Genomic DNA, 144,179 nt, shown 5'->3' with positions numbered 1-144,179 from the left:
ATCTGGAATAAAAAGTTGTACTTGAAACTTAAACATCAAGTAAATCAATGGTATTTATCTGGGGAAAGGCTTTCAGAGTTCTAACTGGAGGTGCCCGTTCCACAGCCGACATCCCCACCACGATGGAAGCAGGAACGCACTGAGCCCCAAGCCATTGCTGGCAGCTCTTCCAGCTTAAGCAGAACCACCAAAGGTCAAGGGCTGGGAACAGGGGACAATGAGGCAAGAGGACACAGTCAAGAGGGAGGTAAACACCTCACTGGGTTATAAGCCTGCTATCAGAGGGTGAGTTCTTTGACAGCTGAGACAATATCTTATTTGTCTGTAAATAATGTTTCAAGACTTAGGGTTTGGCACAAGCACACATTTAAGAATGGCAGCCGTGATTTCTCTAGTAGTGGCTACAGTCATTAACACCCAATTCATCCCAGGGGTAAGTGGATAGCTTGGACTGCATCCATGAACTGAAAGAAAAACATGTGTCCCATTTTCAGAAAGCTTCAGATCTTGAAAATAAAATCAACATTCCCTGAAACTTAACAAATAGTTGGTAAACATTACCTATTCTTATTACGTCTATTGATTGAATACCTGCTGTGGCCCTCTCAACGCTGCCTCTCTACTCTGTCTGTTCCAGCAATTTCAAATTATCCCCAGAACTTAGCAGTATTTTATTTTATAAATATCCTCAATCAAATGAAAATTTCTTTCAAATCAATAAATATTTATTATGCATCTCCTTGGTATAAGATGCTGTCCTACAGAATAGTATGTTGAACCAATGAAACAAAACTACTGATTCAAGTAGGAGTATGTTTGGCTGTAAGAAAAAAATACGATTAATAATAGTTCAAATGAATTGCTCTATTTTTTTTCTTACATAGAAATCTGAAAGCAGAGTACAGATTTGGTGCAGTGGCCAACTTTAGAAGGTTGAAAAACAAATTCATGTAATTCTTCAAATAATTTTTATCCTTTCTTCTCTACTGATCCCATCTTTATTTGAAATTTTGATATTTTCTTCATCATATATTTTTTGCATTAATTCTGACTTTTAAAAGTGTGGTATTTAAATATTAATCTTGATTACTGAATTTTTTTGGCATCCTCTTAAATTTTGTGCCTGAAGCAAAGGCCTCACTTGCTTTACTCGGGCCCTGGCCCTGTGTATTCCAATTATTTTAATAATCCTTTTTAAACACATATATAGTCATTGAGTTTTGAGTCTACTGCTTGAATTACTTTTCAGTGTTCTGAAGCTTCAGAAGGAGGGAAGATATTTCAGAAACAAAAAACAAACTAACTGGAGTTTGTGTTTCCAACCATCAGAAATGAGAGCAGAAGGGCCCACCCTTCCTTAGGTCGTCGTGTGCTGGACAGCCATGAAACGTGGCTGCGTGGAGCAGGGGACTGCTTACTGAGAGCGTCGCTCTCGTCCTGGCTTCAGTGTCTATTGGCCTCAGTTTCTTCGCCCCTAAGGTGAAGGTAATAAAATCTGCCTTGTCTACCCCTCAGAGTAGCCATAAAGATCTAATGAGTCAGGAGCTTGACATGGCTTTGTCAACTGTGAAGTATGAAAGAGCTTTGTAAACGGTAAAGCACCCACTGAGGAGGTGGAGACAGTGTCAACGTGAACCATCACAGGATCAGTCATGGAAAGTTGCCCATAACCCAGGCCGGCCCTCTCGCTCTGTCGTCAGGGAAAGCGAGGACGGGGGCACACGGCTCTCCCCACCTTAGACAGACAAGCGGGGGCAGAGATGGAGCGGGACACAGGCCTGCTGGCCTGCTCCACGCAGGGCTCTCTCTCTTCTCTGAATTACGATCTCAAAGACATCAGATTCAGGGTAGAATCAGGACAGGCCCTTCTAGAAAAGGAGAGACAGATTCATGTCCTTAGTGAGCGAGGAAAATTATTGTTGCTCAGGGAGAAGGGAAAGGGATGGGAAACTGAGAGGATCTGTTTCTGAGGTGTGGACCATTTTGACTGGGACCAGCGAAACTGGCATTTCCAGGCCCCTGTGGTGAGGTGTGGCCACACAAACAAACTACAAGGAGTTACATTGACCAGGTTGCCTGTTCTGGTTGGTTTTGCCTGTGGTGCATAGACACCAGTTTAACAAAGAGGCAAAGACGAAAACAGGAAAACCATGGTGAGTCATTATGTTTACAAGTAAACTATCTTTGAAAAAAATTTACATTAAAATCAAACGTCTCTTATATAATAATAATTTACTTTAGAAACTACAGAAAAGCACCCAGAAAGGGATCCATTTTTTGGGGGGGGGGTTTAAATTCATTCTCTAAATTTCTTTGTTCTCATGAAATTAACCATTTTGCTAAGCTCCACCCAATTCCTCATTGCTGTACTTGATTCATCAACCTAATTATTAGCTTTTACAGAGTACAATATGCACTCTAATGGCATAACAAGTGAGAAATTTTATTGACATTAGTCTTAAATGGAAAAAAAATTATGAAAGCTAAGAGTAAGAGAACCAAAATTTTGTTTAATAATTATGTCTCACAGCACACAAATAAATGGTTCAAAAATTAAAGGTAAATGGCATGGTATCCCTATTGTGTGCAATGATTTTTCAGGGAACAAAATTATCTGCATCTTCTCTAAATCATTCCTAAAATCTTATTGTTTATAACATGCCGAAAGCACTCAAACAACTTTCTAGTAGCATAATCACTTAGTTTATTTCTGCTAGACTCCATCCAGAAGACAAATGAAATTCTAGTGACCTGATTGAAATAATTATGCTAAGCCTCCAGCAAAATTTCTACATCTCCTTAGCAACACTGACCTTCCTAAAGCCTGGCTTTAGGAATCCTACGTGAAGTGTTTGGTCACAGATTGGTAGCCACTTCTTGTCGTTCTTGGAAAGTGTGGGTCTGCCCCATTTGAAGGGAAAGGTTAGGCTCTATACCTAATGGCTCATATTCTCTCCAAAATTTGAAAGAAGAGATATGTGCATCTTTTGGAGTCATAAGATGGGAATTTTTAAAGGTGGTAATATTGCAGGAAACACAGCCATGTGTGTTTTAAGAGTCTACGCTTTCTGAGAAGGTGGGTTCACGTGGTTGCTATGGTCCTATATAACATATGGATAGAGCATCCCAGTGTAATGGACAAACTTTTTCTCTTCCTTAGAGTTTGAGAATCTAATGCAAGAAAATTGTCACTCTGCGGAAGAAATATTTAAGCCACAATACAATGTTGCTGATGGTAGTAATCTTCAGAAACCAGAATGAGGAAGAGGAGAGGAAGATCAAACAAACTAGGTCTGGTTGAGAGAGAATTCTGAGAGTCTGTCCTTTGCCTGGTTGTGTAGTCCAATGCTTGATTTAAATTTTATGTAAAAGAATTGTCTAGTTTCTCCACTCATATGAGACAAATTATACGATGCTATTCCTTAGAAGGGATATGAAATCACACCTCCTGTGACTTCCATCCTGTCCTCCCCACCTCTACCTTTCCTATTCGCTGTGCCTAACGTTCAAACTCCACACACCTGTTGCTTACCTAGCAGGAACATCGTCCCCATTAATGGAAAACCAACCTGGCTGAGTTGTAAAGCGGGGGCTGGGTTAGATTAGTGGCTTGCAAACTTAGCATCTATAAGAAAGACCTGGAGAGATTGCTGAACACAGATGTTGGGCTCTACCCCCAGAGAGTGATTCAGCAGGTGAATTTGCATTTTTGACCAGTTTCCAGGTAATGTTGATGCTTGCAGTCAGTCAACTACACTTTAAGGAGTAGGTGGTTAGAGAGTCACTCCATGACCAGGGGCCTTTAATGTAGCTTACACAGATTTGACCACTTCCACTCTGTCATTTTCCCTTGCTGCCATTCCGTGATTACCTTTCAAATCTTTTCGGGGGAACCAGTTCTGATTTAGAGGATCAAGTATCCAGCAGGTAGTACAGTGCTGCTGCTGAGGAAGTAAATCAAAGGGAGGAAAAAGGTCACTAGACCACATTGAGTCTGATCAGGTATGAAGTGTAGGAGAGTTAGAGGAAAAATGATTTAATTATTATGGCTTTATAATGTCTAATGCCATGTAGTGCAAGTCCCTCTTATTAATTCTTTAAAAAATATATTGGCTCCTCTTTGCTTGTTTACCGTGTTATCTTGTAAACTGTGGTTTTCAGAGTTTTTCATTATATCCATTTTCTAAACAGGATGCAATTGTGGTGGCAATTTCTATTTTAACCCAAAATTTATTTGGATGATCTTAGATCTACAAATGGCTGTTTTTCTACTGTTGTCAAATATTTTGTTATGAATTTTTGAATTTTGAATTGTAATCAGAGAATGTGGTCTGAGCCACTTATATGCATTGAAATTTTTTGTAAAATTACCATGTTTCAAAGTGATGTATTTTCTCTAGAGTATACAATTAAATGTTTATTCAATCAGACTTTTAATTATATTACTCACATTTTTCAAATCCTTACTTATCACTTATTTATTACCTCTAATCCTGTTTAGTGTTCATAGTTGTTGAATCCTATTTTATTTCCTGCTAGTTTTGCCACCTTTTCTTTTCTTTCCCTTTTTCCTTTCTTGATTTTTCTTTATGCATCCTATAATGTTTAATTTTAATGTATGTATTTCTATGTGTAATGTGTAATTTTAATGTAATACATTTAATTAATGTACTTATTTTAAGTGTGTCTTACGGAAATGGCATTTACTTAGATTTCGTATTCTGATCCAACTTGAAAGTCTTTCATTTTTAATAAAAGATTTTAATCTATTTGCATTTATTATCAATCATCAAAAATATCAAAATTGATATTTGTTCATTTTTATAATTTCTGTATTTTATCTATTTCTGTTTTCCTTGCTCTTTTAAATATTATTTTATGATTTTAAAATTCTAATGTTTTAAAAACAGGCTGGCCCCGTGGCCAAGTGGTTAAGTTCCTGTGCTCCACTTCGGCAGCCCAGGGTTTCGCCGGTTCGGATCCTGGGCACAGACATGGCACTGCTCATTAGGCCACATTGAGGTGATGTCCCACATACCACAACTAGAAGGACTCACAACTAAAATATACAACTATGTACTTGGGGGATTTGGGGAGAAAAAGCAGGAAGAAAAAAAAGAAGATAGGCAACAGTTGTTAGCTCAGGTGCCAATCTTTAAAAAGAAAAAAGTGTGCTGCAAATTTTATTTTACAATCATGTGCCACATAACAATATTCTGTCAACAATGAACTGCATATACAACAGTGTTTCTGTAAGATTAGCACCCTGTAGCCCAGGTGTGTAGTAGTCTATACCATGTGGGTTTGTGTAAATACACTCTATGATGTTCCCACAATGATCAAATTGCCTAACAATGCATTTCTCAGAAGATATCCCCATCATTAAGCAGTGCATGACTGTGTTAGTGATTGGCTTCTAATTTTAAAAACCTGCTTGCCCCTATTCTACTCATGTTTTTGACTTCAAGTATGAGACATGGTTAATTTGTCCTTCAGTTAAAAAAAGAAAACTTTGTTTAGCATACTTTCACTGCCTTGAAACACTCTTACCATCACTCACTGCTTTCCAGTACTTGTTACTATGATCTTGGATTGGAGATCCTGTCTGTTATTGTTAAGGTCCTCGTCTACGGGTGATTTTTCCCGTTATCAATTAACACTTTTAGCTCTCTCACGGCAGTATTTGCCCTTCACACTGTGTTTAATGGGGTTTATTGACCATTGTGGGTCTTTATACAATGAGTACCACATTCCTCAGTTTCTTATTTTAATTCATATCACAGCGGTCTGAAACATATCTCTGAATAGTTTTTTTTTTCAGTAAGTCTATAGCTGTTGGTAGACGTTTGTAGTCCCTTTATGTCTGAAAATATCTTTCTCTTGGCCTCACTATATTGAGTTAACAAATTGATTGAGTATCAAATTCTTGGGTCACACCCTCTCTCCCCACACTCTGGATGCCTGTTTCATTATCTTTTGTATCTCATTGTTACAGAAAAGAAATCTGAGAGTAAATGGATATATTTCTATTACTGTGGCTGAAGTTAAAAATTCCACCAGATTATAGCAAGGAGTTTGTCACTTAATAAATATTTGTTTTATTTGATGAGCCTTTAAATGTGCTGACTTGCAGTTTTAATTCAGGAAAGTTTTCTTCCATTATGTCTTTGGCTTCATCTCTTCTTTTCTCTCTTTCTGAGATTCAGATATAAAGATTAGATTTCTAGGATCAGTTCTCTGTGTCTTTTGTCCCTTTTTTCATCATTTTTATTTCTTTTTTCCTTTATCGAGTCCCCGTGAAATATAGGATGAAATCTCATCTTCGTTGCCTCCACTGTGGTTTTTAAATTTTTTTTTAAACTTAACTGAGGCATGATTTACATAAATAAATGCATTCATTTTAAGTGTGCAGTTTTTATAAGTTTTGACACTGTATTTACTCATGTACCTATACCACCATCAAGATATAAAACATTTTCATCACCCCAAAGGGTTCCTTTGAGTCTTTTACCACCCCATATTGGCCCCAAGTAACTACTGATTTGCTTTGTCCTGTAGAACAGATTTGTTTTTTTCTAGAGTTTCAGATAAACAAAACAATATATTTTGTATTCATTTGTGTCTACCTTCTTTTGCATAGCATGTTTTTGAGAATTATCCATGTTGTTGTGTGTCAACAGTTTGTTCCTTTCTATTGCTGAGTAGCATTCCATTGAATGGATGTACCACAATTTACTTATTTACCTGTTGATGGACATTTCGATCATTTCCCATTTTTGACTATTATAAATAAAACTGCTGTGAACATTCATGTACAAGTCTTTGTGTAGACATATATTTTTGTCTTCCTTGCCTAAATATCTAAAAGCAGAATTGCTAGGTTGTATGGTAATTGCATGTTTAATTTTTTAAGAAACTACTGAACAGTTTCCCAGAGTGATTATACCTTCCTACCAGCAACATATGAGAGTTACAGTTGTTCCCTATCTCCACAAACACTTGGTATTGTTAGTGAGTTTTTTTGGTCAGTGTTTGTTGTTGTTAATTTTAGTTATTTTAATGAGCGTGTAGTGGTATCTCATATTGGTTTAATTTGTATTTCCCTAATGCTAACAATGTTGCACATTTTTCATGGATTTCTTTTGTAAAGTGTCTGTTCAAACCTTTTGCTTTTTTTTACATTGGGTTGTTTATCTTCTTCTTAATGAGTTGTAAGTGTTCTTTTTATATTCTGTATACAAGTTGTTGTCAGACATATTTGTTGCAAATATTTTCTTTCAGTCTGTGGCTTTTGAAGAGCAGAAGTTTTTAATTTTGATGAAGCTTATTTTATTGATTTTTATTCCTTCTGTGCTTAATGCTTTTAGTGTTCTATATAGGAAATCTTCCCATAACAAAAGGTCGCAAAGATTTTCTCCTATATTTTCTTTTACAAGTTTTATAGTTTTAGATTTTATCTTTAGGTTTATAACTTATTTGCAGTGAAGTTTGGTGTATCATGTGAGACAAGAGTGATTATCCTTTTCTGCCAAATGAGTATGTAATTCTTCGAGCAGCATTTGTTGAAAAGAGTCTCCATTTTCCATTTAATTACCTTGGCACTTATGATACAAATTAATTGAGTATATATGTGTGAATTTATTACTGGATTCTTTATTCTATTCTAAAGATCTAAATGGTTATCTTTACACCAACACCACACTGTCTTGATTACTGTATCTTTATAGTAAGTCTTGAGATCAGGTAGTATAGACCTCCAACTTTGTTCTTTTTCAAAATTCTTTGGGCTATTCTAGGTCCTTTGTCTTTTCGATATAAATTTTAGAGTCTTCTTGTCAGTTACTATAAATAATCATGCTAGGATTTTGATTGCGGTCATATTGAATCTACACATCAAATGTAGGAGAATGGCCGTTGACATCTTAACAATATTGAGTCGTCTGACACGTGAACATTCTATGTCTCTACACAAATCATTAAATGGCTTCAGTTCTTCAAGTACCTAACTTTCTTGATTTCAGACTGTTCTTTTCTTCATGACTGCTCACCCTAATTTCATAAATGCGATTTTGTCTCAAATTAGAAATTTTCTAAAATTGCCTCTTTTTTCTTTGAGTAAATCTATTTGGAAGAAAGGAATTTCAATTTTATCCAAAGCCATTTTCTTCTTTAATAAATCTAGTCGTTTTCTTCTGCTTGCTCATTCAGAACAAAGCCCCGCTCTGCTGACTTTCTGCTGGTCACAGCCACATGGTCTGGGAGACAAAGGAGGAGGTTGCTCCTTGGTGTTGGGCTTTTGTTTGTTGTGTTCATGTGCTCCAGGAGGATGCCCACCCCACCAAATTCACGTCCTTTCCACTGCCTGCCCTTATCGCCTTGAGTCTCATACAAGACGAGCCTCTTGTTATCTACTGGTTGCTTTGCAATAATCCAGTGTGTGGGGGGGAAAGTGGGTGGAGGTCCAGACAAAATGAAACTGACAATGAATTGACAGTGGTTCAACTGGGTACTGGGTACATGGTGTTCATTGTACTTCTTTCTCTGCTTTTGCACATGTTTAAAAATTTCTATAATTAAACATTTTAAAAGAATCAGCTTAGGTTAAAAACAAAAGAACCAAGGTGAGTCTGTTTTCCTCCTATTATTGAACTTATTTTATGTTTAAAAATGTGTGTATGTTGGGGAGACTTTTCTTCTACATAGGTTGAGTCACCCGTATCCCAGACATCAGGACTTGGGGGTATTGTCATGCTGCTCTTCCCAAAGTACGACTGAAAGGAGTGAATTCTCATCTTCCTTTACCTTCCGGACCATTTGGTGTCACTGACCACCCACTTTCTCCTCTCTTTCTGTCATGCTGGAAAACACTTGCTTTTCCTTCAGTCTCTTAGACTCCCTCTGTTTTCTTTAGTTGTAGTTCTTGGTTTAGTCATTTGTCTTCTTTTTTTTTTCTCTATACACCTTTAATTGTTGATCTTCCCAATTCCATGGTTTCAAGTATCATGTCATTTATTCACTTGATATTTTACCCTGTTCTGGCCATCTGTCTTGCAGTCTACTTTGATTTATTAGATTTGCAAACTATTAATTTGTTCATTTATTTTCCAAACATTTTAAAAGCTTCTACCATGCACCAGACAGTAGGTTGAACACAGAAGATAAAGAGGTGAATAAGACATAATCCTTTTCTTTAAAATTTCACAATAATATACCCAAGGTTCCTCAATTTGTTTCTCAAGGCGTGGTCTCTTTCTTAACATCTAAGTAGGTGAAATTACCGAGTAGGTTGTTAGCTTTTCAAAACTAACACATCAAAAAAAGAGTCTAATTTGCCACTCTAACACTCCACGTTTCTCTCACCATTTTGTTGGTGGCCTCAGCACTCCAGCACTGAATTATCTTCCTTCTTTTCTGTACCTTCCCAGCATTAATTCCTATTCCTTTCCTACACTGACCTTATGCTTTAGTCAATAGCTATGTCTGAACATAATCCAACCTCTTTCTAACCACCCAATATCAAAATGATTTACTCTTAATAAACGCTTCCTGGCATTTATTCTGGTAAAAGTTAGAATGCACATTCTAATAATATTAACTTTTATTTGATAACTTCTATTCCTATCCAACATGCATTTTCGTAATGACTCTTTTATCTGTGGCTATCTGAGGAGGATGTGTTATCATTTCGTTTTCTATGTGGAAAAATCAAGTGACTTGCCAAGATTACACTACTGGTAAGGGCAGGCCCAGAAAAATCATTTATGCGCTTCCCAAGTATGGCTCCTTTTCACTGCTTGATGATTATGAGGTAATCACTTTTCAGCTTCTCTTAGCAGCATTTCCCAAAGGATATTCCTTGAGATGTTAACTTATGCTATTCACAAAAAAAAAAAGAATTCTATAGAGACATGATTTGGGGAAATGATAGGAAATTTAAATGGCTTCTGCTAGTGTTCTCTGTCTTTAGTACGCTAATGTGCATTGTGAATATACAATGCACAATATATCTTATGTAGCATTTCCCAAAGATATCTGACTAGAGAAACATTGCTTCACAGCCTCTCTCAGGACTTGCTCTCTCCAGAATAAATCTGAGGAAATGTCATCCTAGGGAAATGAAACTCTAGATCACAGCACTAGTTGTTACTCTCTTAATTTCAGCTGCCAGGTGAACCTTAACTTTAACATTTCCCCTGCTTGACTACTAAGCAACAAGCTTGCAATGAATTGAGTCATGTCCTTTTTAACCTTTGTTGAAATCTTTTCTTAAGCTCAGCCCAGCTGATGGCTCAAGGTGGTTCTCACCTTCCAGCAGAGAACCAGCTGACTCTGTGTATGCATGCCTAGGAAAATCAGATTATTAATTAATAAGAGCTTCCACTTGTTGAGCACATGCTAAATTCAAGGCACTGGGGGAAGTACTTTTATAAGCATTATCTTATTTAGTCCTCATGGCTACCCTGGGGAGAAGATACTAATGGGGTTCAGGGTAGGCCACCCCAAAATGTGCCACTTTGGCACGTGGATCATTTCAAGCTAAAGACAATCAAGGCCAAACGGACTCAAGAAGAGCATTTACCTCCCCCTTAACTGCCTAAGAGAATTTAGCTGGGTGGCCTGTACCAGGAAGAAAGCTACTACCAGAGATAACTTACATCAGAAAGTTGAGCTGCATGGCACGGCAAATTTTTGTTTACCAAATGCTTGCCCTTCTCATCTTCCTGTGAATTGTCTGTCTCCCCTTTGAAGTCCCAGACCCTTCCCTATCCCCTTCTCTTTAGCTCAGGATGAGATATCAGCTTCAATGGCTTGACTCATAGCTTTGGGGCCCTTGTACGCGTGAAATAAAATTTGGTTTTTTTCTCTTGTTAATCTGTCTTATGTCAATTTAATTAATAGACCAGCCAAACGAACTTAGAATGGTAGAGGAAACATTTTTCCTCCCCTATAGTACTAATATGACCTCAATTTTACAAATGAAGGCTCAGTAGTGCACGCACATCCATGAACACACAGGAAGCAGTAATGAATTTGAGTTTCCTATTCAAGTCTGTCTGACCAGAGCCCGTGCTTTTAGCCCTGCACTCTTGTGCTCTGACTCATTATCAAAATATTTAAAAATAGATGAGTTTGATTAAATGAATAGAAGACTATAACAGAAGAGACTAGTACTTGTGTCCACTTATAGATATTTATGGCTGCATTCCCAGCTCCTAGCACAGTGTCTAGCATGTAAAAGGGGCTTAAGAAATCTTTGTTTAACAGAAATTGAATTGAACGACAGTGAAGAGCCTTGTAAGGGATGTATAGAAATAACGGTGCAAACTCGAAGAAGGGCATAGTGTCTTCACTGCAAGCATCTGAGGGAAAATCACATCACTCTTTGGAATTTTGGGACTGATTTGGAGAGCTATTTGTTTCACCAGGCCATAATTTTCCTGTTGGCTTATGCAGTTAGAGAAGCAGTAGCCGTGTCTGGGCTGTCGTCATCCCCGCCTTCTGTGGTTGCTCTGTGATTACACACTGCAATTGCAGCAGGGATGAATCAGGTGGACTTACACAATCTTGAGTTTCCTGAAGGACAATGGCCTATTCGTCATACGTCACCTACTCACCTGCCCGACCAGTAGATTTAATCTTATATATTTGAGCAGGTGACATGTCAGCAATATAGACAGAGGTTTTTGTAAGGAAAGAAATAAAAAGAAGAAGTAAAAATCATTTTTTATGTAACTTACTCAATTACAAGAGAGACAAATTACTAATGTTATGATGCCATCTTCAAAGGAAAGTGCATAGGTGTATTTAGATAAGTTTCCTACACTGATATAAGATAAAGATAACGAAACTCTGGGTGATGACTAAAGAAGGAAATAGCAATTATCTAAGAGTATGACAGTGCAAATAGCCAAGGAGAGATAGAATTGGGAGGCCCAAGAATGAAATAATTAGGAAAAACAAAAGGTGCTAAGAAGGAAAGGAGGGAACATTTAGTCAAAGGACTTGAAACTGTCCTCTTTTGGTTCTAATAGTAAGCCTAGCCAGGGGACTATGTCATTCATCAGGATGGTCTCAAAGGTTCCTTCAAGTTGAAGGTGTAACACAGCCTCTTTACCTCCTTTCAAAGAATTTTGGACTCATTATTGATGATACTCAAAGAGCAGGCTGCTGACACCATTCCCATTCATGTGTCCATTAATGTAAATGCCAGTGTGCACGGTGATCCTGTCCATAGTGAGAACATCTGTAATCTGTTTCATTTTTCCTCATTGACCTTATGTTACCCAGACTCTTTGTTACAGGATTTGAGGAGGTGTGAGACACACCAAGGTTAATGAAACCAAACAACTCTTATTTATCCTACTCACAGCTCCTTTTGATTTGGTTCCAAAATCATTCTCTTCATGAAATTAAATATTCTTTGGAAGGTCTGCAGGTTCTACCCCACATAACCTTTTATAATCTAATATCAAGTGGAATTATTGGATTTAAGAAGTTTACGTCTCCAGTGGGGCTGTGCCACAAGTTGCCAAATGCCAGTGAAATGACGTAGAAAACACCATGAGAACTTCCATATATCAATATTGCTCTCTAGAAATACACCAGTTGAATCATGAAGTGCCTTAACTTTTCCTTTCCTAACATAATTATATAAAAATAATGTTTTTTGCTATAAAATTTTAAGAATGTAGCCTAAGTGGTTGACTTACAGAATCTAGAAGAGTAATGAACATTAAAGAACATCAAATCCCAAGTTTCAAATTTGCCATCCTTGCTAAAAATGCAGATTCCTGGGCCCCTCTTCAGACCAACTAGATCAGAATACCCAGGAGGTGATATCCAAAAAAACGGATGCACTTTAAAAGCTAAGAAGGATTTTTGGAACCATAGTCCTCTCCTTTGTTATCTAAAGAGCCTCAGGTCTAGATGGAGGAGCTGATGAGACCCAGACTACAGAGCTCAGAGTTCCAGCAGAGGAAGGACAGAGCCATTTGTCTGCCTCCCACCCACCACTTGGTTGACCCTTCCACCTTTCCCCTTGATGCTTGCTTTTTGATTTCTAGCATACATCTCCTAATTATTTGATCCTGCCTCTAAGCATACAGATGGCCTCCTCAGGTACTCAAGTACCAGCACGGTATGTTAGAGAGAAATCAAAATGGCAGACGTGGGTTTGCATCTTGGCAGTCTTGTATGATCTCGGCCAAGTTACTTCACTTCTTTAACCTGCCATTTCCACATCTGTAAAAATGTGGACAATAATTATAACCTTACTGTGTTACTGTGTACGGTGAACTGAATGCTTGTGACATCCCTATGTTGAAGTCCTAACCCCTGATGTGGACGGTATTTGGAGATGGGGCCTTTGAGAGGTAATTAGGCTTGGTGAGGTCATGAAAGCAGAGCCCACATGATGGGATTGTGCCCTTAAAGACCATGAAGAGAATAGAGCTCTTCCTCTCTCCTCCATGTGAGGACAGAGCAAGAAGGCAGCCACCTACAAGCCAGGAAGAGGACCTCGCCAAGAACCCAGCCACACTGGCACTCTAATCTCAGACTTCCAGCCTCCAGAACGGTGAGAAATAAATGTCTGTTGTCGAAGCTGCCTGGTCTGTGGTATTTTTGTTGTAGAAGCCTGAGCTGACTAATACAGCATGAAGATCACCCAAGATAAGAGATAGGCCCTGGTACGTATTAGATGCTCGGTAATTATTATTTAATTCCCTATGAGTTATTCTAAAAAGGGTGAGTACCTGATGTCTCAATTTCCTGTGTAAATACCTACCACTCTACTCTGGGAGATGACAGATAGGATTATGATGAGCACTAGGTGGTGGAGCTCTAGCACACCTGTGTAGCAGGACTTTGAGAGAGGCAATCTGGTTAAAAGGGGCAACTTCTAGGGGATTTGTCCTGAAAATGCAAAGCAAGACAATTGCTTTTCTTTAGGTTCTGTGCTCTTTGACTGTCTTGAGGGAGACTGATGCAGACCAAAGTCTGCCCTTGCCCCTAGTCACCCCTCAGTATTGCCACTGATGGTAGGGTCCCCTAACACTGGAGTTCTGTCATTAAAGTCTCTACTTGCTTTGTCTTGACCCCACTAAAGCCAATGAGTGTGCTCCATGACAGGTAGTCTTTGCTGTGGAGATAGTTATGAAAGATACAGTTCCGTTCATTAATTCATTCAACTAGCAATTGTGGAACACCTATATTGAGGCACTGTCCTTCGAGGAACTCAGGGTGTAATCCTGGAGTCATCTCTGGATTCGAGAACCCATGCTCTGGCTCCTTTACGCTACGCTGGACGTTAGTCTTGTTTCATGGAACATGACAAGCCGTGTCCTGTAAAGCAATTTCGTACTCATCAGTCTTTCAGTGCTGGCCCTGGCTCCAGCCATCAACTTGCTGTCACAAGAGGAAGTGAAATTCTAAGGCCCAATTCCACAGCCATTGCTGAGTGTCAGTGCTTTAGCCACCATATTCCCTCCCGAGGAGGCGGTCATTCTCTGAGGGTAGGAATGGGTTTCTCCATTACTTATAATTCAAAGCCACTAGCGCATTTCTATGTCACCTCATTTCAACATATTTATTGGATGCCAGGCACCTTACAGAGCTAGACAGGCGTCCCCGCCTCCCGGAACCTGCTGTCTAAATGAACACTCCTGGATAAATCATTGGGGCCAGCAAGAGAAGGGCTTGGGTTTCTCTTCAGCAGGAGACGACAGCATCTATCAGTCAGTCCTTAAGGATGGAGTGCAGCCCAAGGTTAGACACTGTCAGCTGAGTCTGCTCTAGAGACAGACTTTTCCACAGTACTTTTAACTGAAACAAGGGAAACTCCATTTCTGCTATTGGGAACAGGGCCACTTTCTTGTGCAAGAGCCCCAGGGACATGGATAGGTTTAGCGAACTGTGAACTGAGCGGGCCCCTTGCTGGCGCCCCGGGAACTCCCCTGAGGGCTTGGTCTCCGACAGTCCCGCCCCAGGCCGGGCCCGAGCCGCGCCGCCGCCCAGGGCGCCCCGCTCGGCGGGTGTGATGTCCCCGGAGGCCGCTAGAGGGAGACGAGCGCCCGCGACAGCAGCCTGGGGGCACCCGGCCCCAGGGCAGGCTTCCCGACCTGGCTCAGCAGTCGCTCCGGTGGATTTAGAATGCCCTGGAAAACAGCAAAGCATGGAAAACACAGTTAAATCAAAGATAGGGTCACTAGACAAAATACAGGACCCCAGTGAAATCTCACTTTCAGATAAACAACAATCTGAAATTCAGATTTAACTGGGTGCCCTCTACTTTTCTTCGCTAAACCTGGCAACCCTAACCAAAGATCAAAGAGCCCCTGGGAAGACTGAAAGCCCTTCTAGGCGATGGGAAGAAAAGACAAGGTTTCCTACGTCCCTGTTACTGGAATCTAGAACGAAGTTTTGCATTCTTTAGACCAGAAGCGGTTGTTCTCTTCGCAGCTGTTAGGAAAGCCTCCAAACAGCCTGTGGCCTTGGCTGGGCGAGGCGTGAGGGTGGTTCTCTACCTCCAAACACCTCCGTGATCTTCTCCAGGGCCAAATGCACCAGGAGAGTCCTTCCCTTGTTCAGGAATTTCTCCTAAAGATGTAAATACCTTTTTAAGAGCATGTCTTAGCTCAGGCTGCCATGACAAAATACCACAGACTACATAAGGGGCTTAAACAACAGACATTTATTCCTCCCAGTTCTGGAGGCCCGACGTCAGAGGCCAGGGCCCGTGCTGGCTGGGTTCTCTGAGCCCCTCCCGGGCTGCGGGGCGCCTTCCTGCGGGGTCCTCACGCGGAGGGGAAGGGGCGCTCTGCTGGCTACAGCCCCTTCTAAAGGCACCAGTCCCATCGCGGGGCTCCACCTGGTGACCTCATCTACGTCCACCTACCTCCCCGAGGTCCCATCTCCGAACACCTTCCCACTGGGGTCAGGGCCCCCGCATGTGCATTCACGAGGACGCAGACATTCAGTCCACAGCAGAGGAGCAGACCATAGGCTTTGTCCATGAGCACTTCCCGAAAGAGCGCTTGGCAGCTTGTTGGAAATCAGCACCAGACCAGAAAAAGAAATAGATTAAAAGTCCGAACTGAGAGGCAATAGGAAAAGCAGGAAACAAACGAGGCGTCAAGACGAAAATGAGGACCTCAGAAGAGCGTGGCCGGGGTTCAGCTGCTGTGTTGCTAGTTAACAATTGTGTCCAGGGCTGGAGCCTTCCGGGGGCTGCGTCTAAAATCCCAATAGGGAGCTTATGTCAAGTCAACAAAACGGCTTCCGAGACCCCGAAATGCATGTCATTGCTATTCATTGGCCATACTAGTCTTCTCAGACTGAATAAACTCAATCTCAAGGAGCATTTTTCTATGTTCCGTGGTTGGAACAGAGTTCTAACGTCCTGTGCATCCTCATGGAGTCAAGGCAGTCACAGGGGCTGTGCTCACTGAGCCGGCACAGTCTCTCCAAGACTTTCACCCCGCTCGCTTCTCCTATTTAGAGTTGACAAAGGTACACGGGATCCTGAGAGGTTCTTGGAACAATTATCTCTACAAGATTCACAAGAGGAAGGCTCCTCCTTTGGTTGCTTTTTTCTAAGGCGAATATCGAGCAGAGCTCCTATCTGCTGGGAGAGGCAGCCTGAGCATCGGGGAGGACGCGGAAATTACCGACCGCGAGACGCCGCACTGTCCTGCGGTCCTGGAGGCGGAGGTGTCTTTTTATAAAAACATTTTTAAGGTGATGATGTTAATATCGAATTAAAGCAGCAGGGGGCACAATTTCTTCACAATGTGTTAGGCTTCTTTTTTTTTTTTTTTTTTTTGATTAGAAAGAAAAATACCTAAGCTCACTCTTTGTGCTGTTTTGAATCGGCATTATCTGATAATCTAAATATGAAAATGTCACGCACATTCTCATTTTCCACAGAAAAAAGGCAACGTAAGGCATCCGGAAGAGGCTAGCGAATTTACTGACAGTGCCCTGCTAATGACATCAATCAATAATTTCTTATTTTTTTTAAATAAACTATCATGGGGTGGGTGCGTTTAGGACTGTAAGTGCAAGCACTACTGTGGACCCTGTTGCCTGTATTTATTTAAAGTTTTTCCGGAGAACCGGCCAGCCTGATGGGAACCCCCCCCCATTTTCGGGGCACCAAGAAAACTGCTAGGGAGATTTCTTCTGTTGATTTCATCAAGAATTGCGGTAGCTTCTTTCAGAGCTGTGTTTTGCAGCCGTCTTCCACATCTTCTAACAGTTTGTGCATGCATAATACCTCAAAATCAGATTTATTATGTTCTCTTTTTGATTTGCTAAAAAGGAACGGAGATCAATGCACCTGTCTCATACCTTTCCCACACAGATGACACGAAACGATCTGGCAATGCCCAAGCGCCCAGCTCCTGGGTTTGTTCTTGGCCCTGACTCGGGCTATCCAGCCCTAACCACTTTATTTCTCTTGTCAATTCATCATATTACCTTCAAAGACAGAAATAGATTATAGCTGTCACACAGGAATACTGGGAAGATTCCAGAAATCTTATCACTAAAAGGTTACCAAGAATTATTTGAAATTATCATTATTAAATGCAATACTAATAACGGCCCAGCTGACACAGAACGTCCTCTCTTTCAGGCTTGGTTTCTTTGCATTTTTCAACTCATCAAATTCTTCTTCAGAGAGAGGTTGAGAAAATTCAGGGAGGGAAGAAACTTGCCTAAATTCACTGACGATAGTAAGAGGTGAGGGAGAGATTCAAAGATACGAAATCTGGCTCTGAAATCTGTGTGCCAGATGTAGGATTTTAAACACTTAATTTAATTTTCGGAACAAGTAATAATTCACAGGTTTTAAAAGTAGAAATGATACATCGCATGGGAAGTCTGCTTCCACTCCATCCACTCATGTTCCGAATTACCCCCTCCCCTCAAGGAAACCTTCTAGAACTTTATGCAATTAAAACAAAAACAGGTGTGTCTTCTTAATCCCCCTCCAGGACACAGGACGCCTCACACTGTGTTCATTATGCTGAAGTTGGCTCTTCTGCTGAACCCTCTGTCCTGGATCCCTTCCCAGAGTGCAACACAGAAGTGTCCTCATTCTCTTCCAGCTGGATGGTATTCCATTGTGAGGGTGGACCACCTTGTGCAATGGTGCTTCCCATCTTATGGGATTACAATCAAAACCACCCCTCGACATGTATACTTGTCGTTTGGTAACTCTGCAGAGATTTCTGCAGGATAAATTTCAAGAAGTATAGGAACTGGGTTAAAGGGTGACGGCATCTGGAATATTGTATGGATGGTCCCCTCTAGGGAACCTTTGCACTGTTCCAGAAATGCCCGAGACCATTTGTTTACTGACAGTCTCAATAACAAGAGTATATTGTTGAACTTCTAGATTTTTGCTAGTATGGTAGATGAGAATGGCATCTCAGCCTAGATTTAATTAGCATTTTCAGAATTGTGGGTAAGGTTGAGCATCTTTTCATTGATTTAAGGGCCATTTATACTTCTTTTTATGGGATTTGTCTGTCCAAGTCCTTGCCCATTTATCTTTTGACTTGTTGATCTTTATCATCTCAATTTCTAAGAGTTTATAAATATTAGAAAAATAAACCATTTTGTATGAGAAGAGTTGCAAATCTTTTTCTTGCTTTGCATTTGTTTTTTATTTTTCTTATGTCTTTTTGGAGACCATAAATGCATTTTTTAATTTTTACGTGCTTGAATTAAAATATAGGACATTAATATTATAAGGCATTAATTATTCAAAGTTTAAATAGATTTTATTCAGTAAAAATATATTGAGAACTTACCGCTGTGCTTCCCACCTTCTGCTAAGTGTTTGGGACAAAACCCCTCCCCTGGGAAAGTTCCCGATTGGTGGGTTAGACAGTGGTATAAGCAAAAAATTCCAGTGTGCCAGTGGTAGGGGTTAAAATAGAGATATGAAGAAGGGCTGGAAGATTACAGATGGTTTGACTAACTTTGAGAAATTTGCGAAAGATTTCATAAAGTTGTTTTTAAGCAGTGTCTTGAGGGATGTGTAGGAATTTCGACAGGTGAAGGAGAAGGAAGGCGTAGGTTAAGCCCTCATGACCCAGCTCCTGAGGGATGGAGTCCAATGACGACATTTGAACAGCTCTCTCCCCTCCAGAGTGGTTGACTTTTCCTTGTATGGATTTGCCAAAACATAGATATTAATCTCAACTCTCTCTTTCTTAAATAAGAGGGGATGTCGTATCTTATCCGAAGGAAACTTATTGTGGCTGGAATTCTGTAAAACTGAGTAAGCTTGCTATGGCTTCAGATTCTCAATGTCCGCTTAATGTCATTCTCTTCTATCTTTTTGATGTTGAGATTGGTATTTCACCTCTAGAATGAAGAAAAGAAAAGGAGTTTAGGGGCTGGTGTATCTGTGGTCCTTGACCGCGGTGACTCTAACGGCTTTTTCTCTTAGGTGAATCTCACAGTTTCTGCAGAACTGGAAATTGTTTTCGCAGTGCCCCCAATCTCTCTTCATTGGTCGGTTCAAGTGTGACGTACAGTTGTTGTGTAAACAAGGAGACACAGTGGAGTCAGCTACCGACTGGTCTTTGGGAGCTGGGGAAGCTGGGGCTCACAGCTGGTTCAGGTGGGAGACGCCTTTGTTGCCCATGCCCCGTATCCTCCCCTTCTGTCTCACCAGTGGGACCCCTGTCTGGTTCAGAGATCAAAGAGACCAGCCCAGAGGTGTTCTGTGACTCGTCTGGTCCAGCCCAGGCCGATCATGCCAGTCTAGTTCCTCTCTTTCAAAGTTGGCTGTCTGGCTTCCCTTGAAGGGTGGTGTGATCTTGTTAGGGCCAATAATGCACAAGCGGAAGTCTGTGGGGAGGTTTCTGAGAAAGCTATTGCTTTCCTAGAAACACGGACAGATAGCTGGTGCCTACCTTCACTGATTCATCCTACCTTGAATGCAGATGTGGTGCCTGGAACTGTGGCAGCCGTCTTGTGACCAAGAAAACGGAAGAAGTTTTGCACTGATGTCATGTTGCTGACAACATAGCAGTTACCTATGTCCAAACTTCTTGGTATGTGAGGGAAATAAATATCCTCTGTCTCTTAAGCTACTCTTGGTCAGGTTTTCTCTCAAGCAGTCGAGCAGTCACTAAGCTGCAGCATGGGGCAACTTATAACACTATTAGATTGGCTTGCCACACTTCAATTGATTCAGCTGGCAAGGAGACAAGGAGCCCAGATGGATTTAAGCCATCTGTTACTTATGCAGACAGCATAGGCAAGATCAGCATGGTGTCAGCTACTTGTGTCCCTTGTCCCACAAGACTAGACCAAACCGAAAGGCCAGATGATGGGGGACATGAGCAGAGGGACACTCTGTTGCTGAGGAGCCAACTCTAGACTCCAGCCAAGGAGTTTCAGAGTCTCCAACTGTTTCTGAAGGAGGGGGACAGGTGGAAAGTCCCATGCCCACAGGAACCAGGGAAATAGATGAAACTGCCTTGTGACAACCTCCCAGAAGGTAGGGCGGTGGGTGGGAAACGGCTCTGTGACAGCTCCTCACAAAACTGCCCCTCTGGCAGAGTTCCTGAGAGGATGAAAGACTGCTCTGGGCCTTGCCTCCGCGGCCCGTGTGGAGACCTGCAAGGGTGTCAGCCAGCCGTGGCAGGGCCAGTCCCCTACAGATTGCAGATAAAAGCCTTTCTAATTGAGAGCGTTCTCCTCCCAAGGTGACATGGGGAAAAGGACTTCAGCTTGTTGAAGGACAAACATTTTTCAGAGGAATAAATGTATTCTGCTTGTGGTTTTATCTTTTGCTGTAGTATTTCCCCGTGTCTCATTGATTACAAGGACGTGTCGCAGCACACAGAGGTAGTATTGAGGTACGTTCCCAGGCGTTTGCAAGGACGGATTCCAAGGTCTTGAGTGTGTGTCTTTGTAAATGTGTGTGTGTGTGTAAACTAAACATTAGCACCAAGCCTCCCAGAGCCAGCACACTGCATTGTGTGCTTTCTGCAGCCTCCTCAGCAGGTGAGTGTATATCGCACACTCAGATTCATCCCCAGCCACACAAAGTGGCTTGTCCCACTATTGTTTCTTAAATATATACTGCAGATCTTCAAATGTGAAATTCCAATCTTAACAAGCCTTAAAAGAAACGTGTTTACAGCCCTTGCCTTTTCCTGCCTGAGAGAAAAGCTCAAGTAACTGCAGAAGCAGGGCGCAGCTGACACTGCTCGTTCACTTGTCACCCCAGCCACAGTGGGAGGGAGATGTTACTGTGACTTGTGATTCCAAGTGTTCACGTCATATCACCTGGATGTGCTGAAGTAGAATGCATGACGTCTGTACATGACTCATCCCAGCTTTCCACAGGGACAAAAACGAGAGGGCTCATTGTTGGGGAGTGGGATAGGTGGTCTTTGACCTGGAAGGGACCTTCAGTGCTCACCCTCAGCCCCCTAATTTTACTGGTGAAGGCAAGTAATTACCCAACAGCCCATCCCTACAGGCCCAGGACAAGAGCACACATGGTGTCCCTGGGCACCCTCTGCTCCTGTGCCTCCCTCCGTCACGCACTGTAAGGTGCCTCTGAGCTCATGTGTGGAAATGCCAGCCCGCAGGACCAAGCTCTTGTGCAACAACTTCATAGCCCCTTTTCATCATTGTCCTCAAAAGAGGGGTATGAAAAAAATGTTCGTAAGGTCTGATTTGCAGCCCTTTAAGAACTATCCTACTGAGTAAGCTATTCATTGTGAATTTCAGAATTTGCTAGAAAGACTTGATTAGCTTTCTGAAGTTCCCAAAGAAGAGATGGACTCCAGAACACCAGCTTGGTGTAGGTGGGGAGGGTGAGGCCAGAGGCTGGGAGCAGGAGGACTCAGTGAAAGTCCATGTGTCCCGCGGTGAGCCCCTCCCCAACCTCAGGCTCAGCCCTCTTCCCAGAGCACGTGTCACCAGGCTGGGCTCTCCAGGCAGGGAGGCGGAGGACGCTTCTCTGGAGAAACAAAGCAGATGTACAGACACCAATATTGGAGGGTCCCTCAACAGAATGGGCCCCTCTGCCTACAGCCCCACAGCGAGGTTCACCAGGAAGCAAGGCCATCCAGCGCACAGAGCCGCCCTCGGTTCTCCAGGGCGTCGCTCCTCCATGGTGAGTAAGAACAGCCGAGGGTGGGGAGGTGTCAAGGGAAGCTGCTAACACGACAGACAGAGACAAAAAATGCAAAAAATAAAAAGGAAGTCAGAGGACTCAGAAACTACACAGAGAGGAGAAGAAACAAACACGCCCAAACAGCTTATAATCGAACTCTTCAGAGAGAGACAAGAAAGTACTTTACATCCACCAACTGAGAACCAGAGGGCTCTTGGGAGTTAAAATTTGAAAGCCAAAGTGGAAAACGTTAATAAAATTCCTAAGAGATAAATTTAAGGAAATAGACCAGGAAATAAAACGAAATAAAAACAAAAAATAAAAAACTCTAAAGAGTTCTAACAGGAAAATAGAAAAAGAAACATTAAGAAAATCAGATGATTAGACTAAGACGTACGCTTAAATAAGAATGTCTGAAAAAGAAAAGAGAAAATGGAAAGGAGGGAATTACTTACAGAAGTCATGGGACATTTTCGGGAACTGAAGGATGTCGGTTTCGGATGCCGATGACAGCCCAGCCTGAGGAATGAGCAAAGCCTGGGACCAAGGGCTTCATAGACCGTTGAGAGCACCCGGCCACCAGCTGGCAGAGTTTGCACCCTCAGCAACTGTGCTCTGGTCTCTGGTTAGTCCTCCAGTTTCCTACTGGGCCTGTTCTAAAACACAGGCCACGTGTCTGGGGCTGGAGGGCACACGACGTCTTGCCCAGGCCCCTCTGCCTTGGAGGCAGGCCCTGCCTCATAGCTCAATCACTGCCTGAGGACATACTTCCACTCAGATGGCTCCTCCTGCCCCTCGGTTTCGCTAGAACAGGACCCCTCGCTGACCACAACTGTTACCGCTTTCTTCAGAGCGCTCGGCAACCCTCTTCTCACCAGAGAAGACCCTTGGATAAAGCCGCCAGCTTGCTGGACACTTTCATTCCGAGACTGGGAAGATGGGTCACCCCTTCCAAGACATGCCCGACAGTAGAGTTGGTTCCTGGTTCCCATGCTGCTCCTGCCTACCTTACTGTGACCGCCACGGGCCTGTGTACCTCCCGGCTCAGCCTGGAGTGCTTACTGAGACAACAGCCCATTATCTTCTAGTTAAATTACATGCTGAGGACAGTCTCAGGACCATATATTTGGGCCAGGAGGAATATAGGTCTTAAACTATAAGATCTCAATAAACTCATACCTGTATTAAGAAGATTAGATTCCCAGAGAGGTTATGGACAGGAAACATTACTATGAGTCCTTAATTAAACACATAAGCTAAACCACCCAAATAACATCATTCGAAAAGGAAGGGAATGAAATACTAGAGAGAAACCAAGGCAAGCTGCGTGGAGGAAGCTCGGGTGCCAGCAGCCACATCTTCAGCAAGTCTTCATTGTGAGCCTACTGTGCGCAGGGCACTAGCCTCAGCACTGAGGGTACAACAGAGAGTAAAGGCAGGCTCTTTCCTCGTCCATCGTATATTCTAACGGGGGAGAGAATAAACAAGCAAACACATTTTACTCACCTGTTTTATTTCACAAACACAATATGACTACGTGCCACATTCTGCTCCAAGGACTTTAAATAGTAACTCATTTAATCCTCCCAACAACCCTATAAAGTCAGCACTATTAACATCTCTATTTTTCAGAAGAGGAAATTGAGGCAGAGAAAAATTAAGTGCCCCGCTCAAGGTCCCACAGCCGGCAGGTCACAGAGGCAGGCTGTGGGCTCCAGGCTGTCTGCCTGACCAGCTGCCAGCCTGCCTTCCTCGGGCAGCAACAGGCTCACGGGGGCCACCAAGCAGAGTGAGGGGCTGGAGAGTCATGCGGGGGACGTGCTGATTTAGATAAGAAAATCGGGGAGACTTTCTACAAAGGTGACCTGTCGGCTTGGCTCTCCATGTGCTTTGGAGCTCAAAGGTCTCTGGAAAATATTAGGGGCCAAGGGACACTTTTTCCCTTTCCATCCTCATGATTCATTTAAAAAGCAATAGGAAGTTTCTTGTTTAGCGAGTGATGTCAAACTCCTTAAACTACTGCAAGGCCACAGTTGCCAGGAGCGGCCTCCAGTCACCCTGCCAGAAACAGTTCTTGTGGCTTCTTGGGAATTTTTAGTTCTCTCAAGACTAGATTCTGTAGGTGACATAATTCTCACCCATTTCAAATATGTGATACAGCTCTCTGTTTCTTAAGGTGTTAATGGTTTATCACTGTGTGACTGTCCCTATGCTCATAGTTGTGCTCCCTATTTGGATTTTTTATAGTCGCTGTTAGACATCACATCTGTAGGACCCCGGGAAAACAGCACAGGCATCCTCTAGCCAGGGAGATCAAGCAAGACTTCCTCTTCCCTTTGTTGTGATTCTACATTTCGGCTTTTGGTGTTCTCATGATGCTCACCAGTATCTAAATTTTGTTTATATCACTTAGTAATGAAATCGCAGAACTAAAGTGCCCAGCCCTCTTCAGTCCTCTTGTGCTGTCTGCAGTTAAGAGGATCTTACAATGCCCTGTAAGAGCAAGGCTGGTGAGAGGCTTTCCTGGAAATGGCGAGAGCACAGCCGGGGAAGCTAGCAGCCCCATAGTAAACGTCTCTCTTCACTCACTCTTACGTGTCGTAAATTCTCATCAGGTAATCGATAGAAAGGACATGATTGCTTAGGAGCTCAACTCTGATATTTAAATTTCTTCTCCTCAACTTTAACGAGGGTATATACCAAAGCAGGGGAGTAGGGCAACATTTATGACACTGCCACTCCGGTCTGAGATTAGATTCAGATCATTCAGAGGTTATGCTTCAGGCTAGTGGTGATTCCAACATGTTCTAAACAGCAATTGAGGTAATTACAAAACTTGCAATAAGAATAGCAAATAGTATATTGTTTTTCAAACTGCACCTCAGTAAGCAGTAGCGTTCCAAGTTGGAGAGTGGTTGGAGCTTCTATTATATGCCAGGCCTTGAAGACAAGGGGTGCAAGGGAGAGATGGGGCTTCTGGGCAGATGAAGAAATAAAGAAAATCAGGAGTTGGAAGGAGGTGACTGGAAAAGGCAAAAGCCACAGCACCTGAGTCTATTAACCAGCGTTCTCTACAAAGCATGGAACAAGGTCATATGAAAGATCAGTCTGTGGCCATCTTCATTTATAAGTTTTTGGTAAATTCATAATGCTTGAGTTTCAGCCTTTAGATCAAAGTATACACATATTTCTTAACCCAAATTTACAGTAAAAGGAGAAACCAACTAATTCAGAATCTCTGGTGGGATGTTTGCTTTACCTTGTAGTTATAAATGTGTCTCAGAACTGTAAGAAAATGGTAAGAAAACATCCAAAGGACATTGGTGGTCGGTGAGTTCTAATACAGTTCTACCCTATTTCTGAACATTTGGGTCTAAACAAGCTACATCATACTTAAGATGAAAGCGTTTAATTGTAGCAAATACATCCACTGGTGACCCATCAGGAAAAAGCCATGGCCAGTCTTTGAACTGCCGGGCAGCCCTGGTACAAGAGCTGCTCCAACCTGCCCTCCCCAGTCTCATGGCTTCCACATGAGGGGCGGGTCTCCTGCCCTGTAAGGACCCGGGACACTCGCTGTAGGGCCCTCTGGCTGCAGCTACTCTTTTCTTCTCTGAATTGCAGTTTCATTTTCTCATTGGCAGCCTTGTCTTCACTTTTCATCTGATGGGAAAAATTTCAGATCCCGTAAAATGTGTCTTGCGTGAAGCATTGTTATTAAAGAGGTGGTGACTGCCTGACTGGTGATAGTGGGTGCTCGAGATCCTTTCTTCCGGTTTGGGGGAAGCCTTGCTTGAGAAGCTGCCCTCAGAACTGGCGGTGCTCAGGAGTCTGAGTCCCAGGGCAGACATGTCATCCTCTGCTACAGATTTCCAGGGCTTACTGTGGTAGGTACCGTAGTATCAGCTCTGAAGCTTTCCATTTCTTCTTTTCCTTTGACTCTTTCCTGGTCATATCTGTTGTAAGCAGCTGGGACAGGATATTTGGTACATACATGGCATCCACAAGTGTTGTACTGGGGGCCAGTTTCTGTTCAGGTACATTCCGTTCTGAAGAATTGCAAACAATACTGGGAAACTGCACTTCTGACCCTCCCCTCCCCCACCTTCTCTCTACTGAAAATGTCTTGGGTCACATTTACCTCAGCTTCCCTGAAACTCCTGTGTTTTAGGGCAGTTACCTAATCATCTAGGTCAGTCTTGATTGTAGATCTTTTCTTGCTGTAATTTTTACTTTGATTGCAGCCATTTTTTCTAGTGACATAGCTGCAAAGACCAGATCTGTTCGGTTTGTACAATCCCTTCTTTGGGACTCTCCAAACGAGCAGCCGATCTCTCTTCATCAAGGTGCACACACTCTTCATCTTCAATTCGTGGTTTCTTTGCTTCTGCTGCTCGTTTAGACTGAGCAGATCCCTGAGGATCTATTTGTAGAGGGCACTTCTGTCCACACTCGCAGACACTGATGTTTTACCAAGTACATCTTTTCAGTCAGATCTTCTTACCACAGGAATGTTTTCAGAGGCAGCAGTGGGACATACACAGTACTGAGGGAGAAAGGTACACGTTATTAAGCAGAAAAAAGCTAGAACCCAACATGCCGTACTCTCTGGGCTAGACTTCCTTTCTAGTCTCCCAAACTACGTGGTTGGTCCTGACGTTCTTGGGCTACTAGAAAGTCTGACAGTCACTCTGTCTCTCTTCACCACAACCTCAGAACAGGCAGGTGTCATGTAACGACGGGGATACATTCTGAGAAATACATCGTTAGGCGATTTTGTCATTGTGCGAACATCATAGAGTGTACTACACAAAGCTAAATGGTATAGCCTGCTACACACCTAGGCTATATGCTGCTAATCTTATGGGACGGCCATCATATATGTGGTCTGTGGTTGACTGAAACATCATGATGCAGGTGCGTGACTATATCACAGAACATGGAGCACGTTTCCCCTGCCTCGTTGGCTCCTCAACGAACCGGCAGCACTAACAGTCATCTGAGCCCATGACAGCAGCAGGGGCGGCAGCCTCCCAGCCTTCGAGAACCCTGCACTGTTGGGCCTCATAAGGCCACATGAGATCATCTTGCCAGGCCTTCCCCTCTCCATGCCTTTTTTCAAAGAAGCAGGATCCAAAGTGCATATCTACAACAAATACCTCCATTAAGAGGAATTAGCCTAAGACTTCACACTTGAGATGTCCAAAACTGACCTCTTGATTCCCTGCCCACACCCACCCAAGCTGCTTCTCCCCATCTTTCTCATCTTAATCAACAGTACTACTCAGTTGATGAGGCTCTTAACCGGAGTTACTCTTCATTTTTCTCCTTCATTCCCACTCTATATCCAGCCCATCCAGAAATCCCATCTCTGGTCCAAACCAGTCATCTCTGGGGAAGATTTCTATAAAAAACTTCTAACTAGTTTTCCTATTCCTATTTTTAACTCCCATCCCTCCCCAACCCCCACATAATCTAGTCTCTAAAGTGCAGCCAGAAGATCCCTTCAAAAGGCAAATCAGATTGTGTCATTTTCTTGCAAAAACTCTCCAGTAACATCACCAGCATTTAGAACAGACCCAAAGACCTCCCTGGGGCCTCAAGTCCTACACGGTCGTGTCCCTGGTTGTCTCTCTGACAGCAATTCACACAATTGATGAGCTCCCTCTGCTCATCACACTGGCTTCCTTGCTGGTCCTCATATGCCAATTACAGGTCTGCCTCAGGTCCTTTGCACTTGCTGTTCCCTCAGCCTGGAACCTCTTCCTCTAGGCAGCCCAAGCCTGGCCATTCATCTGCTGCCCTGCTCAGAGACACTTGTCCTCTTGAGAACGTCATCTGAAACATCACTCTCATCCCTTTGTTCTTCTTTATTGTCAAAGCATTTATGGCTACCCAGGATTACAGATGTATTTTTTTGTTGATTTGTTTATAATATTTGCCTAATAAACTAAGACCCCCGAAGGCAGGGACTCTGCTTTGTTGTCTGCAGGGTCCTCCATACCTGGAATGATGCTTGGCATCAAATATGTGTTTAACACATGTTTGTTGAATGAACGGCTGGATGGCAAAATTGAAATAAGACAATCTGTCCTTATTTCCCTGTTTTTCCCAGGGTCAGTTTTGCCAAGGGAAAGGATAATCCAGTGTAGAAATCACTTGGGCATCCATGATCGGAAATGGACTGTAATTTGAACTCAAGTCCTGTTGTATCCCTTTGTGGCTCCCTGTTGATGGTCATAATAAAATTTTCTAATGGTCCGCCTGATGAAACTTAAAAGTAAATTCTATTTTAATTATTTCCCCCTGATGTTTCTGAGTAAAAATGCCAGCCCTGACCACGCAGAGAGTCTGCAGGAGATGACTCACTGGAAGAGCATGCATGCCCAACCTGGGATTGGTACAGTGATGTCAATACCGCATTTGCTAAATCGTGTTGCTAATGAGGACCTTTCTGGGGAGTTCCAGTGACAGACTCCTCATTGACCTCCAGAGCTGCATGCACAACTTCAACAGCCCTGAAAACAGCTTGTAACGTCAGTGCATGAATCACTCCCCAAGTGAGCAAAGGAAACATGTCATGACTTACATTTACCCCGAGTAATAGCAAATGGAGATGAACTTTTATTATTTACTTACTTTGGTTACATCAGCTTTTTAAATTGTTCTAGTTGAACTATAGAACTCCACCAAATGTCTTGGACTGACCTATCAAGCAGAGTGGAGAAGTCTGCAGTGGCAGCGAGAACACAAGTTTGTTTCCATCTCATGTGCAAATTTGGGGGAGCAGTTTACATTCCTTCTGTCCCTTGTTAAAGCAGAGGAAAATTCAGTTGAAAATTTCCAAAAAACCGAGCATTTTCAGGAAACAATAACACAATAGGCTTCCCCTTTATAGGAAAACAAATAAACAATTTAAAATACATATAGAAAACATATTTCTGGAACAAGATTTGAGTGTCTACAAATGAATGTATAGAATAAGGAGTTTCTCTAAAATTCTGTTTTCTGTATTTCTAAGTGTCCCGCACTTCATCATGCATTGATTCCAGAATATTTATGGAGCCTCTGCTGTGTTCTACACACTTTGCTAAATACAGCTAGGGATATGCAATGTGGAGAACAGACATAGACGTAAACAAGTGTTATTTTTATAATTAAGTTGTAAGAATATATTCTCTCTGATTAAAATAATCTTGGTTTCCAAAAAAGTTTGAGGGGGAAAAAAGGGGAAGGAACTGTCAAAACTTCAAGAAAAATCTTGTACACCAACAATTCAAATGAATTGAATAGTCAGGTTGCATCCACATGGCTGTGGAAGAATTGGGTTGCAGAAGTTGAGAGGATATTTGCAACTTTTGAGACCGGTCTCTGATACCCCTAAAAGTATCATTTTAGCTCTTTGAGTTCTTTTGAAAATCTCTTCCATGAGTTTATATGAACCTAACGTCCTCCCCTCTGCCGACGCCCAGCAGCCAGATGTGCTGAGGCGGGAGCTCTCACGCAGACTTCCGGAGGAACAGCTCGTTGTGCATTTCTGGGAAGCAATTTGGACAAATGCTTTCTCCTTTCACACGGCATTTGTGGAAAACTTTACTTCAGATCTGGCCTTCGAAAGCATGAAGAAGACATCGACCTGGAGCCTCCAGATTCCCTTTTCTGCACCTTTCTCCTTCCCAGAGAGAAGCTCTTCACAGTTTCCCCCAGACAAACCTGCACCTAGGACACGATTCTCATAGAGTGACTCACACATGCTTCAATTGCCTGCTGCGTCTCGCTCTTTTCCCAGAGGCATTTGCACTAATAAGGCTCAACCCTTTAAACAAGGAGAATCACTTCCGAATTTCTTATTTTATCATCTGTTAATTGGAGGTGTAGAGTGACTTTCAGCTCTGACATTCTGTGGTTCTAAACGTTTAGTGTCCTATTTGTCCAGGTATTATGGCGCAGGGAGGAGGGAAGAGCAGGGGGTGGAATTCTTTGTGGAAGGCCCTATTATCAGTTAGGGTGATTTTCCCTACAAGTAACAAAAAACTAAGAGTCTTAGTCAATAAAGCCATTTAATTATTCATCTAACAAGAAGTTTAGAGGTGGGAGTTTCAGGAGAGGGTCAGCTACTCGACATTGGCAGGCCACTGAGTCAGTCTCTGATTGGCTTGTCTTCCCATCTTGGTTACCTAAAGATTTGCAGACTCTGGCCAAAACTGAGTCAATCTGCTACCTCTAGAAGCAAGGAGTTGACAGAGACCAATCTTGAGTTATCCTCTAGGGTTAGACATATTGAGAACTGAGCAAAACATAGGCTTTGTTAGCAAGGAAGCAAGGAAAAGTGTTGCTGGATGGCACTCAATAGTGTCTGCCACAACGCTGGCACTATGTCACCAAGGAGCTGCTCTGAGGTCTGTGGCCAGGCTTGAAAATGGCTGAGTCAAACGCTGGCTGGGCTCTGTCCAGTCCTCTCCACCTTCCATTTCCTTCCTTGCAAATGTTCAGGTGAAGAGGGGAGGAGGTCAGGTCATAGAACAGATGGTGAGGTTCTAAATTAAAAGAGAAACAGGATGTGGTAGCACTGTGTCCAACTTTCCTATTCTTGTCACTTGTTTCATATTTTTATTCTTTAACTTGAATTTATTCTGCTGCAAGTTCTAGCAAACTTGCTAGAAAAAGCAATAGGGTTTTTTTTGGTCAGGCTCTTTTCTCACTGAAATGGTTCAGAGATGATTGTATTCTGTTTTATTTTTAAAATCTCCACTTATCAAATGCTGACATGCTAAGAAAACAGATGGTTTGATCTGAGGCTTCCTTTGTTGTATGCAGGCTAATGTTTTAAACATCATGCCAAGATTTGATTTGTAATTTTAAAATTGCTGTTTTCCCAGGCTGAGCTTGGGATACTATTAAAATTGTCAGTTTTCACGAGGGGAAAGCAAAATTTTTGCATGAGGCCTAATTCAAGAAAAATAAAAATGTTTAAAGGACACATTTTCCCCAGTCAAAATAGAAATTGTTCTATTTATTCCAATGGGGGGAAAATGTCTCTATTTTTAGGACATATAGTACCTATTACATTCAAAAGAAGAATGTCGGTTTTCAAATTTTTACTTCTTTTTTAGCTATTAAAATACTGATCTTAGCATCTTTGAAAAAAGCGAACTTAGATTGATCTTTCCAGTCTTTTATAGTTGGATAGAGTTTTAGAATTCATGAAATCTGTTCATACATATTATTTCCTGATGTCTTTCAATTAACCTGCCAAAAATATTATTATTATTCCCAATTACAGTTGAGAAAATTGAGGTTCGAATAAAATAAAATGACTTACCTAAGGTCACAGAATGTTAGGTATAGAGTTAGGGCTAAAATGCAATGTTATATCTATTGCAACACTTGCTAGTGTCTCTCCTATGTCAAGTGCCATTCTGACACTGGAAATAATAAAAGAAGAACAATCAGATCTAATATTTATTGAGCACTAGGTGCCAGGCACTGTCCTAGATACTTCCATGCATTGTTTCAATTAATCCTCTCAATAAACCCATGACATAAGAACTATGAAAATTCCTGTTTTATAGATGTGGAAACTGAGGTATGGAGACTTGCAGAAGGTCACACTGCTGGAAATGGGGAATTGTCAGCTCTGAGTCACTTAACAAGCACAGGCCACTCTGCGCCTTGGTTGCAGTTATCTCCTCTCCGTGGAGCTGGTCCGGGGTGATCCGTCAAGCTGGAGCCACATCTGCAAGCATTGGCTGCCATGAGACATGGCTGCTCTTTGCAGTGCTCCCGCATTTCTTCATGACTCTCAGGTTGCCGTGATGCAAACCCAACTCAAAGAAGCTGAAGCACAAAGGATGTCTGTTGACTCGTGGGATCCAAGGGAGGGCTGAGCAACCGAACCACACCCCCCACGACAGGGCAGGGGGGCTGCTGGTCCCGGCACCACTGGAGCAGGCACCTGAGTGCTGACTGAATGCTTGCCATCTCTTGCTTTCGCGTCTTTGTGCACGTTGGCTTCATTCTCACTACCAGTGGCTTTTTTCAAATGGGAGGAATCTGAGTCACCAACAGGTCATGAAATGCATCTTTTGACTTGCGCCAACAGAGGAGCTCTGACTCTCTTGAGTCTAGTTGGAAAAAATTCCACAGAAGGGCTCTGGTTGGCTTGGCGTGTATAAAAAGCCACCCCTGGATCAACCATCTGTAGCTAAGGAGATAGATCACGTCAGAACATGGAAGGGCCGACGCGGGCCGTTGTGCGGTTTGTGGACTTCACAAAGGTGTCTGCATGAAGGGTGTGTGGGGACTGAAATCAACCCCATGCACTGTCACCAAGCCACGCAGCCTGGAGTAGGAATCTTCCCAGGGGAAGGGAGGCCCTTTACTTCTCGAAGGTATGGGGGCTTGCCAGCTGGGTGCCCAACAGACCGAGCCCTTTTTAGACACGAAGTCATCACTTAGGCTTGTGGCTGCCCTGTGCAGAATACGACTGCTCCTGAGGAAATCATATATTTGTAGATAGAGGAAGAAAGGGAAGTATTAATTTCAGAAAAAGAGGAGACACCCAACAGAGAGCTGAAGGGAATTGAAGGCATTGGCGGTACGCTGAGGTTTCCTGCTTAGTGACAGAGAGTGGATTCTCCTTAGAAAACTGTTTCTACTTCATGTAAATTTTTAAGAAACAGTTCCACAATTAAGTCATGAAAAAATGATAAGTAGAGGCCATAGTGTCAGGCCTCACGGCGCCTTGGGGAGCAACCTGCTCCTTTCCCAGGCGTACGCCTGCCCCTCTGAGGGTTCGGAGGCTCCCTGCAGTGGATTGCAATTAAACAGTTTCATGGTTTTTGTGTGAAAAGGCAGGCTGACATTTAGCGGAGATGCCTGACGGTCTGATAGTCTCCACCAGCCAGGCGCTACTGAAGCAGCTTTGGTTACGTTAAAATGGTATTTTTAGCACCAGGCTTGTGGAGCCATAAAGGCTTTTTTTTTTCCAAACAAATTTAAGTGGTTTCTCATGGGTCAGAGTGTCAGAGTAAGGTTTTCTCTGGAATACAGTTACACCACCTCTACCCAGCAGGCCCTGGGTGTTCTCCAAAGCCGTGGGCTGTGGGAAGAGGAAAGACTGAGCGTGTGTCTAAAGATGGGGGCTTCACCAGCCTGGGCCCGTTTCAGTGCAGGCTGCCTCTCAAGCTACGGTGCAAAGGGCCCAGCGCATTTATTCTGGGATAACCAACTCCCAACGAGCAATATTCTTCCCCAGGACACGTGTAAAATCTCGAGGGTGAGCTTTGCAAATATTATCAGGCAGAGTGCAGCCAGGGAAAAATCTGACATTGCAAGGGCTGGGGCAACAAACTCCAGCGTTTCACCTTCTACAGCCCCTCCCCAGCTTTTGGATTTTAGACTCTTCATTATCCTTTGCTCCTTACTTTTTATAGGAGCAAAGGAAATTTTTATTTTTGCTCCTTTGTTCGTTGTTTTTTAATCCAGTTACCCTTCTTTGTTAGCCCAGACTCACATGTCTTCGATTTCCCACATTTTTCTCATCTTCCCTTTGTCTTTCTTCATTCGATTAACTAGTCAGGACCCAGAGAAATGAACAGCAGTGGAAGAAAATTGTGCCAAAGCCACTCGGCAAGGAGGCGAGTCCTCACTGTCATGATTCTCCTTCTCTCCTTCGTTTGCTATTTCTCTATTTTCTTCTTATACTTCACTCATCATCTATTTTCCACATATATTGTTTGTCTTTCTTTTACTTTACCTACAACCAAGCGGTTCCTACAGAATTTCCCATGTCAGGAAAGCTAGCAGGCTGCTCAGTACAGTTTAAATGTGACTCTCGTTTGCTCAGTTAAAACAACACGCTCTCAGGCAAGGCGCTCAGGGGCTTTCCCGGGGCGTGTGCGTGCAGGTGGAGTTAGGAGGCTGCGTACACACGTTCTTGCTCTGCCTTGCCCGTCCCCAGGTGGGGAACCTGCTTTGGGTAAGCGGAAGTCACACACGTCGCTTCTGGGTGTTGGCTTTAAGAGCCGGTGCTGCTTTGCCGTGTGCTTGTTGCCTCCGCCACAGTGGCCGGCCGCATTTCCGACGGCGCTGCCCCCCGAGCTGAGTCCTGGGCAGCGGCCACTTTGAGCAGAAGGCACAGCTGACCGGCTTTAGGCGTGGAGCAGAAACAGGAAAGACACGCTTCTTGTTTTAGGCCACTGAGGTTCTTGGGCTGTTTGTTGCTGCGGCATAACGTAAGCAGCCTCCCGCTCGGTTACAGCGGAGGAGCTGCCACAGCGGGAGACGGAATGACATCTTTCCACGGAGTAACCCCCGTGGAAAATTTCTGTTCACACCATGAAATTGCAGTTCGCAGCTCACTTAGGTCAGGAGGGTAGGCCCGTGACAGGGACTATGTCTGGTGCTTACCAACTCCGTTTTACTTATGCTGCAGGCAGGAAGGACCTGCACCAAATCAATTACAGCACGGCCCTGGTGTGTCCCCTGCGCAGCCTCTGTTCTCCCGCTCCGCTGGGCCGGGTGGTTCTGCGCTGGTGGCCTGGGGCGTTAGGGGTACTCTCTATCCTTTACGGGTGTGTTGAAAGCAAGGGCAGGTCCTTCCCTAACTACCCACAGCTGAGACCAAGCTGTACCTTTAAACAAGGCTTCACTGAAGGTTTGAGGAAAACGCAACACCAAGAAAAATTTACATTACTGACCAGGCAGGAGCCAGTTTTGGGGTCTCCCCTCTTTGTCACTCTCTCCTGACCAGAGGGAAGCCTCTAGCCTGCTATGCTCGCCACTCTTACACTGATCCCAGTATCAGAAATGCTCCCAGGGGCCTGCCGGTGGCGCAGGGTTAATTGCGCACTTTCTGCTTCTTGGCATCCCGGGTGCGGACATGGCACCGCCTGCCAAAAGCCATGCTGTGGCAGGCGTCCCATGTATAAAGTAGAGGAAGATGGGCACGGATGTTAGCTCAGGGCCAGTCTTCCTCAGCAAAAAGAGGGGGATTGGCAGTAGTTAGCTTAGGGCTAATCTTCCTCAAAAAAAAAAAAGCTCCTGGAATCTCCCTTCCTTAGACCTCCAGGCCCATAGAGCAGGAAAATTTTCTCTCCTGAGTTGCTTACAAAGTCCTTATTTCTTAACCCAGGCCTCATCATTTCCTAAGATTGCCAATTCTGCGAGTATCTGCTCCTTTTGAGGAAACGCCATCCTCATCTTCGTGTACCATGACCTGAACCTGTGGCTCCAACAAGGCAAACACACGATTGTACTGAAAAGAACAAAATAGGCTCTGCTGTGCTGACAAACAGCCCAAGACCTCAGAAGGACGCTCATGGTTCAGAAAGCCTTTTATGTAGTCTGTGTACTGGTATTCAGGAAAACTTGTAAAAAATTTTATTGAGCTGATAATAGTTTATAACATTGTGAAACTTCAGTTATACATAATTTGTCGGTCACCAAACACATGTGCCCTTTTAGCCCTGATGCCCACACCCAACCCCCTTCCCCTCTAGTAACCACTAATCTGTTCTCTTTGTCCATGTGTTTATCTTCCACATATGAGGGAAATCATGTGATGTTTGTCTTTCTCTGTCTGGCTTATTTCACTTAACATCATACCCTCAAGTTCCATCCATGTTGTTGCGAAGGGGACGATTTTGCCTTTTTTATGGCTGAGTAGTATTTCATTGTATATATATACACCACATCTTCTTTATCTAGTCATCAGTTGATGGGCACTTGGGTTGCTTCCATGTCTTGGCTCTTGTGAATAATGCTGCAATGAACATAGGGGTGCATGAGTCTCATTGAATTGTTGATTTCAAGTTCTGTGGATAAACACCCAGTACCGGGATAGCTGGGTCATACAGTATTTCTATTTTTAATTTTTTGAGAAATCTCCATACTGTTTTCCCTAGAGGCTGCACCAGTTTGCATTCCCATCATCAGTGTATGAGGGCTCCCTTTTCTCCACAACCTCTCCAACATTTGTTGTTTTTTGTCTTGGTGATTATAGCCATTCTAATGGTGTAAGGTGATGTCTCATTGTAGTTTTGATTTGCATTTCCCTAATGATTAGTGATGTTGAACATCTTTTCGTGTGCCTGCTGGCCATCCATATATCTTCTTTGAAAAGTGTCTGTTCGTATCCTCTGGCCATTTTTTTATTGCGTTTTTGGTTTGTTTTGCTGTAGAGATGTAGGAGTTCTTGACATATTTTGGAGATTAACTCCTTGTCAGATATATGATTTGCAAATATTTTCTCTCAGCTAGTGGGTTGTCTTTTCATTTTGGTCCTGGTTTCCTTTGCCTTGGAGAAACTCCTTAGTCTGATGAAGTCCCATTTGGTTTTTTTCTTTTGTTTCCCTTGCCTGAGTAGACATTGTATTCAAAAAGATGTTTCGAAGACCAATCTCAAAGAGTGTACTGCCTATATATTCTTCTAGGAGTTCCATGGTTTCACCTCTTACCTTCAAGTCTTTAATCCATTTTGAGTTAATTTTTGTGTATGGTGTAAGATAATGGTCTACTGTTATTCCTTTGCATGTGGCTGTCCAGTTTTCCCAAAACCATTTGTTGAAGGGACTTTCCTTTCTCTATTGTATGTTCTTGGCTCCTTTGTTGAAGATTAGCTGTCCAGACATGTGTGGCTTTATTTCTGGGCTTTCTATTCTGTTCCATTGATCTGTGTGTCTGTTTTTGTACCAGTACCATGCTATTTTGATTACTGTGGTTTGTAGTATATTTTGAAGTCAAGGATTCTTACACCTCCAGCTTTGTTCTTTCTTCTCAGGATTGCTTTGGCTATTTGGGGTCTTTTCTTGCCCCAAATGAATTTTAGGAATCTTTGTACTATTTCTGTGAAGAATGTCATTGAGATTGCATTGAATCTGTAGTTTGCTTTAGGTATTATGGACATTTTAACTATGTATAGTCTTCCAATCCATGTGCATGGAATATCATTCCATTTGTTTATGTCTTCTTTGACTTCTTTCAATAATATCTTATAGTTTTCATTGTATAGGTCTTTCACCTCTTTGGTTAAATTTATTTCTAGATATTTTATTATTTTTGTTGTGATTTTAAAAGGGATTGTATTCTTGAGTTCTCTTTCTGTTAGTTTGTTATTAGAGTATAGAAATGCAACTGATTTTTGTAAGGTGATTTTGTACCCTGCTGCTTTGCTGTAGTTGTTGATTATTTCTAATAGCTTTCCCATGGATTCTTCAGGGTTTCCTATATATATAGAACCATGTTGTCTGTAAACAACAAGAGTTTCACTTCTTCTTTTCCAATTTGCATACCTTTTATTTCATTTTCTTGCCTAATAGCTCTGGCCAATACCTCCAGTACTATGCTGAATAGGAGTGGTGAGAGTGGACACCCTTGTCTTGTGTCTATTCTCAGAGGGATGGCTTTCAGTTTTTCACTGTTGAGTATGATCTCAGCTGTGGGTTTTTCATATATGGGCTTCATTATGTTGAGGTAATTTCCTCCTATACCCATTTTATTCAGAGTTTTATCATAAATGGATATTGGATCTTGTCCAATGCTTTCTCTGTATCTATTGTGATGATCATGAGGTTGTTATACCTCATTTTGTTAATGTGGTATATCACATTGATTGATTCGTGGATGTTGAACCATCCCTGTGTCCCTGGTATAAATCCCACTTGATCATGGTGTATGGTCCTTTTAATGTATTGCTGTATTTGGTTTGCCAATATTTTGTTGAGGATTTTTGTATCTATGTTCATCAGCAATATTGGCCTGTAATTTTCCCTATTTTTGTTGTCCTTGTCTGGCTTTTGGATGAGGCTGATGTTGGCCTCATGGAATGAGTTAAGAAGTGTCCTGTCTTCTTCAAATTTTTGGAATAGTTTCAGAAGGATAGGTGTTAAATCTTTTTTGAATGTTTGGTGGAATTCTCCAGAGAAGGCATCTGATCCTGGGCTTTTCTTTTTTGGGAGGTTTTTGATTACTGTTTCGATCTCTTTACTTATGGTTTGTCTATTCAGATTCTCTATTTCTTCTGATTCAGTTTTGGGAGGTTGTATGAGCCTAAGAATTTGTCCATTTCTTTAGGTTATCCAATTTGTTGGCATATAGTTTTTTATAGTAGTCTCTTATAATCTTTTGAATGTCTTTGGTTGTAATTTCTCCTCTTTGATTTCTAATTTTATTTATTTGAGCCGTCATTCTTTTTTCTTAGTGAGTCTAGCTAAGGGTTTGTCAATTTTGTTTACCTTATCAAAGAACCAGCTCTTAGTTTCATCAATCCTTTCAGCTATATTTTGGTTTCTATTGCATTTATTTCTGCTCTAATTTTTAGTGTTTCCTTCCTTCTGCTGACTTTGGGCTTTGTTTGTTCTTATTTTTCCAGTTCTGTTAGGTGTAGTTTAAGATTGCTTATTTGAGAATTTTCTTATTTGTTAAGGTGGGCCTGTATTGCTATGAATTTCCCTCTTAGGGCCAATTTTGCTGCATTCCGTATGAGTTGGTATGGTGTATTTTCATTTTCCTCCAGATATCTCTAGATTTCACCTTTAATTTCTTCATTGATCCAATGGTTGTTCAGTAGCATGTTGTTTAGTCTCCACATATTTGTGACTTTCCCAGCTTTCTCTTGTAGTTGATTTCTAGTTTCATAGCACTATGATCAGAAAAGATGCTTAAGATGATTTCAATCCTCTTAAATTTATTGAGGCTTGCCTGGTTTCCTAACATATGATCTATCTTTGAGAATGTTCCATGTGCACTTGAGAAGAATGTGTATTCTGCTGTTTTTGGATGGAGTGTTATGTATATATATATATATCTAAGAAGTCCACCTAGTCTAGTTTTGCATTTAATTCCACTATTTCCTTGTTGACTTTCTGTCTGGATGATCTATCCATTGATGTAAGTGGGGTGCTGAGGTCCCCTACTGTTACTGTGTTGCTGTTAATTTCTCCATTTAGGTCTGTTAATAGTTGCTTTATGTATTTTGGTGCTCCTGTGTTAGGTGCCTATATATTTATAAGAATTATATCCTCTTGGTGGAGTGTTCCTTTTATCATTTTATACTGTCCCTCTTTGTCTCTCATTGCTTTTTTTATCTTGAAGTCTACTTTGTAGGATATAAATGTGACAATGCTGGCTTTCTTTTGCTTGCCATTTGCTTCGAGTTTCATCATCCCTCCCTTCACTCTGAGCCTGTGTTTGTCTTTAGAGCTGAGACATGTTTCCTGGAGGCAGCATATTGCTGGGCCTTGTTTTAGTACTTCCAGCCACTCTGTGTCTTTTGATTGGAGAATTCAGTCCATTTACATTTAGAGTGATTACTGATATATGAGGGCTTCATACTGCATTTTCACTTGTTTTCTGGTTGTTCTCTATTTCCCTTGTTTCTTGTCCTGCATATTTCCAACTGCCAACTCAGTTTGGTGATTCTCTATTATGGTTTTCTCTTTATTTATCATTTATGCCTCTGTTCTGATTTTTTGTTTAGTGGTTATTGTGAGGTTTGTATAAAAGATCTTGTAGATGAGATAGTCCATTTTCTCATAACCTCTTACTTCCTTAGTGTAAACAGGTTCCATACCTTTCTTTTTCCATCTAAGTTATTGTTGTCACAACTTATTCTGTTATGTGTTGTGAGTTTGTGATTAAAATGAAGTGATTATAGTTATTTTTGCTTTCCTCACCTTTATTTTTATAATTGTTATAATTATTATATATAATTGTTATAATTGTTTGCTAAGCTGTTCTGATTTTGTCTATTTATCTCTTTGCTCAAGGCTTTGTAACCCCTTTCTTTTTTTTCGGGTATGAGGACCTTCTTGATCATTTCTTATAGGGGAGGTCTTGTGGTGATGAACTCCCTCAGATTTTGTTTATCTGGGAAAGCTTTTATTTCTCCATTGTATCTGAAGGATTGTTTCATTGGATAGAGTATTCCTGGCTGAAAATTTTTGTCTTTCAGAATTTTGAATATATCATTCCACTCTCTCCTAGCCAGTAAGGTTTCTGCTGAGAAATCCACTGAAAGTCTGATAGGGGTTCCTTTGTAGGTTATTTCCTTCTGCCTTACTGCCCTTAATATTTTTACTTTGTCCTTGGCTTTTGCCAGTTTTACTAATGTATGCTTTGGAGAAGATCTTTTTTCATCGATGTAATTAAGAGTTTTATTAGCTTCATTTACTTGTAATTCCAGCTTCTTCCCCAGGTTTGGGAAATTCTCAGCTATTATTTCTTTGAGTAAGCTCTCTGCTCCTTTCTCCCTTTCTTCTCCCTCTGGAATATCTATAATCCTTATGCTGAATTTCCTTATTGAGTCAAATATTTCTTGGAGAATTTCTTCATTTCTTTTGAGTCTTAGTTCTCTCTCCTCCTTCATCTGAAGCATTTCTATATATCTGTTCTCTAAATTGTTAATTCTGTACTCCATAATATCAGCTCTGTTTGTTAAGGAGTCCAGATTTTTCTTTATCTTATTCATTGTGTGCTTCATCTCCAACATTTCTAATTTTTTTATAGTTTCAATCTCTTTTGTGAAGAATTCCCTCTGTTCATTAATTTTATCCCTGAGTTCATTGAACTGTCTTTCTGAGTTCTCATGTGACTTGTTGAGTTTCTTTTTGAGAACTATTTTGAAATTTCTGTCATTTCGACTGTCAATTTCTGTAACTTCAGGATTTATTTCTGGGTGCTTGTCATTTTCCTTCTGGTCTGGAGTATTAATATAATTTTTCATGCTATTTGATAGGGTGTACCTTTGCCATCACATAGTGGTAGTATCTGGTCACAGATTCCACCTGCCACCACTGGGGGGGCTGTATTTTCTGAGCCTACTGTGATCCCTGGCAGTTGTGCCTGTCTGTTGGAAGCTGTGCCAACAGGGCCCATCTGTGTTTGCCCACTGACCACTGCTGCTTTACACACATATGCACAAGCGCTCTAGTGGGGATCCCCTGCTCTGTCCTCTGCACCTTTTTGACAAAATTATTTACCTTTTTATATTGTGATTTGCCTTTTTTGTGTCTTTCTCCATTTGCCACAAGATAGCTTCCTGAGGATGGGAATTAGGCATTATTCATGTGTCTATCCTAGTGCCTCACACAGTACTTGGAAGGTAGAAGTTCTGCCGTATGTGTCAACTGTGTGGATGCACAGCATCTAAGGGCATCATCATCTCCACATTCGTACTTGGATGGCACATGTGTGTTTATGTGTTATGGGGTGTGGAATAGAATTATAATTCTGTAGCATCACTTGTGAAGGGATGTCCAAAATGACCCATATTGAACCTGTCAAAATAGCTCATGGGGCCAGCCCTGGTGACCTAGTGGTTAAGTTCAGTGCACTCCACTTCACTGGCCCTGGTTCAGTTCCCAGGGACAGACTTACACCACTTGTCTGTCAGTGGCCCTGTGGTGGCAGCTCACGTACAAAAAGAGGAAGGTTAGCAACAGATGTTAGCTCAGGGTGAATCTTCCTCAGCAAAAAAGAAAAAGTTCATGGATTGAAATATGCAAAAGGTTTGAGAACTGTTTATGTAGATAATCACATCCTAAAAAGAAACTTTGAGGTTCTTTTCCAAAATAAGGCTTCCCATATATCATGGTAGTAACCTCATATTTATCCCGTTACATTTATCCCCTTTATATTTAAAATCAAAATTTTCTAAAACATTTTCTTTTTTTCTCTTAAAGGCACATGACACATTATTGTATCCTTAAGCTGGTAGGTTGAGATATTTTTAATATGAAATAAAGGAAATGATCTATTTTTTTTCTTGATAGGGACTTTTAAGCCCACAGGATAAACCAGCATTTAAAACAAATTTATTCATCTGAGTTCTCCTTTTCTGGTTTTACTTCTTATTTTTTATGAGATGAGCATGGCAAACTTTACTGAAAAACAGAAAAAGAGAGAGTGGCAGATTTTAACTGAGTTACTGCAGAATTGCATTGCTGCGTTTTACCCTCTATTATTAGCAATGGTATTTTGTCATTTTTCAACCCCCCGCAAATATCTTTTTTCTCTCCATAAGTCAAAAATGTCTTCTTTAGGCATACAGGATAAGTTGTAATAACACATTTGATAGCTCTAAATAATTCTCTTCTATCAGTGTACACAGTGAATGTTATTAATGGGAAACTTTTTCCATGGGCCCTGAAAATAGCCAATAACTCAACTTGTCAGCATTTTGATAACTACAGGCTTCAATTTAACATGAAGAAATATAGGATTCAGTTTAGCAGTTTCAAAAGCCATGAATACAGATGAAGAAATTTCTTCTTTCAGGCAAAGAGACTGCAAATTATTATACACAGACACTTATTTCTAATAATGTCATTTCAATTTACTTCTCAGTTGCCTGATATTAGAAGTATTTGTCTAGGAATTGGATGAGGATTTAATCATCATTTCAGAGCTTCAGGCCCAATCTCAGGGACCAGCTGAAAATCTTATCAGCAACTGAGTGGCAATGCGTCCACCCATTTTCTACACTTTCTTATCTCCTTTCTCTTCTTACCTTCCACATTTATTTCTAAACATCCCAGAAATAGCTTTATTTCAGATGGGAATTAACCACACTGTCAAGATAGTTCTCACCTAGGTGTGGCTGTTTGTCTTGTCCTTCCTTCCATCCTTATTCCCTTCAAGACACAGATCAGGCCTCTTTTTCTGAAAACCCCCTCCCTCCTCTGAAGACTCACTCAGTCTGGGTGAATGAGAAGAAACAGGTGTTCTCAGGGAGTCAAGCTGCACTGAGCTGCTGGCAGGAAGGACTGTAAGACTGCCGCTTGGAATGGCAGACTTCCATTACTAGGATGCTCTCCTCACTAGCAAGGCCACTCCTCAGACTGGAAAGCCTTCCAACTCCCATTGTTATGCCATTGATAGGTGCCACCTGCTCTCTCCCAACTTCACCCAGCTGCAGAAATGTGGAGGTCCCTTGCCCAGGGAAGCACCCATGCTTCTTCAAGGCATGGTAAGAGTCAAGGGACCACATGCACATTAATGCTCTCTTCCTATAAGATTCGCCAATAACCTACTTTAGCCAACATCAAGTGTTGGGGTTTTTTCGGTGTTAGTGCCACACCTGCCTTAACACTTGGGTATTCTTTCTCTGTGCTTCCATGAACCTCATGTTTCCCTCCCACACCAATCTCTAAGGTAATCATCTGTGTGCTCCTCCGGTAGTGTATCAGGCCGTGGGCTCCCTGAGGGCAAGCACCTCATCTTCTACGTCATTGTATCCAGAGAGCCTAGCATGGTGGTAGAAAGTGCTCAATAAATGCCATTGAATGAATGGTTGAATGGTCAAAAATTATAGACAGCAAGATCAGAGAAATGTTAGCCTAGGAACTTCTTTTCTACATTTATAGATTTCATGCATCTACTTTCTAATGGGATTTTTTTTTTTTTAAAGATTTTTGTTTTTTTTCCTTTTTCTCCCCAAAGCCCCCCGGTACATAGTTGTATATTCTTCGTTGTGGGTCCTTCTAGTTGTGGCATGTGGGACGCTGCCTCAGCGTGGTCTGATGAGCAGTGCCATGTCCGCGCCCAGGATTCGAACCAACGAAACACTGGGCCGCCTGCAGCGGAGCGTGCGAACTTAACCACTCGGCCATGGGGCCAGCCCTCTAATGGGATTTTATTTTGCCTCTAAAATCAGTCGTGATATAAAGAGCAGGCCCACTCTTTATCTCCAAGAGTATGTTGTGGCAAGGAGCAGTGATGTGCTGGTAAATGTTTATCAACGTATCTGATTTTGAGCTGCTGGATAGGACTCTTCTCAACTGTCGGTGTCGCAATCCAATGTACACATCAGGATAGATGCGGAGAGGGCTGATGGCCACTCTGAGTTTATTATAACCAGCGTTTCAATATATACATAGCTTACATCTGTTAAACATACACAGGTGTTCTGGATGAAGTAATTAGCAAATGCCAAGAATTCTTAGTGATTTCTCAAGGAGCCCTCTCTTGGCCTCTGTTTTGATATTATCATGCTATTGCTGTGCTCGTATATTTTTATCTTGGAGCAGGCAAGGTCTCTTAGGCAACAGTCCCTCCTGCTCCCGATATCGATATCGTTTGTCCATCTGTGCCCCCGGGTGGTCGCCGCCTGTCTTAGGTTGCCTCCCCCTGGAGGTCTTACCCGTCATTGGCTAACCGGCCTTCTCACCTCCGGGTCACGGTTGGCAAGCCTTTTCCAGTGATTATTAACCCTTCCTGCGTCAGGGGCGGCTACAGCAACCTGCCTTCAGGACCCAAACCTTCCCAGCCAACCTTAAACCCACACGAGATCCCTTCAACCATTTCCTTGCAAGCATTCTCCTCAGGAATATCTGCTATTAGATTGAACCAGCTAGTTGTTTTGGTTAGTGGCAGAGAAGTACACAGGTTTGTAAGGAAGGGTAGATAGACCAGAAAGCAGACTGGGACATTCTTTAATTCTTCAAAACCTAGAGCCTTTTACTAAGTATCTTGAATTGCAGCTGAAGAGCCTACTTCACCTTAGTGTTTTTGCATCTGGCAGCACGGCACATTTCTATACCTCACCACCTCCCAAGTCCAGCTTGATTTCAGTTACTCACTTCTGTCCAACTGTGTTTTCTGGTCTATATGCCTCCTTTCAACCTTCTTGACTGTACAAACAACTTCTGAAATCCCACTTCATACCAGAATTATCTCTTGCCTCGTGGGTGAAAGGTGATGATTTCATCACCATTACTCTACTCCTACTGTCCCCACCACGTCACATCAAATTTTCTCTTCTTTTCCTAAAAAATCTCATCCAAACATTTCTATCTGCCTTGATTTTGTGAATATCTCATGAATATATTGAATATTTTCCTTGCCCTTTTCTTTTTATGTTTCCCTTTTAGACTGCCTGTTCTTGATGGGCAGTACTCAGGAATCATACCCATTTAGTTTTCTTTGCATCTCACTCAGTAAAGAATCGTGAAGAGCTTTATAAATGTCTTTATAGCTTCAGGAATGGGGATATTCATGATGAACTCATTGATAGGTAAAGAATCATGCTTGTGAGTGGCAACATATGAAACGATCAATCTATCTTAGAGCACAATTCCTCATTAAAGAGTAAGTAATGATGATGACAATAATGCTTTCAAATTTCTGGCATGGTCCCCGTGTTTTAGCTCATTATGCATGCACCATAGCCTATACAGGCATTGCACCAAGACGCACTCTCAAAACTGCACAATCATTGTGTCTTTCTTTATATATCATCTAAATTATGCATACATGACACATAAACAAATTCAGCTATTTTGTGCCTTAAGAGTAATGAAACAATGTTTCAGTTGCCTTATCCTTTGAAACAGAAACAACCACTAGGTTTTATTTCTAAATGTTTAATTCATCACCACAATCATCATCATCTGAGCAACAGATGGCAGACACACTCTCTGAGACTCTATTTCTAAGTAAACAGCATTTTGTTGAACAGTTCTGAGAGAAGACGCAGTATTTACATTCCTCTCAGTTCTTCCCTGCATTTTGCCCAAATTTACAAGTGTATTTGGGATGAGAATGGTATCACTAAAGAACAAGTGTATTTTCTCAAATTTGGTTAAGGAGAAAAACTAAACTAGACTAGGGGAAAAATTCTTTCAGAGAGCTTTTTTTTGGTTGAGCTTTTTTTTTTTTTAATTTACGCATAGCGTATTCAGTCTTTTTTGTAAGGGCCCACATCATTTCCATTTCTATTTTCTCTGCTCATGAAATAGCTGACCAAACTAACTCACTTAATTAACAGCTCTCTAAACAGATTGAGTTTGTCGCCTTAGGGCATAAACCCTGGAGGCCAGAAACTCCTGAGATGTCTGGCAAAACTCCAGAAGTGCTGAAGCACACACTGGGACTGAGGACACAGGACAGACTGCAGTGCACATGACAGCAGCAGACAGCAAGGCCGCTGGGTGCCGAGGAAGGGGATGAAGAGGAGACGAGCCTCCCCATCCTCCATGTCTGCAAGGCCAGCTTTAGGCAGGCTGTTTATGAATCCCAGTGATGCACACAGATCCAACGAGCCCAGAAATCAGAACAGGCAGATGTTAGTAAAGCCAGCTTACTGGAATTTCTGGAAACAACAGTTTCAACCATTTGACATGAGTCTTTGGTCACTGGAATTATGAAACATATAAACAAAAACTTAAAAGAAAAATAAAATAGACAAAATGAGGTTGATGGAAACTATCAAATGAATGAGCTTACTGGGCTCACGGAATTTATCCTGTCTGTGGCAGGAGAACTTTAGTTGCACTTCTGAAGTTTGCTTTAACAATGCTGGTCTCCAGGCTGCAAGATAGCTGGGCACAGGTTGTTGGGAGTCCTATTGAATTAGCTGGCTGTGTGCTGTTAGAGAGCAATCACATATTTCATACGGCTGAGAATAAAGTGGCACAGGTGCACTGGGGGCTCAAAATATTTGTGACTGTTAATTACAGATTTCGATCAGCATTCTATATCCTTCTCTATATTTCTTTACTCCCAGGTGGATCTGATACTTGATCAACAAGGAGTAACTGGAAGGAAAATTAATATATTTTTAAATACAAATTTCACCACCTAAATTATCACCAGCAACAAACAGCTAAATGTTGCCATATGGTTATCTTTTCCCATGTTGGCCTCCAAAAGCAGCCCAATTAGAAAGCACAAGCTCTGCCTCTGACTCAGGGACTATTACAAACCTGAATTCATTTCTTCAACAGCAGATAGTCACTAAGCACCTACCCTGGGATGAGCATGGTGCTAGGTAACGTGTTCCCAGCTAAAACCACAAACTACAGACCTTTGAATGGAAATGGAGGCTGAGCGGTCCTGGCCTTCCAGCAGGGTGAGAACCGCAAGTTCTTTTGTTTGACCCACTAGTTGTTTTTCTCTTCTAATTACTTCAGTGTCTTAAAATTAGGAGATTACATGCACAAAAAAACCCTTCATATTTCTATATTCTCTTGAAAAATGAGAAAATCTAGGCCAGTATTTCCGCAGGGCCACAATCCCCTGGGTGTGAACGGATGACACTAGAGCCCTCGCTTCAGGACAGTCTCCCAGCCCCCGGGGAGGGGTGCCCGGTGGCGCAGCACCTGGGGCCTCCCCCATTCCTTCTACCTGCCTGGCCCAGGAGACATTTGGGATCTGTCTTAGAATTCCTCATAGGGATTGCCTTAGATTCTCTACTGAAACTGTGTGAGCGTCAGCAAATCACTTCTCCTCTCTGGGCCCGTGTCCTCATCACTAAAACAGCACCGGTCACAGCGCAGCTTCCTCACAGTGTTCGTGTGAAGGTCAAACGAGCCTGGAAAAGTGTCTGCTGTATAATAAATGCTACGCATGTGGGAGCTGTTCTTATTAATTGATTATTAAATAAATGTATAATTACATAATTAATTGTTAATTAATATAACAAATTATATGAAAGTTAGATGATTAATTCTATCTGATTTTTCTTCATGTTCTATTATCATCCTCAATATGTCAAGAGTAATCAATAAACAATAATTTACCATGATGTATCTTGCTGGCGGACAGAAGCAGATTTACTATGAAATTAATGAAGCTTCAGAGCCCCTCATTTTCATGGACCATTTCCAAGACCTGGGAGAAACCTTGGAAATGTGTTCATATTGTCATATGTTTTTGTAAAATTTGCTGAAGTAAGATATTTCACCAGTTACAACAATTGTCTCTTTCCACTCCAAGTGTTCCTTTGTCATACTTGCTCTTGGGTATCCAGGGTTTTAGACTGGCATGGGTTTGGGGAGATACAGATAAAGGGAGTTGATCTGAGGAAACATTTGTTTTTGGCTTAATGGGGCATATTTATGCAGCTCATGGTCACTCCTGGTACTGTTATTCTTTTGCTAGGTGTCCAGGTACGGGAAAGACCTCCAGGAATATTGCTATTGTCCCCAGTGCTGACTCACCTAACATGTAGCACGAAGTGTGGGGCCAGAGATCATGCTGCAGTGTGAACATGCCCTGTCTGCTCAGCCCTGGGAATGAGGACTGCGCAGGAGAAGGATGGCTTGGCATGGACGGACCTGAAGCTAGTCTGCTGAAATTTCTTCTAATTATTAGACACGCAAAACTGTTAGTGGAAGATTTACTTCTCTGCAGTGCTTACTTAAAACGGAAATTTTATCAGGGATAAACTAAATAATTTCAGAATAGACAAGTTTCAGTACTCTGTACCTTTTTGTCTTTTTTAATGGGAATCATGCAAGAGAAAGTTTATAAGAATTCTTGTGTTTTTGGAGCAAAACCGCAACAGTGCCACATGCATGGAATGCCCGTGTGTGAGGTTTGCATGTTTTCTGCATCCCAATGTCTGGGATCATATATTAGCCTGTCCAGCACATCTTGTCCTCACAGTAGTTTCAGATGAAACAACACACAACCTTGACCCTGATGTAGTGAGACCACACACAAAAATGCCCAAAATGCAGTGAAATGGCCTCAAGAAAACAGTGTTCCACTGATAAAAATTCCTACACATGTCCATCAACAAGTCGACGTATGTAGTACAGGAGTAATTTGATTACCAATTTATATAGCTCTATACAACATAAGAGCAATTTGTAAAATGCATTTTTTAAAATTTAAGCTTAAATTCATTTATTTATTTCTATTGAATAAATTTGACACGTAATGTTGATTTCATTAGGAATCATGTCTTCTTTCATCATGTTGTTACAAAAGGCAATAAATTTTCAACATTGTTAATGACAGTGTTTTTTCAAAATTGTGATCCTAATAATGTGTATAGAGAACTGAACAGAATGTGAAATCAACAAAAAGATGAGTCTCAAACAGATATTTTGAGAGAAAAATTGTAAATGGTTAAATTGTTTTGAGATCCTGGCTAGCCCAGACCAACATTAAAGGTTGCATTAATTGTTTGTAAACAGTATTCAATGAGACAGACAAAACTTGTAGAAGAGAGTGCTCAGGCTGAATGACCGGACTGAGAATTTTCAAGTTGTGAAGACTTCACAGAGTATGAGCAGGCTGTGTTTACTCCTGTTATATGCAAATCAAACAAAACGCACTGCCTCGGTGTCTTAAAGAACAAAGACAACGCAATATTATCTCTGGAGTGAAAAAGCAGGTAAGTTGTTGAATTCTAAAAGAAAGAGCTTAGTCCTTCAGAGGTCATAATAAAAAGTCAGGTTCTTAAATAATAGAAATTTTATGGGAATGATCTAATTATTGAATTTAATCCATTGGTACATAAGGACTTAGAAAAAATGTCAAAATGCAGAAACAAATCTGACTTATTTATCCAAACACTTTACAAAAAAAACTGAAATAATAGGGTGGCCCCGTGGCCGAGTGGTTAAGTTCGCGCGCTCCGCTGCAGGCAGCCCAGTGTTTCGTTGGTTCGAATCCTGGGCGCGGACATGGCACTGCTCATCAAACCACGCTGAGGCAGTGTTCCACATGCCACAACTAGAAGGACCGACAGTGAAGAATATACAACTATGTACCGGGGGGCTTTGGGGAGAAAAAGGAAAAAAAAATAAAATCTTTAAAAAACAAAACTGAAATAATAGGAAAATAGGTACAAAATGACACGGTAAACCAGACCCCACATACTGCTCCCCAACGTGGATTCCACAGTGGATGGGACGCACTCTCATCACTTGGTAACAACAGTGCGTGATTGTTACAAAAGGAAATCCTAGGAGCAGTTTTAAACTTTTCTTTTGAAAAATGAAAAACATCTATTTTGAGTTTCTTCAACCAATGAAATATGTTCTGGACAAATATGTGGTCAGAAAACATTTGCCGTCAGTTGTGTGAAAACAACGGCAGTCACGTGAGATGAGGACCGAGAGCTGTGTGAAATCTTCCAAAGCAGGAATACGGCACACACATTGCTCCACGTCTTCATCTCATCGGATGAAGAGAGACATCTCAGGACCAGAAGTTATTAACTACTTTGATGTTTTATAACAGTTTTGTTTCCTTTTCGGGTTCATCTGGTTGATGGAGTAAATTAAACACCCATGCTATCTTGGATTATTTTTGAAGAGTAAGTGTACCACGATAGTGCACCACTAATGCACGGGCCTAATGATAGAGATGAGGCAAGGCTGGCCTGTGTGTGTTTGCCTGGGCTGGGTGATGAGTTCACCGTACTGGTCTATCTACTTTTGGGTATATTAAAAATTCTCCATTAAAAAAGTTAATTCTTTTCATGTGGTAGTAAAAGGAAGAAAACTGATTTTATGTTCATTCAAATTATGTACAGACACAGATTTACTTATTAACTCACTTCCTCTAACAGAAGCTACATCAAAATTGGGGGGGGAACTCTTCTTTAAGTCATTTCTCACTTTTCCATAGATTTTATGCTCAAAACTTGATGGGCTATAAGAAAAGAAATGAAGATGAGTAGTGAAATAGATGTATTTTGGGGCACTAAGAAGCAAATTGTAACAAAAAATTTTCAGAGCACAATAAAAGCAGTAGTTCCCTAAGAGAGAAACTTCTAATAGAAGTAATTAATAGGATATTTGGTTATTTGCTAATTCAATTAATGGAAAAGAATGAATTGTATGAACAATGAAGAAAGATTTATATGATTTGCTGATTTGACATGAAATGCTAATATCAATGAAGATAACCTAAAATTCAAAGTACATTTTCATCACTCCAGAAAAAGCTCCCCGTCCCAATTTTTAATCAACCTCCCCACCCCTATCCCCACAACCAGAAGCAACCGGTATTCCGATGTCTGCCCCATCCCTTGGTTTTGACTGTTCTGGAATTTCAGGGAAATGGACTAATACACTGTTTACTCATTTGTGAATGTCTCCTTTCAGGCCAAGTATTGTTTTTGAGATTAACCTACAGTGTTGTGTGTATCATGATATGGTAGATTGGTGAAAATAGCCTTCCAATGAACCACATTTTTCTGTTACATTCTCCCTTTGTAATGTAACATTGCTACTCCTCCTATCAAGAGAGAGGGTCTATTTCTTACCCCATGAAACTGGGCTGCTTTTGTGACTTGATGGACCAATAGAATGTGATGGAAGTGACGTTCTTTGACTTCTGAATCCAGGCATCAAGAGAGCTTACAGCTTTCATTTTAAATTTTAGACCCCAACAGCCATATGAAGAAGTCCAGGCTGGCCTGCTAAAGAAAGGGCCACATGTACAGAGAGCAGCCCTAGAGGGTGAGAAGACCACCTAGATAAAGTGGCCAAGTGGAGGAGTTCTAAGGTACCCAAGCCCACAGCCAGCATCAAGGCTCCTGGCAAGTGGGTGAGGCCGTCTTGGATCTTTCCAACCCAGTTCAGGCAACAGTTGGATATAGATGCAGGAGGGAGCCTAGGCAAGATTGGCAGAAGAACCATCCTGTCAACCTACAGAATTGTGAGAAATAATGAATTGTTGGTTTTTGGTTTTTTGTGGGTTTTTTTGAGGAAGATTATCCCTGAGCCAACTACTGCCAATCCTCCTCTTTTTGCTGTGGAACACTGGCCCTGAGCTAACATCCATGCCCATCTTCCTCTACGTTATATGTGGGACGCCTACCACAGCATGGCTTTTGCCAAGCAGTGCAGTGTCCGCACCCAGGATCCAAACGGGTGAACCCCGGGCTACTGAGAAGCCGAACGTGTGAACTTAACCGCTGCACCACTGGGCCGGCCCCAAATTGTTGTTTTAAGTCACTACATTCTAAGGTGTTTTCTTACACAGCAACAGATAACTGACACACAGTAGTTTGTTCCTTTTAACTGTTGAGTAGAATTTCATTGTATTGATAAACTGCCATAGAATTTAGCAATTTATTTCCTTAATTGGATTTTTTTTCCAGTTTTGACTATAATGGAACAGTTGCTATGAGAATTCCTGTACGAGTATGAATATAGTTTCACTTCCTTTGAGTGAGGGCTTAGGAGTTGAATTGCTAAGTTACATGAGATGCATATGTTTAAACTACCAAATTGTTTTCCAAAGTAGCTTTATCTTCATGCATTCCCGGCAGCAAGGTATGACAGTTATGTCTATGGCCCTCCTCATACTTAGTACTGTCAGCATTTTTAATTTTAGTTATTCCAGTTAGTTTGAACTGGTTTACCATTGAGGTTTTAATTTGATGACTAATGATGTTTAGCATCTTTCCATGTATGTATTGGCCATTTATGTAATTATAATCAAATAATTTATTTTGTGAAGTGTATGTTTCAGTTTTTGCAATTTTTAAAAAAATTGATTTCTTTGTCTATTATTAAGTAGTAGGAATCGTATATATATTCTGCGTATCTATTGGGTATGCGTCTTTTGTGAGACATGTACTGCAAATATTTTCTCCCAGTTATGGCTTACCTTTTTATCAACTTGATATCTTTTGATGCGTAGAAGTTTTGAATTTTGATGGAATATATTTTCTGGTTATTATTTTTTGTCTGTCTATGAAACACCTGCCATCTCTAAGATCACAAAGATCTTCTCCTATGTTTTCTCCTAGAAGGTTTAGAGTTCTAACATTTAGGTTTACGTATACCATGTATATTGGAAAAGGCACACACATATGCATGCATATGCAGAGTACTAATCTGCTTCTCTGGTTGAACCCTGACCGGTACACAGCTCGAGCATCAGGGACACTTACACAGCAGCTCCGACCTGTAACAGAACCACCTCCTTTTCTGAACTCCATTTAAAATTTCTAACATTTTTGGTTAATTGGGTTGGAGTGATATACCGAAATGATATATATTTTGTTTCCAAAACCCAAAGAGACCCACTACATATTGTGCCACTTTCTTAGGGGGCCCAGAGGCAGCATTTTCCCCTCACCTTGGAAAAAAGATCTCAACATGCCCTGGACCAGTGGACCTCTAGGAAATTCAGAGGGGAGGTTTTCATGTGTCCTATGTCACGTGAATGTCCCATTCTAACCCAGGGATGGTGATATATTACCCTTAAACTCCGTTCCAGGTGAGAAACTTGAAACTATAGTAGGAAAAGTGAAAGTAAGGAAACAGTTTGGTTTCCCTCTCAGTAAAACAAAAACAATGAAAAACCTTTATGTAGTCTTGTAAATAGTAGACTGCACAAGGCATGTGATAGTTATGTAAAAAGCATTCACATTCCATAATTGTACTCACTGGCTTATTTTATTTTATATACTTTTTCCTGATTATTAATAAATTAAAAAATCTTAGAAAATAGTGAAAAGAAGAAGATAAAAAATTATTCAGAGTCCAACCACCCAGAGACAATCAACTTTAATAATTTGGACTAGTTCCTCTGATTTTTAGAAAATATATACTATTTGCAATATATTTCAAATATATTAAAATTCACATACAGTTAATTTTGTAACATGCAGTTTTACATTCTGAACTTTTACAGTTAAAAAGAAAGCCAAACTTTTCCCAAATAGCTTCTAAAACATTATTATTATTATTATTATTTTGGTGAGGAAGATTGGCCCTGAGCTAACATCTATGACAATCTTCCTCTATTTTGTATGTGGGACACCGCCACAGCATGGCTTGATGAGTGGTGCATAGGTCCGTGCCTGGGATCCAAACCCACAAACCCCAGGCTGCTGAAGCGGAGCGCACAAACCTAACTGTTACACGACTGGGCTGGCCCCTAAAACATAATTTTTGTAATTATATTTTGTATTATATTTGTATTAATTTTATAATTAATATTCTATGATATGGTTGTTTTAAATCTTATTTGAAAATTTAAACATCATATTTTAATTTTTTTATGTACTATATAAGGCTGTGATAAACATCTTGAGAAACACACACAAACACACACACAATAACTTATTTAACCTTATGTTTATTTATTTTCTTAGGATAGATAACTAGAAGTGGAATTACTGGACCAAGAGATATAAAAATACTTGAGTGTTTACACATGTTGCCAAATTTAGTGCTTCGTAAGATGATTGAAGAATTATAATTTGGTTATTACCAATTTCTTACACCACAAGGAACGGTTCCTAGGGTAAAGGGATGGAATTAAAGTTTAGGAGAGAGTGAAAATATGTAACATGATGCCAGCACACTACGATGTTTGAGTTAGCCAAGAAAATATGATCAAAGACTTCAAAAAGTTCTTTGGGTTCAGCCCCGGTGAGGTTTCCGGCGTCCTGTGTGAGGTTGTCCTAGTCTCCGGGGGCCTCCCAGCCCCTCGTTTGTCTGCACATCCTTACAAATGGAAGACCAACTCTCTCTACAGTTTCTCTGGAGTGTGGCTGTCCTACTCTGTTCCGCCTGCTCTAAGAAAACACCCTAGACTGGGCAGCTTATAAACAACAGGAATTTCTTTCTCACAGTTCTGGAGCCTGGAAGTCCCAGATCAGGGCGCCAGCGCCGCCAGGGAGGGCCTGCCTCTGAGATGGATGCAGACTTCCTGTTTCCTCACACGTGGGAAATGGTGAGGAATGTCTCTGTGCCCTTTTTCTAAGGGCACTAATCCCATTCTAAGGCAGAGCTCTCCTGCTCTAATCACCTCCGGGAGATGCCACCTCTACTACAGTCACCTTAGGGGTTAGGACTTGGAGGTGTGAATTGGGGGGCAGGACACAAACCTCAGACCCTAGCACTTGCTCTTTGCATATCAGTAGCTATTTGAACGACGATCAGGTATTACTAGCTCTAGAAACTGAGGATTTTAAGTTATGAATTTTATATGTGTTTTAAACAGCAAGCTTTAGAGAAATAAAGGAAAAAGACCATCCTTTTCCGCACCCCAATCACAGATCCACCCATCCTCACTGTATCTGGGAACTTCTGTAGTATTTTAGGCCTTGGGGTTTAGAATAATGGCTTATTTTGATTAATGGATAGGATTAGTCTGGGAAAAAAATCAAGGTTGAAGGCATTATTTATTGCCAGATGTGTTTTGTTTTGTAAGCAGAAATGCAAGTGCACTTCTTACTCCACATCCCCGGGGAGCGGAGGAATCAGTGACCAGAGCCGCGGCCGCAGCGACTGGGTCTGCGGGCGCGCTGGCGGCTCAGGTCTGCTGACTGGAAACCCCCTCCCGGAACAAGAACACCCTTTTCAGTTCATGCTGATCAGAGACCATCGTGTTTTCGTTTAGCTGGTCTCCTAGGAAACAGTTTTTTTCCAATTGTTTAGTTCAATTGTCTTTTCTGCTAGACGTGAGGCTTCCGTCTTAGCCTAACGGAAGAGAAAGAGGAGTTAGAAGATGATAAGTGATTTTTCACGTTAGAAACAGCCGAGAAGCATTTACGAATGGGAGTAATTTAGGCTCCATCCCTTCCCGGGATTTACAGCAAAGACCTGGGAGACTCGGGTTCCCGCCTCCACAGCTGCTCCCTGCTTCTTCTGGATGGTTTCTTTCCCAGATGCAGGGATCAATAAAGTCAAATGGAATTCAAATGGAATAAATATTACTGCCTGAATCACTCAATTCCGAATAGCCCCTGAGGATTTCGCATTAAATGGTAGCCTTTTGTCCTAGAAAAGAGTTAACGAAACTGCCCTGCGGCTTCGCAACAAAATGTCTCATTTGTCCCCAGAACATGTCTTACACGGAAGTAAAGAGGTTTGCCGCTTCCCAGCTCATGGTATTCGGCAAAATTCTCCGGGCACCCCACATTTTTTTATATATATTTCTTTTCTTGAGCAATCTCTTTAACCATTATTTCATTTCTTCAAAAATAATCATTCCTTTTTCCCTCTTCACCCTTCATAGGCCCAGCATGATCAATGACTCTTCACATATAGAAAGGCACCGTTTAATCGGCTTAACAGAGAGCACACGTTGTTCTTTGCTAGGTTTGCCGTTGAGGTTAAAATGCCCGAGACTTGATGAAGCCAATGGCATTATTGTGCTAGTTTTTGAAGTCTGAACGGAGATATTTTCCTCCCAGGGAAATTCTAAAAAGTCATAATTCAATGTCAAAGTGCAAATAAAACACCAGAAAATTTAAAAAATAAAATGAAAAGAAACAAAAAACCTTTAGAGGTCAACCTTTAACATAGAAGAAACTTAGGTCAATATAGACACTTGTAAAAGTTTTTCCAAACAAAGCTGAACACCTAGCAGGTAAAAGCTACCTTGAGCAGCTGTCTTCTGTCTGGTTGAGGTTTTGAGTGCTGTCACTCTCAGTTTCCCCAGGGAAATCAGCTCCCCTAGATCCAGGCTGTTTAGCAGCCATAGACTGGGTGCAAGGGGGGCTGGGTCTGTTAATGAAGGCATGTGTCTCCTCTCCTCCACCCAGCACCACAGAAGTCAGGACAGATGCTGAGGTTTATCATCCAACCAATAGACCCCACAGAACGAGCACTGACGCTTCCAGCTGGGAGACTGGTTTCTTTGGCAACAGAGCCACAGAGAGGGCTCCGTAAGAGGATTGCCTTTCCTGAAAAGGCTGGAAAATGAGTATGAGAAGAATGAATTGACCAAGTCCAGTGCTGCTTTACTTTCTCACCCTTGATCCTGGATCTGAGAGAAAGCCTGAGACGGTGCAAGAGAGAAAGAGCAGGGTTAGGGATCTTTCAGGTCTCTGCTCACAGCCCGAAGCTGTGTGATCATGTCTGCGTTTTCTGCCCTTATGATCTCACTTCAGGTTGGTTACTGCCACGTAGAACCTCGAAGTCTCACAGAATATCCAACCTCAAAGGCTGTCGGAGCAGCCAGTCACGTACCTTCTGCAGCCCCTCAGAAAAGAAGAGCCTGTTAAGTCAGAACCTTCTCTGGACGTCCATCGGGGTCAAGCAGCCCTGAAGAGAAAACCAGTTCAACACACAGAGACCACCCGAGGGAACAAGAACAGAGAGCACGCATCAGGATACACCAGAGCAGAGAAACGGAAGTCAGTGGTCAAGAATTGACGGGTTTACACCTCTTAGATAAGATTCTTTTTATAAATAGTGACAGAAAACTAGCTCATGCTTATTTTAAAAGATTCAAAATGAACCAGAGCATCTTAAAGTATATAGTTTAAGGAATTAATACTAAGATACATTACAAATTAATGGATTTATAATTAGTATAAAAACAAGGGTTTAAAAAAAATTTTTTTTTTAAAGATTGTCACCTGAGCTAACATCTGTTGCCAATCTTTTCTTTTTCTTCTTCTTCTCCCCAAAGCCTCCCAGTACATAGTTGTATCTTCTAGTTGTGAGTGCCTCTGGTTGTGCTATGGGATGCCACCTCAGCATGGCTTGATGAGCGGTGCCATGTCAGTGCCCAGGATCTGAACCCGTGAAACCCTGGGCCACCGAAGTGGAGCTCGTGAACTTAACCACTCGGCCACGGGCTGGCCGCCCCCCCCCTCAAAAAAAACAAAAAAACAAGGGTTTAGTATTCACTATGAATTCTTTTCACTGCTCCACACGAGGCTCTACTCTAAGTTCCAAACAGATGCCAAAATATGTACCATTTTATTATTTAAAATAATGTTCAGTTTATTTACATCATTCATACAACTGCCGAAGGCCGTGTGCTGCTGGGTATGCTCTGGGTACTGAAATATTGCATAACTGGGTGCATGTATTTGTGGTCTTGCCATGTGGGTCTAGACCATTTTCTCTATAGATGTCTGCTTATTCTTTATTCCTTTTTATTTATATCATGATCTATGACATATGCTAAGGAGGTTATCTACAGTCGTCCCCCAGATCTGCAGTTTTGCTTTCCATAGTTTCAGTTACCTGTGGTCAACATCAGCCTGAAAATATTAAGTGGAAAATTCCAGAAATAAACAATTCATAAGTTTTAAGTTGCACGCAGTTTTAGGTAGCATGATAAAATCTCGCACCTTCTCGCTCCATCCCTCCTAGGATGTGAATCATCCCTTTGTCCAGTGTATCCACTACCCACCTGTTCGTCAGCAGCCCTCTCCATTTCAAATCAACTGTTGCCGTATCTCAGGGCTTGTGTTCAAGTAACCCTTATTTGACTTAAGAATGGTCCTAAAGCACATAACTGTGAAAGCTCCAAAAATGCTGCTTTTAGGGTTACAAGTAAATTTTATCAAGTAGGTAAATTTACGAATACGAAATCTGTGAATAACGAGGATCAACTGTATTAGGAAAGAAAGTTCCCAGCGACATAAGGAGAGGGTGCAATAAAATTCTCTGTGGACTGACCAAATCTGACCTTTCCAATATCCCTTAGGATACAGATTTAGTATCTGAAGAAATGCTGCATATTTGTAAATTTCTTTCATCCAAAGCACTTCCTGGAACCAAAGGAATGGAGAAGTCCATTATTTCCCCATTGTGGTCCAACACTATTAAACTTTATCTTATGGATGGCCAATGATTCTAAGTGAGCTTGTCTGCCGAGAAAGTTGAGAGGGAGTCTTGATAGCCCGTGGCCGAGTGGTTAAGTTCACAAGCTCAACTTCGGTTCAGATCCTGGGCACTGACATGGCACCACTCATCAAGCCATGCTGAGGTGGTGTCCCATAGCACAACCAGAGGCACTCATAACTAGAAGATACAACCATGTACTGGGGGGCTTTGGGGAGAAGAAGAAAAAGAAATAGTGCATTCCCTATAGGGTCTTCTGAACTGGTAATCTGTGCTCAATACAGAAATCCTAGTTTTTCATGGAAGAGGAATTGATTTGAAGAGAGTAGTTGAGACTGGCCCCTTCTGAGGTAGTCACCCTGGTATTGGGGCATCCATTGGGATCAATGACAATGTGATATAAATGATAGAGCCATAGCTGTGGCACCTAAGATTAGGGCATTTTCCCCCAAATTATAGCATTTAAGAGGTGGATTCTGCTCCCTATTATAATCCTCTCAGACTTTTTAAAAGCAGTAGAATTCATTGAATTCTCCTGATTTTCCTCCTAAATTCCTGGCCAAGATTTCCTGCTCTGACCAACCAGGAATTTTAGAATACTCAAAGTTTGGTCCTGGGAATATCCACTGCAATTCTGAAGATTTCTTTTCCTTTTTGTCGGGGTAGAAGTTTATTTTGCAGCAGAATCCATCTCCTCTTCTAGGTTTTCTTTTGATCTTGCCTTCTCTTCCTCTGCCCAAATTTTAATTGCTTGAGTTCCTGGATCTGGTCTTGGGTCCACTTCTTGGTGATCTCTTTTGTACCGATGATTTGCATCATCAGTGACTCTCAAAATTAGATCTCTAGGGCCTGACCTCTTCTCTGAGCTTCTGACTCCAAATAAAACTGCTTACTTTGCATCTCAGCTTGAATATCTAAGAAGCATTTTGAGTCAGAACTGTCCAAAACAAAACTTTATTTCTGTATTCTCCGTTCACACTTGTTTCTCTCGTTATCTTTCCTAACTCATCACCATTCATCCAACTGCTCAAAAACAAAAAGCTAGGAATCATCCTTGATTCCTGTCTCTACTTCATCCATCGTATCCAAACCATCAGCAAATTCCATCAGCCTCCCAAATCTGCCCCAACGTGCCTATCTTCCTCCATCTCCAGTGCTACTGTCCTAATCCTAGTCACCACAATTTCTTGCTGGGATGATCCCAATTGCCTCCCACTGGCTCTCTTGCTTTCATCCTCTTGTCTCCTTGCACCAAGCACACAAAAATGCTTTTTAAAAGATTGGATCGTGTTACACCTCTGTTTAGAACCCTATAATGGCTCACATACATCACCCAAATATCACTTTCTCAGAGAGGCATTTCCTCACTTCTTTTCTGATGATGCCTGACCCCTCCAGCCTCCCTTTATCCCACTTCCACTTTATTCTCTTTGCCATACTGCTGTCGGTATTATTTCGCTCATCTTCTTGTTTGTTCCTGTGCTGTCTATTCCCCCACAGAACATAAATGCAGGGTGGTTTGACTTTTTTGTTCGGGGCAGTATCACAATGCCTTAGCATAATGCTGGGAAGAGAGCCAGCTTTCAAGACACCATTGTTGAATGAGTGAAAGAAACCCTTTCAAGGAAGCTCACTACACAGGAAAAGAGCTCAGAGCAAAGTTGCTCTGGTTGAATGGGAGGAGCTGAGGGTGGGATGAGTGGTGGGATGGTGGACTGACCCCTACTTGGCCCTCCCTTCCGGCTGCTTCTGGAAGTCCTTGGAGAACAGTATGAAAACCAGGGGCAGTGCGAGGAGGGGAGGAGCCAGCAAGCTGGGGCTGTCTTGGTCAGTAATTTTTAAAAGAGTTTTAAAACATCACTGAAATAAATTAGTAAAAATAGTAACACTTAACTCCAGTGTCTATTCATAGGTCTATACATTACTTGAAAAATATCTTCTCGCATTGGTATAGTGGCCTCAGATAATAAAAAGCAAAATCCAAAAATTCCCTTTCCTGCAGCTAAAACATCCTTGTTGGATGGTTTTGTGATAAGCATTTGAACATTGCTTGGGGCAGCCATCAGCCAGGCCACCGGTTCTCAGAGCCATCAGCAGACAGTCTCCAAAAGCTGGTGGTCAGTCAGCAACATCGCGACAACAAATTATAAGCATGGGACTGTCTTCTGGGATCAAGTTTTTAATTTTGTTATTGAAATTGTAAACAATTTAACTCCCAAGAAGTTCTCTGGTTTAGAAAGTTGCATTTAACAACTTTCTTATCTGAACATTAATGAAGAGATTATATAATTAACTAAGAATGAGATGTATAATTTTAAGAAAAGACGTATAAATTTAAGAAAAGAAGTTAATTTCTCCTGTCATCCAAAAATAAATAATATTGTTTTAATGTTGATTTGTAGGGCTACCTTTCCCAAGGTTTTGTACGTCTCGACCTTACCTTAAATAAATGTGTGCAGTTCTCAAGGGAATGTCTTGTTTGAGAAACACCACTACACTCCTCTAAGCCACAGGGACACGTGCATCCTGGGCAGATGGCTACACCCCCTCACAAGCCCCAAAGCTCCATTTCAGTCCTGCCCTGATGAAAGAACTGATTATTTTATATCGTAGATTCCTGGTTGCTCTTGAGAAGCTGATATTCAGATGAGAAAGAAATAAAAGACTTCCAAGGTATTTTGTGTTTTTAAATTTATATAAAACCTTCATTTAAAAATTATGTTTAAATATTTCCAAATGACCCTTTTACTTAAGTACAGTAACTGTAAGAATAGAATGACAGGTGTTGGAGCAGACTCATGCCTTATAATCACAGACACAATACAAATATTGATTTGTTGACAGTTGAGAGTAGGAACCGAGAAAGGGAAAACCCTTGGTGTAAGTCAGGACTTTTCAGCGCAACATACAGAAAACCCGTCTCGTGCTGGTTTAATCCTTAAAAAGGCATTTCTTGGCTCTCAGAACTGGGACACTCAGGAGCAGAGCCGGTCTCAAACACAGTTGGAATTGGGGGCACGAGGGATGTCACTGGGTTGGGTTTCTCTTCATCTCTTAGCTTTTCCTGCCCTGTGGTGACTTGATCCTCAGCTCCACTTTGTAGAGCTTGGGCAGCTTCCAGGCTCTGCTTTTCCCACTTGCTGTGTGACCGGAAGGTGGCATGTGCCTGTCCCTCACCTGAGCTAGCACAAGCGTCAGTGGGTCTTATTGGTTCTCCCTGAACCAATCACTGCGACCCGAGGGAAAGCACAGATCAGAGAGGACTGCTAGGAGCTGGGAGAACCCAGCCACATGCAGTCACAGTTAGAGGGACTCAGCCGGGAAGGAGCACGACTGCAGCTACTGCCCCAGGAGTAAGGATGTGTGAACTCTGGGGGTTTCCTCATCGGGGCCTCGTTTCCTCATGGATAAACATGCCTGGTTCATAGTGTTGGAAGGATTAAGTAAGATATCAATCAAGCACCCAACAGAACAGTAGACTCAATAAATTTTGAAGACAAATTAGTTCTTATTCTGTTTCCTTTGTGGCCTTTGTTAGTCCAGTCTTTGCATAAGCGTCAATGACCATTGTCAGTGTTAGGTGACAGTCGTGTGCTGGAAGGTAATGGACCGGCTCTTTGGTCAGTAGGAGATTAAGAAGTGGCTGGGAGTGATGAGGATTTTTAGACTGGTTAATTTTAAAACGGTTTATGATGAGGATTTTTAGGCTGGTTAATTTTAAAACTACAGATGAGAGGCAGGCTCCGAGGAGTGGAATTTGCTTGCCCCTTTGTTGGGACATATTTACATTTCTAAGGGAAACCTCTATCTGCAAAGATGCCTCCCTCTCTGTGCCAGGAAGAAGGGGGACGGCATTATCTCTAGAAACTCTTAATGCCAGAGGCAAGAACTTAAGTTGGTTGCTGTCTGGCAATCTCGTGTAACTGATTTAGGGTGGTGGCTTCTGACCTTTACTTAATCTGATTTGATTCTTGTCTAAAACTCATGGGATCACCCAATGTCCAGACCCCACCTGCACTGATACCATTTTAACTTTTTTTCATGTTCTTTCCTTTGTCTTGTAAAGAGATGACTCACATACCCATGCCTTATAAAATTAGCCCTAACCCTCAACTTGGGGCAGTAGCAGGAGCTCTGACTGCCCCTGGGTCCTGTCCCCAAGCACCAGCTCTGCCTGCCCATGGGTCCTGTCCCCATGCCAGCGGGGGCAGCAGCAGTGGCTCTGCCTGCCCATGGGTCCTGTCCCCATGCCAGCAGGGGCAGCAGCAGCAGCTCTGCCTGCCCATGGGCCCTGTCCCCATGCCAGTGTGGGCAGCAGAAGTGGCAGCAGCAGAAGCTCTGACTGCCCATGGGTCCTGTCCCCATGCTATTCTATTCTGTAAATAAAAGAGCACTACTGCCAGATCTTAAGAGTCTAAGAAATCTGTCTTTTGACTCCCCGGCTCACCAACCCCGCATCAGGAGGACCTCATCAAGATGGCTCATCTCCTCCAATGGACACAACCAGTTTACAACAATTTTTGGAAAAATTACCCTGGATTGAAAACTAAAAACTGGATAAAAAGAACCCCCACAACAAGGGACAGTCATTCCTTGATGAATGGAGAAATTCCTGCTGGAGAGGAAAAAAGCCACCTTTGGGAGCAGCAGAGCTTCTCAGCTGGCCAGGCGGGAGCCACCCTAAGGTCAGCAGCCCTCCCTGGAGGAGTGAGGTCCAGAGTTGAGGCAATACTGCTATAAGCATCCTTCAGACGCAGCCCAACTGAGACGGGGGTCTTACTGTCTGGCTTCGCTGGCTATTAACTGCAGTGAGGATGCCCCCAGAAAAGCTATCAGCTGAAAGCCAAAAAGACCCGGGTCTTAAAGGGCCCACGCACAAACTCACTCATTGCAGCAACCTAAAATAATCAGAGAGAAGGCTGACTGTCCTTTGGTGAAACAAGACTCACCTGGTGGGCTCTGAGGGCATCTTGGTGAGAGGAGGGACCTCTCTGGAGACTGAGACATTGGTGGGGGCCATTGTTCTGAGCTGGTCCAGGCGTGCTGACACGACCCCGGTGGGGGCGATTGAGGTTCATCCCTTGGACTGTTAGCCCCAGGGTCTGCCACACCCACCAGAGAACAGATTTAATCCAGTTCAGCCAGGGCAGGCAACCCACCCTAGGGACCCGCCCCACCTAACAGCAAGCCCTCAGGCTACTTTTCCGCCTGCATTGACTGGGTGCCTTGATCCTCTACAGGCAAGCAAGGGTGTCTGCCCCTGTGGGGCAGGGCCTGTGTGAGGACCAGGTGAACTGTGGGGGGTACTGGGGGAGAAATGGGGGTCTCTGCAGTGCAGCATTGGGGTATGCTCCACGGGGTTGAGAAGTGTGCACGGACCAGACCTGTGTTGATGGTGTGTGTGGTCCTGTGTGGGGTGAAGCTTATCAGTTGCAGAAGACCTGTGCTTCACAAATAGCCATAAAAAGGATCAGCCCCACCTTCCAAAGCCTGAAACAATTGAGTGCCCCCGTGCCTAGGGCCAGCCCCACTCAGCTGCACTCCTAAGAGAACTGACAATAGCCTTGTAGGCCTAAGGCCTATGGCAACTGTAAACACCTGAGCCTAGCAACCAGCTACACTGGGTACCAACCCAATTAAGAGGAAAACTGCAACAGGAGTGTGCTGATAGACTCTGTAGCCAACGGTGCTGAGGCTCCCCAAACCGGATTTACAAACAGCTGGCCAGGAAAGGAAAGACTAGACTCCCTGGGTACCTGCAGTGGGAGCAACCTGCCACAGCAGAATGACACAAGTAGCCCACAAAGGGGTCACTCCTGGTTCTTATGGACTGATGACGAGAGGGAAGCACACTACTGGGCCTCATAAGGCATCTCATACATAAGGCCACTTCTCCAAGATAAGGAGACATAGCTGACTCACCTAATACATAGAAAATAGCACAGAGAAAGAGGCATAATGAGGAGGCAAAGGAATACTTTCCAAGCAAGGGAACAGTACAAAACCACAGAAAAAGGACTAAATGAAACAGAAACTAGCAACCTACTCAACAAAGAGTTCAAACAAAATATAATGAGGATGCTCACAGATATGTGGAGAAGAATGGATGAACACCATAAGCACATCAGCAAAGAACTGGAAGACGATTAAAAAAGCCAGTCAGAAATGAAGAATACAATACTGGAAATGAGAAATTCACTAGAGGGACTCAATAGCAGAGCAGAGGAAGCAGAAGAACGGATCAGTGAGCTAGATGAAAGACTAGAGGAAATCACCCAAGCTAACCTGAGGAAGGAAACAGACATCCAAGTTCAGGAAGCACAGAAAGCTCCAAACAAAATAAGCTCAAAGAGACCCACACCAAGACAGATTATAATCAAAATGTCAAAAATTAAAGACAAGGAGAGAACCCTAAAAGCAGCAAGAGAAAGGCCACAAGTGACATATAAAGGGAAGACCATCAGGCTGTCAGCAGACTTCTCAGCCGAGACCCTACAGGGGAGAAGAGAATGGCACAACGTATTTAAAGTGCTAAAAGGAAAAAACCTACAGCCAAGAATACTCTACCCATCAAGGTTGTCATTCAGAATGGAGGGAGAGATAAAGAGCTTCCCAGACAAGCAAAAATTAAAGGAGTTTATCACCAAGAAACCAGTTCTGCAAGAAATGCTGAAGGGACTTATTTAAGTGGGAAAGCAATGACCACAAGTAGAGATTTAAAAAAAATTATCAAAAAAACAAATCAACAACAACAAAAAACCATGCAATAAAATCACTTGTAAGGTAAAAACATAGTAAAGACAGCAGATCAACTACCTGTGAAGATAATTTGAAGGTTATAAGACAAATGTACTAAAATCACCTATTTCAATGATAAGAGGGTAATGGATAGACACACACTAAACAAGAGACTGTATATGATTTGAAAAACATATAATGTGGGAGGAGGCGAGTGAAAAAGCAGAGCTTTCAGAAAGAGGTCAAGCTAAAGAGTCTATCAAGTCAATATAGACTGTTATATGCATAGTATATTAAATAGGATCCTCATGGTAATCACAAATCAGAAACCTATAACAAGCAAGAAAAAAAGTAAGGCAAAAGAAATCAAACAAACTACTAAAGATAGCCATCAAAACACAAGGGAAGAGAGCAAGAGAAAAAGAAAGGAACAGAGAAGAACTACTAAAACACCCAGAAAAAAAAAGTGACAAGATGGCAATAAATACATATTTATCAATAGCTACTTTAAATGTCAATGGACTACTAATCAGCCATAAGAGATGATGAAATCCGGCCATTTGTGACAACATGGATGGACCTAGACGGTATTATGCTGAGTGAAATAAGTCAGAGGGAGAAAGTCAAATACCGTCTGATCTCACTGATAAGTAGAAGATAAAAATGACGACAATCAAACACGTAGCATTAGAGAATGGATTGGTGGTTACCATAGGGGAAGGGGGGAGGGGGGAGGGCAAAAGGGGTGATTAGGCTCACATGTGAGGTGATGGACTATAATTAGTTTTCAGGTGGTGAACATGATGTAATCTACACAGAATTTGAAATATATTATGATGTACATCAGAAAATAAATAAATTAAAAAAAAAAAAAGAAGTGACTGAAATGACCACTGGCAGTTTGGAGGAAAACGTGGGGACTGTGAGTCCAACTCCTGCTGCAGTGAAACCAGCCTGTGTGACCTTGATCAAAGTCTGAATTGATCTCTGGCCTGGATTTCCTCAAGTAAAACTTGGAGGCCAACTCTCCCTTTGTCTTTTAAAATTTTGTTTCTTCTATAAAAAGTGAGTCTTGTATTTCACAATAATAACCGTGACTATGCTCTCAGAAGCCAAAAACTGCTCAACAGTCTTGGTTGTTAATATACGCTGTTTAAAAGTATGACTGTGGGAAGCATAATCCATTCATTTATTGCCAAGGCGTTGCTCCCCGGGAGGCATGAAAGATTTGGTGTAATTTTGTGAGGTAACTAACGGGCCGGCGGAGATGCCCTCAAGTTACACACAGCTCAGAAAATTGTCCTTAGAGGCACGTGATTTGGAAACCTCACTATTAAAAAAAGTCACACTGAGCAGGCTTCAAAAGTATTTGCAGCCGTGTAATTATGTTTTAATGTTAGTTCTTAAAATGACTTCGAAAAGAAGCAGCAGCTCCTCACATTTCAGGTCTGGAACGTGCTGGAAGTATCTGGGGCAGCAGGAGGGTGGGTGGCGAAATGGTCACATGTGACTGGGCTTCAGAACCATAATGATGACTCTCCACTTTTGCACGAATCAAATCTTATAACAAAGTTGAAATGAGATGATGTGATAAAAGTTAGAATTTACTGGCATAACATCTTGGGGGGTATTGTGTTCCTTAACACAGAGTTCTTTACTACAAGGAAGTTATGTGCTGGTTCCATCTTGGTCAGTAGAATAATCCTTGCAAAAGGAGACCCAATTGAAATTCTAAGAGTGTTCGCACATTTCTGCATTCCATGGAGACGGGAAGCAGCCTACTCTGAGCACTTGACCTTTATTTTGCAGCATGCGCTTCTTTCAGGAGAAAGCCTTCTGAATTCCGAAACCTGGAAGGTGGGGGTGAGGGTTTGTTGGTGAGGTGTGGATCAGATGAGTTCTCAGGTTTTCTTCATCCCTTATAAATCCAGACTGTAGTTTACACAGTGCCTTACAAAAGGGGAACAATAATAACTCATGTATTTATTTTGTTATTTTGCTGCTGTAGAAGGATCTGAAAGAATGAGAGCTGTTTTGTTTTTACCTAGTCTCTGTTTTCCCTCCTCCATTTGAAGGAGAGAACCAGGGCTTGAAGCCCTTTTGTTTCTGGGTGGTTCTTGTGAGGCCAGAGCAGAGAGCCCAAGCTACTTTAAGGCCCCAGGAGGGCTCAAGACACAGCATGCTGGGCCCCACTCCCAGGGCTTCTGATTCAGCAAGTCTGGGGTGGAGTCCAGGAACTGGCATTTCTAACCATAAATCACCCTTTAATGCTGAGGCTGCACGCCAGGACCACACGCTGAGAACTACCCTGGTCAGGTCATCTCTCTTCCCGACAGCCTGGAAACCTCCCTTGTCTTTCAGAGGCTTGGAGCCGGAGCTTACTGAGAGGACTGTGCTGGGGAGCGCATGTGTGTGGGGAAGGGAGAGGCAAAAGCCTCTGTTGTCTGTTGTCTGTCGAGGGAACATGGAAGCTCTTGAAATTGAGGGAAAGGACAATCCCAAAGCCAGGAAAAACAGGGATATCTGTAGATCCTGAACTTCTGCAGGACCAGTGCCTGTTCCTTAGCGGTGCCCCAGGGCCAGGCTGAGCTCAGGTGAGAATGGGGTGTGAGGGGAAGCTGCTTGGCCCAGGACCAGGCCCGCCAACCTCCTTGCACCCCTTTGGACAGTGAAGATCCACAGCGCCCACAGCCTTCTAGATTTTCGCATATGCCCTGGCAGGAGGAGAGAATGCAAATAACTGAATTTCTTGTCAGTTCAATGGCATAGGGGATGGCAGTCAGATTCATTTGATTTGAAGAAAACAGATATTCTTGCCTACTTGTGTTTGAGTAAAGGCCACACCCTCTACACGAGTTTCTCACTCATAACACATCATGCACACGTGTTAGCATTCAAGGCTCAAACTAAGCTCTGCCCTGGCCTCAGCCCCAGGTGGACCCCGAGGGAGGCCCAGGTTTTCCCGCCCAGCCTCACAGCACGCCCTGCCCACCGCGTGCAGCTGAAGCAACTGGGCTGAGAGGAGGGGGTTACTTTTCCTAACTTCCTAAGGCACACGCAATTCCGCCATCATAGTACACCATGTGAATAGTCTACTCTTTTGGTGTTGTCTTCCACGTAATTTCTACTTTTCACTGCCAAAACCAGCCCTTGTATCTTTCGCCTGCATACCTGGGTACTTTTAAGTTAGATATTTAGAGATGGAATTGCTCAACTACCTGGGATTTTTGCTTGACATTTCTCACAGAAATTCTGCTAAGTAGAGATGCCGTCGTGTGAGATGGAGTTTGCAACTTGCAAAGACTTCTGGGAGTGTTCCTGCCAACACCCGTGGGTGTGAATTAGCCCGGGCAGGTTGCTGTCCTCTAACTTCTGGTTGAGATATACTGTCCTGAGCCAGGGGAGGAAAAATGAGAGGAGCATGAGTGGAGAATTACCAAGATAAGTACATTTGGAGAGGGGATTAGGCTGCAATGCCTAGCCACTTGAAGTACAGACAGGCCCTGATTTCCTGAGGGTGGAGCACAGCGACCTTAGAAGACAAAAAAATTGTCAACGATTAGCTTGTATCTCAAAATTATAGCTCCGTCCAATCCCATTTCTCACTCAGAAAGAGGAAAAAACATCGACTTTCCTCTCCCTGGGACCCAGGGCTCAGGTGACCTGTAACCCTCACCAAGTGAAATAGACTTTGGGGGATCACATGGGAATTTAAATACCATTGCAACATTGTTTCTATAGGAAATGGATTTCTCTTTCCAAATAACTGTTAAATTATATGCTTTTGGTGCCTGACCACTTATTAGGAGGAGCCTGTCTGCATTATAAAGCTCAGGCTTGAAGGACTCTGGCTGTCTGACTTCAGTAAGCACAGTTAAAATGGCTGAGCTGAGAAGGAACCTTGCCCTAAAATTTCTAAGAGGTGTTTCAGCAGGTATTGACTGCAACTCTTGTGTTGGGTGGTTTGTTGTCATTTAAAAGCTAGGCTGTAATACCACAATGTGTCCTGTCTTTTTTCTCCCCTGTAACAAGGTGAGCCCCAGGGCAGCTCTGTGGAAAACAGCTTAAGAAACACAGCCACCAACTCGGCTGCTCTGGGCGAGGGGCGGCAGAGGGGGCTTGCATCACCAGCTGCAGGAAACTGTTACATTCCTGACCTAGTTTTTGAAGATAATCAAGGAGAAAGCAGGGGCACTCTGCTCTCTCTAGCCCGGCTAAATAAGACCATGTTCCTTTTATCATTTCACTTTAGCCACATTTGTTTGAGCAGCAGGTGAAGCCCTTTTAAAAGACCAGCGTCTCCGGGGGAAGTCATCTGTTTTCCATTAATTGTCCATTAGTCTCCAAGCCTCCATCCATTAACATCCTCAGCCACTCATTACGCATACTGTGCCCCGAGTCCTGCTGTCAGCTTTCAATGCAGAGCTGTTTTTCCACATCTGACTTAATTGCTCTAAGTGCCTGTTCTTTTGAGAGAGTGTTGGGGTACCAATTAATGCTAACTCTCTTTTCTTGCTAGGTTGCACAGATAAGCCTAGGTGAGGACAGTTCCGCTGCTGTTTACTCTCATTTAACAGAGACATTTCTGCCTCACCCTCACACCTGGGTTCTTTACCTCTATCCTGCCCTGTGTGCCTGATGACTTCTGGATATGTTTTGAATGGACTTGGTTTCCTATAGTGAAAATACTCCAAAAATTTCCAATTCATCCATGTTATTGTGATGGGAGATTTAAATTCCCTTTTCTCCTGATTGGTTAAACATGTAATTTTTAAATGCATGTGGCACTCTGAAGAACTCCTTGGATGAAATTGACTTTGTTGATGAGAAAATTAAGCTTTCATCCTTTCCAATTACAGTTCAAAGGGCAGCAGCACAATAATTTAATTACTGTAGCTGCCTTATTATAACTGACTCGCCTACCTTTAGCCCCATGACTGCTATTTTGAAAAAACACTTTTATATGGAAGAAGAGCGAAAATCATTACGATAACCAATCTTAGAGTAGCTTTCAGAAATTTTTGATAGGCATGGAAGCAGATAAAAGTATGTGGGATGGGAGAGACAGAGATGAACAGAGTATCTTCGACTCTATATAGAAGTACTAGAAGAGCAAGAATTCTGACATTCTTTGAAAAAATTGTACCATATTCTCACTTATTATTGCATTTTATACACTCACGGAAGGTTGGAGATAATAAGAGCGTGTTGTTTTAGGCTGCTGAGTGTGAGGTATTTGGTTATGCAGCAATAGAAAACTAATACTCCACCCTGGCAATGAATATATTGCGTTGTTTTTATTACCCAGTAGCCCTTATATCATTGTTGAAGTAGGTAAATCTTTTCACATGAACCACGTACAAGTTCTTCTTGCTCTTTGGTGTTAGAAAATGTACCCAAGTCACACCCCGGGCTCTAGAGATGACTTACATGTGACCCTTATGTTTCCTGTAGGCTTTGCTACCAGATAATCTCAGCGCAGGCTTGGTGCCCAGGACTGGGAGTAGTTCCTTTCGACACCTGGGCACGTCTGGTCCCTGTGCTACCTTTACTGCAGGGTTCTCTAACATTCCAGCCTCACCCAAAATTCTCAATGGAAATCTAACATTCTGGTCCCTTTTATCCAAAATTATTGAGGACCCTAAAGAGATTTTACTTATCTGGGTAATGTTTATTATCTACTCTATTTGAAATTAGAACTGAGCAATGTTTAAACATGAGAATACACAGTCCCTTAGTTAGCAGAACAATGACATCATCATTCACTCATCACGAAGCCTCTGGAAAACCCCATTGTTCACTTGTGAGAGAATGAAAGTAACAAGTTCGATAACATCATAGTATTATCATAAACTGACCTTGCAGACCTAAAAGGGTCCCCAGGCCACACTTTGAGAACCACTGCTTTATATTTTAAGTTTTCATCTTTGCTCTGTTTCACATTGCATTAAATTTTTCCAGCTTATTGAGATATAATTGATGTACCACATTGTATTAAGCAAACTAAACTAAGTTTATGAAATCTATGAGGTAAACACTTTAAAAAATAAAAAACCCAAAAACCTAGCTGTGTGATTGTGCTGGTTATTCCTTCCTTGCCCCATGGATAGCTCATCAGCCTCCTCTGCTCAGGCCTGTGGCCCGGAAGCTGACCTCTACAGACCGGGTCAGGAGCCTCCTGCCCTCTGGCTTCTAGCTGGGTTCGGCCAGCAGGGGGCACCAGTGGGAAATGGGAAGACACGAGGAGAGCGAGGTTGAGATCATATCTGTTCCCCTCTTCCCGCCACACTGGGGTTCTGACAGGCAGCCTTTTTCTATAGCTTCTGCCCTTAGCCAGGATCCCGTAACAAGGTTGCTTCCCTTTCCCTTCAGGTTGGGGTTGCAATGACGTCCTGCTGCTCTCAGTTCCCGGGTGTCTCACCAGACCCTGTTGGCTTCCCTAATACCGCCCACATGCAATTCATTACTTTATGTTTTTTATTTTAAACTCTTTTGATTATTCTGTTTCCTGAGGGATTCTGGCTGATAGGCTAACTTTAGACAAGCCCTCTGAGCTAATATTCCCTCAGTTTATTTAGCTGTAAAATGAAGGGGATGAGCATTGCCCAAAGTGGTTTCTGCACATCAGTCTCAACACATTCTGTGGTCAAATATGTCTGGGAAACACTGAATATAATGCCCCCATTTGGAGAGCCACAATTTATGACACCATATCCAAAGCCCTGAGAGGTCATGAGGAAATAAGCCTATTTAACTTGTTTAACCCAGTATTTCCCCAGCACAGGTAACTATGGAACCACTGCTTTTGCAGGAAACCTAATAACATCTAGTAAACACTAGACCAGGGCATCTCCAGGTCTGCCAGGTCTGGCACGGTCTCATTCTACAGAAGGTCTCCTTACGTGTATTATTGATGGTGGGAATATTTTGCGGTTGGCCCTCTATCCTGAGACCTACCATTTTCCTACCCACGGGACTCAGTTTACTCCAAGCACAATAATGGTGAAAACCTAGTCCCAGCCTCGCTCTCAAACGTTCAAGAAAAAACGCTCCAGTGGTAAACTGAATCAACCCAGCAGGTCTACCTGGGGGCTCCTTCCACTTCTGCTCATCCTCATCCTCCCAGGTGGGACCTGGATTAGGTGATATGAATGGGAAATAGGAGACCAAAGCCAACTTGTGGAGGCTACTGAGTGTGGAATTCTATGTCCATGACCTCAGACCAATGTTGAGCTTCTCTTCTGACCGTGACTTTATCATGGTAAAGACGTGTTCCTCTCGTTAAAATCAGAGTCAAAAGCAGAGTTCCAGAAATAGCTGAATGCAAATACTTAGAGTACAATGGAATCCAAGCACAGTTGAGTGTGGTGACGTAAAATAAGGTGTGTCCCATAGAAACTCCCCAAAGGTCTGTAGCTGTCATGAATAACAGGCCTGGCCAGTCTTAGGTTCCCTCCTGGCTTCCTTTTACGGTGAGTAGTTACCCTCTTGACCAGTTTCTGGAAAAGTCGACATACGTCTCCTCCTTATTTCTTATTGCCAAAGCCTGTATCAGGCACCATGCCACTCCAAGGTGACAAAAAGGTGGGGACCTATCCACAGCTCCAGGGTTAAATCCTGGCCGAGCTAAGCCAGTTTGTATGGTCCCATTCTCCTTCCAGTGATAAGTTTAGGGGTGGGCTTGTGAAATACTTCTGGCCAGTGGGACGTAAGAAGGTTGGTGTGTTGGAGGGATTTTGAGGAAAGTTGTCTGTATTTCTAAGAAAACAAATACCAGACCCTGTGCTCCCTGTTTGCCACCCAGTGTTGCTTTGTTTCTGCATGTCTCACTTGGAAATGCTGCAGCCGTCTTGTTTCCACAAGAAAAAGAGACTGGAAATAGAGCTGCTGCTGAGGACAGCAGAGCAGAAGAGGCGAGGACTTTGGGACGGCATCACTGACACTCTGATTGCGCAGACATTCCGCTCCATGTAGTTTCAGCCAGTTTGAGCCAGTGTTTTCTGTCTCTCGAAGCTCAAGTCTTTCTGACAGATGGCCCTTTTAATGAAACTATTCATGGCCGTTATTTTCTCTCAAATTCTTCCTAGGAATCCCCTGTGAGTGTGCAGGAAGCAGCAGAAAACGAAGCACTGAGTATCTGCGTTCCTCCCTCCTCCTGTGCCCAGGCACACAGTGGCAGTGGTGGTGCTGCCCTGGCACGATGGCATGTCAGAGCAGCTCAGGAGTGCTGTCACGGAGGGCAGCACTTGTCTGGAAAGGCCGCCCACTGAACAACTCCAAGCAGAAGATTTTGGAAAGAGAGGAGACATACTCATGTGGTTTTCCTGCTTCCAATAGATTCCCTGATCAAGTTTTCCCTCAACCCACACTTTTAGGTACTGTGTCTACGCATACATCTTCACGTATGTTTGGCCATTATTCTGTCTCTATTTTATCTGGAATTATTGGAAGCCAAGGACTTAATCTTTGACATGTGTCCCCAGGACCAGAGATGCTGTGGTCTAAGTTACGTGCATTGGAGGAACACTTTCCCACGAATATCCCTGCTGTTTGTGTTATGGGGAAAGAGAGGCCATGAGAAAACGAATCCTTTGCCCCTGCATCAGTCAGAGGCCAATCAGGAAGACAGAAGCCATTCTAGGTTTTTCGATTAGAGAGAGTTGATAGAGGAACTGAGGCTTACGCACCATTAGAAGGGCCGGGTAAGTAAAGGCCAGAAGGCTGCTCGTGGGACAGCTGGGAGTGCTGAGATTTCAGGGGGAATCGGGCTGCTGACGTGATTAAGCTACCCTCCAGTGAGTGTTTCTCAAGAGGACCTCCCAGATGCCAAGGTCTGAGTGACTGCCTGCTGCTGGCACCAAGGAAAAATGTCTTCTCCTTCTTTACCGCCTCAACATGTCGTGCGGTGCCTCTCACTGGTCAGATCTAACCTGGAGGCACGTGGGGAAAGAAATTCTGGGAAATGAGGTTCCCGTTGTCCTCTGAGACAAAGGGAAGAGCATGGGGCGTATATATCACAATGAAGCCGAGTCGTCAACAGACCACCCAGCAGCCCTCTCCCCTCTGCATATTAACAGAAAATAAAGTCAGAACAGAAGCAAAGAGCAACTGATAAACAACTGTCTTCAAAGTATACCAAGGACAAGACCACTCTGGCAAAAAGCGTTTGATACTCAGTTAATTGGTGAAGTGTCTCTGTGCGGAAGTGGAGGACGTTTTTATTTTTTTATTAAATTATTTCTTGCTCAGAACTCACTCGGGCACCTGGGGTTTGATGCTGGGGCCAGATATAGCAGCATCGATCTCGCTGGCACTTTCTTTAGAAGCCTGACATCTGGAGCAGCTTTCTGAAATCTGCAGCTCTCAAACCGACGCAATTGTGTAAAAAGCTCCACATTTGCTTACAGCAGCCTCGAGTACGTAGTAAAATGACAGACACGATCTCAACCAAGAAATTAGCAAACATCCCCCTCTTGAGAAGGAAGAAATAGCTTCGGTGGAAAGTGGCCACGTTTCTAAATTTACACACACATCCGCATCCACGCAGTTTGCTCCTAGTGATCATCACGTTTGCAGCCGGCCTGGTTTTCTGAGATGAGCCTGGGATGAGGGGAGACAGAGCAGCTAACTGACGGGAAGCGAAATGTAGCAAGACAAAAGGCTTTGTATTTTGTACCGAGGACGACTGTGTTTCTAGAGGAAGGCTGATGCTTTGGTTAAGGACAAGGCCCAGTTATGGACCCGGCTCCCCAGAGACCTGCAGGGAGACTCTGCAAGGCCTCCAGCGCAGGCGTCTGGAAACTTCCTAGGTTTTTGCATTTTCTGAAGCAAACACACCAACACAAAAAAGCACTGGCAGTCAGAGGCTCAGAGAAGCAGATTTGGGTCCATCCTCAAGCCAAGGAGGACGGTGGGGGACAGAGACAGTGTTCAGGGAGTGTGAAGTTTGGGGTCAATTATTCCTTATTTTCCCTATCTCTCACACATCAGCATGGTAACTGAAAAAGGACCATCCAAGTGTGTATTCATGGATGGTGGTAGGTTTAGAGGTTGCTAATGACATTCTACTTAGTAAATGAGGCCAAAATCATTGTCCTGCAGGCAAAAAGGTCGATTGTGCAGCAGCCAGTTCTCCTCAGAGCCGGGGTCCGGTTCTCAGGGCCTGGCATCTGCAGCACGTGCCTCACTGCGTCTTTGAGCAGGACTTCTGCTCACATCAGTACCTTCCACTGGCTCCACATTGCTGCGGCTAGTGAGATTTCTCTGCTGCCCTCTGCCAGGAGTGGGGCAAGGTACTGCCTGGCTTGGAGGCTCAGGCCTGCCTTTGTGCCATGCTCCCTGAGAGGCGCTGTCCTCCCCTGTCAGCTCACACAGTGACACCGGCGTCCTGTGGCGCCTGGTGCATGTGGCTGGCCCGCTGGAGCTGAGCACAGTCCACGCAGCCAGTTGCACCCAGGTTTGCAAAGTCCGTTTCTTTACGTGAGTCTGTTGGTCCTCACACGATCTGCAAGGCGATGCGGATTGAAATGGGCTCGTCAGCATTTTGAGTTAAGTGCTTTCTGCTTGTGAGATTATTTTCTATCACAGAGAAGGAAACCGGAGCTCATGGAAGCACATATTTCAGTGCTTAGGTGAGAAAAGTCTGAGTTAGATAGGTAGCTTCCTTGTAAGAAAAAACTGGTATATTGACGAGCATGACTGCACAATGTAGTCAGAATTTCGATGTGTGATAAATCACGTGCTTCATTCTTTGAAAGCACAAATGTTAGGGCTTTTTATGCTAAAAGGGGCACCCTATTCAAATAACACTCCAGGCTCTCAGTGCACCAGTAAACATGTGCATTTGGGGAGAATCAAGAGATTTGTCAAAAAAAAAAAATACATTTGCTTTTGAACAAAAGAATAGCTCGATACAATAACTACTCTATCATAGAGTTTGCAAAGCAGATATTTTTATAGTGATTATCGGTACTTTGTATTGCCATTGTTGGTTTAATTTTCAAAGATACTGCTTTGAAAATGGTTATAAATATATATCTTTGTGTTATCTTTTGTATTCTGTTTTCACATCTGGCGAGTGGTGTATGTTGCACACCCTGGTCTTCTAGGTCCGGGGTTATTAAGGGACCAGATGAGCGGCGAATCTTACAGCAGAAAGATTGTTCGGTGAGTGGGGAATGCCCTCCAAGCTCTGTCCCACCCATTCCATATGAGCCACCATCCATGAAAAGAATAATGGCAGGTAAAAAATGGCAGGTAAATAGAGCAGCGCTGCACACTAGTCTGGGAGCATCACCTCTGTGTGCTCAGGCCAAGGCTAAAGGCATTGATTGAAGTGAAATGACCTCCAGAAAGTCAGGCTGTGTGCCTGCTCAGCTCCCTCAGCAGTCACCTGGGAATCAGCCCTGCCCTCTGAGGTCACGGCTGCCGCTTACAGAGTGCTCAAGACACTACGGGCCAGGTGCTGTGCCAAGTGCTTTTTTGAGGTACCCAGGGGACCCTCACCACATGCTGAGGAGTGAGGCAGCCAGGGCTTGAATCCTGGCTTCACCAAGTACAACCGGTGTGACTTTAAGTGAGTCATGCAGTCTCTCTGCTCTTCAGTTTTTCTCACCTGCGAAAGGGGGCACTAAGAGTGCCTCGTGGGCTAGCATATGTCAAACGCTCAGCACAGTGCCTCATACACGGTAAACATTCAGTGCGTTAAATGTCATGACAACTATGTCTGTGACTAATCTCTGCCTGCAAGCGGCTTATACGTAATCTAGTTGCAGAGGGAAAACCCCCGGATCAGTCTGAGAACAAGTAAGACTTGCTGCAGACCCCAAAAACCAGAAGAATTCCAAAAAGAGAGGGAGAAATGGGGGCTTGACCTGGTTAGAGCAGTCTTTGTGGGGACAGTGGGATTTGATATGAGCTTTAGAGAATGGGAGGAAGATGAAGAGAAAGAAAAGAGAAAGAAGGGTGTTCTGACAAGGGCAAGAAGAGGGCAAGGCCTAGAGGTGGCAGAGACTGTGTTGAGGGCAGCAGATGGCAAAAAAAATCAGCCAGTGAGTGAAAAGAACTAGGGATGGAGAAACAGAGACCAGGGTGCTATACCCAGCTGGACACTAGCCTCCCCCTGAGAGGATCTAAGAGTGCTGTAGGGGATGTCAGGATGCTGGCTCTCCAAGTGTGGCTCCGGAGCAGCAGCACCAGCAGCACCTGGAAATGTGTTAGAAATGAAAATTCTCAGGCCCCAACCAGGCCCACTGAATCAGAACCTCTGGAGGTAAGCCCTCCAGGTGATCCTGACACACGATAAAATCTGAGGACCACTAGTACAGGGGGTGGCAAGAAGACCCCTGTTTCTTCCCCATCCTTCCCACTCAGGCAAGCACCCCCTCCCATTGGCACCCCCAGCACAGGCTGATTGGGGTCCATACTTCAAACACATTTCCTTCCACCAGAAAGAAAAATTCCAAAGAATGAGCAATGGAAATGGAGAGCAGGTTCCTGACATCTTAGGTGAATTTCAAATCCCCCATCCCAGTGCCCGCCACCGACATCTGGGAGGGAGTTAGGCCTGTTGGTGTCTTGTGGAGTGGATCCCGGGCAGCAAAGAGCTAGAAGAAGAATTTTGGCTGGCGGCTAGTACATGGCGACTAGTAAGTGCTTCGTTCTCTTTTGAGGATCTATTTAGGAAAGTTTATGATCAGAAATATCGGAATGATTTAGATTTTTCCAGAATAGGAGGAGGCTATATTACAGCCTCCAACCCAAGCTAATCCATTTAAGAAGTTGACACTCCAGTGATGATTTTTCTGAAACAGTCCAATCCATTAGACTCATGAAGAACTTTGCATTTTCGCTGGCTACTATAGCTTTTTAGTCTTTGTTAAGTGCTGGGCTTGTGCGGGTGGCCATTTGGAGGGTGGAGTGTGCGACAGCTGTTAAGAGCCTACAGATGGCTCTTAGACATGTAAAGGAGCATTTGTGGAGGTAGAGACGGTCATGTGACTTCCCTCAGGAAGGAGCTCCAACATCTCCACTAAGCACTTTTGGGCACTTAATTTCAAAACGCAGGCAATAAAACAGGTAAATTACATTCACGGGCTTCCTTAATTTACCTGATTGAATTGATTGGTGCTTAAAACTCAAAGACAAATCTAAATTCATTCAAGGGTTTACTCTTTCCAAAATAATTCCAGAATATTTCAAATTTCACTTTTTTTTTCTGACACATAAGATAATTTTCACCTTAGACATGGTTGCCTTTTAGAGGCATAAAAAGAATATACAGAAAAGGATGGCGTAGGGGAGCCAGAGGACAGAGAATTAAGCAACAATATATAGACTCTTAAATTCCCATTTCCATCCACTGTGTAGGTAAAGAAAATTAGTTTATTATGTGTCACTGCAAAACATTCATCTAAAAGCCTAGAGGGAATCCTTTGCCCAGTAGCCATCCCTTTCTGCAGCATTCAAAATCTATACAAACTGGCAAACTAGAAATTAAAGCAGTGGTGTAAAACTGGCCTCCAAAACTCCTCTCTGTCAATTTAAAATTCATTGCCTAATGGATGGGGTAGAACAGGAAGTTGTTTATTGGTTAATAAAAATTCCAACTAATGTCATGTGAACCGCAGCTCATGGGCCGGGACAGGCTGTTCTTTGCAGAGCTGAGAGGATGAGGAAGACGGAGACAAAGGTTCTGAAGGGGGCGTTGTTCACTTCCGCTCGTCAGAGCCAATCAGTCGCCTGGTCCCGCCATGTCTGTCTGGCACTGACACTCTTATAGAATGATAATTTCTGTTTCATTCTCCAGCCATGTCCTGGCCCAGAGCCTCATCCACCACTCAAAGATTACTGCAACAGTCACCTGGCAAGTTTCCCAGCGGCTGGTCTCACCTGCCCCCGTTTCATGCAGCTTACCCTTACCTGAGTAGTTTTCCTAACAATTTCAGTGGTTCCCCACTGCCTTGTATGGTTGTACACACACATGTGTATGTACTATTTGTATTGATACACATGATATTTGACACTATCCTATTTGACATGCGAATATGGTATTTAACCTCTCCACAGTAACTTTGAAGACCCTCATTAGACCTCCTATATTGCTAACCACATCTTTACTGCCTTTCAACTTAGCTGCGGATGGTTTCGCAGGATGAAACCATGCTTACCGCAAGAGGCACATCTCTTCCCATGCCTCCCCTACTCCACCTCACAGCCTGGGAATGAGTCAGACCAGAAGACTTAACGTCCAAATAGAACTTCTAGCCGGTGGATATCATTGTGCCCTTGCTGTTACCTCTGCTTGGGTTAGGCCGTCATCAACCGGAAAAATACCTACTTCTCTTTCACAACTTAGCTCAGGTGTCACCTCTTTTAAGCGTTTTTCCAAGTCTTCCAGATGCAGAGGCTGCTTTGGTTTTTGTCCCCACCCCCTACGTCTCTAAGGCACTTGTCACTCTTTTTTGCACCCATCTGTTTACATGTTTACTGTCCATGCTAATCCATATGCTCATTGAGGGATGCAGCCATGTCTTACGCATCTTTGTCCGCATTGCATTTCCAAGGCCTGGCCAGTTCCTGGTGTGTGGTGAGCTCTCATAAATATCTGTCAAACTGATGAATGGACAGACAGTCTTGCCATACCTGATGGAAGACATTTAGGGAAAAAGATGGCCCTCGGGCCCTGGCAGCATAGGCCATCACTACTACATTAAAAATGGGCTGGGTCAAGTAGTAAAGATTGTTCTGTGGGAAAGAGGATTCAGGGAAGTCCAGAAGATGGCTCAGGACCAAATTATTCTGAAATCCAAGAACCTGCAGGTCTGGCATACAAAGGACAAAACAGGTTTCTGCTCAGAAGTCACCTCCTCTGAGGGACATCCTTCTCTGGGCTCTCTCAAATGTCAGCCCCTCCCGATCTCTCAAGTCCAGTACCTTGCTTTATTTGTCTTCATCATTCTCATCACCATCTTACAGCTTATTTTATACCCACCTATCTATTGTCTGGTCCCCACTATAATGTAAGATCCACAAGGGCAAGAACTTTGTTGAATTCACAGAATCTACAGCAGCACCAGGCACATGGCAGACCCTCAGTAAATATTTGGTAAAAAATAAAGGAGTAAATATTTTTTTTCCCCACAAAAAATCAATGAATCATGTTGCTGCTTGTCCCTGGTATTATGATTAGTGATTTAATAAGCTTAGTTTTCCGGGAGTTTGAGCTGAGATTAAGAGATGAGACGGAATCGAAAGTCCCTAGAAAAGCTCAGGAGCCTGGGTCACAAAGGGAAAAAGCCATCCCGAAGGCTTATCCATCCTCTGCCAATGACTGTTGTTCACAACATGACCTTAAATCATGACACAGTTTGGGTTTATTTTTCACTTGTAACATTTCATTTCACTCATGTACATTTCATTTTGTGAACATTTCATTGTTCACTCATGTATTTATTGAATCACTCAGTTACCATATCTTTTGCACCTACCATATGTCAGACAATGCTGGGTGTTGTGAGAACACAAATACTTAGTTCAACAACGTCTCTTCCTTTAGGCCTCATATTCATGAAACATAAACTGACATGTGCTACAGTGGACACTGGATAAGGGCTAAGAGAATACATCTGTGGGACAATAACTTTTTATTGGAAGGGAAGGAAGTCCCAGGAAATATTTCATAAGGAGGCGACATTCAAACAGATGCTTGAGGGATGAGCAGAAATTCTCCCAATAAATGCCACCATCTTCCAACTCTACCTCCACCTCATTCACTTGAGTCTTGATTGAGCCAGCAGCTCCCCCTCCCATAATTACCCTCAGTGAGTCCTGTAGCCCTTCTTTTTGCATCGTGGTGGATGAAGCTATGACCTACTGATGGCGGCTGGGATTGACATTCCTAGCCCAGTGTGCTCCAGACAGGACACTATGGGACTTTGGGCACATTTCTCAACTTCACTATGCCCTAGTTTCCTTACTTGAAAATGAGAATTTTAAACTAGACAATCTTTATGCTGCTTTCTAGTGCTAGAATTCCTTGGGTGATGACATTTATAAAAATATTAGCAAAAATGTTTAAAATAAAAGCAGATCAATTATCCTGGAAAAGGTCTGCATACAGAAAATCCTGCTCTACTCAATAAGGCTGGATAAATGAGGCCCTCATTCTCATCAGTGTAGCTAAAAAAGTTAATTTAATCTTGTGAATGCCCTCTTCCCCTGGAGTGGGCCAAGCGAGTTTTTATAAAACCCCAGAGCATCTTCTGGCATACACTGTGAGCCTGAGTTGCTGGGGTGTGACTAGAGAATGTCCTCTTGCTTCCCAAAATGCAAAGCCTTCTAAAATCTCTGGTTACCTGGGGAAATCCAGGAAATTATACAAAACTTAAGCTACTATTAAGGTTTTCTTTTTTCCTTAAGATTATATTAACTGTAAATATAAGTTGCATAATTCCTTGGAATATATTACATTTCATTCTAGAGGTTGTTAAAATTCACACATCTACCTCCAACACATCCTAAAAGAGGAAAATAGTGACCTGGTAATTGCATGAGACTGCTCTGATCTGGCTGTGGGCCATTTACAGGGAAGTCTAAATAGATGTCTTAGTGCTGCTTATTGGGGAAGCGCAAACGGAACCCAGCTTCCTGATGGTGCCTCATGTACCAAGGGCTTCCCTGCAAACTGGCCCTGCTGCTTCCCATGAACTGTCACTGCTCTGTGAAGACCACCAGCCCGTCACCAGGAATGCGGGCTGGGAGCCACTCTGAGATCAAGGGTGTGCTGTGGCACTCTGACTTTCTCCAAACCTCGACACAAGATCAAATGTGACGGGCTTTTTTCTTTTTCTAAATTCAATCTTTTATTTTTCAGATAAAGTGACATAAGTAAAATTAATTATTGATTTGACAACTCTTCTAGTCAAAACAGACTGTTCATGTGTTACTTTTCTTGTCCCATCAGAAATTAAAATTTGCTATTCCTTCAATTAAGTCTGAGACCAACAATATGTTTCTGGAACTCAATTTAGTTATTAAACAGAGGAAATTATGCTATTACATAACAGGAAATTTCAGCCTTTTACAAAGTTTGATATTTACTATTAAAGATTCAGAATGCTAATGGAATCATTATGTTGGGTTTCAGTGAAAATATGAGTTCTAATTGTTTTGTGGAACTACTTTATTTTTCTTCAGATACAGTTTAAGCTACAATAAGATATATAAACTTTTCACTTCTCGAGTTAGCAAGGATCTAGAAGTCTGATAACACACTCCATTGCAGAGGCTGTCAGGGAGACAGGCGCTCTTACATTGGTGGTCGGATATAAATTGGTGGAATCTCTCTGGATGACAATTTGGTAAAACCCTTCCGAATTAAAAATTTGGATAGCGGCCAGCTCCGTGGCTGAGTGGTTGAGTTCGCGCCTTCTGCTGCGGCGGCCCAGGGTTCGGATCCTGGGCACAGACATGGCACCGCTCGTCAGGCCACGTTGAGGCGGCGACCCACATCCCACAACTAGCAGGACCTGCAACTAAGATATACAACTGTGTACGGTGGGGGGGTGGTTGGGGAGATAAAGCAGAAAAGAAAAAAAAAAAAGATTGGCAACAGTTGTTAGCCCAGGTGCCAATCCTTAAAAAAGAAGGAAGATTGGCAACAGTTGTTAGCCCAGGTGCCAATCTTAAAAAAAAAAAAGAAATTTGGATGACATTAGGTGGAGCTGAGTAAAGTAGGCCTCAGTGCATGAGGGTTGGGGTGAGGGAAATGGGGCAGCTGAGCAAGGCAAGGAGAGGCCATGCAAGAAGGTGACCAGGCACAGGGTCAGCACACAAGCAGAGTGAAAAGGGAGTCCAAGTGGGCAGATGGCAGTTACAGCAGTCCACTGCAGGGCATCAGAGCCCAGGTGGGATGAGGAGGACTTCGGCATGGTGTGGACGGCTTGGCACAGGGTTTCAGAGCCCAAGTAGGGTTAGGAGGCAGATTGTGGGGGAGGGGTGGCCCAGAACAAGGGGTTGAAGCCCAGTGGAGGTTCAGTGCAGAGTGACAGAGTCCTAATGGAGTGAGGAGGATGTCCACAAATGGGGTCTTAGGAGAGGGTAGTGACAGGGTTTCAAATTAGTGAATATATTGAGGAGAATGTGAGACAGGATTCTCAATGTTGGAGAATGGAGTTACAGACATGGAAAAGGAGAAGATTAGAATGAACCCTGTGGTGTTGGATTAGAATTGAGGATGTTGGTGTGAACTCATGGTTTTTAGTATGTAGACATAGTTGTAGGAATAAGTATGATGTGAATATATATATGTGGGTGCATGTAAGTGTGTGTGTGTGTGTGTGTTTGTGTTGTACATACATAGATTCCCTAGCTCTGTCCACTAAGAAAGCCTGGGATCTGTGGCACCTCAATAGCAGTGAACATACCTAGTGCATAGATTTTGGTTTCTAAATACCCTTCTGTACTAAAGACCTTAAATAGAAAAGATCCTTTATCCAAGGAACCAAAGATCCTTGGATAAATAACTGATACCAGGGCTGAGGTAGAAAGAGTAAAAGCTAAGCTTGAACATCTTATTATGTAAGAAAACAAGGAAGTGCTCAAAGAATGATGGGGAAATGTATGAAATATGAAGACAGCTTGAATGGGTTCCCACTGACCAAGTCTGGAATAATTTAAACATCCAAATAAGTAATGATACTAATGAATTATAATCTATTGAATAAACTAGGAATCCATGAGTTCATGATGATATAAATGAATGAATGGATGAATAAACTGAAAGTTTGAAGAGGAATGGGATAAATACATGGCTTCAAAATGCTGTCCCTCAAAATGCCTACTAATTATATGGGGAAAAAAGTCACTTTACATTGTAGAAGCCTGGCCGACATCCCCTTAATCAAGCGAAGTTAATATCACCACTACCAGGACAAACGGAAAGCAGGCCCCACCGGATGCAGAGAGAAGACCGCAGTGGGACTTCCGTGAGGGTGTAAGGGTGCACACCCGGATCAACCGTGAGGAACCTCACACTAACCCCACCTGAGAGACAGGCTGCTAAATAACCGACCTGTAATCTTCAAACCACCGAGGTCACGAGGGTCGAGGAAAGTCTGAGGAACTCTTCCAGAGTGTAGAAAACTAAATGCAACATGCGAGTGTGGACTGGCTGCTTTGCTATAAAGGATGTTTGGAACACTTGGTAAAATTTGAATGGAATCTAAGATAAACAATGTATCAGTGTTAACTTCCTGATTTCGATGGCTGTGTTGAGGTTATATAAGAGAATGTCCTTGTTTGTGGGAAATACGCAATAAAGTATTTTGAAGCTGAGGCATCATATCAGTGACTCACTTTCATATGGCTCAGGGAAAAAATTCTTTGCACTATTTTTGCAACTTCTCTATGAGTTTGAGATTGTTTCTAAATAAAAAGCTAAAGGATGTATATACAAATTCCACTTTTATAAAAGTTCATATGTAGGTTTTCATCCTACAGATATATGCTCCCGTATGTGCAAAATATTGCATGTACAATAATATTCATTGATGCATCGCACCAAGAGATAGTATATAGTAAGAACTCAATAAACGGAAGCTTGTTTTGTTCCTGCTACCATTCTTCCTTACACAGCCTGCAGCGAGATTACAGAGCCTGAGTGGATGGGCAGGGCGAGCTCATGGGATGGGGGCGGCTTGGCGTGAGCAGCCTGTCAGTGTCGGGGGTTGGGGTGGTCCAGAGCCAGATATCAAAACCGACTGTAGCTCTCAAAATCAAAGGGATAGAAACTGAATTTACTCTTGACCCAGTCTGTTAGCTAAGCTGTACAATTTACTTAGAACGTGTGTTTCAAAACTTCATCTTGGAAATCATGAAGAGAAAGGAGGAGATCTTGCATCAGTGGTTCCTAACTCCAGCTGCATATTTAAACAGAGCTTTAAAAATACCCATTCCTGGGCCCCACGCTCAGAGATCCTGATTTAACTGGTCTGAAGTGGGGTCTAGCCGTCACCATTTTTCAGAAGTTCCCTGGGTGGCTCTAACGTGCAACCAGAATGGAGAACCACCTTCTGTCGCCTTGACAGTGAAAGGTACACATCCAGTTTCGAGGACCCTAAAAATGGGTTCTCGGGGTGACTTAATCAGTGCTTCTCAGACACTATTCATTCAGACTTCAGCTTCATGAATTTTCACCACACCTTCTGCCGTCTCCACTATTATGAAATATTTTTCTTCCAATTGACCCTGTTTCACTTAATTTTATTGTAAAAAGAATTTTTAAAAGAATATATTACTGCCCTGTGTGGAAAATCAAGATTGCTTGGCATAAAGAGAAGGTAAAGTTAAAAATAAATACTTAAATTCCCCCCAAATATTATTACATTCTTAAAATGTGATAATTAAATGAAACAGTAAAAAAATAAAATAAGAATAATAAGTCTAAGCCATTCCTATAAAAACATGAATATCTGAAACACAGGTGGAATTAAAACTATAAGTGGTCCTTCCTAGAAGGCATCGTCTGGTTGGGTTGCATTTAGGCCAGCATGGGACGGTTTCTAGGGGAGACAGATGACTGGGTTTTTAGTTTTACCGTCAGTGAGTTCAGAGAGACTCTCCCAACATGTACAAACTGGAAAGGGCATAAAGGATTCGAGCACTAATTTCTAATCCAAATGTCATAAGAGGCTTTTTTCAGTTAAATATCGTTTCAGAAAGTAATTGTAAATGTGTTCCGGGTGCCAATAATGGACTAGGGGCCAAGATCGCTCAACCTTCCATTTTGCTCCACTCCCACCCCGACCCCCAGGTCTCAGCAACCGCCACTGAAAATCAGCAGGGCAGGCCAGCAGTCTGGAAAACTCCAGCTGCACGGTTATCTGTTAACCAGTTTTTACATGAAAGTGCACATTTCAAACACACCTCTACCCCTTTCTTCTTTCTCCTTGGCTTTTAAGGAAATACTATCACCTGGAATTCAAGCCACTCCCTGAACCCAGTTTCTAAGGAGACACCTATCCCCAGGCAATATTTTAAAATAGGTTAGCCTTTCTCCTTCTGTCTCTATTCTGTTTTTTTCCTTTCGATCTACTTCCCTACCCTTACTCTGTCCTTAAGGATGGGGGGGTCTCTCTGTCTCTGTCTCTGTCTCTGTCTCTCTCTAACCAAAGCTACCCTCACCCGCATGGTGCACACAAGGTAGGAACCCACAGCCCAGGAGAAGCTGCTAGGTGCTGCATGAGTCACACCAAACTGGGAATCAGAAAATTGTGTTTAGACCTCAGCATTTATGGGAGCATTAGGAATTCCCTTAACCTCTCTGATTCTTAGTGTTCTCGGGCCAAAGTGGTGCTAACCGAAGATTATTTTCTCTGGCCCACCTTTAAGACTTTGGTAAGGAGAAAAATAAAATGAAGTGTGTGAAAGCCCCCAAAATATTAAGGATTACTACTATGAGGAGGTCTAAAATACATATGCCCTACCAAGGCTTGACTATTTCATATAGGACATGTTCGTAATTTAAAACAAGTTTTCTCAACCTCTGCCATACTGACATTTGGGGCTGGAGAATTCTTTATTGTGAGGGGCTATCCTGTGCACTGTAGGATATTTAGCAGCATCTCTGGCCTTTACTCACTAGATGCCAGTAGCCTCTCCTCTCCCCCCAAGTCGTGACAAGCAAAAATGTGTCCATCCGTTGCCAAACATGTCCAGGGAGGGGGGAGGGCAAACTCTTCCGGTTGAGAATCACTTCTGTAAAAGTCGGGAAGCCTCCTTCAGAAAGGTAATTTATTTCCCGCAAATTATCCTGAAGTAACTGGAACTGTGCATACACTTTTGGGGTTTTTTCCCCACTTAAGCAACAACATTATTTATAATATGTAAAAATTGAAAATTACCATAATGTCCAACAAAAAAGAATTATGGCATAGCCATATGATGGAGTACCATAGGGAAGTTGCTTTGCAGAGCCATATTCGCTCTCAGGATGCACCCCTGCCTGCCTACGGTTCCAGCCTCCCTGCGAGTGAGGCGGAGGCCAGGAGGCCCATCAGCCCACTGACAGCAGAGCAGGAGGAAGTGTGTTATATCTAGGCCAAGACAGCTAGAGCTTGCTCTTCCTCCTCCATCTTTCTCTTCTCCTTTGGCAGCAACCACAAAAGCCATGTGTTGAAGTGACAGGGCCTCAGATGGAAGCATCTTGTGTCCCAGAGTCACTCGTTGGAGGAGAGCTGCCCTGGAAAGCCACCTGGCCCACAGCAGCATTTTAATTTATCAAGAAAAAGCTTTTGAGCCACTAAGATGCCGCCGTTTGTTTGTTACTCTGGAATGGCCTCTCCCAACATGTACAGATATTCATGTTTATAAAAGACTGGAAAGACAGAGAGCCAAATGTAAACCATGCTACAGGGCCGGCCCAGTGGTGCAGCGGTTAGGTTTGCACGTTCCGCTTCGGCGGCCCTGGGTTCACTGGTTCGGATCCCAGGTGTGGACAAGGCACCACTTGCCATGCTGTGGTAGGCGTCCCACATATAAAGTAGAGGAAGATGGGCACAGATGTTAGCTCAGGGCCAGTCTTCCTCAGCAAAAAGACAAGGATTGGCAGCAGATGTTATCTCACGGCTAATCTTCCTCAAAAAAATAAATAAATAAAAATAAATAAATAAACAGTGCTACATTTCAGTGGTGGGCTTACCAGTAATTTATTCATTTCAACAAAGGTTGACTGAGCCCTGTGCACCATCACTGTGAGAGGGGCTGGGACTCAATGATACACATGGGGGCCTTGTCTTGACCTTAGGGAGCTCCCGGTCCTTTCACGTGTCAGGAGAAACTGCAGGTGAGACGGTCTTCACACAAAAGGTGGACAAAAGAAAAGAAAGTCATAAACACCAAAAGGAGAAAATTCTGCATCTGTAACCTGAAGAGAGAGAAATAACTGGGCACACCTTTTGCATACCTTTGACACAGTATATTTTGTGCAATTTAGTTGGTACTAAGGTTAAAAATACAGAGCTCCAGGATGTTCTGTCACGGTTGAGCAAACCCAGCTGTGAGCACGGTTTGTCGAAAGACATTTTATTAGAGTGTATAAAAGTGCCACTCCGTTTAGGACTGAATGTTTGCAATCTTTCTGCTCTATTTGCTGCATGAACGTTCATTATTTCAGATCAAAGAAAACAGAGGAAGCCACTCACACTTCCCCAGTGTCTCTCTCATTAAAATTAATTATTTTCCGAATTCACTTCTCTTTGTGCACGAGCATGTCCAGTGAGGGAAATAGGTCTTAGGAAACCCAATTATGTCTGAGGCAGTTTCTGAATCAGATAAAAGGGTTGGGAGCTGGGGCTTAGCAGGCCTGGTGGGGAATAACCTCACATTTCCAACAACCTGCCAGACGAAGAATTCTCCTCCTTGGGGTTAGTTTTGAAAGCACTTCGCCTTAAATATAGGCATTTTCCAGTTTTAATTTCCAAAACTGAAAAGCATGAATTTCACTCAGAAAGAAATGGAACAGTTTTTTATTTTGCTTTATAGCACATGAATTTAATTACAACATCAGCTGATCAAAGAACCACAGTGCCTTCTGCGAAGGATTTTGGTAATATTGTGCAGCTATGGATCACACTTCTTTTATTTAATGAACCCGAAGCACACATATAAATGATCTCTTCAAACAGGGAGGCTTGATTCCCAGTTCACTGGGGAACGAATATATTGATTATTGTTAATGCATAGACCAGGCCCAATTAAATATTTCAGTAGAAATCATCTTATCAAAATAAGGACCTAGCAGCACAGCTTAAGGTAACTTCTTTTAATTTTCATTTGTTAATAGAAAGTAAGAGCTTGGTGTTCCAAAGACAAAAATAATATATTTAAAATTTCAAAAGAGTGATAAAAACGAAAAGTTAGTGCTATCATTCGCAGACTCATCTTGACCCGACAGGAGAGCGTCAACGTGGCACCCGTGTCTGAGGAGGCCAAGGAAGGCTCTGCAGAGTGGATTCCATGCCCCCACTGCGGCCGTTCCTTCTTGTCAGCCATGTGCTAACGGTGCTGTTCATCTGAACTTGGAAAACAGTGCCACCTCCCTCCCCTAGGATGCGAGGCCAGTGCGGCCGTTGCCGTGACTAAGGCCCTGGAAGGGGCTGGTGCATAATCTTCCCCAGAGAAAGGGAAAACGGCTTGGGTCTGGTTCTTGAGGCATCCTACCCTTTTCAGGCAGCTGGGCGGACCTCGGGAAAGTGGGGGCTGACAGTGAGGGGGGACTCTCCAGGGCTGCTAAAAGCGTGAGCAGTCTGCTGTGGACTGAAGGTTGGTGTCTCCCCAAAACTTACATGTTGAAACCTAAGCCCCAACGAGATGTATGTGGAGGTGGGGCCTTTGGGAGGTGATTCAGTCATGAGGGTGAAGTTCTCAAGAACCGAATCAGTGCCCTTCTGAAAGAGACGCTGGAGAGCTCCCTCAATTCTCCCACCACGTGAAGACGTAGCAGGAAGAACACCATCTATGCACCAGAGAGCAGGTTCTCCCCGGACACCGAGTCTGCCAGCACCTTGATCTTGGACTTTCCAGCCTCCAGAGCTGGAGAAATAAATGTTTGTTGTTTAAGCCGCCGAGTCTGTGGTATTTTCGTTAGAGCAGCCTGAGCAGACTAAGACACAGTCCGAATGTGCACTATGACTAGCAACAAGCAAAGCTGGGTTTTTACTTTTCGTTACAAGCATTGGCTCATTTTTGCTATAAAATATCTTCACTGTAGAAAATGTAAATCATAAGAATTCAGCAGAAAATGTAAAACATATATATTCCCATTACTTCAAAGGAATAATCATTGTCAATATTTTGGATTTTGTCATTCCAGACTTTCTCCTGTGTATATATTTAATACTTTATGAAAAGGACACATTTTAAAGACTATTTTCAATTTGATTTTAAAATTCAATAGTATTTCAATGATATCTCTCTGTGTTACTCTGCATGCATCTACATAACTTTTAATTGTGGCATACTGTTATGTTGTGTAGCTATAATCTAATTTATTTAAATAAGACGACATTTGGTTGTTCCCATTTTATTCTATTATATGCCTTTCCCTGAAAAACATTCCTGCATTCCTTTCTTTCTGCACCCATGCAATTATTTCTTTAGGATAAATCTGAGAATTAGAACTGATGTGTCAAGGAAATGTATATATTTTTTATGCTTTTGATACATATTGCCAAACTGTCTCCTGGGGTGAGCAGGCTCTAAGATGGACCCCAATGATCCTCACTTCTGATTTTCCATCCTCAAGTGTGTGGGCTCCCAGTACTTTTATAATTTCGTTGTGGGCTAGACTGATGTCTCTGGCCAGCAGTCAGAGAGGACCGGAGACCTGGTACCAGCAGCGACGGGGACCCTGCCCTGGGGGATGGGGGGTTGAGCCTCCTGTGCCCGAGCCAAGCCCTCGAATGCAGCCTTGGGAGGCCCCTGAGCTGGAGGAGTTTAAGTTATAGTTAAGCTATACAGTTAAGCTATACCCAGACTCCTAACTCACAGAACTTGTGAGATAATTACTGTTTATTACTCTAATCTGCTCAATTTTGGGCAGCTTAAATAGCTTCCCCCCAAGACAAGCCTAATGGAGAGTCTCATCCGCAGTAGACTCATGAGTGCACATCTCCCACGTGCTCACCAACACTGTGCTTTAATCTTGGCCAGGCTGTTCGCATTTCTTTTATTACTATCAAAGCTTAATATTTAAATACATATATATTGTTTATTTGTATTTCCTTTTTAATTGAATTGACCTTTTGTATCCTGTGCCCATTTTCCTATGAAAAGTCTGTCTATTTTTCTTGTAGATATGAAGGGTGCTTTATATATTTGGGACATTGCAAATTCCTATTCCACCCCTCTACACACACACACGCACACACACACACACACGTGCATGCACACACACACACAGATCTTTTCTATATTTCTATTTTAATTTGATATTTTTGTTGCAAAAATCTTTTGCATCTTTATATGGTCAAATTTTTGTTCTTTCTGTCTTTGATATTGTACTTTATATTTTCTTCCAGTACTTTTATAATTTCAATATCTATAAAATATCTTAAATCTTTCTAGTATTTAATTTGGTGTAAAATGTAGTATTTATTTTGGCTTTTTCCCCACAATAATTAATCAGTTGACCTAATATCATTTATTTAATAATTCTTTTCCTAATCATTTAAAGTACTGACAAATTATAATCCTTTTTAATGTCTTATAGGTCAAATCCCATATTATTACCATTTTCTATGAAATTTTTCTTAGATGTTTTTATATATTTACTCTTATAGATACATTTTTAATTAGTTTATCCTAGTCCCCCAAGTTCAAATTAACATCTTTATAAGGGTAACTGTTCCCATCCAGGAATAGAGTATATCTCCGTTTATGCAGTCTTTCCTTTGTGTACTTCAGCTAACTTTTAGAGTTTTCTTTATAAAGATCTTGCACATCTCATTTTACATTTATTCCTGAAAATTTCATTTTGTGTTTTATTTTGTTATTATTATTACTGTTGTAGTGGTGGTGGTTTTGTTGGTAGACTTTAAGCTCCTTGAGGGGAGAATATATTGGTTGTGCTCATCATTACATTCCCAGCACCTCGCTAGCCCCTGACTCACAGAAAGCACTTGATTCCTACTTCTCAAATAAATGAATGAATTAATAAACAAATAAGTGATAAATTAGTCAATTTTCCATTATATTTTCTAACATGTTATTGATATATAGGAAAGCAAAAGGTATGGAAATGTCATAACATAAAAATATACAAATGCTATACACATCTAATTACCATTAAAAATCTACAATGTGAGGAAACAATACTTAGAACTTATAAGAAAAGGGGAACAAAAATACAATCCCTACTATACAAAGAGTTCTTTCAAATCAGAAAGATAACACCGACAAAGTGGGCAAAAGACATTAGTAGGTAATTTACAGTAGAAAAAATGCAAATACCCAATATCTGTATGGGAAGGAAAAAAGACATGCAAATGAAAACAATAGGAGCTATTATTTGTAAAAGCGTATGGAAAAGATTTTAAAGTTTGATGATAAAAGCCAGTTTTGTCATGGGCAGAGAAACAAGTAGTTTTCTGCATTATTGGCAGTTAGAGTTTTAAACTGGGACAGTCCCTCTGGAGGGCAGTTTAGAAATACAAGTCAAAATTCAAACTGAGCTGATTTGTAGATACAGCCATTCTACTTCCGGTAATTCAATTCTAATTTTACCTTCACCTTAATTTAAATCTTTAATTTATATTAAAATAATTACATAGGAATATACATTTAGAAGAAATTAATAAAACTAACCATCAGGGAACCAGTCGTTTGGATAAGTTGTCTTGTGGTCTCACACCAATCCATGTGAAAAAAGGGAGAAAGAGAGAAAGGAAGGAAGGAAAGAAAACATGAAAGGCCTAGGCCAATCTCTCGAGGCACTCACAGTTCAAACAAGATGCTATACAGACATAAAAATATAGAAAATGGTTAATTTTATGGAATTGCACTTCATATTCAAAACAAAACTAGGTCAACTGTCAACTCTCCTTTATCCAAAAGAAAGATAACTCTTAAATTAATCTCTTTCACATGAATCCAAGTAGAGAGACTGAGATCATTTCCAGATTCTATTTATCTTGCAAATTGGCTAAAAACGCAGGACTAGAACTTGAGGGGGCCAGGGGTCCATCTAGTAATTCCACTAACGGTAACTTTGAGAAAACTATGTAAACGTTTTTGACTTTCATGTCCTCTAAAATATCATTCGTCTCCTGGGACTCCTGTTTGTGGCAGCATTTTCAAATGTATAAGGTACTATCCAGATGGAAGGGAATGAGTAACTGTACATCCTGAGCGTACACGCAGGATTCTCTTCTCAGGGGAGTGATGGTCTCATTTCCTTACTTTTTTCTTTCTATCGGCTTAGAGGATATATTTGGGAGGCTCTAATTTTATTCAAGAGCATAGTAAGAAGTAAGGCACTTTTTAAAGTGGTTACAGGAGCCAGGCAGGAAGGCCTCTGACATGCAACAGGACCATGCAGTGGGCTGTGATTCTAGGACGATTCTGTGATTGAATTGTGCCACCAACTCCACTCGGTTTGACTCAGAACCAGTGGTCCAGGCACTGGGAGGCCTTTGACTCTCCTTGGAGGAGAATAGAGTTGAGGCACTCTCTGGTGAAGAGGTCCACTTCATGGGTGGGCAACTGGGCCTTGGCCCTAAGGGCCCTGTGCTTGGTGTAATGCTCTGCAGTTGCCGTCTTGAAACTCACGTTTTTACCAGGAGGCCCTGCATGTTCGCCTTGCACTGGACCCTGCAAATTATGTAGCTGGTCCTACTAATAAAGGATGTTTCCTCAGGGGTACTTACAAACCAAAGTAATCTCATTCACTTCATTTGAAATCGTCCCTCCAACCCCTAACGATAAGCATGCCTATCTCTGAGGTTTTTGCTTGACCACCAATAGTAGTAACTACAGGTAATCTACAGGCACCTGACACGTATCAGACACTAGGCATTTTATATCCATTATTTCTGTTCGTTTTCTCAGCATCTCAATTTGTGCTATTATTATGTACATTTTACAGATGTGTGAATAGTTAAGAAATGTGCCCAGGGTCACACAGCTGTTAAGTGGTGGAACCGGCATTAAGCAGATAAGAGCATCTGCTCCCATAGCCTATGCTCCGTCTGTTCTGTGCTGCCTCCACTAACACCTCCTCTGAGGCTTAAATGTGTAAAATGCATACTTCAGACCCCACATTGCCTAGCGTTTAAATATGGTGAGGGCAGGACAACTTTATGAGCCAAAGAGATTGGTCATCATTGACTCTTTTTCTCACACCTCACACTCAATTCATCAACATGATCTGTGAGTTCTATTTTTAAAATACTTCAGGAGTTTGACTTCTCATCACCTTCCCCAGTATCCACTCTTTCCAAGCCACAGTCATTCCTTTCCTGGACAACATATGCTTCTGTTATTTCTGAACACCAGAGCACCTTTAAAATGTGAGTGAGGTTGTGTTTCCCCTCTGTGCGACGGTCTCCCATCTCATTCAGAATAAAATTCCTCCTGTGTGTGGCCCTAAGTAACGTGACCTCATCTGCCACCACTGCCCAACTTGCTTATTCTGCTCTAACCTCACCAGCCTTTTGCTTGTTCCTCAGAACAAAACAAAACCACCAGAAACTTTCTTCTCCCAGTTCTCCACGTGGAACACTCGATCCATCACTTCCTGCACGTCTCTGCTCAGATGTCCTCTTACACAAAGGCCTTTTCTGACAGCTCTTCTAAGAGAGAGGCCCTCTCCTATCACATTTCATCTCCTTACCCTGCTTTATTGTCTCCTTATCACATCTGTTATATAAACGGTTCAAAGATGGCCTCTTTGTGTTGCCCCGTAGGTTGTCTATTTCTTCACTGCAGGCTGAGCCCCATCCAATTATTTTAAAAATAGACCAGACATGCAGATTTTCAGATGTTTAGAGCCTGCCTGCTTTGCATACCCCTCAAAACCTCACCTGACTTTTGTTACTCATTGATAAGACAGGGCAGTATAGTTATAAGGCCACAAGCTGCTGCCGCCCTTGGGAACTCTCTGACCCAGACACTGCTCGCCATACTGCTGAGCGACCTCACCTGGACATATAAGCCCCCTTTCCAATCCCACCTCCACTAGGAGTTCCCTCCGCCCCTTCTGGACAGTGGCCTCCTCACCACAAATCTCTGGACAGTCTCACACTGTGAGGGACTTCCCTTCTCATGCAACCCCATGTAAGCATCACCCAATAAAGCTTGTTGTGTGTTACTGCCTCTCTCATTGTCATGTCTTTTTCCTTGATCAGCCCCCAGATCCCTCGAACTCAACCCCTACAAGCTACCACCCTTATGTCTTTTCTGTCTCCCCTTAATGGAACCTGAGTCTCAGAGAGCAGGGCCTATGTTGTGTTCACTGAGGTGTCCCCTGCAACGTCTCCACATTGCTAGTAGGCATTAAACACATATTTGTTGAAGTGGCAAATGAATGACTGAATCATCACTGTTCTTCCTTTCCTTTCCACCCAGTTGCACTCTTTTATACTCATGCATCATTACCTTCTAACAATGAATTCTCTTTCACAAGATAGCAGAAGAGATGCCAGCATTATTGTGGAGAAAGGTAAGGAGACTTGCAATAGGGAAGCCACTCCCAGATAAAGGAAACTAGATCGAAATCTTACCACACTCAGTTCTAGCTTGAGATTTCCATCCTCCACCTTGCCATTCCCAGCAATACTCCCTTCCTTAAAGTCAGGAGTTGGCACAAGAGAAATGGAGGTTGCCAGCTCACCAAGCTTCTGCTACACTCTCTGTGGCTTCAACCTCAACACCCCCACAGTCCCTCTCACCAAGATTTATATAAATACAGATAGGCCTCATCCTCTTAGAAGAGAACAAAATAATCCACTTCTTAGGGACCGGCCCCATGGCTGAGTGGTGAAGTTCGCGCACTCCACTGCGGTGGCCCAGGGTTTTGCTGGTTCGGATCCTGGGAGCGGACATGGCACCGCTCATCAGGCCACGTTGAGGCGGCATCCCATATGCCACAACTAGAAGGACCTGCAACTAAGATATACAACTATGTACCAAGGGGGATTTGGGGAATTAAAACAGGAAAAAGAAAATAACAATCCACCTCTTATAAGAGAAATTGGTGGGGAATTTAAGGTGCCTACCATCTGTAAGTGCAGTTTTGTTTGTCCTGTAATATTCACTGGCAGGCCTTCATGCCTCCCTTACTGCTTTAGGGAGAATGTTGAATTCTACTGTGCATTTGTTGGTAAAGCATGAGAGAAATTTCCTACACTATTCAATATAGTACGAACACCGCTTTCACAGGAACACAGTTGTAGCTGTGGTTTACTTGGGGATGCACCGTGCGTCAGCCCACACCAGGCTGTTTTCAGCAATTCACTCCCAAGGCCACACTCTTGACTTTGTCATCAGTTTGAATAATTCTACCAATGACATCTTAAATTCTAACCCAGATACCCATTGCTTATCCACAGAATCCTCACACCTCTCCCACTCTGACAACTTCTACCAAGCCTCTTTTCCATCTTGTCAAGACCTCCAAGTTCCTTCCACTCTCCTTGGGTACCTGGAACACAGGATAATTCCCTAACAGCAGATCCTTGAACCATGCTTCAGTTTCCTTCCATTTCTTCCCCCACGACCCCTCCGCCACTCCTGCACTGCACTTTCTTGCCCAAACCACCTCATTGCTTTCTCTTTTCCTGTTCCAGCATCCATTATACCCTAGGAGTGACATTAGCAAGCCAGGCAGTTAATTCACCACTCTCTTGGCTGGATTGCTGCCCCCACCCAGTGAACTTCCATCTCCGCTTTCAAGTCTTTGCGGATAATGAGGACTTCCCCAAACACTTGATTTAGAATTTTAAGTCATAGTTCCCCCCGACAACAACATCTGATACCTCTTATCCTGATCTATCATTTCCATACTGCGTATCACCTTCTAGCATTCCATTCCACTTACTAATTAATTATATTTTCTCTTTATTTTCAGTCTCTTCCCCAAATAGAATATTTCCCAAAGGCAGAGTTCTTTTCTGTTTTGCTCATTGATATATATCCCCATCTATTGAAAGAGGGTCACCACATAATAGATGTTCATAAATAGTTAGTTCTTAAATAAATAAGATACATAAGGTCATAAATAAATAGCTCTGAAACACGTAAATGAATGAACAGTTTGTTTCAGAGATCACATAGACCCACGTACCCTAGTACAGCTGGCCTTTCCCCTGCAGTTTTCTTTCCCACTGCAAACGTACCTTACCTTTAATGCTTGTTTTTGGGTGTGACATCTATATCTATTTCACGCTGAAAATATGGAGGGAAACTAGCCCTTGGTCTCTAAATTCCTTTTCTTCCAAAAGCATCTACCCACCTAACCGCTTTCTCTTCCTTCTCAGAAGCAGAGCTGTGTGTCTTTCCTCCTTTCAAAGTCTGACCCTTCCAACCACGCTCTCTATCTTCTGCCCACCCAATTTTTTAGGGGGGAGGGCTTGCTCAGTCAATGTCTGGCAAATTGGTGGGGTTTGCACCCTGAATGGAGCACCCTTCCTTCTGTGAGAAGAACTAAGAAAGAGGGAGAGAATTTCCTCCACCCTGGGGTTAGAAAGGACAACTCTAAAGAGGAAGGGGCAGAGCTATGTGGCTCAGAGATTATGCAACTCAGGTAGGATCCCTGGACCCAGCAAGGATGATTGTGAAAGTGTGCCGGGGGAGGGTGCCAAGACTGGAGGTTTAGGCAGCAGATTACTCAGCCACCATGGGGCAGGTCTCAGAGAGAGACCCCTCAATGCAGTGGCTCAGGAGAGACTCCAGGGGAGAGGCAGGACCCAGATCTCCAAACTTCTTTTCTTCCTAAGGTAGCAGCTGCACCAAAGCCAGGGAGAGATGGAACCCACCAGAAGTCCCCCAGGAGTGTAGTGTTAACTACCTGGGCCCACCTCCTCCCCACGCTCCAAGGTCAGGGACAGCAACGACTGCTGGAGAATCAGTGCCACCTTGTGGCCACAACAGCACAGGATGCCCCTGCAGACAGAGCTGGCTGCTCCACTCTGCTTCCTACCACTGTACTCCGGAACAGGTAATCCCCGGTTTGAGGAGTGTTTAGTTTGATCGCGGGAGGTGGAGGAGGGAAGGGATAACCTGGAAAGGAAGACAGGTGTTATTGCAATAGCCAAATGGAGACTTCAGCCATTTTGAATATGGAAGGAGATGTGACATTTTATACCAGTCACCCTGGTAAAAAATGGCGCATATTCACAGTGCCTCCTCTCTCCATCTTCAGTTTCTCCTTTCCACTGGTTCCTTCCATCCCTTCTACCATGAACATAAGCCAATCCTCTCCACTCTAAAAAAGGAAAAAAGAAAAAAACTGACTCAATCTGCTACCCCTTGAAATCATGTCTTGTCTCCTTTTTTTTTTTTTGTAAATTATGGTAAAATATACGTAACATAAAATTTACTGTTTTATCCATGTTTAAGTGTACAGTTCTGTGGCATTAAGCATTGACAATGTTGGCCAACCATCACCACCATCCAGCTCGGAAACTTTTCATCTTCCCAAACTGAAACTCTGCCCCCATTAAACAGTAACTTGCCATTCCTCCCTCCCCCCAGGCCCTGGCAACCTCCATTCTACTTTCTGTCTCTATGAATTTGACTACTCTAGGAACTTCACATAAGTGGAATCATACAATATTTGCCCTATTGTGTCTGGCTTATTTCACTTAGCAATTGTCTTCAAGGTTCATCCAGGTTGTAGCTTGTGTCCAAGTTTCATTCCTTTTCACGGCTGAATAATATTCCATCGTATGTGTATATACCACGTCTTGTTTGTCTGTTCATCTGTTGCTGGACATTTGGGCTGTTTCCACCTTTTGGGTATTGCAAATAATGCTGCTATGAATGTGAGTGTACAAGCATCTGTTCAAGTTACTGCTTTCAGTTCTTGTGGGTATATACCCAGAAACGGAATTCATAGAGTTAGAAACATGGCAATTCTGTGTTTAACTTTTTGAGGCACTGCCGTACTGTTTTCTATGGCAGCTATACCATTTAACGTTCCCACCAGCAGTCACAAAGGTTCCAATTTCTCCACATCCTTGCAAACGCTTGTTATTCTCTTTCTTTCTTTCTTTCTTTTTTTATAATAGCCATCCTAGTCTGTATGCAGTGGTATTGTCTCCTTCTTTTCTCTAAAGTTGAAACTTTAAAACACAGCCTACACGAATTGTCTGCACTCCTTCCTCGGCATCCGCTTCCTGGAATCTGGACTCTGCCCTCATTAGCCCCTCTGCTCCTCTCCCCATGACCGTCCAGCACTTAGAGAACAGCAATGGCTGCTTTCTGTTCAGTTTCAGTTTGCCTTTATTGACCTCTCTACTGGTTTGGCCATTTTAATCACAACTCTTTCCTTGGCTCCTGCAATACTCAAAACCATTTTTCAGTTCATTCCCCTCCCCTACCCCTGCAGTCTTCTTTCTCTAAATTCTGCAACTCATAAACTTTGGCATCGCTATCCAACTACCCTTGCAAATTAGAAACTACCATCCATACTCAATTTCTCATCAAGACCGCTGACTCTATTTGCAGAACTCCTTTGAAATTGGAACGTTTCTCCCTATTTGTAAAGTCACTGGGCTCCCTAGACTTCCCTGAGTCCATCTTGATTGAGCCCACACCTCTGGAACGGTCTCCACCAGCCCAATTTTCTTTCGCCATGTCTACCCACCTGCTGCAGGAGGTATCTTTACAGAAGAATCACGTCATTTCATTACTTAAGAATCCTCTTCAGTTCCTCGGTCCCTGGCAGAAGGTGGCAAGGCACGCATGGCTATCGACAATCTGGCTCTCCTTCCCGACCTCATTTCCAGTGACTCTGCTCTGTGCAGTTCACATCTCACTATCCAAACCTCCTATGGTCCCCCCAGCTTGCCGTGCCTCTTGACGCTCTGCACCCTTGCTTCTGTCCATCACTGTGTCTGGAATATTCATCTTCCCTTCTCCATCCGATGAGCTCTTGCTCATCAATATTGCCTGATCTGAGAAGCCTTCCTGGACTGTCTCAGAGTTATTCACGCTTTCCCCTGAGGCAGTCAAAATGATCCCTGCTACAGAAATGGATTTATTCATTTAAGTGCCTATGAGTGATGCTATATGCCAAGCAAGTTCTAGGTCCTGCCGTTATGAGACAGATGAATCATCTGCCCTCAACTAGCTTGCATTGTTATAGAGATAGGGGGAGATCCAGAAAATAAATAAATACATAGTATGTCAGATGGTGATAAGTGCTGTGGAGGAAAAAGAAAAAGCAGGGCGCCAGTGTGGGAACGTTGCTATTTTCCATAGAGAACACCTCCCTGAGAGGGCTAGAGGAAGAATGGGCACGATGTGCACAGATTCTGGGGCTGGAGTGTTGCAGGCGGAGGGGACAGCAGAGCGAAGGCCTATGTGGCACAAGTATGCTGGTCACGTTCATCAGGGCCAGTGTGGCTGGCGTAGAGTGTGTGCAGGGAGAAACGTAAAGCTGAGGCCCGAGATCACTCATTCCGAAGAGCTGAAAGTCACCCCAAGTCGGTCTGTTCCAAAGCCCAGACTCGGTGTGAGACGGTGCTCCTTCAGCCTGTTGGTCATTCAGACACTGAAACAGTTATTGGGTGCCTAGTGCATGGCAGGCTCTATTTTAAATGTGGAAGATGCACTGATGAAAAAAATATACTAGTGCTCTTTTTCAAGAAGCCTAGCATAGCAAGGCAGATACGCACACATGTTGGTGCGACACAGTTTTAGGTACCCGGGTCCTAGTCTGTTCAGTGGATGCACAGAGGTAAATTCTACCTGGTCTGTTCAGGAAGTGCTTCACGGAGGGGTCAGTGCCTAGGCTGATCTTGAACAAGATTCAGGGGCCTTCTTGAAGGACATCCATCACACCGGCAATGCGATTATCTCTTTAGGCCTACGTATTCATTTCCTAGGGCTGCCTTAACAAGGGTGGCCTAAAACAACCACTAATGGGCTTAGAATTTACTGTCTCATAGTTCTGGAGGCTACAAGTCTGAAATCAAGGGATTAGGAGGGCCAAACTCTGTCTGAAGTCCCTAGGGGAGGATGTGTCCTGTCTCTTCCATGGTTCCTGGAAGTCCTTGGCATTTCTTGGCTTACAGATGCATCATTCCAATCTCCGCCTCTGTCTTCACTTGGCCTTCTCCGCTGTGTGTATGTGTCCCCAAATCTCTCTCTTTTTGTAAAGACACCAGTCGTTGGGTTTAGGGCCCACCCTAACCCAGTATGACCTCGTCTTAACTGATTACATCTGCAAAGACCCTATTTCCAAGTAAGGTGACATTCACAAGTTCCAGTGGTTAGGACTTCAACATATATTTTGGATGGACAGCACAATTCAATCCATGACAGCCTGTACATTTGGTATTTTTTACAAGAAGTGTGCACTAATTTTACAATCTGAAACGTGTTTTCATTAAAAATAACATAAGAAATCTTTTCTTAAGCTGTTGGATTAGCAAAGATTAAAAAGAACAGTGATAGCAATTAATGAGAGGCTAGCAAGGAACAAGAACTCCCCCACTGAGGAGCGTACAGGATTAGTTCAGTGTTTGCGAAGGGCAGAGTGTAAATAAGTTTTAAAATTTTGAACGAGCACACATACCCTTTGACCAGGGATTCCACTTCTGAACATTTAAATGAAGGAAATGGACAAATACTTGAAAGAATGTGTACGAGGATATTCACTACAGTGTGGTTTTATCTAACAAGTGACAAATTGGAACCTACTTAAAATGGTTATTTTTTTAAAACAGGTTATCAAACAGTATTTTTGTAAGAGAGAGGGTGTGTGTGTGTGTGTGTGTGTGTTTACAGAGAAAAAGGTATGGAAGGATATCCATCAGAATATAAATACCCACAGTGCACAGTGACTAAATGTTAAAGGTGGGGGGGCGGGGGAGGCCCAGATTACCCGATCCTTTCCTGAAATTGTTGTGCCTGCCCTAATGCCACCACCCGTCCTCCTCTGGAGGGCTGGTCCCAGCCCTCTCCTGGTGGTTCCCGACCCACCTGCCATGGCTTCGCTAAAGAGCTGGGATGGGGCAACATGTTCACCCACCCCACTTCTAGGTTTATTTCCAGGTAGTGGGTTTTTAGGTAATCTTTATTTCTTTATTTTACTTCTCTGTACTTTTTGAATTCCTTTTTTTGAAACAAAAATGTGCTATTTTTATAATAAGAGAAAGCACTTATAGTCTTTTGAAAAAAGAGATGCGTAGGTGTTTACCAGGCATGTGGGGTAAGGCATTCCAGGCAAAGGGAGCGGCAGAAGCACAGATAGCTGGAAGGGCAGTGGAGGATAGGGTGACATTTTAGGTAAAGTGTCATTCCATTGGCAAGATTAGAGTGTAGATTACAGTGAGGGAAGAGGCCTAGAGAAATCAGCAGGGGCGAGATGTGGGAGGCTCCGCCGGCCATGCTGTTTGCCTTCTTACACAGGCTGTGGGAGAGAGGGACTTTAGACAGGTGAGATAACTGATCAGAGATCGCTTTAGAAACAAGACTCAGACGTATGCGGCAAATAGATAAGGAGGGAGAAGATGAGACTGGGTGAAAGTTGGGAGACTGTTGCCAAAAGCCCAGGCCATACTCAGGGCCTGAGACAGGGATACAGGGTAGAGAGAAGTAAATGGATATAGGAGGTGTTAAGAATAGGAATTGACAGGACCAAGCAATTGCTGGTCTACTGAGGGGAAGGAAATGAGGAGGTATTTGGCTTGAGTGCCTTAGTAGATGGTGGTGTCAATCACTGAATGAAGGAAGGGAGGAGGAGGAGCAGATTGCGGGGAAAGTCCATGAGTTCACTTTGGGCAATGTTAGGTGCTGGGATTCTGGGAGCCAACCAAGAGGAGAGAGCAGCTAGTAATTACATGTACAGGCAGAGAGTTCATGAGGGAGCTCTAGGCTGAAGATAGAAATGTTTCGGAGAGCAGATGGGTAGTGGCCGAAGTCATGGGAGCGGATGGGGTGCCCAGGAAGAGGAGAGTAATAAGGAGAGAAGAGACTTCAGGGCAAAATCCTAGAGTATCATTTAGACTTCTTTAGTTCCAAGAAATAGAAACCAAATCTAATAAATATAAGCAATAGATAACAAAAGAACTATTGGAAGCCTGCTGAGTAGGTCACAGAATAAATAGCTGAATAACCAGACCTCAGGGAAGACAGGAAAGAAGGGAGCTCCAGGGTCTCTGGGCAGAATCTGTGGCTGCTATACCAAGAATACCATAGACTGCGTAGCTCAGACAACAGACATTTATTTCTCACACTTCTGAAGACTGGGAAGCCAGATCAGGCTCCCAGCCTGGTTGGGTTCTGGTGCTAGCTCCCTTCCTGGCTTCCTCACACGGAGAAGAGAGAAAGGGGAGGTGAGCGTGCTCGCTCCCTCTCTCTCATATAAGGGAGGAGTCTCATCTTCTAAGGCAGTGATGGATAGGGCAAGCCGTCAGGAAAGAGAGGCTGGTACTCTCCTGCACAGGCTGAAACTGCTGTCCAGAGGCAGAATTTCTTCTTTTTCAGTGAAGCCAAAGCCCGAATTTTAAGGCCTTTCAACTGATTGAATCAGGGCCACCCAGATCATCTGGCATAATCTTTGTTGTTTAAAGTCAACTGATTATGGACTTTAATCACATCTACCAAACACCTTCACCATAACACCTAGATTAGCGTTTGGTTGAATAACAGGACTGTAGCCTAACCAAGTTAATGTATCAAAAAGATCATCACAAACATATTCTAAATATTTAACATGCTGTAAACATTATTCTAAATATTTTAGCCAGAACATTCTTTTGAGGTTCTATGGTTCCTCCTCTTTTGCAGATAAAGAAATTAAAACTCTGAATGGGCAACCAACCTGTCCAATGACTTGCAGCTGGTAAAAGGTGGCGCTGGGGTCTGACCCCGGGCATCAGACTGCACAGCCCATCAGCTGAGCCGTCTGCCCTGCTGCCTCTTTGCGGCAGAACAGGATGCAGTGCCTGGAGAGCAGAGGCCAGCTGTACTCACTTTTGTGCTCTCAGCACCTAGCCTGGCAGATCACAGGGAGCTGACTGTTGAATTAACTAGTTAAGGTATAAGATTTAAAATAGTCTGTATATACTCAAGGGAAGATCAATGAAATCCATTTAATGGGTTCCTCAAACTGTAAACTCCAAAAACCAATTTTCTTAATTTCTATTTAAGTGTTCTTGGTTTTCTAAAGGAATTAAGCAGTTATTTAGTTCAGAGCTAAAGATTTTAAGTAAAATACTTCAAGCAAGACTTTTTCCCTAAATTGCCCCTTTAATTTTCTACAATGTGGCTTTATCCTTTTATGCATGATATGAAGCCAAATTCCATATTTAATTAAAATTCAATATCTTTATGAGAATACAGGAGATATTTTCTTTATGAGTTCTTTCTTTGGAAACTAAATGGAACATGTTTAAATTTACTTAGTCACGAAAATTAAATTGGGGGTTTTCAGTATTTAACCATTTTACTGACATTAGCTCCAAACATAATTAAATTGCAAAACAAATTCTCTGTCGCACACAAAATTTCTTCAATCAAGAAAAGTAAAAGCAAACTACAATTATTCAAGATTATGGATAATCCAAGTGGAAAAACATCTCACAAAAGAAATGAGAAATGGGGCGTGTAAATCCTGTTGTATTCATGAAGATTCTTTTATTTATTTTTATTTTTTGTATTTGAAAATGCAGCTGTCTTGATTAGTGTGGCATCATTGTTAAGAGCACTGTCTTTGCTACAAGCCCAGCCACTCTGCTTCTAAGCAGTGTGTGCGTTTCAAAAATTGACTGTTCTGTTCCTAATTTATGTTCCTCTGAAAAGTAAAAATCACATAAGTGTCTCTAGCACAGAGTTTTGAAGATTAAAAAAAACTTAACTATATGTACAGTGTTCATACCAGTGATTCATGCAAATTATTATTTAAATGCTAATACGGTCAAGGATTGGAAGACAAAAGAAAAACTTGATTTAAGCAAATATTTCTGAGTAGGAATTTGTAGTAAATGCAAAATAATTGGATTTCAGTTCATCTGCTACATATAGAAATCTTATATGAGGCTTCTTTTAACACTCGATGATAACCGATGCTCTGTAAGAATAAGAATCTGGCACAACCAGAGGCACTCACAACTAGGATATACAACTATGTACTGGGCGGCTTTGGGGAGAAGAAGAAGAAAACAAAAAGAAGATTGGCAACAGATGTTAGCGCAGGTGCCAATCTTTAACAACAAAAAGAAAGGCAGATCAAGTTTAAAAAGAAAAAAGAATAAGAATCTGAAAGAGATTAGGCAGATTTGAGACAATCCAAAACCTCTAGCATGTTAGAACTGGAGAGGATGACCGAGACTGCCTGGTCTCTTCCAGGGCAATCAGCAGGCGAGACCTCGAGGCTCAGGAGACACAGCAAGTGCGCTGCCTGAGGGCGTGGAGTGAGGGAGCTGTCTGAGAGGTGTGCTAACCGTGCGCCCTCCAGTCTGCCCTGTGAAGCCAGACGGTGCGGGGGCGAAAAGGTGTCATAGGCGAGTGTCCACGACTTCTCCCCGGCCAACCAACCCACCATCCACTCTTACCTCCTTCCAAGTTACTCTTTCCTCCTTGCCTCAGATTCCAGACCTACGCGAGCCCTCCTGAGACCCCCCTCCTCAACTTAGGACTCCTGCTTACATCTCACCCCTGTTTCCTCTTTTGGCTTTTAGGTTCCTTGCTGCTTTGGATGAGAATTCTCTCCTTCCTCCCCTGAACCTGCGGCCAGAGCCAGCCCTCACAGGGCATGGGGAGCCCTAAGTTCAAACAGCTCTATATTTGAGATTAAACTTGGTGAGGAAGCCTATTTGCAAGACTATGCTCAAGGTATTTCCCAATGTCAATGGTCGTGTTCTCAGTGTCTTGTGCTGCTGCTACTGCTGCTGCTTCTTTTTGTGTGTGTGTGTGTGAGGAAGATTGGCCCTGAGCCAACATCTGTGCCAATCTTCCTCTATTTTGTATGTGGGATGCTGCCACAGCATGGCTTGATGAGTAGTGTAGGTCCACACCAGGGATCCGAACCTGAGAACTCACCCCCTCCCCCCAGCCACCACGGAAGCAGAGTATTCGAACTTAAGCACTATGCCATCAGCCGCCCGGTGTTGTGCTTTCAAAGCCACAGAATCCAGGTTCAGACAGGCCTCTCAGTCCATGTCTTGAGCCCATCTTGTGACGTGTGATTTACCTCCACAGCCTCCCTGTCAAGGGTTTGGTCAGTAGTTGCCTGACAAACCCAGTGCCCAGGAATGTGAACCCATTCACCTTCAGAACATCCCGACTCTTAGAAATTTCTTCACATTTTGCTAAAACCCTGGCCCTCTGAGTCTTCTACCAAGGAGCTGACGGTGTTGAATTTTACCCGAGCCCCGTGCTCCGGGAAAACACTCTCCTCTCCCCTTGCAGTCGTCCCTTCAAACAGCCTCTCCTTGCTGAGTCTGGATTTGTTTTTCTTTGACAGAACTGCTGTCATCTCCTCAGCCAGGCCCCACAGTCTCTCAGCGGGGGCATGGCCTGCAAGGGGGACAAAAAGAAATTCTTAAGTGGGGAGGGGGAGACAAAAAAGTCTTAATCTTTTCCTGTGTCAAGCACAGTTATACACATAAACTGATCTGTAGTATATGTGTGGTATTGAAATTTCATAGTGGGGGTGGGGCAATTAGGATAAAAATATCTGAAAAGGCTCCGCAGGGAGACGATTATGAAAAAAAGGTTGAAAACACTGCCTTGTCCTTTTTCCATGTCGGAACTCTTCAGATGTCTTCAGGCAGCTGTCCTACCCCTGCGGCCTTCTCGCTTCCAGGGAATGAGGCAGCTCTCTTCCTTTCTCGCCATTGCTGTTTCTGAGTCACTTTCCCTTCCTCCTCCTTCAAACCTCCCAACCCTGGCCATGCTGACGACATTGTGCCCGCTTTGAAATCCTCATTTTTAGGCCCTTATTTACCAGAGACTGGGCATTTGGCTCATGTCCCCTTCTTCACCCTGCTCTTGTCATCTTTACTGGTGACCGACTCAGTCCTCCTGCCTCCTCTCAATTCCTTGATTTCCTCACCTCTTAGACTCTTCTCCTCTGCCCCATCTTAGCCAATCTTCCTCCCCCGTCCCCAGCACACCACCATCTGGGTCTTACTCCAGCCTCTGTCATCACCATTCCTGAAATTCGATTTCACGTGACCCTTCTCCTGTCTGCCACTTCCAGCTCCCCCAGCAGCCCGCTCCCGCAGCAGGTCTCCATTTCACCAAGACCTCAACCTGCTGACCTACCTTTTTGAGCATCCACAACTCCATCCTACCTTCCCTTCCCCGTCCTACCCAGCTTGGATTCCGAAGCTTGGTATTATCATCCTTCCCCTGCCTTCCTCGTATTGCCTGCCCTTGCCTGCCCTTATTGCCCATCCCCTGCCTCCCTTGTCTGATTTACCTTGCAAACCCCAACCTTGTTTTAAACCAAGCTGGCTGACTTCTGTGCCTGCATCTGAGCAGCTGAATACTGAAGAAAGATCATACAACCTGGCTCCTGGGTTCACTTTAAATTCATGTCAAGAAATACATGGGCATCAAAACTGCTTGAGGAAGGATATTTTCTTACAAAACACCATATCATTACATTGCCTAAGGAGAAAAAAAACCAAATAATTCCCTAATGTCTGCCATTTAATATCCAAGACATTTGAAAAATGGCCTTTAAGATTTATAAAGAAGCATGAAGACTTTGTCCTTTGGATAAGGATTTGAACAAAACGAAAATGAGGAGAACGTCTTTTGCATTTGTTTAGATAGAAGATAAGGTTATTATAACAGTTGATTAGAAAAAGCAGCATATATTCTGAGAGAATAACAGATGATGTGTCATTAATAATATTGATTCCATTATTAAATTAAAGGCAGCAAAACACTAACTGTACCTTACATTTCTCTACTAAATTACCCATCTTTTTGCTTTTCTTCAAACATCCCAACATCCTTCTACACCTCCACCCTTTCTCTACTGTTAATCTTCCTACATATCAGTGCATAAAATTCTACCCACACACTCTGTCTCCTTCCAGCCGTGATGTGTGCGGCATCTGCTCCCGTCCGGTGCCCTGGAGCGCCTCCTCGCCCCTCCCCTCCCCTGCTCTTGCAGTTTTCTTTTTCCTCGATCACCAGTGTCTCCTCTCTCCTGAAGCTACAGACATGCTCTGGAATCTCCCACCCGTAAAACCCCTTCCCTCGGCCCCCATCCTCAGATAGGAGCCTCTCCTTGTTTTTATCTTCCCTCTCTCCCTAGGGGATTACATCCAGTCTCATGGCCATAAATACAGTCATTAGATCACACTCTAAATTTCCATCTCCAGCACTGACTTTTAAGCTAAATTCCAGACGGCTACTTGCCAACTTGACTACGCACTTGAGTGTCTAATAGAAATCCCCAGATTCACAAGTCTTCTACATCTCAGCAAACAGAGCCGCATTCCACCAGCTCTTTAAGCCTATACTCGAAGAACCAGGACAATCTATCCGCACGTCCCTCTCCACTGACGCCTCCTACGTTAATCCACCCGCATCTAGGGGGACTACTGCAACAGCTTTCTAGTTATTCCTCTGCCGCAAACCTTGCTCCTTTCTCCACACAGTACTTACAGTGATCTTTTCTTAACCAACAACAATGACATAAATATGTCGCAACTTAAAATACTTTGATTACTTTTCGTTGCACTTGAAGTGAAATCTGAACTCTCCACCATGGTCACTATCGCCCTGTACGACATGATTCCTACTTGTTCTCTAGTCTCTTTTTCACTCTTTCTTCCTCACGCAGTACGCACCCTTTTAGTCTCCATGGCGTTCTTGGAACACCCTTCTCCTCTTTCACTCTCTGTGTCTCTGACTCAAGATCTTCCTCCTGGCTTTTTCTCATCTATAGCATCTCAGTGGCCCTGTCCCCACTGCCACAGGGCCTTTCCTGGCCGTCTTATACCTGAACAAGACACTCCCCTCCAGCACCAGACCCATTTCATCTCGTCACTCCATTTACTTCAGTCACAGCAATGATCAGTTTCTAATGATTCTAAATTGTTTATATGTTTGCATTCTAGATTGTAAGCGTCAAGATGGCAGCGACCTTGTCCATCTCTTGCAGAAACCCCAGAATTTGAGATGATGCTTGGCATTGTGAAGTGAACAATAAATATTTCATGTAGGAATGAGTCATGCAACTTAAGCTTGCGTTAGATTTGGGGGCATTGTCATCGTGTGGTGCCTATAATAATCCATAATATTTTTTCATAAGCACTGCTGGTTAGTCTGTCTTTGTTTTCTTGCTAACTGAGTCAGAACAGTTTTGCCTTCTAATCTATGTATAACATTGATGAAGCGGATCAATTTGGAAGTCAAAATGGAGTCCACTCCCAGAATAGCCTAATTTTTAAAAATATATGAGAACAATATATGAGTATGTGTGTTCGTATACGATGTTCTGTTCACCAGTGAAGCTTATGTGATCGGAGCTGTGTTAGGCCCTGGGATATGTAAGATATACATTTCTATGTACTTACATATATAATAATGCGTATAGAGAGATGTGGACATAGATCTATATCTCCATTTAAATATGAATATACAGATGCTCTCCCAACACCCAGCTGTTCATCAAAAATCAACACAAGGGATCAGAATCTCAACCAAACTAAACAAACTAACAGGATTTGGAATGGGAAGAAAATATGTGAGAACCACATTCTAATCTCGGTTGCTCATCCGTCAGTCCCCATGTCATAGGGTCCCTGTAAACATTAAGTGAGATGCCCATGTAAAGCTCCTACCACAGAGCCTGGCACCGAACACACAGTGAATCAGAGTTATTTGAAATGATGGTTTCTACTCCTTGCATAACGGCCTTGCCTGCCACCGCGGCTGTTGGGTGAGGGGGTTCAGGTTCTGGAGGTTACAGACGTCCTAGTGTGGCCTGTGCTTGGGGGCGGCTGGCTCTGTTGCGGCTACCCCTCCGAGGACTTCCAAGGCCTGTGGCCTCAACCCCTCCAGCAACCAGCAATGCATGAGGGCCCGGATTTCTTCATGTCTTGACCAATACCTGTTATCCTTTTTTCTTTTTAATAATAGTCAAAGCAGTGGGTGTGAAGTGGTATCTCATTGAGACTTTGATTTGCGTTTTCCTAATGACTAATGATATTGAGCAGCCAACCCTTGCCGTGCCTGGGTGCCAATTCTGAATCTTCATTGTGTCTTAAACCTCAGTTTACCCTGAATATGCCCCTTTTCCTTTTACCTCGAATTGATCTCCTGATTTCAGGTGTTCTTAGCGTTCTCGTGTGACTGTCCTTGACAGTCTCAAATATAACAAAATCCATGGTCTCCACCTACCTATGAGTCTGTCTGGATTCCCCGTGCTGGCGTTTGTGACCCGACCCCTTCTGCAATGCCAATCTCTAGTTATGACAACAGTAGGCAAAAGTTCTGGAAACGAGGAGGACAAAGCTGAGAAGGGAAGAACTAAGCCGCTGTCTAGAGTCCTGGAGGCAGCTTCAGAGCTTAGGGGCGAAACTACTATGGACAGGATGATTCAGCCTCTGGCCTCTTTCATATAGATCTTGCTAAACACGAAAAGGAAATTACTAAAGAAGGAACTGCAGCCAACTCGAATATGGGTCAAAGTTCCTCAGAACTGACTGAGCAGTAGAACCACCTGCAGCATTTTTTAAAATGCCACTTCCTGTCCCTCACCTCAGAAAATATGGTTCAAACGATTCCCAGCGGGGCCCATGAATCAGCGTTTGTAAAAATCTCCCTTGGTGATTTCAGTGAGCAGCCAGGGTTGAGACCATCAGACTAGGGGGAACAGGGACTACAATTGTTCCCTGAGCGTGGGGGGCAAAGGATAGGAAACCTGGGTGAGCAGAACGTGGTTAAATATGATAGCTACCGCTTGATAATAGAAATTCTCTCAGCCTCACAGAAAAATACAAGGGAAAACATGCAGCTCAAAAAAAGCCATCAGTTACCACAGAACAAGATGTCCACTCTAGCCACTTTTCCTAGAATTTTTTTCTGTTTAGAATAATCCAGGAAAATAGCAGCAATGTGTAAAGGTATATTCACAAACATTAAAAATATCATATTGTCTGCACGGTTCTATTGCTGTGCCTTGTTCAGCACGAGATTGGTTGGCCAATGTTTACGCAGTCTCCACACACATCAATCAGAGAAAAGCTTCAGGGCCTGTCAGGGGTGTGCTGGAGACTGCTTTTCCCAACTCCTGGGAGACGACTGGGCCCGTGTGTGCCAAGCCCATGTTCAGTCACGTTGCGTGTGTAGCTTCAGTTCAGCTATTGTGGGAGTGTTCACACCATGAAAACTAGCAAACACTGCCAATCAAGATGTTCCTGTTGGAGCACTGGTTGTTACCAAACCTGGGCCTGACCCAAACTTCTGATGCGCACTCTTTCATAAACTTGTGCCAAATATCCCCCTGCATCATTTGCTCTCAGTGAAATGAAACGCCACTGCTGACTTCGCAGAGGTGTGGCGAGGAGACTTAGTGCCCCCGGACATTTAACACGGCACCATCCTGTGGAGGGAGGCTGTGAGGTGTGCACCAGGTCAGCATGTTCTGCCGTGTGGCTCACCCCTGTTCCACTTTACCCACACTGATTTATCTCTGTTGGCTTGCAGGGTTAAGCCTTTTGGGAACTTATGTTTATTAGAATCCTGTATCACTTAATAATAAGACAGTTTTATCAACAGTAGTTACAGATGCTCTTTTAAGTCTTACAAATTTGAAAACATAGACTGTGACACAGAAAACATCTAAACAGAAAGCATAAAAGAATGTTTTTCAATTAAACTACTGAAAGAAAGTGGAGCTCCTCTCTCATAAGTAAGGACTATGCATTTTTGGCTGCTATTCTAAGTTAATTTATAGGCTATGTACTAATTTCATATATCGTGTATATGAAGACTAACTTTTTTGTGTGTGTGAGGAAGATTTACCCTGAGCAAACATCTATCGCCAATCCTCCTCTTTCTGTTGCTTGAGGAATATTGGCCCTGAGCTAACATATGCACCAATCCTCCTCCACTTTATATGTGGGTCACCGCCACAGCATGGCTGACGAGTGAAGCAGGCCTACACTCAGAATCTGAACCTATGAACCCAGGCTGCTGAAGTGGAGAGCACGGAACTTTAACCACTCGGCCATGGGGCCAGCCCCCTAACTTTTTTTTTTTCCCTCAAAATGATATCCTGGGAAATTCAGAGACAAAGCCAAAGTCATCTTAGTTCAGATCGTAAAATTTCTTTTCTTAAATATCTTGACTTCAGAGGTGGTCAATTCCTGTTCTATCCCAGGCCTGGTAGACCAGCTTTCTACTCACCCAAATCATTTTAATGTGGAAAGACAGGTACCTTCTCCTGTTACCTCTTGATGAACAACCCTCAGACTCCTCATTCTTGGCCACAGCATTTGATCTCCATCTGACATGAAAATACGCAACTGGATTAATTATTCTCTGAAGGGCTGTAGACACTGAACTTTTATCTATTCGCTCACATCATCAGCCCACAGAATTACCTCTATTTTCTTGGCTTTCTCCACATTTCCTGGGCAGTGACGACTTATTTGTTAATGGTTGGCATAGTTCAATACATACAGTCTGCTGGCGATAGGAAATGGGGCAGAATTAGAATTTACCTCAAGATGGAAAGCAATTAAAAATTATGAGATGGCTTTTAAATGTCTAATCTCTGACGTGTAGAGTTTTGAAATGATTGATAATTCTAAGAAAAACGGAAACAGAAGCCTGAATTACTACAGCATCCATTTTCACAGGGTTGCCAGAAATGATTATTTCAAGTCTTGGGTCAATGAATGCCACACATTTATGAATAGAGTAGAAACCTATTCATAGGTCTCTGTTAGTCCACTTCCCCGTACATGAGCCAGCCTCTCTCTTTGGTCCTGTCTATATGTCACTATAGGGAAAAGCAAACCTCTCTGTGCAAACCCTTAAGCAAAGAAATGTCCTCCAGTGATTCCCAAGCTTTACCACTAGGAGCGCCAAAGAGCCGATCATCCCGAGTACAAGCCCGGAGGCGACCAGAAGATGCGGCTGGCGGCAGTCGTACCTGGCATGGAAATTGCCAAATTATTCTGCAAATCGCCAAACAATGAATGCCGCTCTTAAAGCAAAACTCTGACAACTTAATTTTTCCCATGATTTTTTCCACAGAGTCCATGCACATGAAGGCTTAATGACTTTCCAGCGTTTTAACAGAATTTCCAAACATTTATCTGTTTAAATGTCTATATTCTTTGAGTAGAAAAAGAAAGTGTCACTAATTAGGTATCCTGAAGGAAAATTCAATTCATTACAAATTATCTAGGAGCTGTATGCGCGATTCTGGCTATGGAGAATCAATCCTTCTCAGGGAACTAATGAGCCCTGGCTTCTGCCTTAAATTGGTGTCTGTCACTTAAAATTATACACGGATATATACATACCTGCATGCGGGGTGAGTTATTTACATGGAAATAGTACATATACTCCGTTTTTCTAAAGGGCAACTCATTTGCTACAGACTTTTAAATGTCTTCTTTACTTGTACTTTTTCATATTTTATCAGAGCCCGAATTTAAAGCTATTTCTTCAATCACCAAGTGACAATAGCATGCAAATTCTTGATGTGATATGCGATACAAAAATAACATCTGTTAATTAAATCATATCTGCAATCTGATCCCAGCTTACATCTGTCTCCAAATAGCAAGCGAACGCCAAGCCCCTCCCCTCGCCCCTCCCTTGCAGAGCTCTATCGACATGTTCGACCCTTTGTCCACTTTCTCTCTTCACCAGCGCCGACGGCCGGCTTTTGGGGCTACGGAGCACAGCCGCATGAACGGGATTTGTAGACTCCAGTGGGTCAGATGAAAACAAAAGCATAAAATAAAAGAAGTAGATTGCAATTTCTGTGGGCGAGGAAGGTGGAGTCTGGAAGTGAAGGCCAGCTGCCTGCACGGGAAAATGGGGACAAGCAAGCACACTGACGTTAAGATCATAGTCCCCCAAATCAGGGAGATTTAGACATCTCAAGAGTGGTTGTTTTTGTTTATTTGTTTGTTGTTTCATTTCCATTCCACTGTTTTAAAAAGTACATAAAACTCCCTCTCCTCGATTTCTCAAAAAATTAAAAATAGAAACACTGTATGACCCAGCCATCCCACTACTGGGTATCTATCCAAAGAACTTGAAATCAGCAATTCCAAAAGTCCCATGCACCCCTATGTTCATTGCAGCATTATTTACAATAGCCAAGACGTGGAAGCAACCTAAGTGCCCATCAACTGATGATTGGATAAAGAAGATATGGTGTATATATATACAATGGAATACTACTCAGCCATATAAAAGGGTAAAATCATCCCATTCACAACATGGATGGACCTTGAGGGTATTATGTTAAGTGAAATAAGCCAGAAAGAGAAAAACAATCCCTGTATGACTCCACTCGTAGGTGGAAGTTAAACATGTGGACAAAGACAACAGATTAGTAGCTACCAGGGGAAAGGGGGGATGGAGGGTGGACACAAAGGGTGAAGTGGTGCAGCTACAACACGACTGACAAACAATAATGTACAACTGAAATTTCACAACGTTGTAAACTATCATAATCTCAATAAAAAGTTAAAAAAAAACACAAAAAGCCTCCCTCTCCTCACCATATTTTTTAAACAATATAAAAATGCCTACAAATATAGTGTGAAATCCTGGCCGGCGTTTACACATACACACACACATGTATATAATATGTCTGTGTCGTGCATGTCATTTAAGGACACTGCCATATGATTGGCCTCAGCAAATACAGTGCGCATCCCCCAAATTTCCAGGCAAATGCTTATTCCTATAATTTGCTATATCTGTGAAATGTAAAAGCCTAAAAATGAGAGTGAAGAGAAATATTTGATGTAATGCCTCTAATGATAGAGCCTAGGAGAAATTTTAGAACAAAAATGTGTAGTGCAATTTTAGCAACATCAGAAATCTCAAAGTTTCACACTTTGCTGACAGACTTTCAAGCCTTCACTGCTATAATTTTTAAATTTTCGTTGAGGGTTGAGTGACAGATTGGTGTCAATATACTAAAAACACTTGTGAAATATTTGGGTCTGCCCTGCACAATATTTTGTAGGAGGTAAGTTTGCCTTCTGGAGCCCCAGCCTTTGCTTTTGGGAAATTTTTCTCTGCACCCCTATAATGTCTTCTGTTTTCAAGCTTTATGTATTTACATATGAATACCTAATCTTAGAAAAGGAGCTGATAAATTCAACCATGATAAGGTACAAATCACTGGAGATTGACTCCCAGGGGTTAAACCTTAGCCAACACTCAAAAAAAACATGACAGTGGAATTTTGAACAAAATCATGATAATAGCCAAATTTTAAGCTTAAAAATGTTAGAAAGACACTGGCAGTTTTGCCCTAAAGCATAAGTAACGTCCATGAATGAAATACCTTGGCTAAATTTTGTAATTATAAATGAATATAATCTAAAATTTTGCTAAGATTGGTCATTTTAAATTCATATCAAAATTCCATGGTGAGTCAAAGCCTTTTTAAAAATCCCTTTATTCACTGTCGGATGCATGTGATAAAATATGAATGTGTGTTTAGATTCATTGCAGCAGTATTTTTTTTATTGTGGTCATAATAGCTTATAACGTGATGAGATTTCATTGTACATTATTGTTTGTCATACACCGTATAAGTATTTCCCTTCACCCCTCATGCCCACACTCCAACCTGCTTCCCCTGGTAACCACTAGTTTATTCTCTTTGGCTGTAAGTTTGTTTATATTCCACATATGAGTGAAATCATACAGTGTTTGCCTTTCTCTGTCTGGCTTATTTCACTTAACGTAATGCCCTCAAGGTTCATCCATGTGGTTGCAAATGGGACGATTCTGTTCTGTTTTACGGCTGAGTAGTATTCCATTGTATATATATACCACGTCTTCTTCATCCAGTCATCCGTCAATGGGCACTTGGGTTGCTTCCATGTCTTGGCTATTGTAAATAATGCTTCAATGGACATAGGGGTGCATAAGTCTCTTTGAATTGTTGATTTCCAGTTCTTTGGGTAAATACCCAGTAGTGAAATAGCTGGGTCATATGGTATTTCTATTTTTAACTTTTTGAGAAATCTCCATACTGTTTTCCATAGGGGCTGCACCAGTTTGCATTCCCACCAGCAGTGTATGAGCGTTTGTTTTTCTCCACAACCTCTCTAACATTTGTTGTTTTTTGTCTTAGTGATTATAGCCATTCTAACGAGTGTAAGATGGTATCTAAGTGTAGTTTTGATTTGCATTTCCCTGATGATTAGTGATGTTGAGCATCTTTTCATGTGCCTATTGGCCATCTATATATCTTCTTTGGAAAATAGTCTGTTCATATCTTCTACCCGCTTTTTGATTGAGTTGTTTGGTTTTTTTGTAGTTCATTTGTGTGCGCTCTTTATATATTATGGAGATTAACCCCTTATCAGATATATGATTTGCAAATATTTTCTCCCAGTTGACAGGTTGTTTTTCATTTTGATCTTGGTTTCCTTTCCTTTCTAGAAGCTCTTTAGTCTGATGAAGTCCCACTTGTTTACTTTTTCTTTTGTTTCCCTTGTCTGAGTAGACATGGTATTCAAAAAGATCCTTTTAAGTCTGATGTCAAAGAGTGTACTGTCTATATTCTCTTCCAGAAGTTTTATGATTTCAGGTCTTACCTTCAAGTCTTTGGTCCATTTTTAGTCTATTTTTGTGCGTGGGGAAAGATAATGGTCTACTTTCGTTCTTTTACATGTGGCTGTCCAGTTTTCCCAGCATCATTTATTGAAGAGGCTTTCCTTACACCAGTGTGTGTTCTTGGCCACTTTGTTGAAGATTAGCTGTCCACAGATGTGTGGTTTCATTTCTGGGCTTTCAATTCTGTTCCATTGATCTGTGTGTCTGTTCTTGTACCAGTACTTGCTGTTTTGATTACTATAGCTTTGTAGTATATTTTGAAATCATGGATTGCAATGCCACCAGCTTTGTTCTTGTTTTTCATCCTTGCTTTGGCTATTCAGGGTCTTTTGTTGCCCCAGATGAATTTTAAGATTCTTTATTCTATTTCTGTGAAGAATGTCATTGGGATTCTGATTGGGATTGCATTGAATCTGTAGATTGCTTTAGGTAGTATGGACATTTTAACTACGTTTATTCTTCTGATTCATGTGCATGGAATATCTTTCCATTTCTTTATGTCATTATCAATTTCTTTCAGTAATTTCTTATAGTTTTCTTTGTATAGATCTTTCACCTCCTTGGTTAAATTTATTCCTAGATATTTTATTCTTTTTGTCACAATTGTAAATGGAATTGTATTCTTGAGTTCTTGTTCTGTTAGTTCGTTATTTGAGTATACAAATGCTACTGATTTTTGTAAGTTGACTTTGTACTCAGCAACTTTGCTGTAGTTACTGATTATTTCTAACAGTTTTCCTATGGATTCTTTAGGATTTTCTATATATAAAATTATGTCATCTGCAAACATTGAGAGTTTCACTTCTTCAGTGCCTATTTATATTCCTTTTATTTCTTTTTCTTGCCTGATTGCTCTGGCTAAAACCTCTAGTGCTATGTTGAATAAGAGTAGTGAGAGTGGGCATCCATGTCTTGTTCCTGTTCTCAGAGGGGTGGCTTTCAGTTTTTCCCCATTGAGTATGATGTTAGCTGTGGGTTTGTCATATATGGCCTTTATCATGTTGAGGTGCTTTCCTTCTATACCCATTTTATTCAGAGTTTTTATCATGAATGGATGTTGGATCTTGTCAAATGCTTTCTTTGCATCTATGGAGATGATCATGTGGTTTTTCTTCCTCATTTTGTTAATGTGTTGAATCACACTGATGGATTTGCAGATGTTGAACCATCCTTGTGTCCCTGGTATGAATCCCACTTGATCATGGTGTATGATCTTTTAAATACATTGCTGTATTCAGCTTGCCAATATTTTGTTCAGGATTTTTGCATCTATGTTCATCAGAAATATTGGCCTGTAATTTTCCTTCTTTGTGTTGTCCTTATCTGGCTTTGGTATCAGGGTGATGTTGGCTTCATAGAATGTGTTAGGAATATTTCCATCTTCCTCAATTTTTTGGAATAGTTTGAGAAGAATGGGTAATAAATCTTCTTTGAATGTTTGGTAGAATTTTCCTGAGAAGCCATCTGGTCCTGGACTTTTATTTGGGGGAAGTTTTTGATAAATATTTCAATCTCTTTACTTGTGATTGGTCTATTCAGATTCTCTATTTCTTTTTGATTCAGTCTTGGGAGGTTGTAAGAGTCTAAGAATTTATCCATTTCTTCTAGATTGTCCAGTTTGTTGGCATATAATTTTTAATAATATTCTCATAATCTTTTGTATTTCAGTGGTATCTGTTGTAATTTCTCTTCTTTCATTTCTAATTTTGTTTATTTGAGCCTTCTCTCTTTTTTTCTTAGTGAGTCTGGCTAAGGGTGTGTCAGTTTTGCTTATCTTCTCAAAGACCCAGCTCCTTGTATCCTTGATCCTTTTTACAGTCTTTTTGTTTCAATTTCATTTATTTCCGCTATAATTTTTATTATTTCCCTCCTTCTACTGAGTTTGGGCTTTGTTTATTCTTCTTTTTCTAATTCTTTTAGGTGTAGTTTAAGGTTGTTTATTTGAGCTTCCTCTTGTTTATTAACATAGGCCTGTATTGCTATAAATTGCCCTCTTAGGACCACTTTTGCTGCATCCCATAAGAGTTGGTATGGTGCGTTTTCATTCTCACTTGTCTCCAAATATTTTTTGATTTCTTCTTTTATTTCTTTGATGACCCATTGGTTGTTCAGTAGCATGTTGTTTAGTCTCCACATTTTTGTTCCTTTCCCTGGTTTTTTCTTGTACTTTGTTTCTGGTTTCATAGCATTATGGTCAGAGAATATAGTAGATATGATTTCAATCTTCATAAATTTATAGAGGTTTCCCTTGTTTCCCAATATATGGTCTATCCTTGAGAATGTTCCATGTGCACTTGAGAAGAATGTATACTCTGCTGTTTTGGGATGGAGTACTCTCTATATATCTATTAACTTCATCTGTTCTAGTTTTTCATTTAATTCCACTATCTCCTTGTTGACTTTTTGTCTGGGTGATCTATCCATTGAAGTAAGCGGGGTGTTGAGGTCTCATATTATTATTATTTTGTTGTTAATATCTCTTTGTAGGTCTGTTAATAGTTGCTTTAAGTACTTTGGTGCTCCTGTGTTGGGTGCATATATGTTTACAAGTGTTATATCTTCTTGCTGAAGCGTCCCTTTTATCATTAAATACTGCCCTTCTATGTCTCTCTTTACCTGTTTTATCTTGAAGTCTACTTTGTCTGATATGAGTATGGCAACACCTGCTTTCTTTTGTTTACCATTAGCTTGGAGTATTGTCTTCCAACTCTTCACTCTGAGCCTATGTTTGTCCTTAGAGCTGAGATGTGTTTCCTGGAGGCAGCATATTGTTGAGTCTTGTTCTTTAATCCATTCTGCCATTCTGTGTCTTTTGATTGGAGAATTCAGTCCATTTACATTTAGAATGATTATTGAAATATGAAGGCTTAATACTGCCATTTTATTGCACATTTTCCAGTTCCTCTGCATATCCTTTGTTTCTTGTCCATGTATATTGGGCTGATGATTTGATTAGGTAGTTTTCCATTTTGGTTTTCTTCATTTTCTCCTTATTTATTGTGTATGTCTCTATTCTAATTATTTGTTTAGTGGCTACCATTAGGTTTGTATAGAAAGTCTTGAAGATGAGATAGTCCATTTTATGTTTGCCTCTCATTTCCTTAGACGATACTGAGTCCATCCCTCTCCTCTTCCCCTTCTAATTTATTTTTGTCATATCTTATTCCATCTTGTGTTGTGCATTTGTGGTTAAGGTGATGATATAATTTTTATTTTAGTGTTTTCCTTTTCTTTGTGCTTGATGTAATAGTTAAGTGTTTACCAACATGATCTGATAGAGAGCTGATGATTTCTGATTGTTGCATACCTATTCATCTCCTTGCTCAGGGCTTTGTAGCCCTTTTCCTGTTTTCCTTTTCCTTTCAGGTATGAGAGCCTTCTTGAGGCTTTCTTATAGTGGTGGTCTTGTGGCAATGAACTCCCTTAGCTTTTGCTTATCTGGGAAAATTTTTATTTCTCTGTCATATCTGCAGGAGATTTTCACTGGATAGAGAATTCTTGGCTGGAAGTTTTTGTCTTTCAGGATTTTGAATATATCATTCCACTCTCTCCTAGCTTGTAAGGTTTCTGCTGAGAAATCTGCTGAAAGCCTGATAGGGGTGCTTCTGTAAGTTTTTTTCTTCTGCCTTGCTGCTCTTAATATTTTTTCTTTGTGGTTGACTTTTGCCAGCTTTACTACTATATGCCTTGCAGTAGGTCTTGTTACATTAACATAGTTAGGAGCTCTGATAGCCTCTTTTACGTGGATTTCCATCTCCTTCCCCAGGTTTGGGAAATTCTCTACTATTTCTTTTATTTTTTTAATTTTTTTCCTTTTTCTCCCCAAAGCCCCCCAGTACATAGTTGTATATTCTTTATTGTGAGTCCTTCTAGTTGTGGTGTGCTATTATTTCTTTGACCAAGCTTTCTGCTCCATTCTCCTTTTCTTACCCCTCTTGAATACCTATAATACTTATATTGCATTTCCTGATTGAGTCAGATATTTCTCTCAGAGCCTCTTCATTTCTTTTTAGTCTTAGTTCTCTCTTCTCCTCTCTCTGAAGCATCTCTATAGTATTGTCTTCTAAATTTCTAATTTTGTCTTCCATATTGTCAGTGCTGTTGTTTAGGGAGTCTAGATTTTTTGAAATCTCATCCATTGTGTTTTTCATCTCTAACAATTCTGATTGGTTCTTCTTTAAAGTTTCAATCTATTTTTGGAAGAAGCTCCTGAATTCGTTAATTTGTCTGTCTGTGTTTTCTTGTAACTTGTTGAGTTTTTTTATGGTAGCTATTTTGAATTCTTTGCCATTTAGGTTATGGATTTCTGTGACTTCGGGGTTGACTTCCAGGTAGTTGTGATCTTCCTTCTCGTCTGGAGATTTAATATACTTTCTCATTTTGCTTGATGATATGGATTTTTGCCTCCACATGGCATTATTATCTGGTTGCTGCTGCCACATGCCTCCACTGGGTGAGGATCAGGCACTGTGTATTCTGGGTGCAGCACAATCTAGGGCTCCCCAGCTCCAGCCACTGGCTGCTTTTCTCACTGTGCGATGCTCTGGCTGATGGCAGATCTGAAGCACTGGGCAGGGGGAAGGGTGCTATCCTTCCCCTGTGCTTCTCTCAGCCTCCACTTCTCACTCTGTGTGGAGCCCTGGGTGATGGCAGGACTGGAGTGCCAGGCCGGGTATGCAGCACTTTCTTATACCTGTATGCCTCCCCCAACTGATGCCTCTCTCTCTGTGTGGTGCTCTGGGCACTCATGGGGCTCCACCTGGCACTGTTTCTCTCTCTGTGTGGTGCTCCCTGTGATCGTGTGGCAGGAGCCCTGGTCAGGAACAAAGCTTCCCTCCCCAGCTGAGCTGCTCCTCTAACAGGCCCTTCTCTCAATGTGCTGGTCTCCCAGCAAACATGGGACTGGAACATGGAGCTGGAGAGCCCGGTGGGAACAGAGTGTCCCTCCCAAGCTTAGCTGCTCCTCTAACAGGCCCCTCTCTCACTGCATCATTCTCCCGGCAAATGTGGGGCTGGAGTGCCAGGCAGGAACAGAGTGCCTCTCCCCAACTGTGCCCCTCCTCTAGCCATGGGTCTTCTCTCTCTGTGGACCTCCTGCCGAGCAGCTTAACCTTCTTCTGGAGGACCCAGCCTCACCACCACCTTCTGGCGTATGGCTGCGTGGGTCTCCCAGATGTCTCCTGTGTTGTGTCTGTGTCCTCTGTTGGTGTTCGAAGGTCCCTCTAGTTGTATTTTAGAAGGGAGAGTCAAGGGAAGAGCTAACTCCACCATGATGCTGATGTCACTACAGCAGTATTTTTAATAGCAAAAAAACTGCACACAATATAAATGTCCATCCATAGGAGAATGGTAAAATGACTGAAATAAAAAGAAATACCATGCAATCATTTTTTTGGTGATTTTTAAAAATTGTGATAAAGTCCAAATAACAAAATTTCCCATCTTAACCATTCTTAAGTGTCCAGTTCAGTAATATGTGATCATATAAGAATCAGGTTGATCTGTGTGTGCTAAAATGACCAAAACTCTTCAAGACGTGTGGTTAAATAGAAAAAGTACAGCACAGAACAGTATGTATAGAATGAATCTACTTTGCTTTTAAAATTTTTATTTGGAAAACATTTAAAAATAAGTAATGCACAGAGAATAAGTTCCACTCATGAACTCACTCCTGAAACTGGCAATTCTTAACATTAGTCATATTTCCTTGAATGTGTGTATAGGTAAAAAAAATTCCAGATAAGTTTATAAGTCCTTTTGTCCTTCCTCCCCTACCCCTTGCACCTTACCTCTTGAGCATCACGAGCTTAGTGTGTATCTGATTAATCTATATTTATAATTTTTCACACATATATAAATATCATGAATATACTATTATTCTTTTTGTGCTCTTTCAAATTTCCCTAAATATTAGAACTTCTTCAACTCACTTTCTTATTCTTCTGTCACTCTGAAGCTTATTTTCTTCATTAGACACTGTTTTTGAGTGTGAATGCCAATTGTGTTTTTTGTTAAAAGGATTCATGTCCATGCAAGACAGTTGCCTGGTAGCACACATACAGCATTGTTAGTACTGTTCACATTTGGAAAGAAACGCTGGGAATCGATGAGGAGAGGTAGGATTTTTACTTTTCATTTTATACCCTCTGAAGTGTTTGAAATTTTACTCTAGTTGTTATTTTGTAATGAAATAATTAAGATGCAAAATTTTGACCCTGTTCATGTAGCAAAAGATGTGAACATATCATGGCAGCTTATATGGGTGAAATGATGTTTCCTGCCAATGTAGAATGTTGCCCAGGTGAAATGGGGCCATCAGGAACATTGTGCATCATGATGAAAGTGGTAGAACGTTTAGAGAGGTTATAGATTCCAGGGGAAGCGGGCTGAGAGATTACAGTGAGGAGGCCCCTCAGCTCATTGAGTTTAGGAAAACGGAAGGATATCTGCCAGCCAGGAAACATTGAATTGACACAGAAAGGATGACTGAAAGGGCCACCAGCACATGCACAGAGGACACACAGTGGCATGGGAGTAAATTGATCTGATTTCAAGTTCTGCTTCTGTCACTAACAATCACATGTTTGGACCAATTCACTTAACTCTCCCATTGTAGTGTTTTTCCTCCATAAAATGAGCAGACACAGATTTCTCATTCATTCACTCCACAGATGTTTACAGAACTTTTAGAGGTGCCCAGCACTGTGTTAGGCACTAGAGATATAGCGGTGTACGAGATGCAGTTCTCAGCTTTGTACTAGAGGCTGCTGATAGTCTAAGAGTCTAGCCACTGAAGGCTAAAAATAGGCAGAGCACCAACCAACAGAGGCTGGAGAGTTCTGGGTATTTCCCTGGACAGAGTCTATGGTGCAAAGTCAGGGCCAGATGACAGATAAGAGAATAGTTACTCCAAGGGTCTCAGCAGGAATCCTGGGGCCATAACAGAAAGAGTCCCCGCTTCTTGGGGAACTTGGGGAACTCAGCTTCAGCTGAAGGGCAGCAGGATGAATTAGAAGAATCATAGCCCAGACCACAAAGGGAACCTGGAAGAGGAATGTGACAGTGAGTGAATAGAGAGATTTGATTCTTTTAACCTGAATCAAGTTAAATGAGTATATGAAATTCATTCTATATCTTAATAGCTTATACTTTGAGAGTCCCGTGATTTTTTTTAAGTGTACGAACTTTAAAATATCTGACCACATAAACTGTGTCACAATGGGTCATGTAGAAGAAGGAGTCACTTTGGGGGGAGAAACCTCCCTTTTCATGTTGGAATTGCCGAGATACCGTCAGTGCAGCGATACCATGAGTCACGCGGAGATGGTTTCTTGTGCTAGAGCTGAGGAGCATTCCGGGGGTTCTCAGACTTCTCTGAGGGATTTACCACAAAAGTAAAGCCGATGAGTAGAAATCACTGCCCGGCCTGGGGTTAGATTTTGAGGCCTCCCATATCAAGGAAGTAAATTAGTATCTCGTGAAATGGGGATAATAATACCTACTCCAAAGGATTACTATGAGGAGGAATAAATTTTAAAACGTGGATATATGGTATAAACTATAAAGGGCTTTAAAATCACGAGACTATTATTATTATTTTATTTGGAACTCTGGAAGATATAGGTAATATATTTCCTAGAAATTGTTTTATTCCCTGGACCCATGAAAACCTGCCAAAAGTCCAGTGGGCTGCATCTCAAGTCACATCCTGTGGAAAGCCATCTTATCTCTTAGTTGTGAGCAGGACTCACGCCTAGCGGGTGTGTTATGAGACCTAGTTTATCAGAGTCTGGGGACATTTAGGGAAAGACGGTTTTGACAAAATCCAGGAGCAGAATTCAGATGAGTTCAGGAAACACACCCACACACCAGAGTCTTGAAAGCCGTAATGGGGTTTGGTTTTTGATGGCAAGTGAGGAATTACAATCTCTGTTTTCCTTGGACCCTTCTCAGTTATTCCCAATTATAGCAAATACATTGTCTTAAGTATATGAAATCTAAAGAGCCATTTTCAAAGTCTTTCAAGCTAATAATTCTATGATACAATTTGGCTAGCATCTTTTAAAAAAAAGTCCCTACAATTTTTGTCACAAAAGATACAGTGCTTAATAACTACACATTTAGAGAGAAATGAGCCCAAAGATAAAACACTTTCGAAATTGCCTGGTTCTTTTTTTTTCTGTAAACACAGACAAGAAAAGAAATTCCTTAGCCCAATACAATCAATAGTCTCACAAGATTTCCCAGTTCCAATGATGGAATGCTTTATGCATACATAACTCAAATGTAACAATTTCTAGTCTCTATTTAAATCAGAGACTTTAGTGTGTTAGCAATTTAGGAGACGTTTACATAAAAAGAAATCATTTAAGCTTTATAATTATCCAGTCCACAAGAAAATTGTGGGGCAGTCCTTTGGGAAATACAGAGTGGAACAGATGGAAAGAAAAAGAAAAAGAATATAATGGAAACTTGGAAAACAAAAAGGGGAAATCGTGTCATTTGAAGAAGGACAAGTTGCCATTGATTCATGCAATAGCTTTGGGCTAGTTTCCGAGATAATTTTGTGCATGTTGGACCCACACACATATCTTTGGAAACAGCTGCAGAACTAAATTGTTCTCTCTTTGGATTCTTGAAACCCCAGGTGATGTGGGGACAAACTCAAAGCCTGAAGGTTAATGTCAAAGGGAGCAAATCTCTGTGAGAAGGTCATGGGCCAGACTAGCAGAAGCCCTGGAAGCAAAGGACAACTAGAACAGAGACCAGTCAGAAAACACTCTCCAGCTTCCCACCAAGCAGCAGCAAAGGCACAGAAGTGCATCAACACATCTTGTACCAAATGGAATACAACCCTTATTAAATGGCCCAGTGAGGAAGCAACATATCCAAGTACAAAAATGAAAGTTGTTAGTATTTCCCAAAAACTTCTAATAATTCAGCTTTATTGACGCCTTACTTGCATGCATTTTTCTGAGTAGGTAACAGACTCTGTCAAAGACATTTCACACTGATTCCATAACTTGTCAAACATGCTTGGTTAAGACAGGGTCATTTTCCTTGTTAAAAGTCAATTTTCCCACTTAAAATTTCAATCTTACACTCAATTTAAAGGATCTTTCCATCCTCGTCATTCTCCCCATTACTTTGCACAGACTAGCTTGAGGCTCCAGAGGATTGAATGGGGAGACTTGGGAGGGCTGTTGGCGCAGGGAGGGTGCAAATAGAATAAAGGCATGTCCTTATGAGGCTGCGCAGAACAAGTCGGTTTCTTTTTTTTGCTATAGCAGTCCTTTGTCCATGGTAATGAACTTGCTGTTCCTATTCTTTTGCTAATACAGTTTCATTATCTAGACTTATCCCAAACAACTTCTTAGGCACCATACCCCAATTCCGCCTCAGTCACAGGCACACACCTGGGACTTTAGGAACAGTCTTGTCCTTTCTCTACCAGGCTACACCACTATGTCAACTTTCTTTCTCCCACTTGGAAACACGAGGGCATGTCATCTAGCCTGATGGCAAAGCAAACATTCAATCAGGAAACAAGAAACCAGTTTCTCCTTTTTAAACAAGACCACAGACCTTAAAAATGAGTCTCTTGGCTGGAGAATGATTAGAGACCAGTGCTGTACCAAGGACAGGGTGGTGGGAGGGGTCCACCCTGGTACAGGCAATGAGACACTGCGCTACCTGTAGAGAACTCTAAAGCAGTAATAAAACTGACTATAAGTCAGTATGTTTGGGGCATATTGGCAATTCTAAACAACATCAGTGATAAAATATCTCTCCCTGTAAATATCTTTTGTTGGTCTAAGTTCTAAACAATTATTAGAGAGTGTGTGTGTCTGTGTGTGTGGTGCGCACAGGTGTGCATGCTTCAAATTAATACATTTTATTGCTTATCCCTTAATAAATATGTATTCTATATGGAAGTTGATTTGGAGAACTCGGCATTAATCAGGAGGCTCCCAACAGACAGGGATTCCTTTCAAGCGTAAGTTCATAAAGGTTCGATTTGGACACAACCACTATGGTATCCCTATTCCTACTTTTAAACAGTGATTCAGAGTTCAATAACAGCCACAGCAACTGTAAAGAGAAGCAAATAGAATTAGAGAACTTCAGTTCTGTTATTCTATATGGCCACGTGGAGTTTGTATTTGTGTTTAAAATGTAGGAGAGTCAACCTGACAACTGTGACGTAGGGTATATCTGGTTGGTATGTACAAATTTCAGTTTGTAGATGAATATTTTACTGAATTTGAATACTGTCTATAAAGAGTTGAAATATATTCTCCTTTTTAAATTGCTAACTAAAGAACAAATCAAGAAAATAAAATATTAAATCAACGGTACCATTTGGTAGTGGCAGATATTTAAAAAGCAAAATGCTTAGGAATTACTTTTGCTAGTACTCTCCATGTTTCACACACTGATCAAATGTGCAAAGTGGTCAGGTACATCCATACTGAAGCTGGTAAAGTTGAGATAGAGGAATCATTTATGGGCTTCTTTGCTATTTCTGGAAAACTGTTGCTGATTCCACAGAAGAGATGTTGAAACAATTGAATGGTAATGGATGGGCACAATCGTCTGTCATGGTCAGTGCTGTGACCAAGCTGAAACCATGACAGATACTCACAGTGGTGTCAGGCACAAGCAAAGAAATTACTCCTAGCCCTCATGTGCGTCTCGTATAAAGCACTCTTCGAAACTTTGCGGAGTTCACTTCTTTGGAAGTGTTACTTTACATGTGGCTCTTTGGGAACTTTGGAAAAAAATTATTTATTCGCTTAATTCTCACCTCATTGATGGAAAACACTGATGTGTGTATAACGGTGAAAATACCTTCCCAGACTAAATGGCGTGCTCATTACAGAGCTACACAGTCAAAACAAGCTTGAGAAGTTAATTTCAATCTTCAAAGTACTATGCAATCCAAAAGGAAATGTGGACCAAAGAGGATTAGCTTAAAATTTCTCTGTGTTTCATGAAATTTTTCTTCTCTGGGTTATCTTTTTTCTGGTGTGAAGTTTTAGCTGAGGTTAATCAGACTCCAAAATACTTGCAAACAGCCACGATCAGCCTTGAACAACATACAGTGAAACAGCAAGCTTTAAAATTGTTGCTTGACGATCAACACGCAGAAATTCTGAAGAAGGCTGTAATTATGCCACACAACATTGAAAGGACCAAAAACCCACCAAAATTGTATCAAACTGAAAACATCTGAGCTACAGGAGATATGGAAGGTAACCTTATCTGAACTTCCCGTATCTGAGGAAAGCAAAGCTTTAGAAGAATCAACTGTCACAGGTGCACTGTTCTTGGGCACTGGAACATTCCGAAGAACACGTAAACAAGCCTCATCAGAACCCCCACCCTTTAAAGCTTTAACTTGGTGCCCCCTCCCCTTGTTAAGCTGATGTGTAAGCCTTTATCCCCAGATGTCTCTATACAGTACTCCCACATGCGTAATATATTTTTGTCCCATTAATCTGTCTATTGTCAATTAATTTGCAGGCCCCTGACACTCCAACCTAAGTTGGTAGAGAAAAAGTTCTTCCTCCCAACAACATATAAGAGATGGGTATTTACATAGAAAAAATATCAAATTTTAAAGAAGAATGTCAGGAGAAATAACAAGAGATGTTGGTTTTAGATTGCTAGGAGATATAAAAATGGCTATGATTGAACCACCTCATTGTTCTTATCAAGAATTGGACATTTGTTCTAAAGCAAGTGATCAAATAATGTCTCTGGTTTTTGCAGAAGAAAAACTTCAGAAGTTTTCATGGAACGGATATAAATTTATGTTGAATTTACTGGTGAAAATATTTTAGTGAAATTTTTTTTGATTAAAGACATTTGAAAGCTAATAAAATAGATACAGGGGCCCAGCCCAGTGGCATAGTGGTTAAGTTTGCACGCTCCACTTTGGTAGCCTGTGGTTCACAGGTTCAGATACCACACATGGACATAGCACCACTTGTCATGCCACACTGTGGCAGCAACCCACATAAAATAGAGGAAGATTGGCACAGATATTAGCTCAGCGACAATCTTCCTCAACCAAAAAGAGGAAGATTGGCAACAGATGTTAGCTCACGACCAATCTTCCTCACCAAAGAAAAAAATAAAAATTGAAAAATAGGTCCTAAAGAAACAGTGACATGCTAAGTATGGTAATTTCTGGAATTTATTGTGAAATGGGACTTTTATGAATCTCTGCTGAACTTTTCTTTATGCCTAGGACTTTTTACTACTATATGTATATGTATTGTTTTGTGTGAAAAAAGCTTTGAAATTAAAATTAGTAAAAAGTGTTTCTGTGGGAGTGACATCAGCAACATGGTGGAGTGAGCTGTTCCCTTTGTCTCTCCTCCTTTGAACTACAATTAAATGGACATTCACTGACCAATGGAGGAAGCACATACAGCACAACAGGACACCTGAGAGACCCGTGCAGCTATACATCTGAAGGTGGATTGACTGGCTCTCCGGGGAGTGGTGGAAATAGGTGAGCACTCCCTGACCTTCCCCAGCAGCCCTGTGCACATGCACAAACACTTTCCAGCCTGGCAAAAGCACCCTTAGTACAGCTGCACCCAAAAGCAGGAACGCGCCCTGGGATGACTGTAGGAAGAGGCAGCAGCAACCCTTAGCCTGTTCACGATCATTTTCCCAGTGGTGGGGGACCTCATCATGTCCCTGCAGCCCCAAGGAGTGGCCCTGGGTAAGTCCTCTTGAGAAGCCCTGCCCACTAAGCACAGTGGCCCGCGGGACCACAAGAAGAGGCAGGAGCAGATCCATGTACTGGGGTAAGTGCATTCCTGGCCCAAGAGAGTGCCTATAGTATTGCTGTGCCCTGAAAGTGGGAACACATCCCAAGGCTACTGTAAGTGGAGGTGGCAGCAGCCCTTAGCCCACTCATCGCTTTCCTGGCAGTGGAGGAGCCCACCATGCCCCAGCAGCCTCAAGGAGTGGCCCTAGCTTGGACCCTGTGAGGAAGCCCCATGTACCAAGCACAGTCTACACACACACCAGAACACTCTCCAGGCTGGCGCAGGTGCCCACAGTACCCCCACAACTTCCAGAAGACGGGATGGGATCAGAAACTCAGCTTCTGTTTCCCCTTAGCAGTAGCAGGTGGAAACTACAAGATAATAACACCACAAATGCACCAACAAAAGATTAGTTCATTAAACACCATAAGAAACTACAGCAACAATTCATACCAGAAGGAAAATGGCAATTCTTCAGAAATCAAAACTGAAGGCACAGAAATTTATGATCTAAATGACAGAGAATTCTCATAAATTCTCATAGCTCTTATAAAAAAACTCCACGAGTTACAAGAAAACTCAGAAAAACAGTTTAAGGAGCTCAGGAATAAAATTAATGAGAAGAAGAATACTTCACCCAGGAGATTGAAAGTGAAAAAAAACAACCAGAAATTCTGGATATGAAGAACACAATTAATGAAATAGAAAATAATCTGCAATCCTTAAAAAAATAGAGCTGATGTTATGGAGGAAAGAATTAGTGAGTTAGAGGATAGAAATTGAGTTAGAGGATAGAAATATAGAAATGCTACAGGTGGAGGAGGAGAAAGAATTAAGATTTTTTTAAAACTGAAGGAATTCTTTGAGAAATATCCAACTCAATTAGGAAAAGCAACATAAGGATTATACATATTCCAGATGGAGAAGGGAGGGAGAAAGGAGCAGAGAGCTTGTTCAAAGAAATAACAGCTGAAAACTTCCCAAACATGGGGAAGGAACTGAATTTATAAATACATTAAGCTACTGGAATACCTAATTACATCTACGCTAAAAGACCTTCTCCAAGGCATATAATAGTAAAACTGGTAAAAGTCAACAACAGAGAAAAAATATTAACAGCAGCAAGGCAGAAGAAGATGACCTACAAAGGAACCCCGTCAGGCTTTCAGCAGATTTCTCAGCAGAAACCTTACAGACTAGGAGAGAATGGAATGATATATTTAAAATACTGGAAAACAAAAACTTTCTGCCAAGAATACTCTATCCAGCAAAACTTTCCTTCAGCTATGACGAAGAAACAAAAGCTTTCCCAGATAAACAAAAGCTGAGGGAGTTCATCACCACTAGACCTCCCCTACGAGAAATTACTAAAGAAGCCCTGACACCAGAAACAAAAAGGCAAAGTTCTACAAAGCTTTGAGCAAAGAGATAAAGAGACAGAAAAAATTAGAAAACTACAGCTTTCTATCAGAACAGGGAAGCAAACACTCAATTAGAACTTAAAAGATAAAGGGAAAGAAAGCATCAAAAGTAACTGTAAGCACTTCAACTTTGTAACAAACTCTCAACACAAAACAGAATACTTTGTGACAGCAATAACTCAGAGGGAAGAGGAAAGGGATGGAAACTGCTTAGTTTAATGGTGATAAACAGCTATGAGAAAATGGACTATTTCATCTACAAAATCTTTTATACAAACCTCATGGTAACCACTAAACAAAACATAGCAGAACAACAATTCATAAAGAGAGAAAACTTCCTCAGAAAACCACCAAAATAAAATGGCGGTCAGAAATACAAAGGAAGAGAAAGAGTGGAGACATAGAACAACTGGAAAACAACTGGAAAACAAGCGATAAAATGGCAGCATTAAGCCCTCATGTTATCAATAATCACTCTAAATGTAAATGGACTGAATTCTTCAATCAAAAGACACAGAGTGGCTGGATGGATTAAAAAACAAGACCCAACAATATGTGACCTCCAGGAAACACATCTCAGCTCTAAGGACAAAGACAGGTTCAGAGCGAAGGGATGGAAGATGATACTCCAAGCTAATGACAAACAAAAGAAAGCAGGTGTTGCCATACTCCTATCAGACAAAGCAGACTTCAAGTTAAAAAAGACAATGAGAGACAAAGAGAGGCAGTATTTAATGATAAAAGGGACACCCCACCAAGAGGATATAACACTTATGAATATATATGCACTAACACAGGGGCACCAAAGTACATAAATCAATTATTAACAGACCTAAAGGGAGAAATTAACAGCAATACAATAATAATAGGGGACCTCAACACCCCATTATGTCAATGGACAGACAATACAGACAGAAAGTCAACAAGGAAATACTGGATTTAAATGAAACACTTGGTCAGATGGACCTAATAGATATATGGAAAGCATTCCTTCCAAAACCAGCAGAATACACATTCTTCTCAAGCGCACATGGATCATTATCAAAGATAGACTATATGTTGGGTAACACAGCAAGCCTCAATAAATTTAAGAGATTAAAATCATCTGAAGCATCTTTTCTGACCAAAATGCTATCAAATTAGAAGTCAACTACAAGAAAAAAACCGTGAAAGTCAGAAATATGTGGGGACTAAACAACATGCTACTAAACAACCAGTGGATCAATGAAAAAATCGAAGGAGATATTTAAAAATACCTGGAGACAAATGAAATTAAAACATACCAACTCTTCAGAGATGCAACAAAAGCAGTCATAAGAGGGAAATTAATAGAAATACAGGCCCAGCTCAACAAACAAGAAAAATTTCAAATAGTTAATCTTAAACAGCAGCTAAGAGAACTGGAAAAAGAAAACAAACAAAGAAGAAACAAAGCCCAAAGCCAGAAGAAGGAGGGAAATCAGAGCAGAAATAAATGAAATAGAGACTAAATAAAACAGTGGAAAGGATTAGTGAAACTAAGACCAGCTTCTTTGAGAAGATAAAAAAATTGAGAAACCCTCAGCCAGAATTACAAAGAAAAAAAGAGAGAAAGCTCAAATAAATAAGATTAGAAATGAAAGAGGAGCAATTACAATGGATACTGCAGAAACACAGAGGATTATAAGAGAATAGTATGAAAAACTATATGCCCACAAATTGGATAACCCAGAAGAAATGGATAAATTCTTAGATTCATAAAACCTCCAAAATCTTAATCAAGAAGAAATAGAGAATCTGAATTGACCAATCACAAGTAAAGAGATTGAAACAATAATCCTCCCAAAAGACAAAGTCAAGGATTAGATGGCTTCTCTGGAGACTTCTACCAAACATTCAAAGAAGACTTAATACCTGTTCTTCTCACACTATTCCAAAAAATTGAAGAAGACAGAATGCTTCCCAATTCATTCTATGAGGCCAGCATCACTCTGATACCAAAACCAGACAAGGACAATACAAAGAAGGAAAATTACAGGCCAATATCACTGATGAATGTAGATGCAAGAATCTTTGACAAAAGACTGGCAAACTGAATGTAACAATACAATACCATGATCAAGTGGGATTTATACCAGGGACACAAGGGATGGTTCAACATCCACAAATCAATCAATGTGGTACACCACATTAACAAAATGAGGAACAAAAACCACACGATCATCTCAATAGATACAGAGAAAGCATTGGATAAGATCCAACCTCCATTTATGGTAAAAACTCTGAATAAAATGGGTATACAAGGAAAGTACCTTAACATAATAAAAGCCATATATGACAAACCCACAACTGACATCATACTCAACAGTGAAAAACCGAAAGCCATCCCTCTCAGAGCAGGAAAAGAGAAGGGTACACCCTCTAGCCATTCCTATTCAATACAGTACTGGAGGTTGTGGCCAGAGCAATTAGGCAAGAAAAACAAGTAAAAGGAATCCAAATTGGAAAGGAAGAAGTGAAATTTTTCCTGTTTGCAGATGACATGATTCTATATATAGAAAACCCTAAAGAATACATCAGAAAAATATTAGAAATAATCAACAACTACAGAAAAGTAGCAGCGTACAAAATCAACTTGCAAAAATCATTTGCATTTCTACACACTAACAGTGAACTAGCAGAAAAACAAGTCAAGAATACAATCCCATTTACAATCACAACAAAAAGAATGAAATATCTAGGAATAAACTTAACCAAGGAGGTGAAAGTCCTATACACTGAAAACTATAAGACATTATTGAAATAAATTGAAGACATAAAGAAATGGAAAGACATTCCAAGCACATGGATTGGAAGAATAAACATAGTTAAAATGTCCATACTACCTAAAGCAATCTATAGATTCAATGCAATCCCAATTAGAATCCCAATGACACTCTTCATGGAAATAGTACAATGAATCCTAAAATTTACATGGAACAACAAAAGACCTCGAATAACTACAGCAATGCTGAGAAAAACGAATGAAGCTGGAGGCATCACACACCCTGGCTTCAAAATATTCGACAAAGCTATAATAATCAAACATCATAGTACTGGCAGAAAATCAGACACAGAAATCAAAGGAACAGAATTGAAAGCCCAGAAATGAAACTACACATCTGTGGACAGCTAATCTTTGACAAAGGAGCCAAGAACATACAATGGAGAAAGGAAAGTCTCTTCAATAAATCATGTTGTGAAAACTGGACAGCCACATGCAAAAGAATAAAAGTAGACCATTATCTTGCACCACACACAAAAATTAACTGAAAATGGATTAAAGACTTGAATGTAAGACCTGACACCATAAAAATCCTAGAAGAAAACATAGGCAGTGCACTCTTTGACATTGGTCTTAACAGCATCTTTTTGAATACTATGTCTACTCAGGCAACGGAAACAATGAAAAATGAATGAATTGGACTACATCAGACTAAAATCTTCTGCAAGGCAAAAGAAACCAGGAACAAAACAAGAAGACAACCCATCAATTGGGAGAAAATATTTGCAAATCATATATCCACCAAGGGGTTAATTTCCAAAATATATAAAGAACTCATACAACTCAACAACAGAAGAACAAACAACCCAATCAAATAATGGGCAAAGAATATGACCAGACATTTTTCCAAGGAAGATATAAAGATGGCCAACAGACATGTGAAAAGATGTTCAACATCACTAATTATTAGGGAAATGCAAATCAAAACTACAATGAGATATCACCTTACACCGGTCAGAATGTCTATAATCACCAAGACAAAAAACGAAAAATGTCGGAGAGGATATGGAGAAGGGAACCCTCATAAACTGATGATGGGAATGCAAACTGGTGCAGTCACTATGGAAAACAGTACAGAGATTTCTCAAAAAATCAAAAATACAAATATCATATGACCCAGCTATCCCACTACTGGGTATTTATCCAAAGAACTTGAAATCAATGATCCAAAAAGATTTATGCACCCCTGTGTTCACTGCTGCATTATTGACAATAGCCAAGAAGTGGAAGCAACTCAAGTGCCCTTCTATGGATGAATGGTTAAAGACGATGTGGTATATATATACAAAGGAATACTACTCAGCCATAATCAAAAGACAAAGTCGTCCCTTTTGCAACAACATGGATGGTTCTTGAGAGTATGATGTTTAGCAAAATAAGCCAGACAGAGAAAGACAGATACTGCATGATTTCACTCATGTTTGGAAGATAAACTAACACGTGGGTAAAGAGAACAGATTAGTGGTTACCAGATGGGAAGGGGATGGGGGGGGGGCGAAATGGGTAGAGGGGCACATATGCATGGTGACAGACAAAAATTAGACTACTGGTGGTGAGCCCGATAAAGTCTATTCAGAAATTGATAAATAACAATGTACACCAGAAATTTCACAATGTTAAAAACCATTATGATCTCAATAAAATTGTTGGAAAAAAAAGTAGTTCTTCAACCAACCACAAGGGAAGATAGATTGACAAATGTGGCAAACATGAATATTCAAAGATCCATTTTGATAAAATTAAGGTTTGAAAACAGAAGCTGTAATATTATTCATTACTGTGCCAGACCAATATGAAGGAATAAATTCTTCCCTCTTTTCAGAGAATACATTAACGTGGTTAAAATATATTAGTTCATCACTTTTTCTTTTTTTCTGCAATATTCTGTTATTTTTTATTACTTTTTTATGGTATGATGATATTTACAAAAATTAATAAAGCATTTTTAATAGTTTGTATTTCTTTCCTCTCCATTATTACTTGTTTTACTTTGTGATACGTTTGTGAAATAATTTTGTGATGGAGAGGAGGGGGGCGTTAAAACACTGTGAATTCTGGGTGTCCAATACCCTGGGTGAGCCTATAGGCACACCACTGCTCGAGCCCCCTCCTCAGCCCCCTCACAAACTTGCCTTCCGCCCGGCCTCTCTCTCTTCCTATTGGTCCATCTCATTTCAATCAGGGAGGCTGAGGTTGAAATGGAGGTTTTGTAGCAGCAAGGTCAATCAACAAACCCTTAGGCACACCTCCAATTGTTCTTTGAACTAGAATGTGGGGGTACTTATTACCATTCATTCTCAGAATTGGCCTTTGTCTTCAACTCTAGAAAACAGGAAAGATTTTTATCAGCTCCTCACACCACCACACATTTTAGAAAAAGTCGTAAATCAGTTCTTGAATACTCCTTCTATTGAACTTGATTGTACCAGATTGGCATTACTTAATATGAATATAAATGATTTTAGTTTAATGAGATAATTTCGAGATTTTCCCTAATAACATTGCTTTTTAATTCTCAACTTTAAGTATCTTACATCACTTCAACTTGTAGTTTTAAAATAGAATGGTAGAGAAATTTAAAATATGTGATACTATAATTTTAACGCACAGGAGAAAAAACTTAGTATGAATTAACTTCTTTGCAACCACCGCACTACTGACAGGATTCGCCAGCAGCGGGAAACTCTGCTTTTGTTTCCAGTTGAAAAAGATAAAAATGGTTCTGATATGTACAGTGTTATTTTGCAAAGAAGACGTATACTTATTAAATTAGGTTTAAAAACTTGAGACTACTTGGCATAAATGCTCTCTGAAATCCTTCAGAGTTGCTCTCAGGCAAGTCGTATTCCAATGTCTTGCTCTGCTCTAGCTTCCCCGGGCTGGAAGTATGAGGGTTCGAGGGTGAACAATTCTGAATCTTTGTGGTTCCCTCCCGGGAAGAAGGCATCAGTGCAGGCCCACAAATGAGCAGCGGGGGCTGTGTTCCTTGATCGATGAGCCACAAGGCTGGGCAAATGGAAGCCAGCTTTTGTTTGTCTTTTCCTCCTGTTACTAGTCGGTAACGCAGGCCTTGCGATCAGCGTGTGTTTGGTTTTCTCTGCGTAAGCACACCCCTTCAGGTGGAGCCCTTGCAATGACAATGTGGAATGAGGAAGCAAAAAACAAGGTCGTGAAGCGTAGTGTCTTTTGCTCCGGAAGGGGATTTCTACCTTGTTTAATGATTTCTTTATAACAGACACGGCCTGAAAAGAGAAAATTAAGGCTTTCGTATGTCTGTTCTCCGTTTAAATAGAATATTGGTTCCAGTTCACCGACACAGAGGTAGGAAAATTAGTAAAAGGAGCTCAATCTTCATGATTGATGGCTTCCTGAGAAAATCTTTAAAATTATGCATCTTTTATCTTTTAACAAGAGAGGCCATCTAGATTTGCTTTTTAAAAAGAATTCCAAAGTGTTTAAAGACTGATACTTCAAAGGAAAAAGCTGAATCATAAAGGCGGTGCAATACAGTCTTGATCTACATACTAAGGTCTTTAATTTGGGCTACACTACCAGCATTTGGCCGCTTCCTTTTTATCGTTTTTTGAAATAATACTTCAGTGAAATACACCAGGACCTGAAATAAATATTTTCACACTTAACTGAGATTGGCTCCCTGTCCTACAAGTCACAGACCGCTCGGGTAGAATGCCTCAAAACCTTTCTTTGACCTGCCTTCAAGTCAGCGTTTGCCTAGTGTAAGGACACAATTGTGAAATTATAAATAGATGTGGATCAGAAATAAAATACCGGTTGGTTGTGTTAATTTTATTAAGCTATGGTTAGTGAAGTCGACTGATCCTGCAACTGGATTTTCTCTGCCCCCAAAGCTTTCCAACCCCCTTCTTCTCAAGACAGACCCTAGTCCTTGGGCCACAGAGGTGGGGGTAGCTAATCCCAGTGCTCTCTACCTCTCGGCAGCAGTGCTTGATCAGGAGTGAGCCTGCGACCATGCGGGGCCAGTCATCGTCCTTCCCTGGAACTGATAAATAAACACTTAGAGTTAAAAGAAAGTTCTCTCTTTCTGGCTGGGTTACTGAATTGAGACTGCCAGGGGACAGGTTCCCTGCCACAAGGAGATCAATAGGAGAGAGCGACCAAGAGTCTAAGACTTGAGAGCCAGGCAGAGAGAAGCAGCCTGGCCCTGAGCGCTCCGGGTCTCATCTCTGGTTCTGAAGCTCTGCCTTTAGGTCTGTCATCTTCCCCAGGAGCTCTTCCAGGTACTTGAACAATGAAGCATCTCTTTTTTTCTGCTTAAAAACCATTTGAGTTTCTGCAACTTGCAGCCAAAAAGTCCAGAGTACTACATGTACCATTTTTACAGCACTTATTTTTGCCTTTTTTTTTTAAATTTAGTTTTTAGTTTGCATACAGGAAGACATTTTTGGGGGTGGGGGGGCGTGCAGCTATATCAGGTATGTTAGCTTTAGCGAATACATAGAGTCATGAGACAACCACCACAGCAAGATACGGAACAGCTCCGTCACACCCAAAATGCTGACCCTTTGTAGTCAATCCCACACCCAGTGATCTGAGAACCAGTGATCTGTTGTGATCCCAATAATTTTGCATTTTTCAGAATGTTATATAAATGGAACTATACAATATGTAGTCTTTTGTGTCCGGCTTCCTTCACTTAGCACAGGGATTGGCAAACTTTTTCTGTAAGGGGCCAGGTAGCAAATATTTTTAGATTTGTGGGCCATATGGTCTCTGTTGCAACGATTCAACTCTGCCATAGTAGCATGAGAACAGCCACAGACAATACACAAACAAACAAGTGTGGCAGAATTTGGCCTGTAGACCAAATTGCAAGCTGACCCCTGACTTAGCATGATGCATTTGAGATTCGTCCATCTTGTGATTGGTATTAATAGTTTGTTACTTTTGATTGCTGAGCAGTGTTCCATTGGATGGATGTACTGAAATGTATTTATCCATTCAGCAGTTGAAAGACACTTGGGTTGTTTCCAGTTGTTGGCAATTATGAATAAAACTATTACCAACGTTTGTGTACAGGTTTTTGTATGAACTTAAGTTTCGTTCTCTTGAGTAAAATACCCAGGAGTGGAATTGGTGGGCTAAATGGTTGTTGCACGAGTAGTTTTATAAGAAACTGCCAAACTATTTTCCAGAGTGGCTTACCATTTTGCCTGCCCACTAGCAATATATGACAATTCCACTTACTGTTTATCTTTGAAGGAGCTTAATATTGTTAGCTTTTAAAAGAAATGTTGTCGTTCTAATAGGAGTACAATGGTATCTTGTGGTTTTAATTTGAATTTCCCTAGTGAATAATGATGGTGAGTATCTTTTCAGGTGCCTTTCTATATATCTATCTTTGGTGAAGTATCTATTCAAATCTTTTGCCCATTTTTTATTGGGTTACTTGCTTCCTTTTTGTTGAGTTTTAAGATTCTTTATGTATTCTGGATACAAGTTATTTGTCACACATTATATGTGTGATTTACAAACATCTTCTCTCAGTCTGTAGCCTGTCTCTTCAGCCTCTTAACATTGTCTTTCACAGAGCAAGTTTTCAAATTTTGATGAAGTCTGATCAATTTTTTCTTTGTAGTCATGCGTTTGGAGTCATATCCAAGATATATTTCCCCAACTCAAGGTTATGAAGATTTTCTCCTATGTTTTCTTCTGAAGTTTTATAGTGTGCTATTTTACATTTAGGTTTATAATCTTGTATAAAGTGTACAACGTCAAGGTCCTTTTCTTTGCGTATGACTGAATGACTATTCTTTCTCTGCTGAATTGCCTTTACATCACTGCCAAAATCAATTGGCTGTATTTCAGTGGGTCTATATCTGAGCTCTCCATTTTGTTCCATGGATCTACATGTCTGTCCTTTCACCAATATCACACTATCTTGATTAGTGTAGCTTTATAGGAAACGTTGAAATCAGGCAGTGTGCCTCCTCCAATTTTGTTCTTCTTTGACAAAATTGTTTCGACTATCCTAGTTTCTTTGCTTTTCTATATAAATTTTAGAATCAATTTTTTGCTATCTAAAAAATATTTTGTCAGTTTTGTTTGGATTTTGTTGAACCTGTAGATCAACTGGGGAGAATAACTTACTAACAATATCGAGTCTTTCATTAACGTGGCACATCTCTCTGTTTAGGTCTACTTTGATCTACTTTCGGCATAGAGAATATGTATACATTTTGTTAGATTTATGCTTCAATATGTAATTTTTTTGGAGCGGATAATTTTCTATAATTTCAATTTTAGATTGTCCATTACTAGTATATAGAAATACAACTTATTTTTGTGTATTACCTTTGCATCCTGTGATATTGTTAAACTTACTTATTAGTTCTAAGAGCTCTTTTGTAGATTTCTTGGGATTTTCCACAAAATAATTGTGTTATCTTTGAATAGAGATAGTTTTATTTTCTTTCTAGTCTTTTTTTCTTTTTCTTGCTTTATTGGACTGTTTAAAACTAACAACATGATACTAAATAGGGTAAATATGATGAGAAATAAATATGATGAGAAAGAACATCCTGGCATTATTCCCAATCTTAGGGAGAAAGTGTCCAGTCTCTCGCCATTGAGTATAACATTAGCAGTAGAGTTTTGGTAAAAGCTCTTTACCAGGTTGAAGAAGTTCCCCTCTATTCCTAGTTTGGTGCGAGTTTTCATTATGAATCATATGTTAATATGGTGAATTACACTGATTGATTTACTGATGTTGAACCAGCTTTGTATCATAGTGCATTATCCTTTTTATATATTGTTGGATCCTATTTGCTAATAGTTTGTTGAAGATTTTTGCATCTTTGGTCACGAGAAATATCATTCTGTAGTTTTTTCTTTTAATGTCTTTATCTGGTTTAGGAATCAAATAATACTGGCCTCAGAAAATGAGTTGGGAAGTATATCCTCTTCTTTCATTTTCAGGAAGAGAATGTGTAATATTGGTATAATTTCTTCTTTAATATTTGGTAGAATTCTCCAGTGGAACCATTTGGGTCTGGAATTGTCTTTGTTGGAAAGTTTGCAACACAAATTCAATTTTTCAAAAGATGTAGTACTATTCTGGTTACTTATTCTTCTTGTATGATTTTTTGTAGCTTGTGTCTTTTAAGCAATTGATCCACTTTACGTAAGTTATAGAATTTATGGAAATAAAGTTGTTGTCATATTCCCTTATCTTTTTAATTTCTCTAGGGTCTGTAGTGATAACTCTTCTTTCATCTTTATACTGGCAATCCTTTTTTCTTGGCTGGTCTGGCTAGAGGTTTATCAATTTTATTCATCTTTTCAAAACCTAGCTTATCATGGCATTGATATTTTTCATTTTTTTCTCTTTTCAATATCACTGATTTCTGCTCTGTATTATTTCATTCCTTATACTGCTTTGCATTTAATTTGCTCTTCTTTTTCTAGTTTCTTCAAGAAGTATAGAGCATTGATTTGAGACCTCTTCTTTTCTAATATAAGATTTAATGCTATAACTTTCTCTCTAAGCATTGCTTTAGCTGCCATCAAAATTTTGACATATGGTATTTTCATTTTCATTCAATTCAAAATATTATCTAACTTCCTTTGAGACATCTTCTTCAGTCCGTGTAGTATTTAGAAATGTGCTTTTTAAAATTTCTAAATATTTGGGTATTATCCAGATATCTTCCTCTTCTTCATTTCTAGTTTAATTCCATTATCATTAGAGCATATATTTTGTATGATTTCAATTTCTCGTTTCTATTTATTTATTTATTTATGTGGGGGCAAAGATACAGTCTATCTTGTGAAAGTTTCACATGTACTTGACAAGAAAGTATATTCCACTATTGTTGACAGGAGTATTCTATAAATAAATAAGGATATTTTCACAGGTATAGAATTCTAGGTTGACAGTTATATTTTTTGGAGTTTTTAGTAAGAAATCCACAGTTATTTGAATCCTCATTCTTTTATAAATGTGTCATTTTTCTCTAGCTCCTTTTAAGGTTTTTTTTCTTCATCTTTGGTTTTTAGGAGTTTGATTATGAAGTACTTGGGTGTGGTTTTCTGTGGGTTTACTTGGTTCAGAGTTCAGTGACATTCTTAAATCTGTAAATTTGTGTCTTTCACCAAATTTGGAAAGTTTATACTCATTATTTTTTCAAATATATTTTCTCCATCCATCTCTTTTTCCTCTTCTTTTGGGACTTCATTGGCAGTAAATTAGACCATTTGAGATTCGCCCACATGTAAGGGTCTATTAACTGTTTCAAAATCATTTTTTCTCTCAGTACTGTCCATTTAGCTACGGAGCCTATCTAGTAAATTTTTTATTTCAGATATTGTATTTCTCAGTTCTTGGTTTTTCAGGGTTTTTTTTTTTTATTGTTTCTGTTTATCTGCTGATAATTTACATTTTTCCATTTATTTCAAAAGTGTTCACCTTTACCTCACAGTACGCAGTGGTTATAATGTGTAGTTGTATTTAACTGTCTGTCTGATAATTCCTACATCAGTGTTGTCTTGTGGTTGGCATCTGTTGATTATCATTCCCTTTCAGAATTATTCAGCTTTTCTTGGACTTTTATATGTTCAGTAATTTTCTTTTGCATCTTGGACATTTTCAATGTTATACTGTGAGACTCTGGGTCCCATTAAAATCCTCTGGATAATGTTAATTTTGTTTATTTGTTTTAGCAAGCAAACAACCTAGATAAGTTTGGATGACAAGTTCTGGCTTACAGATCCTGGGCGGTGGTTCCAATGTCTGGTTTTCAAAGCCTGTGTGCATGAACCACTGAGGGGTCAGTCTGAGACTTGGGCGGTAAGGTTGGATCATGGTTTTGTTCTCAAATCTTTTGCTAAGCTAAGCTTTTTTGGCTCTGTTCTGCACATGCACAGCTTGAGAGTCAGCCTGGGACGTGTACATAGGGAGACCTAAGGGATCCCCTTCTCTCAGGGTTTAAGTCCCAGTACTGTCATGTAATTCTGTACACCTAGGTTTGCCCTGGAGGTGAACTGATAAGAGAGAAAGAGAGAGAGAGAGAGAGAAACCCAGGAGTTCCTTTTCCTGGTCCCTCTCATTGGAGAGAGGAATTGTCTCCGGGATTTCAGATGCTCGTGCCATGCTGCCACTGGTGCTGCAGCAGAGCAGCCTCACGGCTGGGGCTGGCTCAAGGCAGAGGAAAAGAGAGGGGAAACAGGCTCTGGCTAGAAAGAAGTGCTTTCTCTCAGCTTTTCCTGACCACGTCCACTGCGCAGTTCCCAGACCTGGCTCAGCATCAGACTGAAACTGGCAGATTAAGGAGGGAAAGAAATCCAGGAAAGTCTTCTTCATGCTTTGGCTGGGCTGCAGTTTGTGACTTCCTTCCCCGTTCGGCCTGCTGTGTTTACTTCTCAGAGTCCTCAAGCAGTTACTTTTTATATTCTGTCCAGAGTTTTCGTTATAATCAGTGAGAGACAGACTGGAGTGGGTTGACTCAGTCTCGGTCAACACTATGAGTTCACACTGCTTATTTTTAAGGTTAGTTCTAAAACTTCTTAAATTACTCTAGAATTTGCTTAGTCTTTTCCCCTCTCCTTCGGGAACTCTCATTTTTATGTCCTCTTACCCTAGCCCTTCTGTGTACAATGTCCCATTAAGTCTGTTCCCACGCTGTACTCAGATTGTGGTCTCAAACTGACACTTAGTAATTGCACCTTTAACCTAAGAAATCCTTACTTTCTTTTTATATTTGCTTTGGATAGTAGGAAATGGTTATAAGTTTCAATGAGAAAGTGCTTGATTATTAAAAATAAGGATCTTGTATGGGTTTGGGATTCCTTCAGGAAATCTAATCACTTAAAACTACTAACCATTCAGTATTTCCCTGACTTTCCCACTTCATCAGTTTTCTCCTGACGTGGAGGAGCACCCCAGAGGAGAAGGCAGACGAGCCGGACCATGCGTGCACAGCCTGCTTTCCCATCACCCCCATGCTGTAGCCTCTTAAAAGTACAAAATGGATTATAGGGACTTTAAATTCCCCACTGTTAAAAGTGTAAATCAAGAGGGTTGAACTTAAGTCCTGATGCTACCATTTACGGGTTGTGTGAGCTTCAATAATTTACTTCACTTCTTGAACTTAATTTCCTCACTTGTTAAATGGGCTCATTGGACAACAGGTCTCTAAAATCTTTCTTTTCCAAGTTCTGACATCCTATGAGTTTATAAGAGACTGTTGAAAACAGACTGTGCAGATGTGCAACTGAATGGGGAGCCAGGGATGCACTATCAGTTACACTAGAGAGCAGACGGCTGGGGGAGGTGACCAGCATGATCCTGCTGCTGAGAAAGGCAACAATCACTGAGTGATTAATCCAACATTTTTGGACAGTTACTGACTGTCCAAATTATTTGAAAATGTATGATGTGCAATGAAGCTAAGGCCAAAGCTGGAACAGTTCTGAGTCTGTGAT

The 144,179-nt window shown here is 41.8% G+C and overlaps 1 pseudogene; it reads right to left on the bottom strand.

Moving 5' to 3' along the window:
• Positions 1–25,419: 25,419 nt before the first annotated feature.
• Positions 25,420–106,746, bottom strand: LOC103548491 (parafibromin-like; annotated as a pseudogene).
• Positions 106,747–144,179: the final 37,433 nt, after the last annotated feature.

The sequence above is a fragment of the Equus przewalskii genome, chromosome 9, assembly GCF_037783145.1.
Source record: "Equus przewalskii isolate Varuska chromosome 9, EquPr2, whole genome shotgun sequence".
In the NCBI taxonomy this organism is placed as follows: domain Eukaryota; kingdom Metazoa; phylum Chordata; class Mammalia; order Perissodactyla; family Equidae; genus Equus; species Equus przewalskii.
This window is presented reverse-complemented; position numbering and strand designations above follow the sequence as displayed.